The sequence below is a fragment of the Xenopus laevis genome, chromosome 5L, assembly GCF_017654675.1.
Source record: "Xenopus laevis strain J_2021 chromosome 5L, Xenopus_laevis_v10.1, whole genome shotgun sequence".
Lineage (NCBI taxonomy): Eukaryota > Metazoa > Chordata > Amphibia > Anura > Pipidae > Xenopus > Xenopus laevis.
In genome coordinates this window covers 11,407,260-11,512,630 of record NC_054379.1, presented here as the reverse complement: position 1 = coordinate 11,512,630, position 105,371 = coordinate 11,407,260, and the positions used below count along the sequence as shown (strand labels likewise).

At 41.5% G+C, this 105,371-nt stretch overlaps 1 protein-coding gene across 3 annotated transcripts; it reads left to right on the top strand.

The window, feature by feature from the left end:
* Positions 1-21,132: 21,132 nt before the first annotated feature.
* lpgat1.L (lysophosphatidylglycerol acyltransferase 1 L homeolog) lies at positions 21,133-81,619 on the top strand. Of its 3 annotated transcripts, XM_018262577.2 has the most exons (8): positions 21,367-21,505; positions 29,520-29,784; positions 56,335-56,453; positions 59,915-60,010; positions 63,384-63,657; positions 67,259-67,385; positions 79,129-79,235; positions 80,651-81,619. In XM_018262577.2, exons 2-8 carry the CDS (start codon positions 29,547-29,549, stop codon positions 80,800-80,802), a joined length of 1,113 nt encoding a protein of 370 aa, XP_018118066.1. In that variant the 5' UTR covers positions 21,367-21,505; positions 29,520-29,546; the 3' UTR covers positions 80,803-81,619. The 3 variants fall into 3 exon arrangements, with proteins under 3 accessions (XP_041418469.1, XP_018118066.1, XP_018118067.1); XM_041562535.1 differs by lacking the exon at positions 29,520-29,784 and having other exon boundaries at positions 21,133-21,505; XM_018262578.2 differs by lacking the exons at positions 21,367-21,505; positions 29,520-29,784 and adding an exon at positions 52,870-53,019.
* Positions 81,620-105,371: the final 23,752 nt, after the last annotated feature.

Sequence of the window (105,371 nt, the reverse complement as noted above, 5' to 3'; positions counted from 1 at the left end):
GGATGCTATGGCCTTGAATCTCTCCTTGTTCTGTGTAGCCAAGAAAACAGTGCAGGAGCCCAGTTCACACTGAAGGTATGTGTATGCTGCCATTTTAAAAGAAATGGCACTCGGATTGTCATGCAAATGTGATGCGGAATTGTGCTGGGGTTGTGCTGTTGTGAAGACTTAGGGCCGAATTCTATTTTGGCCAGATGTTTGGGCAGAAGACTGTGCTACATGTATCAAAATGGAATGCACACGGGTACACTGCACGTTGGTTGTTACATACAGATTTGTTGAAAAGACCAGGACTCCAATTTGTGATCAATCAAAATGCTTTTATTGCTTACATGTATCCGATGTTTCGCAGGTTTTGTACTTGACACTGTACAAACTGTACAGACTGTGCCAGGGAAACACTGCTCCTGTGCCATCCACTAAATGTGTATTTTTAGCTGGTGCAAATGGAGTGTTAATTGTAATTTTTAGTTGCATTTTCCCTTAAAGGGGAACTTAGGCTTCCAAACCAAAATGTGATAAAGAGGCCCACATAACACAGAAACCCCTAATATACCCATCACATATACCTGTTTCTTCAAAAAGTATGAATACATGTAATTTTATGTGCTGGAATCCCTGCGATTCCATATGCGCAGCTCCACACCAGAGCCTTATATTCCAACACCAGAGGAGCAACCGAGCGGAGCTAGACTGCAGGATTCCCCGATCAGAACTAGTTCCTCAATCAATTGGTGGCTTGAAGAACAACACTTCAGTCAGGAAAACCCTTCCCCAATGACCAGTGGACTGTCATCACAACAGATGCCAGTCTACAAAGTTGAGGAGGAGTATTGGGAGACCTAACAGTACAGGGTCGTTGGTCACAGAAAGAACAACTACTCCCCATCAACATCCTGGAATTAAGAGCGATCCACCTCTCATTTGCTGCCCAACAGCAAGACCTTCCTCTGGGATATCAATATTGTACTTTCCATATTGCAGGAGCAACAGTTCGAGCCACTGGATTAAATTCCATTACCTCTGCTGACTCTTAAGGTAGTTTTTCTACTAGCCATCACTTCAGCTCGATGAGTTAGTTCTCTCAGAACATACACCAGGGCTACCAAGAGCATAAGGAAGGCGGACAACCTCTTTGTCTTACCAGAAGGACCACATTGCAAGATGGATTAGGTCAGCAATCCTGAAGGTCTATGAGGACGAGTTAAGGCCACACCCTTCCGGGTTTGAGCTTGTTCGCTCAGCACTTCTTGGGCGGTTCGCCACCAGGCTTCAGCAGAACAGGTCTGTAGGGCTGCAGTGTGGTCATCCACACACACCTTTTCCAAATTCTACAAGGTGCATACATTCACCTCAGCCAAAGCGAGCTTCAGGAGGAAAGTGTTGCAGACGGTTATTCCCTGAACACTAGGGGTAAAAAGTCCCGCCCTCATGGGTAGCTTTGGGATGTCCCCATGGTGCCTGTGTCCTCCAATTTGGGCAAGAGAAAAATAGATTTTTGTACTTACCGTTAAATCCTTTTCTCTTGTCCTTCATTGGGGGACACAGGCGTTCCCTCCCTGTATTAGTTCAAGTTAACGTTAATCAGTTAATATCTTATATAATGTTATTGGTCAAATAACAACAAGTTCAAACAGCAGGTGGTACATACCGTGCTTAGCTTGCATTGGGGAGGTGCTCCTTCTCTTCACATGGGCAATTGGTAGGGCTCGTCATCTCTTCTTCGGTCAGAAAACTGAGGATTGAGGAGGTAGGCGGGGATGACTTTCTCCAAGCAACAGGATTTTCATCCCCATGGTGCCTGTGTCCCCCAATGTAGGACAAGAGAAAAGGATTTAATGGTAAGTACGAAAATCTATTTATATCTTATAGGGGGGCTCCTTTTGCCTAGAAGATGTATTAGAACTCACTCTATTAAAGGGGACCGTCACCCAAAAAAATTATTCAAAATCCTATTTTATCACATTAGTCAAGCAAAATTAACTTTAATTCATAATTATAGCAAGCAGACAGGGGCCATTTTATGGACACTGTTATTAAGACAAGCCTTGCATCATCTCAGACTCTTGTTTGTGCACCAGAATGGGGGACCTGATGTCCATCCCCATGTACTGGCTACACAATTAAACGGTGAAGAGAACGGGGGAATGTGGGGAGAGCAGTGACATGTAGGAAGTGCTGAATGGAAAGTGAAAGTAATTGTCTGCCTAAGGCATAGAGGAGGGGCAGGCAATATTGATTGACAGCTGAGATTTTTAAATGAGCTTACAACAGCTATGAATGCTTTAATAAAAAAATTAAATTGGATTTCCTGTTTAATTAAAAAAGGTATTTTATTATACAGCTCTTTGTGTTTGGCTGACAGGTCCACTTTAAAAGCACCAGGCATTGTGTCTCTCTACATGCAGGATTTGTGCAAAAGGCAGTTATTTTGTAAGATTTTGTTTGTACTGCAATCAGTTATTTGAGTGAGCTCTAATACATCTGCTAGGAAAGGAGTCCCCCCCATAAGATACATTGGATCTAACTGTCAATGAATATCTGACACCCAACTGCTGCATGAAGACTGAAGAATGAAGAGAAACAGATGCTGAGAGAAGGATAGTGAAGATAATCTTGATCATTTCAGAAACGGTGCAGAATATTTAATTGATTTGTTTGTTTTTTCAAAGTTTCCTATTTCAGTATGATGAAGCTTATAATTAAATTTTAATTTTCACGAAGTTCCCCTTTAATTTATCTGCATCAGTCTCTCTCTCTCTCTCTCTCTCTCTCTCTCTCTCTCTCTCTCTCTCTCTCTACACATATATACATCAATTTGGACATGAATTTATATTTTTTTCTGATATATTTTCCTTCTCTGCTGTTGTATCTGTGCCAGGGTAACCATGATATGGCACGGGAGCTGTACCAGAGCCAGCTGACTCAGGTAGCCTCTGAACACTTCTACTTCTGGCTGAACAGCTTGAAAGAATTCTCTACAGCAGAACAGATTCTTACCACCCTCCAAGAAGAGGATTACGGGGCGGCCCTTTCATCCATTGCTGATTCACTCAAATCCTACCACAAAGGGATAGCTTCACTCACGGTAATCCAGAGCAATAAGCACGGCAAGTAATACTCAGGACAGTTATCTTAATTTGCAGAGATCCAGACTTGAAGAACCTGGGACTTATCCCTTTACAAAAATTAAACAAGCACAGGTTTACCATAGGCTTTGTTTGTATTTAATATGAAGTGTTTGAACAATACTGATTCTGTTCTGCAAAGGGGCGGAAAATCCTGCAATGTGGCCATGGTTAGAGTAGACCGAGGAGCATGACCGAAACTGTTCTGACATTTCATCTGGAAATTTTGTCAGATATGGATTTATACAACCTATGGACTTGATTTGGAGTAGGATTGATGGCAATTAACCAGAGATTTAGGAGCATTCCCCGATATATCGATCCCAATAGAAAACTTAAAGGGATACTGTCATGGGAAAATGTGTTTTTTTTTTTTTTAAAACGCATCAGTTAATAGTGCTCCTGCAGTGAAATCCATTTTTCAAAAGAGCAAACTGATTTTTTTTCAATTTATTTAGGGATGCACCAAATTTAGGATCCGGTTCGGGATTCGGACAGGATTTGGTCTTTTTCAGCAGGATTCAGATTTGGCCGAAACCTAATTTGCATATGCGTGACTTTTTGTCACAAAACACGGAAGTACAAAATGTTTCCCCTTCCCTAATTTGCATATGCAAATAGGAATCGACTCGGTATTCGGCTGAATCTTTCGTGAAGGATTTGGGGGTCCGGCCGAATCCAAAATAGTGGATTCGGTGCATCCTTTAAATTTAATTTTGAAATTTGACACGGGCTAGACATATTGGCAGTTTCCCAGAATCCCACAGTCATGTGACTTGTGCTTTGATAAACGTCAGCCACTCTTTACTGCTGTATTGCAAATTTGAGTGATATCACCCCCCTCGCTTTCCCCCCCCATCAGCCTAAAACCAGAACAGTGGGAAGGTAAACAGATAGCCGCTCCCTAACACAAGATAACAGCTGCCTGGTAGATCTAAGAACAGCACTCAATAGTAAAATCCAGGTCCCACTCTGACACATTCAGTTACATTGAGTAGGAGAAACAACAGCCTGCCAGAAAGCAGTTACATCCTAAAGTGCTGGCTCTTTCTGAAAGCACATGACCAGGCAAACACCACATGCTAGGAAGAGGAGGGCTTAAGCCCAGTGTGACCTTACCCTAATGGTGTGAATATCTAGCCTATTTAAGGTTTCTGTAAAATAAGGACATTTATCCCCTTTGAGAAATGTGCATCTTGCAGCAATGTTAAGGTGAGGACTAAAGGATTGTGCAGTGCCAGGTGGTTGCTTTCATTGCCTTCATTGTAGGCTCTCAATTTTGTGAAATTATTTATTTTTGCTTATGCGGGAAGGCAACTGGGGCATTGGGCATCAATTTCTGATTGAACAGTACTTATCACCTACTAGCATTATTTGTATGGCAATCTTTTTTTGAATCCCTAACAGTACCCGGGTACTCAATTAAATGTGTTATTTTACCTTTAGTGAAACAAATGGATTGATGTAACACCTAACACATTGCTGCTATGTCCAGTTTTTTAATATGTATGTGTATTTTAAATTTGGAATAAATAAAGTGTGTTTTACCTCATATATTCCCAGTAGTGAGACCCCCTGTTTAAGTAATTCTCCTCTATAAGGAATCTTTTCTTCTTAAATGTTGTTCTACTCACGTCAGCATGTCCCTATAGAAGGAGACTTACTAAACTCATCTGCAGAGAGTTATAATGAATACGACTTGCTGCAAGTCTGATTAATGAGCACTTCTTGTGTATAATGCATGGCTGCATAGGGACCAGTACAATCTGCTTTACGCATCACAGCTGAGTAATAATTAGCCCTGTGATTTAGGGTAGGACTCCACGAGCGATTTCGGTGTGATCCGCCACGCTGCGCAAAAATGCAGGCGTCACGTTGGATTCGATGGAAAAAAGGTAAAAAAGGCTCCCTGCCTTCATCCGACATTTCATCTCTTATCTTATTTCCTCATGTTTCCTCTGTAGTTACGCCACTGGTGCTCGATGATTTATTTACTAGAGCTGAAAGATATGACAAATGTAACCTCACTTTCTGCTGATCAAGACATTTTTTGTTCAGCATGTTCGAGGGTGTGGACCACTGGGGAAAGGCTGGCTGAGAAAACAAAAATGGGAAGCTGTGGAAATGACATGGGAAACCTGGATAGTTCAATGCCATACGGGTTATGTATAGGTGGGTCAATATACAGGGTCAGACTGGGCCAGCGGGACACAGGGAAAAAACAGACTTGTTCCCTGCCTTAAACCATTTCTGCTGCCCCAGACCTCCCCTGAAAGAAAGAAAAAAGTATCCACAATGGGACTGGGGGTTGCAGCTGGGATGAGGGGCCTGCAGCAGGGGGCCAAGACAGGGACCCCAGTCCAATACTTTCAATATAGTAAGCCTCCCCGGCACTACACATAATTTACATCATATCTATATCATTAGGACCAGAGTGGCAATCTGTTGATTCTGGCAAATGCCAATAGACATTCACTATGTATTGGGCCTGTGGGGGTTGTTTGTACCTCAATGTATTAAAGGGGACCCGTCACCCAAAGAAATTATTCAAAATCCTATTTTATCACATTAGTCAAGCAAAATTAACTTAAATTACACTATATAAATTATTTGAATCTTGTTTCCTTCAGTCTGGGAATTCATAATTATAGCAAGCAGGCAGCAGCCATTTTGTGCACACTGCTATTAAGGCAAACCTTGTGTCATCTCAGAATCTTGTTTGTGCACCAGAATGGGGGACCCAATGTCCATCCCCATGCCCTGGCTACACAATTAACTGGTTAAAGTAGAAGGAAAGCTACGGAGGCATTTTATTGCCAATAGATTAGCTGCAATAGTGCAAGCTACAATGCTATATTTATTCTGTAGAATGTTTTACCATACCTGAGTAAAAAGCTCTAGAAACTCTCTGTTTGTTTAGGATAGGAGCTGCAGTATTAACATGGTGTGACATCACTTCCTGCCTGAGTCTCTCCCTGCTCTGGGCTCAGATTACAGTAGAGAAGGGAGGGGGTGGGGAAGAGGAGCAAACTGAGCATGCTCTTGCCCAGGGCAATGAGGTTTAAGCTGAAGGCAGGAAGTCTGATACAGAAGCCCATGAGTACACAATAGAAGGAAAGAAATGCAGTGTTTCTTTTGACAGGGGACTCAGAGCAGCATTACTTTGGGGGTTTACTGGTATATTTAGATGGACCTTTCTGATAAGGCTTACTTAGTTTTAAACTTTCCTTCTCCTTTAAGAGAACGGGGGAATGTGGGGAGAGCAGTGACATCTAGGAAGTGCTGAATGGAAAGTAAAAGTAATTGTCTGCCCCGCCTCTATGCCATTGGCATAGAGGAGGGGCAGACAATATTTGATTGACAGCGGAGATTTTTAAATGAGCTTACAACAGCTATGAATGCTTTAATAAAAAATAGAAATTGGATTTCATTGGTTTAATTTGAAAAGGACTTTTATTATACAGATTTTTGTGTCTAGGTGACAGGTCAACTTTAAAATGTCGGGGGCCTATTTTGTATCGCAGACTCAACACGCCTGGATCTTAACCTTATGAGCTCTAATGTTTAGAACTGTGTTGGGAGTGGTCAAGTTCATCCAAATGATAAGGATGGCTCTTTAGCCTCATTGGAAGAAATACAAGTCATAATGTAATTATAATTCCATACTTTAAATAGTGCCAATCTCTGCCCATTTGAAAGACAGTTATTCCGTCACATTTTTGGCCATGTTGATGAATTGAAGATATGCTCCAGAAGTTTTCTGAACATTGGGGTGTAGCCTTAGCCAATCACAGCACATGGTTCATAATAACTATCACCAGTAGCATAACTAGAGATCCATTGATGTAAAACATTAATTTATTCTATAATCTTCCATATTCCCTTTTTAAGTCAAGGGGCCTGAGTGTGGTTGCCCTGTAGTTGCCACCTTGCAAGTTTATGATGTCTGATGACATGCCAACTGCAGCCACTGAGAACTTACTCTCAACCTTATTCTCTATTTTTCCTTAAAGGCTTTCAGGAGGCTAAGGAGATCTACACCCTAACTATGGCTAGCAGGCAAGGACACAATTCACTGTGAGGGTTTTTGGAACTCATTCTTAAAGAAGCAGTAGATGTGACCTATTTGGATTTTGCCAAAGCGTTTGATACCGTGCCCCACAAATGACTGCTTTCTAAACTAAGGTCTTTGAAGTCGTTTGCACGTGGATAGGAAACTGGCTACAGGATCAGTTCAGAGGGTGGTTGTTCCATGGTACATTCTCTACTTGGAGTAAGGTTCTTTGTGGGGTCCTTCAGGGCTTGGTATTGGGTCCACTTTTATTTAACTTGTTCATTAATGACTTAGGGTGACCATAGGTGTCGCCAAACGAGCGGATCTTTTCCGATATGCCCACATTGAGGTGGGCGATATTAGGCTGATCTGATTGTGGGCCCTAGGGCCCAACGATTGGATCATAATGCATCCAAAACGGGCGGTTGGATCGTGGGACTGCATAAGCGCACTAATGCGGCCGCAATCCGACGGGATTTTTTAACCTGCCTGACTTTCGGCCAGATATTGATCTGGGATGGCCGTTGGATGGCCCCACACATGGGCCAATAAGCTGCCTATCGGCAGCTTCTATCGGCCCGTGTATGGGGACTTTTAAGGGAGGTTATTGTAAGTAATGTATCAGTGTTTGCAGATGACACAAAATTATCCAGCCCAATTAATTCCATCCAAGATGTGGCACTTGCAACAGGATCTTGACAAACTGGCAATCTGGGCAGCTAAGTGGCAAATGAGATTCAATGTTGATAAATGTAAAGTCATGCACCTGGGATGTAAAAATATCCAAGCCACTTATACCCTTAATGGGACTGCACTAGGCAAATCCATTTTATTACTATTACTATGTATAAAAAAAAGAGAATACTGATGATTCACTAGTCCCCTTACTCTTAATAGGTTAACTTTAACCCTATTTGATGTCTGCCAGTGTTTTTACCTCACTTTTTATTTTAATTAAAAACACATTGGACACTGTTTTAAGACTCATTATTTCCTTTATTCTACCACTTAATAATTTAGATATAAAGTTCCAGGTTCGTCGAGTGCTTTTGTTTCCAGGTTTCATTCAACTCTGCCAAAGTGCTGAATAACATCTTATTTTACCTTTCCGCTATCAACAATACAAGTGTATAGATATGTTTTCAAATCCTAGAGAGACCTATGGCTCAGTGGGAGAACCACTGAAACCCATTAGTAATTCATAGGAACGTTGTGCTCACCACTAAATATTAAACCATTAATCGGCGGTGAAATAAGGCTGTGACCATACAATGAATACAGACACATACAAGAGGTTCTCTGCACTCAACCCATTATCAATATAATAATATTAAAAATGCCTCGCCCTTTAAACAAAACAGGGATTGTTTGTCCATATATTGCAATATATTTAAGCTGCCAACTATGTCAAAGTCAACCCTGACCTGTAGTGATGTGCAGACCGGCCCAAAACCCCCAGGTTTACCCACGGGTCGGGCGGGTTCGGTTTAGCTACTCCAAAAAAAATTTGGGTTGCTCCCTTCCGCTCTCCCTGCCCTCACGCTGCCGCTTTCCAAACTGTCAATTTATAGACTCGTGACTGCCCCGCCCATTACGTGACGTCACAGCGGGGTGGGCGCGGGTCTACAAATAGAGTGGGTGGAGCGGGTGCAGGTTAAGGAAAACTTGACCCGCACATCACTACTGGTCTGACCAGTCCTACATTCACTTTCATTTGATCATTCATTCACATTCATGTTCCGGGGCGGCTCGGAAACCAGTGCATTCCGCATCAGAATTTTTTCATCAGCTTCTATGACAGATGAACTCTATTTTCTACTTGATTATTTCTGGTGACTGCTTAACCTAGCTTCTCAACAGCCGCCCAGTGAATACAGAGCATGTAACGCACAAAACATTGCCTAACAATATGGCGAACCCCTTTGGACAACTGGATCATTACTGTTACATAGTAGCTGAACCTCTGGGCTGGTATAGTAAGGCCAGTATTCAAAACATAGCAGTTCTAGCCATATTCCTTTTTAGGCTTTAGTTCTCCTTTAAGAGTGGAAATAATAATAATAATTTATATGATTGCCACACCCTCTCCCTAGAAAGTCTGAACATTGTGCTAAATTGCAACTCCAATGTGATCAATATAGCAATCGGCAAGGATATCATATTGGCCTTGCCATGTGTACTCTCCATTCATATAACAGATGACACAGGCGATTGTAGATGTGTGTGACACTGACAATTATTTTTCCTGTCTTATGCAAGGTAAGCTGATAATCTGGATAACAGTAAAAAAAATTTCCTTGGTTTCCATGCAGTAGTGTTACTTCTCACCGACGGGCTGTGGTACAGGATGGGCACCCAGGCTCCCTTCGGGCCCTTCCGCCATCAGGGGGGGGGGACAAGTGTCCCGGGCATGAAGGGGGTCCCAGCAGTGCTGCACTTTTGAAAAAGCCAGGCCCCCCTTGCGAGCGACGAAGATATGCGGCCAGCCGAACATTCGAAAACGCGGAAGTGCTGAAAAGCCGAACTCCCAAAGCCACTAAAATAGCCGAAGTGGCGAAAAGGAGGTCCTGAAGCCATGAGTTCAATTCTACTGAACACCAATGTGTGTGTTTTTTTTTAATCCCCTGGCAAACAATGTATTATTTTGATATTCTATAGGACCCTGCCACCAATGTTTTTTTAAAAAAAATATTTTTGGGGCCGCAATTTTTTTTAAGTTATAAGGGGGGCCCTGGTGCTAATATTTTTTTTTTGCGGCCCCAATTTTTTTAACTTGTAAGGGGGCCCTAGCACCAATGCTTTTTTAAAAAAAAAACTTTTATGGGGGGGCCTGGCACCAATGTTTTTTTTTTTTAAACTTATAAGGGGGCCCTGACCATCAATAGCTTTTTATAACTTGTGTGTGTGGGGGGTTACTTTTTTAGCGCTGATGCCAGGGTGGGCAGGGCCCAGGTGGGACCTGAAACTGTTGTTGTACAGGGCCTAGTGATTTCTAATGGCGGCCCTGCCCCTAGGAATTGTGTGCCGGAGTGCTGGTGGCGTGCTTGTTGTGAAATCTCCCCATACCCTCCTACGGGCCACAAGTAAGTACAGGCCTAGGTGCAATCGCACCCCCACACCCCTGATAGTTACGCCACTGTTTCCATGGCAAAAAGAATTTAGGGCCATCTCTCCCTTCTGTATTTGAAGAAATAGTGATGATGATGATTATGAACATGTATTTAGTGTGAATGTATTCCATATCATTGTGCATATACATGATACAAATGCATCAGTCAGGACCACTACCTCTATATTGTGGTATAGATATATATTGGCCAATGCCTCAGCCACTTTCAGAACTTGTTATTCTCCTATTGCCTTTTGTCTCTAACGCGTAGAGGCCAATTTACTAATTTGCTATTTTTTTCCAAAACGTGTTCACAACCCCCCCTCCCATGAATAATTTATCATTGAGTGGTGATATTTACATGTTTTTTTTGTATTTTTTGCTGTAAAACACTTTGAAGAGGTGAAAACTCACCATAGAAAACTGCATTACATTATAGGAGCCTTATATTGTAAGCTCCACTGGTGCAGAGAATGGTGTGTTATCTGGGTGGAATATGATGGAGACATGATTTATAGGAAGGGGCAATTCATCAAGTTTAACCCAAATGGGACCAGAGCAGAAGTCTGACCAGGGTCTATGTGGACCACCAAAAAAATCCAGGGAAATCCCAGTACTCCCTCGTCCTAGTGGACCCTGCTGCCCTGGGTCTGTGAGGTTGGCACAGGTGTGTGTATCGGGCAGGTTTGTGAATTTCATGATGTCACTTGGGGCAGATTTATCAAGGGTCGAATTTCTAAGGTTAAAAACCCCTCAACTTCAACCCTCGAAGTAATATCCTTCGAATTCGAAGGATTTTAGCGCAAAAGGTTTGATCGAATAAAAATCGTTCCATCGAACGATTTTAATCGATCGATCGAATGATTTTTATACGAATAAAAAAAAAAACGTAGAAAAGTGCTCTGGAAGGTCCCCATTAATTAATTTGGCGAAGTATGAAGTCAACGTTTTTTTTAAAGAGATAATACTTAGATTATCGAATGGTCGAACGATTTTTACTTCGAATCGTTCGATTCGATCGAATTTGACCAATTCAATGGTCGAAGTACCCAAAAAGTTGTATAGAAGTCAGTGGGAATATTCTCTTCATTTATTTTCCAATTTTATGAAAACATTTGAGACTTTCAGCCTCACTGAAAATGAATGGAACAATGTACTTTCCGGAAAAGAAAATGCGTGCAGGAATATTTTATTGCAGTTTTTCCTTAAATAAGCTAGCATGATTTTTGTCTGCATTTTTCCCCCCGTGTCTGCCTTTTTTTCCCACTAGCTCAAATTTTGATAAATCTGCCACAAAGTCGGCAACCTCTGAAACTGATCTTTTTGTGGATTTTGATGTATCTTTCTGATCAGCTTCTTTCAGACCTGAATTGTCACTTGAGTCTCTGACCCTGGCAACTTCAAAGCAAACTGTGAGGATATACGGTAATGTTTTTATTATTATTTTTTTAAATTATATTTTCTTATTCTCTTGTGACCCCCCCTGTTCTCATTTTTAAGGCACGGGTTTCCTTAAAGTGAACTTGCAGTATAAGGTGCTACAATAGAGGACTTAAAATGGAACTCCACACAAACATAACTTAAGCTTAAATAAACTCAATTTTTAAGCAACTTTGCAATACATATCAGTTAAAAAATATACAGACTTTTCATGATTTTTAATGGTTTGGAACAGTTCCCTAAGCCTAGCCCCCTGCTGATCTGTCTGACTACTTTGCTGTCTGACTATTGTTACTTTGTATCAACAGCCATCTGTCCTCAGCCTGCATCCTCCAAACCCCACAATTCCCTGTACAAGTTATTTCAAATGATTCAGCACAGAAAATGCCATTTATTCATACTTTTTGAAGAAACAGGTAACTGTGATGGATATATTAGGGGTTTCTGTGTTATGTGGGCCTCTTTATCATATTTTGGTTTGGAAGCCAGAGTTCCCCTTTAATAAGGAGTTGGCTGTTGGATCAGTGCTTGTTCAGATATGTAACATACAGGCTAGAAAACACACTGGGCTGTGGATTTGTGGCTGACAGAGACCATTGGTGAGGGGATGCTGGGAGTTGCCATTTAACATGTGGAGGTTGGCAGCTGCCTTGCTTGGGACCATCCAAACACCCATACCTCCCAACTGTCCCATTTTCAGCGGGACAGTCCTGCTTTTGACAGCTCAATCCGCAGTCCTGTGTTTGTACTGGAGAGTTGTGATTTTCTCTGCACTGAACAGCTAAAAAAAAACGTTTCTAACTTATTTGGCTTTGGCAGAGATCCCAGAACATCCAGGAGGTTCAGATAAGATACTTTTGTACCAATTTTGAGATATAAGTATTGCAACAATATAAGATAACAGGTCCCTTGGGAGAAGTTAGACTCGCAGCTTAAAGGACAATTCACCTTCATTAGCAAAACTGTAATAACCGAAAAAAAACACAGAAATATGTTCAAACTTTCATAACCTGCCAAATTTTGTAAACTGAACATGGTAATTAGGGGGTGTGGCCACAAAAATGGGCATGGTCAAAAAAAATTTCTCCGCACTACACCGCCAAATTTTTTGTCCCGCTTTTTATTTCCAAAATGTTGGGAGGTATGAAACACCCAATATGTGTTATGTCAGGGTTCTTCATCCTTTCATTGCTCTAATATTCATCCCCTGAGCTACGCAGATACTTAAAAACCAGCTACACAAATGTTCTACTTACTGTATATTTCCATAGAAACACAGACATGATTATCCATCAATGCATTTCAATCATTAAGTGCGTCTGCCTGGGAAGACCTTCATGTTCATGAGATCATTTTCATGGCAGATTTAGAGGCTTTGTTCGATATTCACTCTTCCCGCGGTTACACCAACGGCCTGTGCAAGGCATGCAATCGAAAAAAATGTGCTTGTTATACCAACGTTACTCATTTCAGTAGGGAGCAGTGACTTGTGTTACACTGGCCTTTATTAATATTATTGCTATTATTGCATTCCTGAAGAAGGAAATGGATTGACCAGTTCGTTTTCAGTGCACTGGGGTCGGGCAGTGTTGTTCATTTTTGCTAAAAAATGTAATGAAGATATTTGTGAGTTCCTCAACTGCAAATCACTCACCCTGAGTCACACCCTGGTAGCAAGCTAAATCCATTCTATCATGAATATGCCAAGCCACAAAGAAAAGTTAAGTCAGGGGAGAAACCGTTTAAATTTGAAAAACATTAAACTTTGATTAACTCCATAATTGTGCAAAAGAAGGTATTAAAAAGGGAACTGTACCTTAACAGATAATTTGGCTAAAATGGCAGATGTAACCTCTTTTTGTTTTTAAAGCTCTTATGATTTCCCACAATCCCTAAGCTCAACAGCAGCACAGAGAACACTGAGCATGTGCAGTGCCACTGACACACAAAAGATGGTCCAAAAAGATGGGAAGCTGCTAGGGAAAAAAATATTTTTTTTCAATTTTTTATTTATATGTTTGTACAGCGTATTTGCCGATGGGCACAATAAAACATTCCTTCTTTACATGTGAGTTTTATACCATCTTTTTTGCATTAGTCCGGCATGCCGGAGAACATGTGAATGAACAAACCTTTTTTTTTCCTTTTGACTTATAACAAATACACAAGAAGTAGGAGGGAGTAGGGGGGTTAGGTTGTGTATATTTCCCAGTTTACTTAGACGTTCCTGTCCTAAGTGCTATTTTATCTGTTCTCTTGTGCTGTAGCCGAGTCCAGGGTGTCTGCCCACGGGCCCCAGACTTTATCAAATTTGTCTGGGCAGCCTCGGCTCAGATAGGTCAGTTTATAGAGTGGGAGAGCCTCATTTATCAAAGATTTCCATCTTTTCCGGGTGGGTGGGTTGGTTTAATTTCCAAGACAGAATAATCGTTTTCCTAGCATAGAAATACAAAAGTGCTGGGGACAATTTTAAAGGCCTGGGTCATTACTGTTATAGGGCTGTTGAATCTCTGGGTTGGTACAGTAAGCACAGCATATTATATATATATTTTTATGGCATAGCTATTTATTTTCAATGTATTTTCCATTAGGAAGGCTAATTATCTGCAATGGCTCTTAATTTTGTGCATGTGTATAAATACCCACACATTACCTACTTCTGTTGAGATATTTTCTATAGATGTTAATGACATTGCATCGTCCCTACTGTATATTGTTTACTAATCGATTAGGACATAGGAGTTCAAGTTGACATTGGCACAACATACTGAATATGTTTAAGCTGTAAACGGTTTTCATAGTAACTCAAGTTGAAAGGCAGGAGGCAAATGAAACAGTGTCTTTAAATTGGGTCTTAAATATGTTCATTACAACCATTTCTGGCATATCCAGCATAGGGAATTTATTGTTGCTGATTCAGCAGTCTTGCTGAGTTTATCCACTAAAATGGCAGTCAGTAGAATTGTATGGATGTGCCTCTTTTTAGGATACATTACTTATTCTCCTCTTGTTAATGTCATTTCTTCTGCTATTGGCAACCTGACTCTCCTGAGACCCGAGTCTTTTTGGGCCTCTTTGCAGTATCGGCCTGTGGGTTGTTGGGCCAACAGCATCACGGCTCCTCACTACCCCCAGGGGCCCACCCCCAGGGGCCCACCCCCAAAGCGCAAAGCCCCATCTGTCTTCTTAATCCCCCCCACCACACACATCTTTTCATGGGTTGGGGGGGGAGGCCACAATGGAGCGGGTCTGGGCCGGCCCAGTCTGAACCTGCCTCTGCGTACTTGGTTTGTAAATGAAAATGTTATGGATTTAAATAGTCACATGCTGAGCAAAATCTGCAGCTCAGGGCAAAAGGTTAGGCAAAAAATGACGAGATTAAGCCAGTCTATTCAAAATGAAAAATTCATCTTCCAATGTCTCATCTTGGCAGGTGGATGGAGCATCAGCACACAAGGTATGGAGAGGTGTTTCTATCTATTAATTCATGCAGTTTGGACATCCATGTACATGTGGGGAATCAGGCCTGGCTCACAGTTAGCATCTGAATTCATTCCACAGGGTTTCAGTTGGGTTTAGGACAGGGTTCTGTAAGTTACCCACTACCATGTCATCAAACCTATTCTTTACAGACCTTGTGATATGCATGGGGCATTATTGTGCTGAAACAGGAAAGGGCCTTCCTCAAACTGCTGCCAAAAAGTAGGAATCAAAATAAAAAAAAAGTGTCACTGTATGATGTAGCCATAAGGTTTGCTTTCAATTGAACCAGGGGCTGTAGCCCAAACCATGAACAGCAGCCCCAAACCTTTATCCCTCATCAAATACTATGTATTCGGGAAGGTAGGGTTTTGACATCTGCCAAGCCTCGACTTTTTTGTCTAACTGCCAGATTGTGAAATGCCATTGATAGCGCTAAGGGTCACATTTCCACTGTACAATATATTTTGGATGACATTCGTGGATATTAGATATCCTTTGATATTAAACTCCAGCCTTCCTTCTGAAAAGTGGGAATTCTGCTTGAATAGAATAGCAAAATTCAACTGACAATGCTGAAACACAATACACACATCTACAACCTCTCAAACTGTATAAAATACAAAAAAAACTCCACCCCAGACATAAACTAAAAGGATACAATGTATTTTCTAATGGTCAGAAAATGTTTTGATAGAATGAACTTTTTGACTCATAAAGTCTGAATATGGTGCTTGAGTGTTGGAACAACCCGAGATGTAACCGAGCCACCACCTGTACCTGTTGTACAGAATTGTAGATAACCCATCTGAGCTGGCACGACACCAGTACGATCAATTTACCAGTTCTGTTAAGGATAAGGTTCCGTGCATCCTTTCCAACTTTGATATCTGTACACGTGTGCAACAGATCAGTTAAAAAGACGCCCGGCTCCTATTACTAAGGGACTCAAACAACACTTACCCATCCATGCTAAGTTGGGTTTGTAAAAGGAGTATTACTGGGAATTTTACATACAATAGGTATTTGCATCCAGGCCAGGGCCTATTTTGAATCTCAGTCCAGACCCGAGTGGACGAACAAACTTAATAGAAGTCTATGGTGAACACCTTAACCAAGGAAAGCAATATTGCAACAACCATTCTATTAGGTGGTGTAAGTTAGGGGTTACAGGTTTTAAGCTGAACGTTTCCAAATCAGAAACAATCTAACGTCTATTAGATCAGTAAGGAACCACCTCCAATCAGCAGACAGGGCTGTCCCATTGCTTTCACTAAGGCTAGGGCCACACAGGGGCAGAAAGCCACCAGCAGAATCTGCTCTCTCCTCATTGAATCGGCGTGAACAAACTTCGGCTCAAAATGCAAAGACTCACAGTTACTCACCGAAACCTGTGAGTCTGTTCGCGCCCAGCCAATTCAATGAAGAAGAGAGAGGAGGCTACTGCTCAAGGTAGGGCAGAAACCAGCCAGCGGATTTCTGCTAGTGGTTTTCTGCCCCCATGTGGCCCTAGGCCTAGCATTAAAGGGATGGTTCGCCTTCAAGTAAACTTTTAGTATGTTATAGAATGGCTAATTCTAAGCAACTTTTCAATTGGTCTTCATGTTTTATATTTGCCTTCTTTTTGACTCTTTAGAGCTATCAAATAGGGATCACTAACCCCCATCTAAACAACAAATGTATTGTTATGTCTAGTTTTTATTACTCATCTTTCTATTAAGGTTCTGTCCTATTCATATTCCATTCTCCTATTCAAATTGATGCATGATTGCTATGGTAAATATGATCCTAGCAACCATATTGCTGAAATTGCAAACTGGAGAGCTGCTGAATAAAAAGCTAAATAACTCAAAAACCACAGATAAAAACCAAGTGCAAATTTTCTCAGAATCTCCCTCTCTGTATCATACTAAAAGTAAATTTAAAGATAAACAACCCCTTTAACCAATCAGATATCTGTAGGGCAAGTTAGATATGTGTGTATATGTCAGGCATTTCCAACATAAGGCCCTTTAACTATTAGTAAACAACTCAGCAAGAGTTGACCTACTGCTAGAGGGCCACAGGTTCAAGATGGCTGCCATAGAGATTAGAGGTTGGTAAATGTACGGTTCATGATATAATTAATAATTTAACCCCCACTGCACAATACAAGGATATTATACGGTCATGGAATTTTTCAGTGACTTATACAGGTACCAGGCCTAAGGAGTGAATGTACATTTATTTGCTTGCAGAATACAGCACAATCTGCTGTCATATGATACTATGCTAAACAGATAACTGAATAGTCCCGTGCATTGTAACTACAGTCAAAGTGCTGATGAGTAACCCTTGTACTAGAAATTGCAGTTCTACAACAGCTGGTTGGACAAAGATCGCCTTGGGGAGCCCCCCATAGTACCCTCTCCCTACACACAATTATACACACACTTATAATACTAGTAGTGGTGAGGGTCGGATATATTTAAAACCTTTCTCTTATGATAAGAAACCCTTTGTTTTGTTTTTCTTCATTCTTAGAGACTTATATATGAGGGTACTGTGTAACTGACCTCTTTGCGAGGGGTGGTACCAAACTGCGAGTACACATTAGAATTTCTATTAGACACAGAAGTCAAAGCTCATTTTGATTCCAAAGGAGGAGTCAGGGATAGAATAAAGGTGGACTATCCAAGAAAACACTGGCACTCAAAGGCCTTTGAGTGCCAGTGTTTTCTTGGATAGTCTGCTGAAGAGGGTGCCGATCCCTCCAACACCGTGCACCAGGCGCTGAACTGCTGAAGGCCAGGGTTGTGCGAGCGGGCTACATCACATTGCATAGAATAAAGGTGGCCATACACACACACACACAAATATTATCGTACGAAACAAAGTTTTACGTGATAATAGGTACGTGTACAGTGGGAGACAAGGTGACCAGCCTTTGATAACGGTCGCATCCAGGTCTGGATTCGTGGCAAGGCCACAAAGGCCGTGCGTAGGGTGGCAAAAAAAAAAACAAGGGCACTGTGCCACCCAGCAACTTCATGGAGAGCTGAGCGTCCCCAGTTCGCCAGCGCATGTTCTCGCGGGAGAGGGGGTAGTGCTGGCAGGCACTAGGACCACGCTGCCTAGGGGCGCCCGCCACTGAAATGTGGCCCTGGTCGTATCATCGAACGGACAGGATGGAAATTTTTTATTGGGCAACTTTGAAGGCACCCGAACATCTCCAAAAGGTTTATGCTGAATCATCAGATAGAATTCTATTAGCTGGCCGTCGGAAAGATTGTAATTGTAACGTGTAAGGCCACCAGCCTGAAGCTGGCCATAGACGCAGAGATCCGATCGTACGAATCGAGGATTCGTACGATATTCGGACCGTGTGTGGAGAATCCCGACATTTTTCGTCCGCGGGGATCGGTCGTTTGGTCGATCGGACAGGTTAGAAAATTTCTGTCGACTGCCGATAATATCTCTGTGTGTGTTGCTGATCATACGATTTTCAGTGGGAGACTGTCGCCAACTTTAACTATCGTACGATTGCTGTCAGGGGCAGAACATCGGCTGATCTGTTCTTACAACTTTGATCTGGTATATCTAAAAACAACACTCAATGGTAAAAGCCAAGTCCCACTGAGACTGATTCAGTTATATTGAGTAGGAGAAATAACAGCCTGCCAGAAAGTAGTTTCATCCTAAAGTGCAGGCACAAGTCACATGACTAAGGGCAGCTGGGAAACTGACAATATGTCTAGCCCCATGTCAGATTTCAAAATTGGATATAAAAATCTGTTTGCTCTTATGAGAATTGGATTTCAGTGCAGAAGTCTGCTGAAGCAACACAATTAACTGATGCATTTTGAAAAAAACATGTTTTCCCATGACAGTATCCCTTTGAGCACAGACCTGTACAGCAGGCACTCATCATTCAACCATTCTTACCCGCCCCCCCAGTTAGATACAAACACTGAAACCAGTATGTTGCTCCAATTCAGTTTCATACCTCACATAGATATGCACACACTAGACCCAGCAATGAGCTCCAGTTCAGTTTCATACCTCACATCGAGATACACACACCGGGCCCAGTAATGATCTCCAGTAGAGTTTCACACCTCACATCGAGATACACACACCGGGCCCAGTAATGCGCTCCAGTTCAGTTTCATACCTCACGTAGAGATACACACACCAGGCCCAGTAATGAGCTCCAATTCAGTTTCACACCTCACATCGAGATACACACACTGGGCCCAGTAACAATCTCCAGTTGAGTTCCATACCTCACATCGAGATACACATCAGACCCAGTAACAATCTCCAATTCAGTTTCACACCTCACATAGAGATATACACACTGGGCCCAGTAACAATCTCCAGTTCAGTTTCACACCTCACAACGAGATACACACACCGGGCCCAGTAATGAGCTCCAGTTCAGTTTCATACCTCACGTAGAGATACATACACCGGGCAGGGGCGATCCTGGCCCCTCCGCCGCCTGAGGCAGCAGCAGTTGCTGCTGCTGCCCCCCCTAACCTGGAAATTTGCTCTTAAAGTGGACCTGTCACCCAGACACAAAAATCTGTATAATAAAAGTCCTTTTCAAACTAAACATGAAATCCAATTTCTATTTTTATTAAAGCATTCATAGATGTTGTAGGCTCATTTAAAAATCTCAGCTGTCAATCAAATATTGTCTGCCACTCCTCTATGCCAGTGGCATAGAGGCGGGGCAGACAATTACTTTCACTTTCCATTCAGCACTTCCCAAATGTCACTGCTGTCCCCACATTCCCCCGTTCTCTTCACCATTTAATTGTGTAGCCAGGGCATGGGGATGGACATCAGGTCCCCCATTCTGGTGCACAAACAAGATTCTGAGATGATACAAGGCTTGTCTTAATAACAGTGTCCACAAAATGGCTGCTGCCTGCTTGTTATAATTATGAATTCCCAGACTGAAGGAAGCAAGATTCAGATAATTTATACTGTGTAATTAAAGTTCATTTTGCTTGACTAATGTGATAAAATAGGATTTTGAATAATTTTTTTGGGTGACGGGTCCCCTTTAAAGTACCAGGAGCAGCATTTTTGCCTCCCCTGGTACCTAGTGTGGCGCTGCCGCCTGAGGCGACAGCCTCAACTCGCCTCATTGGCGAAGCACCCCTTACACCGGGCCCAGTAACAATCTCCAGTTCAGTTTCATACCTCACATCGAGACACACACAGGGCCCAGTAATGATCTCCAGTTGAGTTTCATACCTCACATCGAGATACACACACCGGGCCCAGTAATGATCTCCAGGTCAGTCTCACAAGTCCCAGTCAGATACAAGCACTGGTCCCAGTTCTGGTATTTAAAATAGGTCTCAGCATTTCAGCGCCAGCACACCATTAATCAGTGACTGTATATGGTATCTTACAGCAGCCCCTCCAGCATTTGCCACCAGGGCCGGGCCACTCTAGCTGGGCACATCGCCCCCCTCTGTCGCTGCGTCTACGTGAGCCATCGATTTAGCCAGTCACCTTGCACCTTGTCTGCCACTAAAGACCAGACTGGGGGATCAGCAGTGAAAGTTACATGATTGCCCCCCCCCAAGCTTTGCACCCTAAGCACGTGACTACTCTGCCTACCCCTAGTTCCGGCCCTGTTTGCCACAAATTGCCAGTAAGGGCCTGAGTGTTCCCAGTAAAGAGTCAGAGCGACACTATTTCCAGTAGCAAAGCTCCAGTCTCCTTGAATTTAAAACCAGATACAGGCACCAGTGAGAAAGTCCATCCCAGTGTCACACCTGCAGTTGAGCCGGACACAGTTCCGGTGAGTCCCACAAAGACTGTCCCCTCCGGTCCCACAGCCCGGCCTGTTTCTGTCACTCACGGTTCCCCTCACACAGACATCCACCGCGCCCTCTCAAGAAGGATCAATATGGCCCTTGTTAGTCAGACTATTCATGTCAGCGGTCACACCCCCCAGCTATGGAAAGCACAACCCCACCCACCCACTGTCCGCGCCTCCTCCTCCCCAATCTCCGGCGCGAACATCTCTGTCGCTTGTGAGAGCCCGAAGAGGCCATTCCACCTCCTTCCCCCCCAACCTCAAATCGGAGGAGAGGCGGGGCTTCCGAGCAGCGACTGGCCGATCCCTCATCCATTTCGTCCAATCAGGAGGCAGCATTCTCCTAGTGCGAATAGCGCTGGAGGGGGATCTCAGTCAGCGCTGCTGGGAGGAGGGGGTGGAGGAGGAAGGCAGTCCTACCCCCAGCTCCTCCGGCCGAGTCTGTCACACACCGGGATACGGGGGCCCCGCAGGTGAGACGGGATCCTAAGTGCAAGTTATTGGGGAAGAGCGGGAGAGTGAAACGGGATGGGACTGAGGGGAGCCGTTATGTGTAGCGCTGTGTGCGCATGCGCAATCTGTGCTGGGTTCCAGTGTATCCTTGTCTGCAGCCGCCCCATTGCTTCACTCTTACTGACCATCTGTGCTCTGCCCTTTGCCTCTGCTCACACAGCTCTGCCACCAAAGAACTACAACTCGCACATCATCCTGTCAATCAACCCTGCTGACTGGGGGAGCTGGGAGTTGTAGTTGTGCAACAGCTGGGACGCAGGAGACTCCCTGCCCTTGTACATAATCTGTCCTCTATGTACAGGGATGTATTCTTTCTTTTGTGTCACATGCTCCTCACTGTATAGCCTGATACATCGGCTGCCCTTGATTGTCAGCTCTTTGGTACAATGTCTGCCCCCAGGGCTGCTTATAGGGCAGGGCAGAGAGGTCATTTACCTTGAACCCCCCACTAAGGATAAGATATAACTACAGTATTCTGGGAGTTGTAGTGCAGCAACATCTGGGGTGTTTTATGCTTCATATCCCTGATCTTGTCTGATTTGGGCAACAGCTGTCCCCCATACGGCTGCTGGGAGTTATCTAGAGAGAGCCTGGCCTGCGGCTGACAGAGGTGCAAATTGTTAGTCCCAATCCACCTGTTCTGCTGGTTTGGGACCTTTACGACACTATCCTGACCCTTGAGATTGCACTTTGCGCACTGCCTTAATATGCACTAACACTACGTGGGTTATTTATTAAAGTCCAAATGCCAAAAACTCAAACAATTCGAGTTTTTTTTTTTTTTTTACTATAAAATCTGAATTTTTAGTGGGAAAAAAACGTAATTTTTCGATATTTATGAAAGGCCAATACGGCAACAAATCCAAATCCGAAAATCCGTTTTCTCAGACCTGCCAAGGTATATAAGTAGGGATGAGCTGATTTTTTTTCACTGTGTTTAGCCGTAGAAATGATGCCCGGAGACTTGAACGGGAGAAAAAAGATGTTGTGCGTCAAAAAAAAAAAATCACAGCACGTCAATATAGACTTTAATGCATTTTGGTGAATTTTTGTTGAATCAAAATGGATTAAATTTGCCCATCCGTAAGTCAATGGGAGATGTCCCTATACTATTTGGAGGTTTTTGTGGTTTGCGCTGGAGCACTTCGTTTTCCAAAGTTGCCCAAGGTTGCCTCACCAGGAAACTTCGTAGTGCCATCCCGCCATCGATTTTCATTCTAAACGGAAACGGCGGGAAGGCAATTCGGGGAGATTTGTCACCCCGAAGAGGTGATTTGTCACCGGGCGTCTATTCTCCCCAAATCTGCCCGTGTGTCTCTGCCCTTAAAGGGATACTGTCATGGGAAAAAAATTTTTTTCAAAATGAATCAGTTAATAGTGCTGCTCCAGCAGAATTCTGCACTGAAATCCATTTCTCACAAGAGCAAACAGATTTTTATATATTCAATTTTGAAATCTGACATGGGGCTAGACATATTGTCAATTTCCCAGCTGCCCCAAGTCATGTGACTTGTGCTCTGATAAACTTCAATCACTCTTTACTGCTGTACTGCAAGTTGGAGTGATATCACCCCCTCCCTTTTCCCCCCCAGCAGCCAAACAAAAGAACAATGGGAAGGTAACCAGATAACAGCTCCCTAACACAAGATAACAGCTGCCTGGTAGATCTAAGAACAACACTCAATAGTAAAAACCCATGTCCCACTGAGACACATTCAGTTACATTGAGAAGGAAAAACAGCAGCCTGCCAGAAAGCATTTCTCTCCTAAAGTGCAGGCACAAGTCACATGACCTGGGGCAGCTGGGAAATTGACAAAATGTCTAGCCCCATGTCAGATTTCAAAATTGAATATAAAAAAAATCTGTTTGCTCTTTTGAGAAATGGATTTCAGTGCAGAATTCTGCTGGAGCAGCACTATTAACTGATTCATTTAGAAAAATTTTTTTTTTCCCATGACAGTATCCCTTTAATGTATCAATTTAGAACAGTTACAGAGTTGGCAACCCCCTCCCAGAGCTGCTTTAGAAAGTGAAAAGTGACACTTTACACTTAAATTGCCACACATAGAAAATAGAAAAAAATTGGAAAAAGTCATTATTTCTGGTGTACTATCTGAAAACATCTAGGTGTAACTCCTTTAAAGGGGTTGTTCACCTTTGAGATAACTTTTAGCATGATGTGGAGTGTGTTATTCTGAGATCATTTGCAATTTGTTTTAATTTTTTATTATTGAAGGGTTTTGAGTTATTTGGCTTTTTATTTAGCAGGTCTCCAATTTGCATTTTAAGCAATCTGGTAACTAGGGCCCAAATTACCCTAGCAACCATGCACAGATTTGAATAAGAGACTGGAATATAAATAGGAGAGACCTGAATAGAAAGAGGAGTAATAAAAAGTAGCAATAACAATAAATGTGTAGCCTTACAGAGCATTTAGTTTTTAGAAGGGGACAGCAACGCCCATTTGAAAGCTGCAAAGAATGAGAAGAAAAAGACAAATAACTATAAAACTATAAAAAATGAATAATGAAAACCAATTGAAAAGTTGCTTATAATAAAAGTGACCTTAAAGGTGAACCACCCCTTTAAAGGGGAAGGAAACCTTGTCGGCGCTAACCCCCCTCCCGTGTATTGCCCCCCCTCCCTCCTCCCCCCTGGCCTACCCGTCCCGCTGGGCAAATGCCCCTAACTTGTTACTTACCCTTCTGCGCAGGTCCAGTCCAGGGAGTTCACAGGCGACATCTTCTTCCACGCAATCTTCTTCCTCCTTTGACCGGCGTTTTGGCGCATGCGCAGTAGGAGCATTTCGCTGGTACGGATCTACTGCGCATGCGCCAAAAGTCACGCGCATGCGCAGTAGATCGTACCGGCGAAACGATCCTACTGCGCATGCGCCGGTCAAAGGAGGAAGAAGATCGCGTGGAAGAAGATGTCGCCTGCGAACTCCCTGGACTGGACCTGCGCAGAAGGGTAAGTAACAAGTTAGGGGCATTTGCCCAGCGGGAGGGGTAGGCCAGGGGGGAGGAGGGAGGGGGGGCAATACACGGGAGGGGGGGAGGGGGGTTAGCGCCGACGAGGTTTCCTTCCCCTTTAAAGGCAGCTGTTAGAATTGATACAATAGTTGTTAATACTCCAGAGATGCTGCTGATAATTCAATAAATTGAACTAAATATTGCAAATTGTAACGGTTCAATCTGCTCCTGGATCACTGAGCTGCCAGACTGAACCACCAGAGACAGGAGCATTAAACTTAAATTTTTTCGGAAAAAGGTAAAAAAATAAACAACTGAAAAAAGTCTTTATTTCTCATGAAAAATCGGAAAATAACTGAACTGAAAAAGTGTTTGGAAGGTGAATAACCCCTTTAAAAAAACATTTTCTTTCATTAGGCAATATTGAATTTTCGGCTTTGCCTCCCCTTTTAATAGCTAAGCCCTCCCTCTACAATCTACAGAAAATGAATGGCAAAATGTACATTTGAGCAGACAGGAACCATGTAGACGGGATCTCAATAGACTGGGCTGTAACACAGGTACATAGCACTATTGCTCTGTTTTTGCACAATATCATTTAGTTGAAGTAGGGATTACCATGACACCTGTTAACTGACAGTTGGAGCAGCACAGTTATGCAATGATGCCCGGCAATGCCATACTGGGGAATTAAGAGTTTTTATTTGCACAATCCTCATTGTAAATCCCATTAAAGTGTCGGTGCTAATGAGCACCATCAACTCCGTCCCCTTAAAACCTCGTGGCAGCAGGACATTTTTGCAGTTACACCGCGTTCCCGCGCCACATGATGCCTACTGGCACTTGGGAAGCCACTGATGTTTTATTGACATTGTCAGTTTTAGTTTCTTTTTAAATGTCATGAGGTTATTTAAAGGAGACATTTTGTGTAAAAAATAAGAATGTATAAGTGTGTTATACTCATTTAGATATAGAAGAACTGTGATTAAAAAAGTAGTGTTTCAGGCTGATTTATTGAATATTTCTGCAAAAACCCTAATAATCCCTCCCTTCTCTTCCACTTCCTGCTCCCTGAATTCCCAGGCTGTGCAGGGGAGCCGACAACACTCAGCACTGTAGGACAGGAACCAATCAGCAGCTAGCAGGACCTGATTGGGAACTGAAGCCAGTCTTTGCTTGTGTGACTGCAGGGCTGTGATTGGCTGTCCCCCTCCTACTGTGCTTTTGGCAGGGACCATTAGGACACGCCCACCCCCCAGTAAACATCTATGGGGAGCTCCAATAAAGGGGCTATTTTGAAAGATATTATTTTTTTGCACCATGTACATGCAACACCTTATATTACTTATAATTGCCTACAAAATTAGGGTTTTTTCATTTATCCTTTATGTCTCCTTTAATATTTATCTTATTCTGTGAAATAACCACCCAGATTTATCTGTATTATAGGACTTCAGCCAATTGTTAGTGTTGCTTCTTGCTGCTGAACAGCAATACCCGCTGACTGTCAGGGGATGCTGGGATATGTAGTCCAATAACAGCTGGCTGTGGGTATCTGGAATAGGAAACCTTTGGATCGTTCCTGTCTTGTTTGTCGGAATATATATATATATATATATATATATATATATATATATATATATATATATATATATGTGTGTGTGTAAATCACTGAAGGCCCAGCAGCGCTGTAGAACAGGGAAGCAGAGAAGGCAGCGGCACATTCCAAACCACTGAATGTCATTCTTAGGGCACCCACGGCATATGCCCTTGGGAAAAGCAATTGCTGAATGCAAGTCCCTGGAGTTTTTAACCTTAGATGTCTTAGGATTTATTCCTGTGCTTACTCGCCTCCCTGTGCCTCAGGTGTTCGCTTTAGATTGTAAGCTCTGAGGGCAGGGTTTTTGTGAGCGTGCATGTTATAAATAGCAGCAGTACCTGTGAGTATATTTAATAAACTGAACATGCAACATGCTTAAAGGGATTCTGTCATGATTTTTATGTTATAGTTTTTATTTCTGAATTTCACTGTTTACACTGTAAATAATTCACTCTACCATATAAATTTCATTCCTGAAGCAGCAAGTGTATTGTGTTTAGTTGTAATATTGGTGTGTAGGTGCATCTCAGGTCATTTTGCCTGGTCATGTGCTTTCAGAAAGAGCCAGCACTTTAGGATAGAACTGCTTTCTGACAGGCTGTTGTTTCTCCTACTCAATGTACCTGAATGTGGGACCTGGATTTTACTATTGAATGTTATTCTTATATTTACCAGGCAGCTGTTATCTTGTGTAAAGGAGGCCATACACTATAAGATCCGCTCGATGGAACGATGGAACTGCTTTCTGGCAGGCTGTTGTTTATCCTACTCAATGTAACGGAATGTGTCTCAGTGGGGCCTGGATTTTACTATTGAGTGTTGTTCTTGGATCTACCAGGCAGGTGTTATCTTGTGTTAAGCTGGCCATAGGCGCAACGATCCGATTGTACGAATCGTGGATTCATACGATTTTCGGACTGTGTGTGGAGAGTCCCAACATTTTTCGCCCGGCGGAGATCGGTCATTTGGTCGATCGGACAGGTTAGAAAATTTCTGTCGGCTGCCGATAATATCTCTGCGTGTATTGGCGATCGTACAATTTTCAGTGGGAGACTGTCACTAGCTTTGTCTATCGTACGATTGCTGTCAGGGGCAGAACATCGGCTGATCTGTTCTTTTACTACTTTATTTGGTCGGAATGGTAAGACTTTGATCTGAATGGTTAGTGGCAGGTCGGGAGATGGGAAGGTCCGATCGTACATTGATTCGTACGATCAGATCTTTGTGTCTATGGCCAGCTTTAGGGAGCTGCTATCTGGTTATCTTCCCATTGTTCTGTTGTTAGGCTGCTGGGGGGGGGGGAGGGGGAGTGATATCACTCCAACTTGCAGTACAGCAGTAAAGAGTGACTGAAGTTTTATCAGTCACATGACTGGGGGCAGCTGGGAAACTGACAATATGTCTAGCCCCATGTCAGATTTGAAATTAAATATAAAAAAAATCTGTTTGCTCTTTTGAGAAATGGATTTCAGTGCAGAATTCTACTGGAGCAGCACTATGAACTTGTGCTTTAATGTTTTTTTCCCATGACAGTATCCCTTTAAAGGTATTGAATCTGCTATCAGTTAGGGGGTGTTAATTAGTCTCCCGAGATTGGCTCTTTTAGCTGCCCCAGCACATTTCCCCATGATTTCAGCATATTTCTGCCCTGTGATGTATAGGGCCTGATGGAATAAGAGAAGTGATAAATTGCACCGGAAGAAACCCACAGCAACCAATCAGGTCTTTGCTCTCGTTTTCCAACTAGCAGTAGACGGAGAAGTTACTCTTGGGTTGCTAATGGCAACTGCATTGGTGCTGTTTGTAAACAAATGCCACGCTGTACTGGGCAGTGGGATCACTGTTTATTTACATGGTTAAATGTGGCAATAAGCAGGCCGACAAAAGCTTGGCCTGTCCAGACACTGGCCCGCTCCCCGAAACTGTGGGCACTCCCCCATCCACCCCAATCCCAGGTGCAAGGAGATGGTAAATGATGCTCTGGCAGATTGGTGGGTGCATGCGGGAGGCAGGTTGGAGTCGGATATGACTTCTGGAGGATATTGGCTGGGGTGGGGGGATCGATACTGGGGTGCTGGGAACCTGGAGGTGGCAGCCCTTGTGGACCCCAGATGCCCCAGTTCAACACTGTCCAGGTGGCAGTTTATCAGCCCATGTATGGGGCCCTTGGAAGGTGCTGTTGATATCTGGGTGAAATTCAGTTCAGATATTAATTGGAAATATTACAACTACTATTGGGTAAGGTCTGCATTGGCACATTGATGAGGGTCTCTGTAGGCCCCAGTTGCCATCCTACAAGTAGGGCTGGATGAACTGCATAGCAATATAGACTATATATTCTCTTTATCCTCTCAAGTCTTCATAAACCATACATATGTATAATGATATGCAACCCTCTGTAGACTGGGAGTTGTAGTTCATTTCCATCTTGGAAACTCTCCATTCTCTGGTTCTGACTCCTGTAACAATGTAGCAGAAGCGAGCCGATTAATGGACCTAAGGGCAAACTGACATCTGCACCATTGTGTCGAGAGTCTAAAGAACATTCCATTTACTAATAACTCTCATGTTAAAGTAACGTATGTCGGAAAGTTGCTAAGAATTCTATTTTGCTTTATTATGTCATTCAAGAAAAGGTTTTTAGGTGGGGTTCCCCTTTAAATTAACTGTCCGTATAATGTAGAGAGTGATATTCTGAGAACATTTGCAATTGGTTTTCATTTTTTATTATTTGTGGTTTTTGAGTTATTTAGATTTTTATTCAGCAGCTCTCCAGTTTGCAATTTCAGTCACCTGGTTGCTAGGGCCCAAATTACCTTAGCAACCATGCACTGATTTGAATAAGAGAGTGAAATATGAATAGGAGAGGGACTGAATAGAAAGATGAGTAATAAAAAGTAGCAATAATAATACATTTGTAGCCTTACGGAGCATTTGTTGGGGTCAATTACCCCCTTTTGATGGCTTTAAAGAGTCAGAAGAATAAGGCAAATAATTGAAAAACTATACAAAATAAATAATGAAAACCAATTGAAAAGTTGATTAGTATTGGCCATTCTATAACATACTAAAAGTTCACTTAAAGGGTTCCTGTCATCGGAAAACATTTTTTTTTCAAAACGCATCAGTTTATAGTGCTACTCCAGCAGAATTCTGCACTGAAATCCATTTCTCAAAAGAGCAAACAGATTTTTTTATATTCAATTTTGAAATCTGACATGGGGCTAGACATATTGTCAGTTTCCCAGGTGCCCCCAGTCATGGAAGCCATTGCTTTGTGACAGCAGCTGCCTGACTCCCATTGATTTGGGTATCTGAGCTGATCTTGTGCATTGTTCCCCTCGAAGCCAGAATGATTTTATATGTAATGCCTTTTATTTATTTTGCCTATTTATTTTTAGGGGTTGCTGACGTTCGTCACGGGGAAGATGGCGATCACAGCGGACAGTACCGGAAAAATGGGATTTCTAATACTTAGAATGGCTTTCCGATTCGCCTTCATGGTCGTCAACAACATGGTCGCTATTACGTCCTATGTATTATATTTAATAGCTCTGCAGCCAGTCAGAGTTATAGACAGAAAACTGTTCTGGTATATTGAAGGAGTCATGTTTAAATGGCTTTTAGCAATGGTTGCATCCTGGGGCTGGGCCGCTGGGTATACAGGTAAGTGACCATTTGTTGCGGCAGAAATAAATTACATTCTTATGTTCCTTCAGCTTCTTTAGATACACGTTGACCAAATGCCATTATACCAACCCCTACTAGAGTCCAGCATTGTGTCCGGTACCTGCGGGGACACAGAATACCCGCAAAGCAGTCGGGTTTCAGGCAGAAAAGCCCCTTATTATGTTGGTTGTTCAAGGTTGCCTGGGTACACGAGTATATTGCAGGCTCTTATCCCCCTAACTTGGTTGAATGACTCCAGAGTGACATCACTTCCAGTTTTGTGGGTCCTGGAATGAGTTAGAGGTTAGGGTTGGACAGTGGGGACAGGAATGGAGTATAATGGGGTCGGGTTGCGGATCTGATTCGGACACGGGCCTACCCAACAGAGCACCAGCTTCTTCCACCGAATACTAGGACCTCACTCTGCACCAAAAGTGACTGATTCCAGAATATTTTCAATGAAGCCTGTCTTTTCTGTGATCTCCAGGGTGTCATGGCGGGGCTTATTACTCATGGGTGGTACTGAGCTATGACTGATAGGAGTCATTGATACCTGAACATCTGGGCAATGCCTTCTGTATGTCACAGCTCAGAACAATCAGGAAGCAGTGCCTATTATTGGCATGACATCCTGGAGAACACAGAAAAGACAGAGATGTTTCTGGCTAAAGAAAACTGATGTTTCTGATGCATGGGGTTGCCATATTTTTCATCTTCGACGACATCATCTCGGATGAATGAATTTGTGCAGTGTTTCCTATGTACAAAACAACTTGTACTGATGCCGTTATTCTCAATCCTATTTACTGAGAGAAGTGACACGCGGCAATTGTATTGCATTGCTCTGTCCCTGTTTGGAGGTAACAGATCTATATTTCACATGCAGCCGGTTTCCTCGTTTATTGATTATTCCTGAAATCTGGTGTGGTTGTGTTAACTCCCGGGCTGAGTGGGGAGGGAATCATTGCTCTAAGCACAAGCGTTTGGTGTAAGTGCCTATGATTATTATAGGGAAGGGGGGGGCATAGTGTTTGCCTGGTGTTTTTGTTTCAGGAAGCTGGATAAATAGAGCCGATAAATACAGAGCAGTTTGCAGTTCATGCCTTTTCCTCTTTTGAGCACATTTAAATTTTTACAGCCTTTAATTTGAATGGAAAGGAAGCTCGCTCTAGTAATCAGTATCAGGTTGCTGTGCCCACTGTGTTGGCACAGAGGGTTCATTTGCTTTGTCTGCTGGATTACTTGAATTTTTTCCGTAGTATGTTGCAACCGGAGTTTGGCTTAGAACAGTGATCCCCAACATGTTGCTCTTCAACCCCTTGGATGTTGCTCTCAGTGGCCTCAAAGCAGGTGCTTGTTTTTGTGTTGCTTTCCATCTCTTTTTACATTTGAATGTGGCTTAAAAGATAATATGGTTTTTATTCATTGTTTTTTCAAAAACATTGAATTATAAACATTTAGAAGCATTTCCATTACTGGCCGGCCAATGACAAAATCTGACAGCGTTTTAAGATGATGAATAGGGAGCCTGCCCGTCTGCCAACATAGGCTTTTTGTAGCACAGGAGAGCACTGTTTCTTTGGAGACTTTTTCATTCCTGTCCCTAGAATACAGCTATGGGGCTACAGGGGCAACTCAGTGGCCAGGGTAGGTAAGCCACCACAATATCATTGCAGATGGTAACTGGAGGGCCTCAGTGATTGTACCACTTGGTCAGATGCCTCTTGTATGTACAGAGTTTGGTGGGCAGAAAAAATTTTCAAATTTGCCTCTTCATAGACTTCAGTGGTAATTGCCCTCACCCTCCCTGTATACCTGGTGATAATCGCTCGGGTATTGACAGTGAAGAATCTGAAGGTCACTAGTTGACCTAGTTAACCAAGTATCGCCTAAACCCATAAGAGCCATCACTAATGAAGTCTCCTCTACCCTGACTACAGAAAGGCCATGTTACGTGACTTAGTTGTCCATGTTGCGTGACTTAGTTGGTAATTTAATGTATGGTTCATGGGCTTACCACCTGGGTCTGAGCAATGAACAAATTTTGCCACCAAAATTGAAATCCACTCCAAGTGCCAATAGCCCTTAGTTTTCCCCGAGTGATTAGCACCTACCCATATGACTTCAGCTTAGCCTTAATTGGATATTTTCTAACCAAAACAAGCAATAGCTAGCTATAAGCAGACAAATACAGTGGGTTCTCCTTTGATTGTGTGAATTTCGTAAGAGCCTGCCATTTTTCTACCATTGCCAAATGTTTAATATCTTCAACAGGGAAGAAGTCCTTGGGGTAACAAATAAGGGATGTGATTGGATATTGGTAGTCCTATGTGGACTGGCAGTCTACAGGAGACTCTGTTTGGCTGTACACCTGGTTTTTATACAACTAAAACTTGCCTCCAAGCCTGGATAGGAATAAGCACCTGCTTTGAGACCACTGGGAGCAACATCCAAGGGGTTGGTGACAACATGTTGCTGACAAGCCACTGGTTGGTGATCACTGATCTAGAACCAGAACCGAAATATGTGTACAAAATTTAAATTTAATATAAACTTCAGCATACTGAAATAAGAAACTTCCTAAATATAATCCATTAAAAATTCTGGATTGTTTCCGAAATAATCAAGTGTATGTTCACAATCCCTCTCTCAGCATCTGTTTCGCTTCATTCTTGCTTCATGCAGGAGTTGGGTGTCAGATTTTCATTGACAAATCCAATCTTATATGAGGGTGCTCCAGTTCCTAGCAGATGTATTAGAGCTCATTCAAAGAACTGATTCCAGTACACCATCATCATCATCATTTATTTATATAGCGCTGTCAAGATACGCAGTGCTTTACTGCAGTTATAGCAAACAGGGAATAAATGGTGGATAACAGACAAGGATTACAGAGTACAATAGGGTTAGAAGGACCTAGAGATTAGAGTTTACAAACTAAAAGGTTAGGGTACAATTGAGACATTAGGATTGTATAAACACTTTGTCATTTTTGATGCAGCAATGATTAATTAAGGTACATTGAATAAGCTTCTTTAAACAGATGGGTCTTTAAGGAGCGCTTGAAAGTTTGGAAGGAAGGAGAAAGTCTGACAGCTTGTGGCAGAGAGTTCCAGAGAAAAGCAGAAGCCCGAGAGAAGTCTTGTAGATGAGAATGGGCAGAAGTGACCAGAGGAGAAGTGAGGCGAAGATCAGAAGCAGAGCGTAGGTTTCGTGAAGGAGAGTATTTGGAGATTAGAGATGAAATATAGGGAGGGGTTTCATTATTAAGGGCCTTGAATGTGAGTGTAAGTAATTTGAATTGATTCTAGAAGAGATTGGGAGCCAGTGAAGGGACATACATATGGGAGCAGCTGATGTTGAGCGGCGAGCTAGATGAATGAGTCTAGCGGCCGCGTTTAGAACAGATTGGAGTTGTGAAAGGTGACTTGTTGGAATACCTGTGAGGAGTAAGTTGCAGTAATCAAGGCGGGAGATGATGAGAGACTGAATCAGTGTTTTAGTTGATTCTGAACTGAGATAGGGTCGTATTCGAGCAATGTTGCGCAGTTGAATAAGGCAAGATTTTGCAAGTGTTTAAATGTGTGGTGAAAAAGACAGATGAGAGTCTAAGATGACTCCTAGGCAGCGTGCCTGTGTGGTGGAATGAAAGGTGGTGTTGTTTACGGTGAGTGATATCTGAGGGACAGGGGAAGATCTTGGAGGAAATATGATGAGTTCTGTTTTAGAAAGGTTCAGTTTCAGGTGGCTCTGTGACATCCAGGAGGAGACAGCAGAGAGACAGTCTGTGACTTGGGAAAGGACAGAATTAGAAAGATCAGGGGTAGACAAGTAGAGTTGGGTGTCATCAGCATAAAGGTGATACTGAAGTCCAAATGACTGAATGAGTTTTCCTAGTGAAGTTGTATAGAGCGAAAACAGCAGGGGGCCAAGAACAGAGCCTTGAGGAACTCCAACAGAGAGTGGGAAAGTAGTAGAAGTAGAGTTAAGGTCCCCATAGACGCGACGATTCTTCTTGCCGAACGACCGATTTTAGGGAAGCCCGACCAATCCTTCGAAATTATCGTGCGGTTAGTGGTATTCGAACGATCGTACATCTTACGATTTTTCGGCCGACATCTGTCGGGAAATTGATCGGCCAGGTCAAAAAATCTTTGTCGATCCCAGTGCAATCTCTCTATGTTTGCAGGGCCAAGCAGGCAGCTCCCCTTTGTTTTCCTGGTAAATTGGTCTTTTTAGTTGATGGTAGATTCATACGATCGTACGATCGTTCTGAGAAGATCGTGGTCTCACGATCAGGATCTGATCTTTTAAAAATCTCAACATCTATGGCCAGCTTTAGAGAAGGAAACTTTAAAGGAACGGTCAGACAGATAAGATGTAAACCATGAAAGAGCAGTTTCACAAATGCCAGATGAGTGTAGAATGTCAAGGAGGAGTGTGTGGTCAACTGTGTCAAAGGCTGCAGAGAGATCTAGAAGGATTAGAATGGGATAATGACCTTTAGACTTTGCCAATAGAAGATCATTGGTTACTTTGGTGAGTGCAGTTTCAGTTGAGTGTGATGGGCGGAAGGGAGGGAGGAGGGAGTTGAGTGAGATGCTGGATCAGGCATTTGTAAACAAGCCTTTCTAGCAATTTGGATGCGAATGGAAGAAGGGAGACCGGTCGATAGTTAGTGGGAGAGCTGGGATCAAGGGAAGGTTTTTTGAGGATAGGAGTGATTAGTGCTTGTTTGTATAATGATGGAAAGGTACCAGTAGAGAGTGAAAGATTGAATAGGTGGGTAAGTGCAGGAGAGAGTGTATCAGAGATTGGGTGGAGAAGGCGAGAGGGTATGGGGTCAAGGGAGCAGGTGGTGGGTTTTGAGCTGGCTAGAAGTTTGCTAACTTCATTTAGAGTTGCAGGGGTGAAGGAGTGGAAAGTAGATGTGAGTGGACTGCACGTTGGTCTGAGATTGTTGTCAGACGGTATGCTCAGCCTAATGAGATCGATTTTTTCATTAAAGAAATGAGCAAGGTCTTGGGCGGTAACATTGATAGGTGGAGGAGGGCATAGGAGTGAGTTAAATGTGGCAAACAGCTGCTGTGGTTTGGAGGACATAGTAGATATTAGATAAGAGAAGTATTGTTCTTTGGCTAATGATAGAGCTCGGTTATAGCAGGAGAGCATGAATTTGAAGTGGATGAAGTCAGGATCAGTTCGTGACTTTCTCCACCGTCGCTCAGCTGATCTACTACATCTTCTGAGGTACCGTGTTACACTAGTGTGCCAAGGTTGGGGTTTAGCTGGCCGGCTGTGACGGGTGGTAGAAGGTGCAAGGGAGTCGAGTGCTGTTGAAAGGGCATCGTTGTAGAGAGAAGCTGCCATATTGGGACAGGAGAGAGTATTAATATGAGATATGGATTGTGCTGATACTGTACACAAAAAATCTAACAAAATAACTGACTTTGGCACACATTCTGCATGTAGTGAGACATGATGTCTGGTGATTTTAATAGAGTGAGCACTAATACATCTTCTAGGCACAAGGAGACCCATAAAGATATATTGGATTCAACTGCCATTCAAGATCAGACTCCTAACTCCTGCATGAAGACAGAATGCAGAGAAAAAGATGGTGAGAGGGAAAGAGAGTGAAGAGTAACTTGGATATTTCAGAAACGGTTCCGAATTTTTAATTTATTATATTTAGAAAATTTCTTATTTCAGTGTGACGAAGCTTGAATTTCTTGAATTTTCGTGATAGTTCCCCTTTTAATAGACTTTTGTTCACCTAGTTTCACTTCCGACTGTCATCTCCTACTATGGGCAAGTTGTGTCACCATGTTTTCCCCTTTGTGTCCCGCTAGATGGGACAGATTGCCCATACATGACCCATCAAGCATACAGTTTGGTTAGAAAATGACTAAAGTGTATGGATAATTGTCCATCTTTAGTATTTCTAGTTCGAACCCTGGTATGGCGATGTTATTTCCTGCGATATTTTTAAACTGATGTGGCCAATTGATCTGAACCATTGACTCTTCACCTGATAACATTTAATATTGTATTCGTTTATTCAGCATTTGTCTCTATCTCTGTTGTATTCTCTAAAGATTTATTTCAAATTGGTTTTTATATGAAGGTCCCCAGAAAGCAGACATATGCAAGCTGATTCCCTTGCCGAGGAGCTGCCTCAGAGGACAATTTGTTTGTTTGTAGTGAGCTGAACATTTCCCTTCTGTGCTTTAGTATCAGGTATGGAAGGAGCAGAGAGCGGATTTGGCTACACCATTGCTGCTCCTTTAGTTATGTTTGGGGGGTATAGAGAACTGGAATGGTCTTGCGTTGGGAATGGGGAAGGGCCTGGCTGATTGGGTACATGCCACAGGGAGGACATGGTGTATATGATCCAGGTCTGGACTGGGAATCAAAATGGGCCCTGGCATTCCAAGTACACAGAGGCACAAACAGCCCCCCACCAGCCCATTTAATAGTCGCTTTCTATGGCATCTTGCAGCAGCCCCTCTGGCATTTGCCAGAACCCATAATTTTCCAGTCCGGGCCTGAACTGACCTATAGGCTTGGCTCATGGCCGGCAGATAATTGAACAAAAGAAAAAGTTTATTTAGCTTATAAAGTCACATTTACAAATATATTTTTGTGTTTTCAGAAAAAAAAAGCTTGATCAATATTTGGAATGCATGTGGTGCCCCTATGATCTATATCTGTATATTTTGGTTATTGTGGAGCATCAGCAGACAAGGAAGTGAAGAGACAGCTTTATGGTGGCCCATTCAGGTGGTGGGCAGGGCAGTTGAACTGGGCTATGTACATGTTCTACAATAGTGATCCCCAACCATCGGCTCAGCAGCAATATGTTACTCACCAACACATTCGATGTTGCTCCCGTGGCCCCAAAGCAGGTGCTTATTTTGGAATTCTTGCCTTGAAGGCAAGTTTTAGTTGCATAAAAACCAGGTGTACTGCCAGTAGGGTTGCCACCTTTACATTGGATGAAGTCTGGGCACGGGGAGGTGGGCTGTGACATCACAGGGGTATGGGTGGTGACCCCATGGGGCAGACTGGGTGTCGCAGAGAGGTGGGGCCATGATATCAAGGGGCGGTGTTGTGATACGGAGATCAGTGATAGGACGATCGTCATGTTAATCTGGGGAAAACCAGGCAGGAAGTTTTGACCTGGACAGCCCTTCCAAAAATTGGGCCATCTAGGTCAAAACCGGACAGGTGGTAACCCTAAATGCTGAACAGGGTCGGGCTCCCCCAATCAGATGCCCCATGAATAAAAGAAGAGTGCTGGCGCAAGGTGTGATGCTGCGCAACAGAATGCGCACATAGGGGGAGTGAGTTTGGCAGTCAGGAGAGGGCGACAGTGGTTGCCAATAGCACCCTTGGTTTTTCAACCCTGCTGGGCCCCCAGTGTTCCAGTCCGACGCTGATGCCAAACAGAGCCTCCTGTAGTCTGTCAGTCCACATAGGGGCTACCAATATCAAACCACAGCCCATATTTGGCACCCACAGGAAATTTTTGCATTCTTGTGTTGCTCTCCAAATTTTTTTTATATTTGAATGTGGCTCTGTTTTAAAGGTCTCATCTTCTAGGGCTGCTTGGGCATTTGTAAAGTGGCAGATAAGAAGGGACTTGTGGAACATTCTGTTTATTATTTTTTTTTTTTTTGAATGCCCAAGGCACAAGGAGTAATGACTATATTTATATATCGTTCTTACAGGACAACATAGTTGAAGGTTTGTCTCAAAGGACCTTTGGTAGCTCCTTAAGAAACCTGCTTTCCAAAATTCTTCCCTCAGTCAGTGTATGAGATGATAGGAATTTCCCCCGAAGTGCTTTCTGGCACATTCCTTTGTCTTGGATTGTCTGGCTAATTGCCCTATTCTTTGTCCTGGGGGTATCTGGCCAGTGTAAATAGGCAATTTAGCTAATGAAGGCAACAGCAGGGTTGCCCAGCAGGAAAATAGACATATTCTGTGTGTTGTTGACAAGTTATTGGTATCTGGCCTGTGGGTGCGTGTTGTAGTACAGATAATTACCCACAGGACGGGCCGTGCCTCTCTGGCTTGCACTGTCATTGTATGAGTTATAAAAAGTAGCAGTAAATTTGTAGCTTTACGGAAAAATTTGTTTTTAGATGGGGTCAGTGAACCCCATTTAAAAGCTGGAAAGAAGGCAAATAATTAAAAAAAATGTTTAAAAGAAAAAATGAAGACCAATTGAAAAGTTGCTTAGAATTAGCCATTCTATAACTTACTAAAAGTTAACTTAAAGGTAAACCACCCCTTTTGAATGGAGTCTGTGAGAGATGTCCTTCTTGTAATTTGGAGCTTTCTGGGTTACTGGTTTGTGGATAACAGAGCCCATTCCTGTACTGTAGATGCAGCTAGACTTAACCCCCTCTGTATCCATACTGTGCAGGTCATGCTAGGCCTCATTCTCGCTGTATTTACCCTTTGCTGGTTCTATGGGGCCTACCTTCCCTCTCTTTAAACTTGCAGACATGGGCAGGCCTTATTGAGTAAACATGGCTATCCAGGAGCCTCTATAGAAATGGAAGGAGGGTGCTGTTTCCATAACAAATAATAATAATAGCCTGTAGAGCTGCTATAGCAAATCTCTTGATCCCTGTAAACATTTCTGCTGAGTTCCTGCCCTCCTTAGGAATGAACTCCCAGGTCTCTCCATAAGATATTTTCCATGCTTCGTGGGGAGCGGCCTTCTGTCCTTAGAGACGGGATGGTGACTTTATTATATTGAGTACAGAGGGTGCAAGCCTGGTATGTGCCTCCTTCATTACCTGGCAGGAGTTTGGTTATTTTAATTCAGTAGCATGAAGCAGTCCTCTTTATGGCAGCTGAGATTCTAGCTATCTGTATAACAGAACATTCTGTTCCAGTGGCTGCACAGATCCTATCTGATCCCCATTGTAAGCAGCAGTCCTGTCCTGCTTTATGGCTGAGATTCTAGCTATCTGTATAACAGAGCATTCTGTCCCAGTGGCTGCACAGATCCCTATCTGATCCCCATTGTAAGCAGCAGTCCTGCCCTGCTTTATGGCAGCTGAGATTCTAGCTATCTGTATAACAGAGCATTCTGTTCCTGTTGTTGCACAGATCCTCTCTGATCCCCATTGTAAGCAGCAGTCCTGCCCTGCTTTATGGCAGCTGAGATTCTAGCTATCTGTATAACAGAACATTCTTTCCCAGTTGCTGTACAGATCCTATCTGATCCCCTTTGGAAGCAGCAGTCCTGCCCTGCTTTATGGCAGCTGAGATTCTAGCTATCTGTATAACAGAACATTCTGTCCCAGTAGCTGCACAGATCCTATCTGATCCCCATTGTAAGCAGCAGTCCTGTCCTGCTTTATGGCAGCTGAGATTCTAGCTATCTGTATAACAGAACATTCTGTCCCAGTGGCTGCACAGATCCTATCTGATCCCCATTGTAAGCAGCAGTCCTGTCCTGCTTTATGGCAGCTGAGATTCTAGCTATCTGTATAACAGAGCATTCTGTTCCTGTTGTTGCACAGATCCTATCTGATCCCCATTGTAAGCAGCAGTCCTGTCCTGCTTTATGGCAGCTGAGATTCTAGCTATCTGTATAACAGAACATTCTGTCCCAGTTGCTGTACAGATCCTATCTGATCCCCTGTCCTGCTTTATGGCAGCTGACATTCTAGCTATCTGTATAACAGAGCATTCTGTCCCAGTGGCTGCACAGGTTCTATCTGATCCCCATTGTAAGCAGCAGTCCTGTCCTGCTTTATGGCAGCTGACATTCTAGCTATCTGTATAACAGAGCATTCTGTCCCTGTGGCTGCACAGATCCTATCTGATCAGTTAATTAGCAGGAATGGATACATTTTAAGATTTGGATCAGTTGTAAGAAACTTTCCATTTGCACAAATATCTGATAATCATTACACAATATGATTAATAGTTTTTACATTGTTATTTACGGGGGCTCTGGGCATTTGCCATTTTTGCCTTGCCCTAAACCTGGCCCAGTTGCCGAGGGCACTTTGGATTTTCCCAGGTGACAGGCTGAGCTGCTGTAGGAATGAATGATCTGATTGTGGCTGGAGGATTAGGCTGAGGATATGTTCTATAACGCTGTGGAGTGCAACAGTGTTAGTGACTTGTTCTGGGATTTTCCATTCTCAGCAGTACAAGGGATCCTGCTTCTGTGTAGCTGCTGTTTGCTGACATGGAGGCCGGTCCAGCCTGGGTCTCTGTATTCACGTTATCTGCTCCAGTTACTTCATTCTTGGCCTATCAGTCCCAATGTCTGTGTATGGTGAGACTTGACTTGCATCCGTCATGTATTGAGTAATAGGAGTAATATTCCATGTATACAGATACAGCCAGGGAAACGTCTACTTTGTATCAGACTCCCAGGCTTGTAATCGCTTTTCTAAGCTTGCTTTTCACACCGAGTTTATAAATGATTTAAATGGGAACTTCCACATAAAACTTTTTTTTTTTTGCATAATAAAAAAAAAATGTTACTCTAACCAACTTTCCAGTATACATTCAATACACATTTCCACTGGCTTTAAAGGAGAACCAAACCCTTGCTACTAAAATCCCTTAGCCCCCTACCCTACATAAGACCCCCTCCCTGCTCCCCTTCAGCCTCGGTGCTACCTTTGCTAAATGCCCTAACTCTTTACTTACCCCTTGGTGCAGATTCTGTCCAGCGGATTTCACGGCAGCCATCTTCAGCCGCTTCAGTAGTCTTCGGGTCTTTTCCAGAACTTAGACAATTTCTGTGACTTTTGGCGCATGCGCAGTAATTGAGAAACAGAAAATTGCTCCAACTGCGCATGTGCGAATACGGCACTTACTTCACGAAGATTACCGAAGAGAAGAAGATGGTGCCCGTGAACTTCGCTGGACAGAATCTGCACAGAGGGGTAAGTAAAGAGTTAGGGGGTATTTAGCAAAGGTACCACCTAGGCTGGGAGAGAGCAGGGAGGGGAGCTATGTAGGGTAGGGGATTTTAGTAGCAAGGGTTTGTTTCTCCTTTAAATAAGAAGTAAAATAGAAATGCTGAACATTTTTTGGGCTTCTGTACCAGTGCAAGGTGACTACAGTCCTTTAACAGAGAAGATATATGCCATGAAGATGCCCCAATAGCTCCCCATCTTCTTTTCTGTTGATTCCCAAAACATGCTCTGTGCTGCTGTCACTTACTGAGTTTAGGGACCCACTTACAATATACAATTCACAATACAATTATGATTAGTAATTCAGATTCACATTACATGGCAGCATAGAAACTATTGTGTTCTGCATCTAAATGTAATAATCGGCCTTGTAGCAGCAGCTTCTATGAAAGGTGAACCTCATTTTCTGCTTCATGATTTATGACCATCCCAATGAATTGCTTCTCGGCAGCTGCCCAGAGCCCACTGAGCATGTGCAGTGCCACTGACCCTCCTAACAAAATCCAAGATGGGGAGCAGTTCTTGTGCACAACTTTGAAGGCTTGCATCATTACTGCTATAGAGATGGTGAGTCTTTAAGCTGGTGCAGTATGTTCACTGTATAAAAAAAAAACATTTCTAGCCAGATTTGTATTTAGGTTTAGTTATTCTTTAAAATTGCTTGTAAATGTAATTGCTGTTAAAGGGGCGGTCCACCTTTAAGTTAAAGTTATAGAATAACTAATTCGAAGCAAATTTTCATTTGGCCTTTTTTTTTTTGCCGCCTTCTTCTGATTCTTTCCAGCTTCCAAATAGGGTCACTGGCCCCACCTAAAAACAAATGCTCTGTAAGGCTACACATTTATAATTATTGCTACTTTTTATTACTCATTTTTTTTATATTCAAGCCCTCTCCTATTCATATTCCAGTCTCAAATCAGTGCCTGGTTGCTAGGGTAATTTGAACCATAGCAACCAGAGAGCTAAAATCACTGGAGAGCTACTGAATAAAAAAGCTAAATAACTCAAAAACCACAAATAATAAAAAATTAAAACAAATTGTAGATTCGATCAGAATATCACTCTCTACATCATACTAAAGTTAATTTTAAAGCCAGTGTCTGTCTGTTTACATCCTCTGCACTCCTGCCTATGACTCCTGAAACAATGTAGTAGATGCCAGTTAATTAAAAGAGCTGGAAGAGAATGGATTCTGCTGTTTTGGACTCGTACAGCATATTTCTGATAAGATGGAGAGTCAACATGTTTTCTCTCATGGGCTCTCTGTGTGGGGTGGGCAAATATTGTTTTTCTTCTACAATATTTGGATAAATAGGAATGCAGCTTGAAACACGAATAGCAGGAAAGCAAGGGATGGTGCTGCTCAGGTTTATATAGTCGCAGTGACAAAGCTCAGGCCAGTGTTTGTTTGTTTTTTTATGGTCCGTTGGAGTTTAGCAAATGAAAGCAAGCTTCTAATTTGTTGCCAAGACTTTGTTTAATCGGGCAAACCTTGCCTATGTTACTACCTAACCCAGAGTTATTTTCAAGACCAGTTTGCGTCCAATATTTGGTCAAGTCCTGATGAAGGGCGTATCCTGAACAGAGTGTCTTTGAAAGTATTGCATTAAAGTGGACCTGTCACCCACACATAAAAAGCTGTATAATGAAAGTAATTTGAAAATTAAACAGGAAACCCGAATAGTTTTTTTTCTTTAAAACATCCATACCTATTATAATCTCATTTTAAAGTTTCAGCTGTCAATCATATAGTGCCTACCACTCCTCTATGCCTCAGGCATGGAGGCGGGGCAGTCACTTCCTTTTACTGTCCATTCAGTACTTCCTAGATGTCTCTACAGTCCTTACATTTCCCCTTCCTCCTCACACTCTGTAATTGTGTAGGGTACCATGCATGGGCATTAGGTCCCCAATTCTGGCACATACACAACATTTTGGGGTGATAAACAACTTGCCTTGTCACATAATGGCACCTGCCTGCTTGCTATGATTGTGAATTTCAAGACTGAAGGAAACAAAATTTAAATAATATATATAGTAAAGTAAACTTTTTTTTGCTCATCTAACATGATCGAAAAGAATTTGGAATTATTTCTTAGGGTGACAGGCCCCCTTTAAGGGGTAGCTCCCCTTAAAATTAACTTTTATTATGATGTAGACCATGTTATTTTCAGGCAATTTGCAATTGGTCTTTGTTTTTTCAATTATTTAGCTTTTAGTTCAGCATCTCTAATTCAAAATTTCTGCAGCTGTCTGGTTGCTAGGGCTCTGTTTACTCTAGCAACCAAAAAAGGCTTATCTGTCCTTTAACCATTGCGCTGGAGACTACAGAGCATAATTTCACCTGCCTGACTCTGCTTTAGACTTTGGATCTGAGTTTTTCCTGCCAACCTGCTAACTATATTTCATCTATGGCATGTGTAGCACAACAGCTTTACTAGCGCCAAGGTGTGTGTGTATAAATCTTATTAGTGGACTCAATGAACTGTGAAATTTCACTTAATGTTTGTGGGCACGTGTGTGTGCATATATTTAGCAACACTACATAAGATTAAGGATAATGAGGGTTTTTACATGTTTTAAACATCCTGAGCTGGATTTTAGGCCCCCGGGGCTTTCATGCCATCGTTATTATCTGAGAAAAGTTGTCCAGTACTATTGTAAAGGCTCAGCTGTTACAGTGTTAGGAATAAAAATACAGAGTTTTTGATATATTTACTTGGAAAGGTTGTGCCAAACAGATCTTTAGATCCTCCCTCCGCCAGCCAGCCGGGGACTTCCTTCTTCCTAACAAAGAAGAAAATGGCAGCCACTCACATATCCCACAAACAGGGATGTAAAAGAACTGAGAACTTTACAAAATAGATAAATACATAACCGTACGCATTTTGTGCCAGTGGGCACTTAATCATAGGCTTCCTTCTTCCTCACTGAATAACCTGACATAATGTGACACAATGTTTGCTACTGAGCTCGCCCTTCTTTACCGGTTCTTGTGCCAGTCGTCAATTTGGTTGGCTGAATCGCGTCAGCCAATTGGACGAGGGATATGCATATAAAGGAGACATTCCCAGTTGAGATCAAAATCTGTGATTTCCCATTCATTAAAACAATAGAATATTAAACAAAAAAATAGTAAATATTTATTTTATATAAATAAAACCACACGATCTTGTTTGGTGCTTATGTTTTCTGACCCACCCATTATGAATAGGAGCATGATGTTCTCTTTTGAACTAATTTTAGATTTTTTTTTTTTTTTAATTCCCAATTATTGCAGCGGAGCATATAGTGCAGTGTTTGCAGAATCAGACATTCGCATCTGGCCTTTTCAGCAGCTGGCTTTTTCTGGGCTAATACTAAGAACACTCCCTTAAAGGGAAACTACACCCATACAGGTCTCTAAAAATAAATTGCAAAAAAACCATATGTAAAACAGCACTGCATACTTGGGATGAACCGAATCCAGGATTCGGTTCGGGATTCAGCCAGGATTTTGGGCTTTTTCAGCAGGATTCGTATTCGGCCAAATCCTTCTTCCTAAATACTTTTTGTCACAAAACAAGGAAGTAAAAAATGTTTCCCCCTTCCCACCCCTAATTTTCATATGCAAATTTGGTTTCAGTTCGGTATTCGGCCGAATCTTTCGCGGGGGTACGGCCAAATCCAAAATAGTGGATTTGGTGCATCCCTGCGGCATATAAATGAAATATATGAATAATATACTATTGTAATATTATATGGATAGTATTGGATAATCCCCAAATACTGCCATTTCAAGCACTAAACTGCACCCTGTGGTTTATGTGAGGTACTGCACTCACACACAAACTTAGTGCACACATATATGCTAGGTTACATCAGCCAATGAATGGACAGAGCCAACTGTGACAGGAATAAATGTGGGCATGATTTCCTGTCAGGTGATCTCTGAGGCAGCACACAGATCATCACAAAATGGTGGCTCAAGGAAAGGGATACAAAAGGGCAAGATTTACCGAAATGTAAAAGCCAGTTTGCTCAAAGCTACAAATAATTGTATTAATCCTATGTAATGCGTCTGTATGCCATTGATATTTATGATGCAGGGCAGGAAGTCCTATAAAGTGAAATATACATTTTTATTTAAAAAATGTCATAACTTTTTTTTTAAATGTAGAATTTTCAAAAGTACAGCCATGATTATGTTTGCCCCCCCACAAACACCGTTAAAGGGATTCTGTCATGTATTTTGTGATGACACTGTTTACACTGCAAATAATTCTCTCTGCAATATAACATTTCATTCATGAACCAGCAAGTGTATTTAGTTGTAATATTGGTGTGTAGGTGCATCTCAGGTCATTTTTCCTGGTCATGTGATTTCAGAAAGAGCCAGCACTTTAGGATGGAACTGCTTTCTGGCAGGCTGTTGTTTCTTATACTCAAAGGAACTGAATGTGTCGCAGTAGGACCTGGATTTTACTATTGAGTGTTGTTCTTAGATCTACCAGGCAGCTGTTATCTTGTGTTAGGGAGCTGCTATCTGGTCACCTTCTCATTGTTCTGTTGTTAGGCTGCTGGGGGGAAGGAGGCGTGATATCACTTCAACTTGCAGTACAGCAGTAAAGAGTGACTGAAGATTATCAGAGCACAAGTCACATGACTGGGGGCAGCTGGGAAACTGACAATATGTCTAGCCCCATGTCAGATTTCAAAATTTCAAAATCAGGTTGCTCTTTTTGAAAAGTGGATTGTGGTGCAGAATTCTGCTGGAGCACCACTATTAGCTGATGGGGTTTGGGAAAAAAATGTTTTCCCATGACAGTATCCCTTTAAGAAAAACTTTCTTTCTCAGAAAATGCTGAATTTAAATTCTCTTCAAAATGTCATCCCATGCTGGGAGGGCTCACACAAGATACAAAAGATACAATGATTATAAAAAAAATGAATTACTGTCTCTGCTTGGTGTATAGCTGGATTTATCTGTGCTTTGTGTATGTGAATAGGAGCCGCTAAAGCTGTTTGCTCTTAAATCGCCCATAAACTCCACTGAAAGAGTGGCCTCTAGTGACCAAATTATGTAGACATGTTTAACCCCCAGCATTCCAGATCCACTGTGGCTTTGCACACTCGCTCGCAGTTACCATGGGAGCCCGGGGAATCCTACATTAGGAGCGCATGTGATTAAGCAGCAGGGAGTTCCTGATGTTTTAAGGTGTAAGATCTTTGACTTCTAAGTTGGCTTCATTGTGTGCCAGCGACACATTCAACAAGGCCTTGAAAAGCCACAAGGGTCTCTCATCCCATAAGAAATTTATGAAGCTGCATACATTTTCCTTTCATCTGCAGAAGAGCCGCCTGTGTTAAAGAGGCCGACTAACCCAGCAGCCTCGCCAGGCTCATTGTCTTGCCACAAGCCAACGTCTCTGCTTTTCTGGCTCTGACTCCTGAAACAAAGCAGCAGAAGCCAGCTCAATGAGAACTAGAGCTGACCAGATTTATAACTATATCCCACCTTGGACTGGAGCTGAAAGAGAATGATAGTGCAGCTGAGTCAATGTTGTGGAGCTGCTTTGGATCCTTTCTGGAGTTGCTGGAGACGAGAATTTTTCTTGGCCCGGGAACCTGGAGCACCGCCAATCCTTGTGTCCAGTCATTGTTGTGTCTATACCTCAGTATGCAGTGGCACAAGTACAAACCTACACAAACTGTGTAGCCTCTGACTCCCACTGACACTTGCAATTATCTACTTGTTTCTTTTATTTGTGTGAGGCACAAGGTAAGGTCCTGCACGGAACCAATTTATAGGACCCAAACCCGTGACCCGAACAGCAACCCACATATTCATCCACTTTGATCCACTACCCGACCCAGACCCGCAAACCGATCCCCAACCCACTGACTACCATTAAACAGGAAGTGGTGTTGTTGCAAACCGGTAGTAACATCATCAAAATTGGGCGGCGAAAGAAAATAGTTTTTTTAAAATGTTAAATATAGACATTGTAACATAAGATAAGAAATTTAGATGAGACCTGCAACCTGCAGACCCTCGTCTGTACCCGCACTCGAAAATCCTACCCTTATCCCGCACGGTACTTGCTTTTTTTGCAGATAACCCGCAGGCACCAGACCCGCTGCAGGACTCTATCTAGCACAAGGGGGCTTTGATGGGAATGTGAACCCAAAAATAACATTTTGCCTAACAAAAAAATTTTTGTAACAAATATTTGTATGTAGTTATTTGTAGCAGTATTTTTCTTTCCCTTTCTGCACTGACTGTGGAGCAGAAAGCAGCTCTCCCCCAGCCAAGACTCAAGGGGTCGTTGGGGTGTAAGCGCCCCTTAGTGCTCACTTAACAAGCACTTGTGCCCCAGGGAAAGCTGCACTGGAGCAGAGTAGGAGTCACAGATGAGCCCTGTTCTTACGACCTGCCATAGAGTAGCGCTAACATCTGCCTCTCTGGGCCGCTGGAGATTCAGAATGGCCATCTTGGCAATCGCTTCCTTAGTTGTCTTTGGGAAAATATTCCGGAAGCCTCTAAGTCAGTGATCCCCAACCAGTAGCTAGTGAGCCACATGTTGCTCTCCAACCCCTTGGATGTTGTTCCCAGTGGCATCGAAGCAAGTGCTTATTTTTGAATTCCAGGCTTGGGTGCAAGTAGGCTAATGAGGCACTAGGCTAATGAGGCAATTTCCCAAATGGGAGCTATCATTAGGGCCTTATTGCCTTTATGAATTCTGTGGGTTCCTCATAGGAACAGCAGGTCTGTTGTCCTTTTTAGTTAACCCCTTGCTTACTAATTCTGGCTTCTTTTCCCAGGAGGCGATGCACGAAGTTAGAGCACTGCTCAGGTGTTTTTCCATGTGCTGGCAACATTTCAGTGGGATATGTAATCATAACTAATTGTTAAATCCCAATTATTTTGGTATATAGAGTCAGTTAATTAGTCTGTTAGCATCACAGAAATCATTATTACGGTAATCTTCATGTCTGTTGCTATATGTTGGAGCTGCTATTGCTTCCTCAGGGGAGGGAAACTGAAAAGGCTGCAAGGAAAGCAGTGCCTGCCAATGGCCAGAATATCAGGCAAAATGGTTGAATGTCGGTTGTGTCCAATGAACAAAGTATCCCTTATATATGGGAGCCAGGCTACTGCAGGGTCCTTAAAGGGATTCTGTCATGATTTTTATGATGTTGTTTTTATTTCTAAATTAAACTGTTTACACTGCAAATAATTCACTCTACAATATAAAATTCCTGAGCCAGCAAGTGTATTTTTTAGTTGTAATATTGGTGTGTAGGTGCATCTCAGGTCATTTGCCTGGTCATGTGCTTTCAGAAAGAGCCAGCACTTTAGGATGGAACTGCTTTCTGGTAGGCTGTTGTTTCTTCTACTCAATGTACCTGAATGTGGGACCTGGATTTTACTATTGAATGTTATTCTTATATCTACCAGGCAGCTGTTATCTTGTGTAAAGGTGGCCATACACTATAAGATCCGCTCGTTTGGCGACATCGAGTGGATCTTTTCCCAGAAATGCCACTAACGGCAGGGCTATATCGGGGGTAATCTGAACGTTCAGCCCTATGGCCGACCGATCGGATTACGAAGAGCGCAATGGGCTCAGACAGGTCGGTCGGGAGAAAAATCAAACCTTCCCGATGGATATCGTGTCCAGATATCGATCGGAAAGACCCGTCGGAAGCCTCCATACACCGGCAGATTAGCTGTCAAATTTGTCTAAACGACCGATATCGGCAGCTTTATCTGTCCGTGTATGGCCACCTTTAAGCTGGCCATAGATGCAACGATCCGATCGTACGAATCGTGGATTCGTATGATTTTCAGACTGTGTGTGGGGAGTCCCGACATTTTTTGTCCGGCGGAGATTGGTCGTTTGGTCGATCGGACAGGTTAGAAAATTTCTGTCGTCTGACGATAATTTCTCTGTGTGTATTGCCGATCGTACGCTTTATCAGACATAACTATCGTACAATTGCTGTCAGAGGTAGAACATTGGCTGATCTGTTCTTTTACTACTTTATTTGATCGGAATGGTAAGACTTTGATCTGAATGGTTAGTGGCAGGTCCGGAGATGGGAAAGTCAGATCGTACGTTGATTTGTAAGATCAGATCTTTGTCTATGGCCAGCTTTAGGGAGCTGTTATCTGTATCTATACCTTCCCATTGTTCTGTTTTGGGCTGCTGGGGGGAAAGGAAGGGGGGGTGATATCACTCCAACTTGCAGTATAGCAGCAAAGAGTGACTGAAGTTTATCATTCACATGACTGGGGCAGCTGGGAAACTGACAATATGTCTAGACACACACACTCTCTCTCTCTCTCTCTCTCTCTCACATTAATTTGCTGCCTACAGTTTTTGGTTTGTATTATAAGACAGATTGGAGTCGTAAAGTTGCTAAAGTACTTGGAGTAATCTAAAGTTCAGTCAAGGGACCAAAGTTAACGGGAAATGTGCCGGTTCCCAAGGCACAGCACAAATATTTAAAAAAATTCTCATAACTCAAAATTATAAAAATTCCAATTTAAATTGGGTACTTACACCTGTGCATTAGCATTTTTGGTGCAGAAGGATTGGTTTAGTATTCGGCCAAATCCATACCTCTTGGAATCGGATATTCGGCCTAACTATGAAAAGCAAGGTCCAGAGCATCCTTAGAAAAATGCACACTGGATTCTAACCAGGTCTAACTTGTCCCCAGGCTTTCCATCTAATCTGATCCATTACCTTGTGGTCTAAAGAATTGGATCAGCACAATTTGGCCCATATTGAAGACCGAAGACCCATTCGTTTGGAGAGGCTGCCACTGGACTTCAACTCTCTTTCAGCTCCCTGTACTCATTATTATGATCAGAAACGCTTACCCCTCCTCAGTTTTTCCCCTATTAGATTTTAAAGCAACAGTAACATCAAAAATTGAGTGTTTTATAGTAATACAGATATAATGCAATGTTGCCATGCACTAGTAAAACTGATGCGTTTGCTTCAGAAACACTGCTATTGTTTATCTAAATAAGCTTTATATATGTAGCCATGGGGGCTGCCATTCAAAGGTTTAAAGTTACACAGCAGAAAAGCTTTGTAGAACATAATGGTGTTATCGGTTAGCCACTATTTAACCTGTGCCATATAGCCTTTTTTCAATTTCCGCCAGCTTGTTTATATGGACTATAGTAATACTTATCTGTTATCTACTATGTATCCTGTGCTTGAATGGCTGCCCCCATGGCTATACAGCAGCTGGTTTATATAAACTATAGTAGTACTTATCTGTTATCTACTGTGTATCCTGTGCTTGAATGACTGCCCCTATGGCTACACAGCAGCTTGTTTATATAAACTATAGTAGTACTTATCTGTTATCTATTGTGTATCCTGTGCTTGTATGGCTGCCCCCATGGCTACACAGCAGCTTGTTTATATAAACTATAGTAGTACATATCCTTTATCTACTGTGTATCCAGTGCTTGAATGGCTGCCCCCATGGCTACACAGCAGCTTGTTTATATAAACTATAGTAGTACTTATCTGTTATCTACTGTGTATCCTGTGCTTGAATGGCTGCCCCCATGGCTACACAGCAGCTTGTTTATATAAACTATAGTAGTACTTATGTTATCTACTGTGTATCCTGTGCTTGAATGGCTGCCCCCATGGCTACACAGCAGCTTGTTTATATAAACTATAATAGTACTTATATGTAATCTACTGTGTATCCTGTGCTTGTATGGCTGTCTCCATAGCTACACAGCAGCTTGTTTATATAAACTATAATAGTGTTTCTGAAGCCAACAGATCAGTTTTACCAGTGCTGGGCAGCAGTACATGATTTTTATTATAACTTTAATTTTTTTTATGTTACTGTTCCCTTAAGCCTGACTCCCTTATCTGTGTGTTTTCTCCCCATATATACAGAAATACTGTCTGTTTAACAGAGGGTTAATGTGAGTAGTGACAATATCAAACATAATATGAGTGAATAAGAATTTGATTGCAGTGGAACCCTAAGTAACGAGAGCACATTAAGCCGTTTTATTACATTTAAAGCAGATAAATATAATTTACAGTGCTGGCCTTTATCCTCCTAAAATGAATCTTTCCTATTTCTGTACATGAATGATCAGTTGGAACGCTTTATGTAGGTGCATCTCAATGAATGAATAACTTTGATTGATTAGTGTTGGCGTCCAGCTATTGGGTGTGTAAAACGTTTCCTAATCATTCAGGCCGTTAGTAAATGAGAGGAGTCTGGCTCGCTGCCTGCCATTGTTCCACTAACAGTTCTGCCTGGGGTAATAGATCAGGGTACCCACGGTATTTCCCTTGTTTTTAACAATGGAATTGTCAGTGTATCATTTGGCCATATGTAGAAAACGTAATAGTGTATGCTTCAGAGATTCATAGCATAAATTAATTGTATTTAATTCCTAAAAGGGGTGGTTCACCTTTAACTTTTAGTATGATGTAGAGAGTGATATTCTGAGACAATTTGCAATTATTGCAATTAGTAATTATTAATTGTGGTTTTTGAGTTATTTCACTTTTTATTCAGCAGCCCTCCAGTTTACAATTTCAGGTTGCTGGGAACCAAATTCCCCTAGAAACCATGCATTGATATGAATAAGAGACTGAAATATGAATGGGAGAGGCCTGAATGGAAGGATGAGTAATAAAAAGTAGCAATAACTATATGTTTGTAGCCTTATTTGTTTTTTAGAAATTTGAAATCGGAAGAAGGTACATGTTTTAAAAGCTATACAAAATGTATATAGTGAAGGCTAACTGAAAAGTTTCTTAGAACTAGCCAATTTATAACATACTAAAAGTTAACTTAAAGGGATATTGTCATGGGAAAAAAACATTTTTTCAAAATGAATCAGTTAATAGTGCTGCTCCAGCAGAATTCAGCACTGAAATCCATTTCTCAAAAGAGCAAACAGATTTTTTTATATTAAATTTTGAAATCTGACATGGGGCTAGACATATTGGCAATATCCCAGCTGCCCCAAGTCATGTGACTTGTGCTCTGATCAATCACTCTTTACTGCTGTACTGCAAGTTGGACTGATATCACCCCCCCAGCAGCCAAACAAACGAACAATGGGAAGGTAACCAGATAGCAGCTCCCTAACACAAGATAACAGCTGCCTGGTAGATCTAAGAACAACACTCAATAGTAAAAACCCATGTCTCACTGAGACACATTCAGTTACATTGAGAAGGTAAAACAGCAGCCTGCCAGAAAGCATTTCTCTCCTAAAGTGCAGGCACAAGTCACATGACCTGGGGCAGCTGGGAAATTGACAAAATGTCTAGCCCCATGTCAGATTTCAAAATTGAAAATAAAAAAATCTGTTTGCTCTTTTGAGAAATGGTTTTCAGTGCAGAATTCTGCTGGAGTAGCATTATTAACTGATGTGTTTTGAAAAAAACATGTTTTCCGATGACAGGATCCCTTTAAAGGAATAGTTCAGTATAAAAATAAAAACTGGGTAAATAGATAGTCTGTGCAAAATAAAAAGTTTTTCTAATATAGTTAGTTAGGCAAAAATGTAATGTATAAAGGCTGGAGTAACTGGATGTGTATAATAGCCAGAACACCACTTCCTGCTTTTCAGCTCTCTTGCTTTCCACCGATTGGTTACCAGGCAGTAAGGACATAGGTCATAACTGTTCCTTTTGAATCTGATCTGAACGCTGAGAATCAATTGCAAACTCACTGAACAGTTATGTCCCATGTGGCCCCCCTTATAGTCACTGACTAACTCCGAGTTAGAGAGCTGAAAAGCAGGAAGTAGTGTTCTAGCTATTATGTTACACATCCAGTCACTCCAGCCTTTATACATTACATTTTTGGCTAACTAATTATATTAGAAACATTTTTTATTCTGCACAGCCTATCTACTTACCCAGTTTTTATTTTTACACTGAACTGTTCCTTTAAAGATGAACGAGTCCTTTAAAGCAAATGGGGGAAATGGTGCAAATAGCCATTTCCTGGTAAACAGATCCACGGTGTTCAACGACCCGTCTTGACACATAGGTTCAAACTGACCTGTTTTTATTTCAGCAATCAAACTGGGCTGAAGTGATAACTGACTGGCGGCTCTGGTAGAGATCCAGACTTCTGGAATACACTATTGCCACCGTGTCTGCTCAAAGGCCGTGTTTTGTTTTGTTAAATGTCATGACATGGACTCTTGTCAAGGCTGGACAGGGTAGAACTCACCGTAACACAGATACCAAATCGGTTGCTAAAGGTAAATATGACGGATATTCTGATCACATTAGAAAGGAGATGCAACCTTTTTTGGTTGCTGGTGGTTCCAGTTGGAGAAGCGGAAGCTTTTGGAGAGAGGACTTTGGCACGAGAGAATGAAGTGCAATAAACGAGTGAATGTGGTAATTAAATAGCATTCTTTAATTGTAACTGCCCTCCAGCCTTGTGCATAGTATACAGCATCTAATAGCCTTATAAATTATAACAGGGGGTGAGATTTATAATGAGAAATGCATACCACAAGGAACCTACTTGAGGCAGGTCGGTTCCTCCTTTGCAGGGCTACGGTTATGCAATCTGATTACATGTAATGGCACACGAATTGGAAGATAAGCCAATGTCTGTGCACTCACATGTTGTGTGATCTATGAGGATGGAAATGAGCAAGATGTTCTGATGTAGATTGTAAGCTCCACTGGGCACATTATGTCTGTGTTACAGACTAAAGCATTCTAATATATTTTGTTTCGAGGTAGTTCTCCCGCTCTAGTTTTTATTGTGAAAATACTAGAAAACAGTGGCGTAACTACCGGGGGAGCAGGGGGTGCTATTGGGCCAGGGTCCGCACCCCCTCAGGGCCCCCCGGCAGCTTGTGCGCCACTGATTTCGGGCTGATTCCGGTCGTACGGAGGGTGGCGGGAGCCCGGCTACACGTCCTGCGCCAGGGCCCGCTCCCCTCTAGTTACGTTGCTGCTAGAAAATATATATATTAGGGATGCACCGAATCCAGGATTCAGCCGAATCCTTCTGCACGGCCGAACCGAATCCTAAATTGCATATGCAGGCAGGGAAATCACGTGACTTTTTGTCACAAAACAAGGAAGTAAAAAAATGTTCCCCTTCCCACCTATCCAGCCGCTGCCGGGGATTGTAGTACAATGGAGAGGTAGGCTGCAATTAGCCGTTAAGTCTGCTATTGCCAACAGAACCCGGGATTTTAAGTGGCGGCTTTCTTAAAGGTACACTCATTTTCTTGGGATATAATGGCAATCTAGGTATTATGTGAATAACGCTGTTCGATGCATCACTGCACTAGAGTGCTGCCTCCTGTCAGCTGTTAATATAATATATATCCCTCCTCTTGTATGTCAGGTGTTCACATACTATCTGTTCCGTCCCACCTGGTGGGAAGGTGGAGTGAAGGCAATCAGGGTTTTATTGGGAAATGACTCTATGAGCACATATTAGGCAGCTTTTTTGCAGTGACGGAACTAGGTGGGGGCGGGCCCTGGTGCGGGCTGTGCAGCCAGGCCCCGCCCCCCACCCTCATCTGTGCGGCGCTGCAGCCGACTTCAGCCAGCGTGACTGCCGGGGGCCCTGCGGGGGTGCGGGCCCTGGCCCAATTGCAGCCCCTGCTCCCCCGGTAGTTACGCCACTGCTTTTTTGGGAGAATTGTATGGTAGAAACCTCTTTTTTTGTAACGAAAATGAGAAAGGACTAGGCCGAAACGTCAGCCGGCAATGTGATAAATTAATTTTGTTAAAAATACTTAAGACCTGTGAGTGCGGGTTCTATTCGATGGACTATATATATATATATATATATATATATATATATATATATATATATATATATATATATATATATATATATATATATATATATACGTAATTTGCATTACTAATATAGAAACAGCTTTGCTTCAAGCTCAATTTCAATTTTTAGATAAACTTTAAGGGAAACTATCGCAAAAATGAAAATTTAATATAAGCTTTAGCACACTAAAGAAATAAACTGAAAATAAACTGAAGAAATCAATTAAAAATTCTGCATTGTTTCTGAAATAATCAAGTTTATGTTCACTATCCCTCTCTCAGCATCTGTTTCTCTTCATTCTGTCTTCATGCAGCAGTTGGGTGTCAGATGAATGATCCAATATATCTTATAGGGGGCTCCCTTTCCTAGCAGATGTATTAGAGCTCACTGATAATAATATCTGATTCCAGTACTAACAAAATCTAACAAAATAATTGGTGATTTTAATAGAGTGAGCTCTTATACATCTTCAAGGCAAAAGGAGCCCCCCTATAAGATATATTGAATCATTCATCTGACACCCATCTCCTGAATGAAGAATGAGGAGAAACTGATGCTGAGTGAGGAATAGTGAAGATAAACTTGATTATTTTAGAAATGGTACAGACAGGCCCGGATTTGTGGGCAGGCCACATAGGCCCGGGTCTAGGGCGGCAAACACTAGGGAGCGCCATGCCGCCCGCTGGTCGCATCTCCACAGGGGCCAGAGTGGGAATCTGAAACACCGGTTTAAGTCTACCGCCCACCCAGTCCCCAAAGGAAGCTATTGGGCTGGGCCAGGAGCATCAGAGGTAAGACAATTGTGATCGGCAGGGGTGGGTGCGAGCAGGAAGGAGGTTGGGTGCGGAGGTTCGGTGTGAGCTGGTGGCGGGTCAGATCGCGTGCAAGCAGGGGTTTCCGATCATGGGCGACGGATCGGGGGAGAACAGGAAAGTGGCCTAGAGGTGCAGTAATTTTAAATCCGGCCCTGGGTACAGAATATTTAATTGATTGTATTTAGAAAGTTTTTTTATTTCAGTATGCTAAAACTTATAGTACATTTTCATTTTCATAATAGTTCCCCATTAAAATCATGGGAATTATGGGAAGACCATCTCCCATAGACTTCACTTTAATCAAATAATTCTCTATTTTTTTAATTAATTTTTCTCTATAATAATACAGAGCTTGTATTTGATATAATTAATCATTATTGAAGGCAAACCAATCTAGTGGGGTTTTTTAATGTTAACATGATTTATTTTAGTAGACTTCAGATCTGTAGATCCAAATTCCACTTATCTGGAAAACCCCAGGTCCCAAGCATTCTGGGTAACAGGTCCTGCACCTGCACTAAAACATTTTTTTTATATGTTATATATATTTAAGATTCTCTAAAGAATAGACCTTGAATTAATTCCTGACCTATAGTAGCCAACCCACAAACTCAGACCAAATGAATATCTGTACATCGCTCAATATTTGAATGTAATTCCACTCTCCCATTAGATAAAGTTGGCTTTTATTGGTTAGAATGGGGCCACATACATTATTTATTAGCAGCAGGCAGATGCACTGCTGTCTGTTTCCCAGATGTGCTCTTTGGGCCTTCAGTAAATTGTACCTTTCCGGATCAGCAAATGCTTCAAATCCTAAGCAAACGGCCTGCTCACCTGGCCCATGCTGTGAATGGCTAGCCATCATGATAACAGCAGCCAGGCTTCTATGTGTTGCTAGCCAGTAGCCACTGTAGCTAATGTCTGGATCTCTCTTATTTCAGTTGTTGAATGGGGAGATAACGTCCATTCGATTTCAGAAGATGAAGCTGTGATGCTGGTGAACCATCAATCAACAGGAGATGTCTGCACCCTCATGATGTGCCTTCAGGACAAGGGCACGGTATGGCTTATTTGTTTGGATCCTTGTTCAGTTGACATGTTCGTTTATAAAGGGGAATCAGGCTGTACACCTGGTTTTATGCAACCATAACTTGACTCCAAGCCAAAAATTCAAAATAAGCACCTGCTTTGAGGCCACTGGGAACAATATCCATGGGGTTGTTGAGCAACATGATGCTCGTGAGCCACTGGTTGGGGATCACTGCTCTAGCGTAAGTGCCCCAAACTTAATTTCAAGTGCGCTGCTACATCAATAAACTTGCTGTTATCTAATAAACGGAGATTGATGTGTGAATGTGGCAGTTTATCATGAAACATGAGATGGGGGTCATAGTTTTGTTCAGTTGTTAGTTGTGATGCACTGAATTCGGGATTTGAACGGGATTCTGCCTTTTTCAGCAGGATTCGGATTCGGCCTGAATCCTTCTTCCTGGCCAAAACAAATCCGAATCCTAATTTGCGTACGCGTACGCAAATTAGGGGCGGGGAGGGAGATCATGATGTTTTGTCACAGCCCCACAAATCTTTTTTTACCCGACCCTCTGACACCGCTAATGGATCAGCATGGGGAGTGCATAGACTCAAATCCCCATGCACTTTTTTTGTGTGAGCAAAATGAACAGTAACAGAAGTTAAAAATAAAGATATTTGCACTAGGGATGCACCGAATAGTTCTGCACAATTTAGTATCATCTGCAAAAGGTTCCTTATGTTTGGCTGAGCAGGAACATTCTTCTCTTCACTAATAATGTTTAGTCTTATCCAAGCAATGTCCCTCCTGTGTGCATCTATTCTATAGGAACTCTCAAGGCAACTGCTACAAAGGGAACATTGTTATCTCTTAGCAGATAAACTTACAAATATCTTGAGTAGTGTTCATTTATCTATGTTAGAACAGCTTGCATTTCAGCTTTAAATCCCCTGTGAGTACAAAAGGACATGAAGGTCAGTAATAGTTTCTTTTATTGAGCTGGAAATCACTTCGGAAAGGAATCCCCAATACATTTATCTTTGCAGTAACCTCTAAACAGTCAGACCACCAGTTTAGCTATACAATGGGTGAGTAGGGAAAAAGCCTAATAATTTGGGTTTGGCTTACAGCTCACAGCTAATGTCCCTGATGAAAAGTCAGAAAATAAATTATTACACATTTCAGAATTGTGTAATTCTTTTATCCAGGGTCTCCTTGGAGGCTTGGGGAATAGGACAAGTATCTATCTAAGGACAGAGACACACGGGAAGATTCGGTAAATTTTAGTCGCCCCCGGCGAATAATTGCCTCTTCTTCGGGTGACTAACCTCTCTGAAAAGCCTTCCCACTGGCTAGAATCTAAATCCCTGGTGGGTTGGCACTCGGAGAGCATCTTTTTCCGAGTTGAGGCTACTTCAGAAAAAGAAGTGCTCCAAGTGCCATCCTGCCAGCTATTTAGATTCTAGCCGGCAGGAAAGCTTTTCGGAGAGGTTAGTCGCCCGAAGAAGAGGCGATTTGTCGCAGGGCGACTAAATCTCCCTGAATCTTAGCGTGTGCCTTACCCTCAATGGTGCTCCCTCTTTATTGTGCATGATGGTTCCCTATCAGGTGAGCCATTAGACAATTGCAACATAATATCAGTTTAATTAATTATCATCCTCTCTCATGCCAGTTGTGGCTTATGGGTTAGGCACTCCCCAGAACCCAATATCCTATTGAGCAGACATCTTTCTTTTCAAGATGCCTTTGCTCTTGAATATTTAAGCCTGAGCACCCTGTAAGTGAAAAACCTGTTTGTTTCTACATTTTTAATTCCATACTACATGAAAAGATTTAATAAATTTGCACTACAGTAGGGTGGCAGTTTTATCAAAATATCAGTTCCCCTTTAACTCAAGTACCACAGACCATTGCTTTATAATCTGAATCCTTGCGGTACTAGTTACCCATAATAATTATTATATATGTATTGGTAGCTATTGGCAGCTCCGTAAAGACAATACACTGGAATGCAGAATCAATGTAATGTATTGGACAATATACGAGGAGGAGCTGATACAGGCCGAGGCATAACAAGTGAATTAAGGTCTGTGTGACTAGAAGGGGAGAGACTTTCCGCCCGATAGAAGGGATTTATTGCTTCATAAAAAGAAATGGTTTGGAGCCCCCTTTTTATGACACTGTGCACTTTAAAGGAGAACTAAAGCTTAACTAAAGAAGTCGCTAGAAATGTTGTACATTTTGTGCTTCTTTACCAGCCCAAGGCAACCACAGCCCTTAAGCAGTAAAGATCTGTGTCTCCAAAGATGCCCCAGTAGCTCCCCATCTTCTTTTCTGCTGATTCACTGCACATGCTCTGTGCTGCTGTCACTTACTGAGCTTAGGGAGCCACTCACAATATACAGTACACATAGAATAGAAATTTCACAATATAAGGCTGATTAGTAATTAATACACATAATTACTACATGGCAGCACAGAAACCAGTGCAATTAGCATCAGAATTTAATAATGCGCAAACCTGTAGCATCAGCTTATATTACAGCCAGGGAAGCTCATTTTCTGCTGGATAATTAGTGACGAGCCCTAAGCTTAGCTTCTCAACAGCCAATCAGAGCCCACTGAGCATGTGAGTGTCACAGACACTTTCCAAGATGGTGACCCCCTGTGACAAGTTTGAAGTCCTGGATCATTGCTGCTATTGACAAGCTGAAACTTTAGCCTTGTGCAATATGTTCAGTATATAAAATATGGGATTTTTAGCCAAATTAAATTTTAGGGTTTAGTTCTCCTTTAAAGGTTACCGGCGACAAATGAAGCAGGTCACGCATGTGGCAGGGGTAGGAATTCACTCCATTTTCCCAAAGTCAGAATTCAGTTATAACCCCGGAGGAGACATACTGAAGTTTCACTTTAAAATATTGTTGTTTTTTATTACACCAATAACATTGGAAATATATTTAGAAAGCACCACTCGCTTGTCAGCACATGGCACTGAGATGGTCAAGGTGGAATCAGAGGAAAATAACCCTATGGAGCAGATACTACGCATGGTTCCTTTTTAAAGAAGCATTATTGTGCTTGTACTATAGCAGAACAACTCTCCAGCCAATCAAATAGCCATGCAGCTTTTTTGTGAGCAAAATGAACAGAGCAATTTCAAGTACAAGTGCCATAGTTTCTCCCAACAATGTAGCATTTTCCCCAGAATTCCAGCATTATTGCAGCTGCCAGGGGGAGTTGTTGCAGTTGAGGCACTTGCGGCCGATGCAACAAAATAACGCATTTTTCAGCGTGAGAGTGACATGTGCCCGATGGCCCATGTACATTTAATGAATGGGGTTTAATGTGCAACTTTAACTCTGGGGAAATTGGCAACTGTGCTTGTGGTCGTAAAGTCCGTCATAAACTTAAAGGGAGGTGCTTCACATGTATTAGTTAATTATCAACGTGTTGGAGCGAAACTAGTGACATTTCTTTCTCTGTTGCAGGTTGTACGACAGATGATGTGGCTTATGGACCATATATTTAAATATACAAATTTTGGCATAGTATCACTAGTGCACGGAGATTTCTTTATTCGACAGGTAAGGATACAGAGAGTATAATAACCAGCCATGGTTTAGTGTTGGGTATGATGCAAAATGTATGCTGTTGATATGTGATCAGTCACATGTGTCTTACCCCTAAGGCTGATGGCACATGGGGAGATTTGTTGCCCGCGAGTAAATCCGGCTTCATCGTGGGAAAATGTGAAAGGGAGGCAGTTTTCCTGCAATTAATATATGAGGAAACTTTTGTCATATCTTGTTATGTAGGTTGCACATTCTCACATATATTAATTAACCCAGGGTTCCCCAAGCTTTTTTTAACCTGTGAGCCATATTCACTTGTAAAAAAAAAAAAGGCATAAGGCAAATAAGGGCTGTGATCAGCTAGTTGATATACCCTATGTTAGAGTCCTACGCAGAGCCAATTTCTAAGACCTGAACCGCAACCCGCGACCTGAACCACAACCCTCATATTTACCCACTTTAATCCGCTACGCGACCCGCAACTGCCTTATCCGCAACTGCAAACCTGAAGTGACATCATCAAAAGTGGGTGTGGACAGAAACGCGTTTTGTAAAATTTTAAAAGGTGTAAAATATAGACAATATAACATAAGATAAGAAATTTAGCTGAGACCCACAAACCCGCATCTATACCCGCACCTGAAAATCCTTCCCTCATTCCGCAGGGTACCCGCTTTTTTGTGGTTAACCCGCAGGTAACCGACCCGCTGCAGGACTCTTCCCTATGTGGACTGGAAGCCTACAGGAGGCTCTGTTTGACAATACAACTGTTTTTTTATGAAACCAAACTTGCCTCCAAGCCTGAAATTCAGAAATACAGTAAGCACCTGCTTTGAGGCTACTGAGAGCAACATCCAAGGGGTTGGAGAGCAACATGTTCCTCATGAGACACTGGTTGGGGATCACTGTATTAACCAATGGCTATCTATCCCTTTGTTTACTTTTGCAAAAGGCATGTGCAGTGAATGATTGTTCAACAATGATTACTTTGACTGTTGGGACAATTTTGTGGGATTTTATCAGATTGTGCTACAATCGGTTGTTTCTTTGTTGGAACGTTTTTGCCCACTGTAGCTCAGACATAAACACGGATGACAAATCTCTGTGTGCCCCCTAAAAGCGGACAATGACACACTTAAAAAAGATGTATTATTATTCTTTTATAAACCTGCCCTGTACTAATCACTCCTTGCAGTGGGCCCCTTTACATTTCTGTGCCTCCCCATAGCTCCTGATTTATAACCTTTGTCAGTCACCAACACTGCTTCAAGCAGAGCGGACAACTGTAAGCTTGAGGACAAATTCCGGCAGTATTTCAGCCTAACAACTTCACCTCACTTGCATGGTTGCCCAGCTTGAAGCTGAGTCGTGACTTACACAAGCTAATAACCGGGGGCTTGAAGTTGGAAAGAAAGCTTTGTGCCAGTTTAAATTGGCATAGTGGAATGTTCCTGTTAAAACCTTGAACACAAGCATAAAAGTGATTTAAGGTTTTTATGGACGATCAGAGGCAAGCAAATCCAACATCACCATTGCTGAAATGGGAGTGGAAGAAATTCACTGGCCATGACTGCAACTCTATGGGATGAATTGGATGCCCATTGTGAGCCCGGCCTGATCCCCAACATGAATGACCAATCTCACTAATGTTTTTGTGGCTAAATGGAACCACATCCCTTTGCTCTGAGAAGACGCTACTCTCTGATTTTCGGTCCCTTGTGTGCCATTGGAGAGTTAAGGTGGCCATAGATGTTACAATGACGATCTTTCCAAGAAAGATTGTTTGTTAGAATACAGACGTGTAGAGCTGAATTGTCAAATATACAGGTAGAAACAATAGAATTATTCCTGTATCTGACGATTCAGTTCTAACAGTGGGCAATATTCAGGTGGATTCAAAGGCGCCCAATCAAAATTTTCCGGACAGCCTGGCTGATGAGCCGACTGTCTTCCAAGTCTTCTGCCGATATCAGTCATATCGTATACTGAATATCGTACGAAGATTAGTTTTGTGCAATATTATTGGTGCGTCTATGGCAACCTTAACAAAATATTCCCTGCAAAGCTCTGTTGGACTATTAGTGGTGCTTAAAAATGTATCCATCCCCCCATACACGCACTCCATGATCAGCATTTTTCTTCTCTTAAGCTTTTGGGAGTTTTGCATAATTAATATAATCTACGCATGAAGGGTTGGTAATGCTACACTAATTACAAACTTAAAAGCAAATAACCTTGGAGGAAAACAAATGTCTTTGGCCATCATCTGGCTTGAAACGCAGCAGCGGAATGAAATATGTTATATCTGTGTTCTCCTTCGAATAGTACAAAGCGCAAACTTTACTTTGAGTCTCCTCCATGATTAATTACAAGCGTTCATGAGATCTGATCTCTCTTTTGTGCTGCCAGAGAATATCCAGATCAGGATTCTTGGCAATGGATCCTTTGTCAGCAGATGTCACAAAAATAAATGTCTGCAGGAGGCTGTATGGAAAACACAGCACAAACAAACTATACAAGGATTTTAAAAACAAGTGATTGGTTTTAAGGAGGGCTACTACGCTGAAAGATTTGAAGGATTTATTTTTTAAGAACCAAAACATTTTAGTCTCAGGATTTCTGGGCTCTGTGTTGGCTTTGTGATCTGCACTTGTAGCAGGGATCCTGAAGTTTTGATTGGCAGGTCTTGCTAGAAAGCGCTAACATGCATTATATCAATGAAAATTCCACTACACAGCCAACAGGGTAAGGATCGGCATTAAATCTTGAAATTTGTGAGGGGGACAACCTACTTTTACGGTCTATAAAGCTGGATAGTTGTGACCATACTTGCTGAAATCCTGTACACCCTCTCCATTGCCATTTTATGTGCAACTGGTTTGTTGACCTTCTTACATTTCATTGCTTAGTGATGATAAAGATGGAACCACTGTGATTTATTGCATGTAAACACACATAGCAAATAAATATGCTGCTCATTTGTCAGCAGCCATATATATATAGAAGAAAAGTTCGGCTGTAGCCTAAATGTCTTGTAGCCTAATTATAGTTGTAGTAGCCCTGAATACAGTAATTTCCTTTATTACAGTTAACAAAGTAACTATCTTGGTTCAAGTGCTAAAGCCAGAGGGAGCTTTCAAAATACAATTCCCATGTTTACCCATTAGCTATGCCCAGACAGTAAAATACTTCCAAATGTTTTGGGAAATGCCATACATTGAGCTTTCTAATAACTTTTTGTTCCGGTTCCAAGGTTGCCTTGTTGTTAGTTGCACAGGAGGTCCTGCTTTGACCATGAGAGATCTTGATCTTCATGGAATATGTGACCTTGAGACATGAGACCTTTCCTTAACTAATCCTTCCCTCTCCTTGGATCTGATTGCAGGGCAAAGCCTATCGTGATCAACAGCTTGTGTTGCTCAAAGACCATCTTGAGAAATACTACAGGAGCCGGGATCGTAAGTGGATCATTTTGTTCCCAGAAGGAGGCTTTCTCAGGAAACGAAGGGAAACCAGTCAGTTGTACGCCAAGAAAAATAGCCTCCCGCATCTTACCCACGTTACCCTCCCAAGACTGGGAGCTACACAAGTTATACTGAATACACTACTTGCTCAGCAGCAAAATGGAACCCCTACAGCAGGAATCACAGAGGTAAAGGGTAAGTGATCACTGAAATCCTTTGGAAATGATCAGGAAGGCATTAGTGTTAATGTTATAAAAATGTTACCTTGAAAGAACAGCATAGCTTATGAAACAGCAGGGACATGCTAATAATCAATATTATAGACGAGGTGGTTCACCTTTAAGTTAACTTTTAGTATGTTATAAAATGGCCATTTCTAAGTAACCTTTCAATTGGTCTTCATTATTTATTGTTTTAGAGTTCTTTAATTATTTGCCTTGTTCTTCTGACTCTTTCGAACAGCTTTTACGCCCATTTAGAAAGCAACTGCTCCATAAAGCTACAAATGTATTGTTTTTGCTACTTGTTATTACTTCTCTTTCTGTTCAGATCCTCTCCTATTTATATCCAGTCTCTTATTCAAATCAATGCATGGTTGCTAGGAGAATTTGGATCCTAAAAACCAGATTGCTGAAACTGCAAACTGGAGAGCTGCTGAATAAAAAAGCTAAATAACTACCCACAAATAATAGAAAATAAAAAAAAACTATTTTACTTTCTACATCATACTAAAAGTAAACTGCCAGTTTAAAGTTGTATACATCTGCTGGAGAGAGAACATTCATCAGAATCTTCAGTCTCGTCACCCGTATGACCCTGTTAGAAACCTGAGCTTCCCTGGGATCCAATCCTTGACTTAAAGGAGAAGGAAAGGCTAAAATTAAGTAAGCTTTATCAGAAAGGCCTAATAAATCTATAAATACATCAGTAAACCCTCAAAGTAGTACTGCTCTGAGTCCTCTGTCAAAAGAACCACCACATTTCTTTCCTTCTATTGTGTACACATGGAATACTTAATCATACTTCCTTTCTTCAGCTTAAAACTCCAGGGCTAGGGCTTGAGCATGCTCAGTTTGCTCCTCTCTCCCCCTCCCTTTTCCCTCCTCCCCTCCCTGCTGTAATATGAGCCTAGAGCTATGAGTGAGAAGGAAGAGACTCAGGCAGGAAGTGACGTCACACCAAGCTAATATGGCAGCTGTAATCCTAAACAAACAGAGAGAGAGATTCTAGAGCTGTTTACTCAGGTATGGTAAAGCATTCTGCAGAATAAATAAAGTCTTTTTGCTTGCACTATGTGGCTAATCTATTGGAAATAAATGGCCTCTGTAGCTTTCCTTCTCCTTTAAGTGTAATCTGCTCCTTAAGTAAATGCAGTGAAATTGGCATTCTATTCCAGGGAGGTTAAGAGAAGAGGTAATGTCAGAGTCCAACTGGCACAGGCTGCAGAGCTGTTCCACTACATGGCACAGATCAAATAGTGTTTTTGCACTTTACAAGATCATTACCCTGGAACATCAGATAAAACCCAGGCTGACGCAAGGCTCTGCAATGGGCCGGGAAGGATTAAATGTTAATTCAATAGAAATGTTTGGGTTTCCATTGTCTGTTAAGTTAATGAAGAGCACTGAGCCAAAATGAAAACCCTTTCCAACTGGTCCTTTTCGCTGAAATATTAATGCCCTGGGCTTAATGCTTTACATTTCAGTTGCTTGTACAGTACTTAAGTAGCTGACAAATAATCTTTGAGGATGTTCCAAAGGGAAATCCCACAGGGCAGTGTTTGCCTACAGGAGACTGTCAGGATGCTGATTAATTGGGGATAGGATAACAACATGGTTTAAGGAAAAGTTAAAACTAAGTAAGCTTTATCAGAAAGATCTACCTAAATATACCAGTAAACCCTCAAAGTAATGCTGCTCTGAGTCCTCTGTCAAAAGAACCACCACATTTATTTTCTTCTATTGTGTACTCATGGGCTTCTGTATCAGACTTCCTGTTTTCAGCTTAAACCTCCAGGGCTAGGGCTTGAGCATGCTCAGTTTGCTCCTCTCACTCTTTCCCACCCTTCTGTAATCTGAGCCCAGAGCTATAAGTGAGCAGGAAGAGACTCAGGCTGGAAGTGATGTCACACCTAGCTAATATGGCAGCTACTATCCTAAACAAACAGAGAGCTTCTAGAGCTTTTTACTCAGGCATGGTAAAACATTCTTCAGAATAAATATAGCATTCTAGCTTGCACTATTGCTTTTCCTTCTCTTTTAAAACTAAGGATAATTGCCCAATGTTCACAATAACAACTTGTGGCAAACAACTGCTGAAAGCACCTAGTTATAAAGTCTGATTGCTTGTATTTAATCATCATCGGGGCTAGCATTTCTTGCCTTGCTAAGATCTGTTAGCATCACTGGAGTGGTTGCTGACTATCCATCTGTCCATGGGGCACATTCTTAAAGAATAAGTCAACTTTAAAAAAAAAAAAAAAATATTGTGAAATTGCAGTTTACGTTCATTATTTATTCTTTTTAGTTTCAGAGCTCTTTCAGAGTTTTTAGTAACTGCCAATGTAATGATGTCAATCACAACAGCGGCACCTGCTGGTCGGTTCCTGTAACTGTACAGTCAAAGAGAGAGGCTTTCAAAGGGAAAACACAGAAATGTTCTGATGTTGTTCTGCTCAGGAAAGAGTTCAGATGCCCTTTCCCAACTCTTTCCAGCTGAAGGTACATCTCTTTCACTGTACAGTTACAGGAACGGACTACAATGATGTAACTAAATTAATTATATTGGCAGTTAATAAAAACTTGAATTGCTCTAAAAATGTAAAAAAAAAAAATATCATTAAATTGCAGAATTGCTTTGAAAAGCACACTGAGCAATTTTACTTAACAATGGTTCTCATTTTAGCCATAAGTGACCCACTGGATTCCAGTCAGCCACCTCCTATATACAGTCAGGTCTGTCTATACTTCCCCTGTGCACATTTATTAGTGAAAGTGGCTGTAGCTCCATCCCATTCATGTTGTGTTTCTTTTATTTAGTCATTCATGTGGATGTGCAGTAGTGTCCAACAAGCAGGTCTGTGGATACCTATACTGTCCCTTATACACAAGAGGTCTCTGGATTAGGCAAGCCATTGATCTGAGTGATGTTTGCATTGAAGCAGAATGTTTTGTGCTTCTGTACCAGCCCAAGGCAACCACAGCCCTTTAGCAGTAAAGATCTGTGTCTCCAAAGATGCCCCAGTAGCTCCCCATCTTCTTTTCTGCTGATTCACTGCACATGCTCTGTGCTGCTGTCACTTACTGAGCTTAGGGACCCACTCACAATATACAGTACACATAGAATAGAAATGTCACAATATAAGGCTAATTCGTAATTATTACAGATAATTATTACATGGCAGCACAGAAACCAGTGCAATTAGCATCAGAATTTAATAATCAGCAAACCTGTAGCATCGGCTTATATTACAGCCAGGGAAGCTCATTTTCTGCTGGATAATTAGTGACGAGCCCTAAGCTTAGCTTCTCAACAGCCAATCAGAGCCCACTGAGCATGTGAGTGTCACAGACACTTTCCAAGATGGTGACCCCCCTGTGACAAGTTTGAAGTCCTGGATCATTGCTGCTATTGACAAGCTCAAACTTTAGCCTCGTGCAATAAGTTCACTATATAAAATATGGCAGTTTTAGCCATATTCATTTTTAGGGTTTAGTTCTCCGTTAATGGAAGCTATGAGTGCTAAATACATTTTCTTTAGAATCTATTTTTTTTTACTTTCATTTTTTTTTTTCAGAAAGAAAACAAAAAGGTCTGCAGTGGGTAATAGATGCCACAATCGGCTACCCTAATGCCCACCCTATAGACATCCAAACCTGGATTCTTGGCTACAGGCAACCCACAGTCACTCATGTCTATTACAGGTAAGATGCCACTCTATTTATTGCTTTGCTTCCTAATTGACCGGGATGATCGATTTTTACTGGATTCATGGAAACATTGAGCAATGTAAAGGGGGTAAGCATATATATTTTTTTTGGTCGTTGGTTGGACGTCCTGGGAACTTTACCTTTTTAGCACTTAGATCTATGTCATTTAGCACACACCTAGGGTGGCCAGCCCATGGCTCCACATTTCCCAGGATGTGAGCAAGGGTGAGCTGGCATCTGAGCCAATGGGCTGCTTACCCTGATAATTTTCATGGGGGGTAGTTTTAATTATGTTGCTGACTCCCCTCATTAAGTGCAGAGGAATAGTCTGCATATACACTACCATCATCAATATTATGGGGCAGATTTATCAAGGGTTGAATTTTGAGCTTCTAAAAACTCCCATAAACTCAAAATTCAGAAAAAAAAGGACCAGTCGAAATTTATTATAAAAATCTATTTTTTTAAAAACAGGCAATAGGATTGAGCTGCAGATCGAATTTGATGTAATTCGATTCTTGTTTTTTCACAAAAAAAAAAAGTTTAAATGTTTTGGTTTTTTTTCTCAAAAGTCCACCAAATGACTACAAATTCATTGTAAGTAGGTGCCCCATAGGCTAAGACACCAATTTGGCAAGTTTTAGATGGCGAATAGTCGAATTTGAATTCTTCAAGGCACAGTACATGATAAATTTCAAAATTCAAATTTCGGGGTTTTTTTTGTTTTTAAATTCTAATCAAATTTGGACTATTTCCTAGTCGAATTACACTAAAATAAACACGAAATTCGAATTGAAAAATTTGAATCTTCAATTCGACCCTTGATAAATCTGCCCCTGTCTCCACATTTGGCGTTGCCCTTTGACGGCGTACAAAAGTCCTGATTAGCTGAAATCAAATGTAATCAATGCCATAGCCAATTGGAACTTTGGCCTGCCTCCCAAGCCTGACGGCAGCTTCTGAAACTTCGAGGAAAGGCGTTGCATGCTGCATATTTAACAGAGGTCTGCAGTTCATTAGTAAGTCTCTCGCTGGAAAGTTTATTAAAGGGATACTGTCATGGGAAAAAACATTTTTTCAAAATGAATCAGTTAATAGTGCTGCTCTAGAAGAATTCTGCACTGAAATCCATTTCTCAAAAGAGCAAACTGATTTTTTTATATTCAATTTTGAAATCTGACATGGGGCTAGACATTTTGTCAATTTCCCAGCTGCCCCTGCACATGTGACTTGTGCCTGCACTTTAGGAGAGAAATGCTTTCTGGCAGGCTGCTGTTTTTCCTTCTCAATGTAACTGAATGTGTCTCAGTGAGACATGGGTTTTTACTATTGAGTGTTGTTCTTAGATCTACCAGGCAGCTGTTATCTTGTGTTAGGGAGCTGTTATCTGGTTACCTTCCCATTGTTCTTTTGTTTGGCTGCTCGGGAAGGAAAGGGAGGGGGTGATATCACTCCAACTTGCAGTACAGCAGTAAAGAGTGATTGAAGTTTATCAGAGCACAATTCACATGACTTGGGGCAGCTGGGAAATTGACAATATGTCTAGCCCCATGTCAAATTTCAAAATTGAATATAAAAAAATCTGTTTGCTCTTTTGAGAAATGGATTTCAGTGCAGAATTCTGCTAGAGCAGCACTATTAACTGATTCATTTTGAAAAAAATGTTTTTTCCCATGACAGTATCCCTTTAAAGTAAAGTAAATGGCATTGCTGAAAAGACTCCTGACATTCATCAGCAGCAACCATTAATATTTTTATCATTCCCTCTACATAAACTAGATACACCTTGGACCAGTTTGTCTCCGTAGTCGGTCAGATAGACATCTGGGCCATTTTTGGGGGGGCGTGCGTATGGACCCCAAAGAGTAAAAATCAGAACTCAACAATTGATAATCTGCCCATACATACGGAGTTCCAATTATTTGGCCAGTTCTCCTGTGTACTGACTGGGTTAAAATCTGATCATTGGCTCAGTGGCCAACAATCCGTCCACGCTGCTATAAGGGTGCAGACAGTCTTGACTTGCCGGCTGGGTCTGCAGGAGCCGAGTCTGCAGATTTTATAGGCCTGTGTATACCTAGCATAAGCAAAAACCAATTAAACTGCACTTACTTTCTCGGCCCAATTGCTTTTAAGGGTGCAAGTTCACAAGCCTGTTCACAACGGCTCCTTTCACAGTAGGATATATCCATTAACAGCACTCCAAGATTTTTCAATAAAACCGCCTTTAATGTTTGCAGATATTTGCATGGCAGTACAGCAACATTGTGCAATGTTTCGAGTGGCACTCCACTCTTTATCATGCTTTTAATGGATATATACCTAGCTTAAGGCAGGAGAATGAAAAGAAGGAAGTATATTTCAAGTTAGATAAATACAGCTTTTAATCAGACTAAAGGTAATTTTAATATCTACACGTACTTTCATTATGCCAAACGAAAGCTAAAACTGAAAGCACTTAACAGGTTGGTACACATTTAAGTTAACTTTTAGTATGCCAATTCTTTTAAATTGGTCTTCATTTTTTCTTTTTTTCATTATTTGCCTTCTTTTTCTGATTCTTTCCAGCTTTCAAATGGGGGTCACTGACCCCATCTAGAAAACAAATGCTCTGTAAGGCCACAAATGTATTATTGCTACTTTTTATTACTCATCTTTCTATTTAGGCCTCTTCTATTCATAGTCCAGTCTCTTATTCAAATCAATACATGGTTGCTAGAGTAATTTGGACCCTAGCAACCAGATTACTAAACTTGCAAACTGGAGAGCCTCTGAATAAAAAGCCAAATAACTCAGAAACCACATATAATAAAAAAAAATAGCTAATTGTCTGAGACTATCTACATCAGGGGTGTCCAAACTACGGCCCACGATCCATTTTTAATTGGCCCGCAGCAGGTAATGACGAGCTGCTCCTGGATGAAAAGGGGCTGCCCAAGAACCCGGATCTCCGCATTGCGCAGCTCAAATTCCTGCTGAGTCTCCCTGAGCACCGCCGGGATGTGCCGCTCCGCACTGAGCTCATGGAGGCGGTGACTGTGAATAGTGAGCAGCACGGGGGTCGGGGAGGGACGGGGGAGCGAGGGACCGGGCCTGCGAGAGATCTGCACTGTTATTAGGCCTGATGCTGCTGGGGAGCTCCCATTACTCAGCACTTGGGCCCCTCTGTCTTTAGCCCGGACCAAGGCTCCTCCTTCTCCTTCTGTCACTGAACTCCCAGCATTCCCTGCGCTCTGGATGATTATTACACAAGCCATTGGGCTCCAGGCAGGGGGTGCTGCGAGTTGTAGTGTCTGATCTCAGCTGCTGCAGAAACTCTTCTCTGGTGGGATAGATAGGGCCTAATTCGCTAGTTAGCTACCTCGGAAGGGATATCAGTGTCAGGCTGAATGTCAAACTGAATGGACGGCCCCCGCACATTTTCACCTCACAAAATCTGGCCCTCGTTGCAAAAAGTTTGGACACCCCTGATCTACATTATACTAAAAGTTAACTCAAAGATGAACAACCCTTACATTTCTCTGCCAGTTTCCCATCTGGCTTATTCTGTGGAACAATTAAAAGTGAATCTGAATCCTAATTTGCATATGTAAATTAGGGGGAAAGTGAATTATGTGCGCAGAGTGGGGCTAAAATTGTTTTTGACTTTGTTGCTTGTGTGACGAAAAGTTTGCCTGGACTTGACTTCGTTATACTTCTTTAACCCCTTAGATACCTCGAACTGTATTTGGTGCTTCCTCCTTGGTCCGTAATTCCTATCCTGAGCCTTCGGGCCCTGACAGTGTTGCAATTCATCCCTCGCTGTTCTGTTGAGATAATGTCAGTACTTTGTGCAGGTTCTTCTGCATCCATATCTGAAAAACCCATTCTGTATGAGCCTCATTTTGTGCAAAGGGTTATTATCAGGGGTGTAACTACAGAGGAAGCAGACCCAGGGGTTGCAGGTGGGGTCAGGAGTGTAGGTGATGCAGTAGGCTATAATTAATGAATAATTGAAATATATCTTAGTAGAGCAGGTCAACTTGCCGATGTTTTGGGGCCATAAATTGAATTTGCTGTGGGGCCCAGTAACATCTAGTGGCACTGGTTATTATCCTGCTGACACTGGGCTAGACAAATAAAGGAATATCTGGCTGCTGGTTTATACTAGAGTCGACAAGAAGAAAGTTACCAGCACTCACGGTCTTAATTTGCAGGAAAGCCTTCCTTTATTTCAGTGCGGTGATGCAATGTTTCGGGGCCACGCCCCCTTATCAAGCATACGGATCCTGTATTACACATGGTGTATACAGTATATAGGGTGATCAATTTAAAATTTCAACATACAAAATTGTAAAAATATAAATACAGTGTTAGTGTAAGCAGTAATTCATCCACCCCCTTCCGGGTATATTAAAAATGTAAAAATAATTTTTTATTATTAATAAAGTGCAGTTCATTGATTCAAGTCCAATGTTCATTAAGCAGGAAAAACAGTGATTGCATATGATCCAAAAATCGTGTAGTGAGTCCAATTAAAAAGGCAGTGTAGGCAATAACATTTATAAACATATAGCTCACCCATAAGGCTTAAAGGAGAAGGAAAGCCCCAGGGCGCAAAACCCCTCCCCCCCTCCCCTGTGTTGCCCCCTCCTCCCCCCTGGCCTACCTGTCCCCCTGGGCAAATGCCCCTAACTTGTTACTCACCCCTCTGCGCAGGTCCTGTCCACGGAGTTCACAGTCGCCATCTTCTCCCACGCGCGTCTTCTTCCTGCTCTGACCGGCGTCTTCTGGCGCATGCGCAGTAGGAACAGGTACCGGTACAGCTCTATTGCGCATGCGCCGAATGTCACGAAGTGAAATCGGAAAACTTCGTGACATTCGGCGCATGCGCAGTAGAGCTGTACCGGTACCTGTTCCTACTGCGCATGCGCCAGAAGACGCCGGTCAGAGCAGGAAGAAGACGCGCGTGGGAGAAGATGGCGACTGTGAACTCCGTGGACAGAACCTGCGCAGAGGGGTGAGTAACAAGTTAGGGGCATTTGCCCAGGGGGACAGGTAGGCCAGGGGGAGGAGGGAGGGGGGGCAACACAGGGGAGGGGGGAGGGGTTTTGCACCCTGGGGCTTTCCTTCTCCTTTAAAGGAAAACTATAGCCCCAAAATGAATACTTAAGCAACAGATCAAATTGAATGACATATTAAAGAATCTTACCAAACTAGAATATATATTTACATAAATATTGACCATTTACATCTCTTGCCTTGAACCACCATTTCGTGACTCTATCTGTGCTGCCTCAGAGATCACCTGACCAGAAATACTACAACACTAACTGTAACAGGAAGAAGTGAGGAAGCAAAAGGCAGAACTCTGTCTGTTAATTGGCTCATGTGACCTAACATGTGGTTTGTATGTGTGCACAGTGAATCTTACGATCTCAGGGGGCGGCCCTTATTTTTTAAAATGGCAATTTTCTATTTATGATTAACCAATGGCACATACTACTAGAAAAGTATATTTTTATGATAATGGTTTATTTACATGAAGCAGGGTTTTACATATGAGCTGTTTTACTCAGTATCTTTTAATAGAGACCTACATTGTTTGGGGGGTATAGTTTTCCTTTAAAGCAATAATGTAACAAACAGTGGTATTGGGAAATACTTCAATACCATGTAACAAACATTGATATCACCTTAATTTAGCAACAGTTGTAACTATAAAGACCATTATCGTAACAAAGTAGATAACTCACCCTATCTGTACAGGAAAGGGGAGGGGGGAATTTTTACCTATCCCTGGATATTGTTCAGCGCTTATCTGTTAAGAAAAAAAGAAGAAACAAAGTTATGGATTTTCACAAAAAGCAGGACAAATTATATTCTTCATTGAGACCTTTCGGGCATCTGGATTGCAGTAGAGTCGATCCATGTATAAGCATTTAACTAGGTATGCACCCAAACCAGGATTCAGTTCGGCCGAATCCTTGTGCCTGCCCAAACCAATCGGAATCCTCATTTGCATATGCAAATTAGGGGCTGGAAGGGAAATCACTTTTTCCCTTCCGTCCTTTCATGAAGGATTTGGGGATTCGGCCGAATCCCAAATAGTGGATTTGTTACATGCCTAATTTTAACGCTTCAAATTGATTTTGCCTATCCAGCATCCCATTAGTTGCAGAAAGACAACATAAACATCACAGCTGGAGGCCCATAGTTTATAGACAGGTACTGCTTGCAGCTAATCATCTGAGCTAAGGCTCTGAGTTGCCATCATTCAGCTGCGGCTAAAGGAAATCATAATGGTTTTTCCTCCTGAGAACAATATAATGTATAAACTATAGGATCATATAAAAGACCACAGGCTGAGCTTTTACGACTATGAATTACAGTAGAACCCTTGTTTTACATTTTTCAGGGGACCAGAAGAGATATGGTGAAAAATCTGGGAAAATGTAAAATCAGGGATATGTATTATTCAGAGTAAAATTCAAACTAATGACCATGACATTCAAAGCACTGCCCCACCCTACATCTCTGAACTCACCTCTAGATACTCACCCAACTGCTTAGTAGTCTCCTCTACTGACCTGCTCCTCAACTCTTCTCTCATTACCTCCTCACACCCGCATTCAAGACTTTGCAATGGCTGCACCCCTCCTCTGGAATTTTCTCTCAGTTTGGACCAAGTACAAGCTACTGTTATTACAGAGAAAAAAGAAATCATTATTTAAAAATTTGGTTTATTTGGATTAAATGGAGTCTATGGGGCAAATTCACTAAGATTCGAGGTTGCGCCAGGCGCAACTTCGCCGCACTTCGCCAGGCGTAGTTTCACCAGCGCTGCGCAAATTCACTAAAATCCGAAGTTGCGCACGGGGGAAGCGTAAGTTTGCGAAGTTGCGCTAGCGTTGATTCACCAAGCGAAGCGAAGTTGCGCTAGCGATGGTTCATTTGCATACGGCGCCAAATTCAAATTTCAATGGAGGAATACGTATCAGCACTACAAATGCCTAGAAAACCTTCAAAACATCAAAAAAAAAATTATTTTGCCCTACACTGTATAGGTAAGTTGCCATGAGTCAGGAAATGTAGTGGGGAAGGAGGGGAGCCCCAAAAAATTTTTCGATCTTTTTCAGCCTATCACCCATAATGTAGAAAACACGCCAGCGTTTTTTGGGAGCAATCCCTATCTACTCTATTGCGCTTCGCCTGGTCTGAGGTGGCGAAGGAAGTCTAGCGTAAAAGGTAGCGTTCAGTACACTGCGCGCGTTAGTGAATTTGCGTAGTTACCTCCGTAGCGAAAATTTGCCAGGCATAAGGGTGCGAAGTAACACTAGAGAATCTACGCCAGCGTTCGTTAGTGAATTTGCGAAGTAACGAAAATGCCCAAACGCTAGCGAATTGACGCTAGCGTTCGGCGCTTCGGCGCTTAGTGAATTTGCCCCTATGGGAGATGGCCATTCAGTAATTCGAAGCTTTCTGTATAACTGGTTTCCGGATAACTGATCCCATACCTGTACCATAAGATACATCTCTCGCCTTGCTTATTTCTGATCTTGCCCACTCTCACACCTTGTGTCTCATTCCCTTCCTCTTTTAGATTGTAAGCTCTTTTGCACAGGGCCTTTTGTACCAGTACTGGTCGCTATGTATGTAATTCTATGTATGTAATTCTGTATGTACTTAATTCATGTGATTTCTTTGTATAAACACATTTATTTTACAATGCTGTGTAATGTGTTGGCGCTCTAAAAGTACATGGTACTAATTATAATAAAATATTGCATTATGCAATATATTATTATTATTTAACATGTATTTAAATAAATAAATCTAAGTTTAATGATTTAATAGGACATAGGGTGGAACTGTAGTAAAGAACAGTGACAGGTTTGTATTGTTCTGGCTGTAACCTTGGATCACTTCTTATAAATCCTGCCAAGACAATCCCAGGCAAATCTAATCCCGCAGTGTATGGATTATGATGACTAGGCATGTGCATGATGTGCAAATACCTCCAGAAGGGGCTGTAGATAAGTGCTGGGCTCTAATGAGATCACGGCCTGTTTTGAGACATGTTTTCATTCTTTCATATAAATCTGTATTCTTTTGTTTCCTTTACAGGATGTTCGACTAAAATGTAACCTTTTAGAATTTAGTATTTTACATTACTATATAGTGCCTTACTTGAATTACATGACAGATATTGGGTATTGCCAATGATGAGCTCTATATAACAGTTTTTGCAGAGGTTGTGCCCAGGAATTTACGCACCTTCAGCAGTAACAGAGTACAGTCTGTAATGAACTGCTGAGCATAACCTCTCATTTTAGTTTAAAGGAACAGTAACACCAAAAACTGAAAGTGTTTTAAAGTAATGAAAATATCATGTAGTGTTGCCCTGCACTGGTAAAACGGATGTGTTTGCTTCAGAAACACTACTATAGTTCATATAAACAAGCTGCTGAGTAGCAATGGCGGAAATTGAAAAACAGCTAAATGGCACAGGATAGATAATGGATAACAGAAAGCATTATGTTCTACAGAGCTTATCTGCTATCTGCTGTGTAACTTGAGCCTTTTCTCCTATGAATGGCTGCCCCCATGGCTACACAGCAGCTTATTTATATAAACAATAGTAATGTTTCTGAAGCAAACACATCAGTTTTACTAGTGCAGGGCAACACTGCCTTATATTTTTATTACTTTAAAACAATTAAATTTTTTGATGTTACTGGTCCTTTAAACTCGTGGGCCTCTAGGCTAGTGGAAATGACTGGGGTAATAACCTCACTCATGATACTTGGTGCAGCTATAGACTACTCACTAAATCAACCCTCCCACTGCTACCACACCGTGTAAGATCTAGTTCTAGTGTTTATTAATCCATATTCACAGGGATGCCTACCTGACTGGCACAGTCTTTGCTTGGCATACACGGTGAGTTCCACTTTCCACCAACTCACTGGGCCATATCAAGATAAACTGATCGTTTGTCCCCAGGCCAATGATCTGATCATAATGGAAGCCTATGGAGAGCACTGGCATTGGAAAGCATTTTGTGGTCCTTGTCCAATGGGATTTTCTAACATGCGCAATAGATATTGGTTGGGAAGTCCCCATACACAGGTCAATAAGTTGCCCACTTGGTCTGGAGGGACCACGTCAAGATTTTTTATTGGCCCATGTATGGCCTGCTTTACTGATGCTTTATGCACATCCTTTTCTTGACAGTAAAGAGCAAAGCTGGCCATACACCTAAAGAACCCATCATTTGGTGAGGTCAAGTGCTGGCTAAGACCAGGCTGATCCAATACTTTGCCATTAGGCCAATGATCAGCTCATACTGCAGGGCTACAGACACACATAGGAGGAGGACTGCATCAGTTGGCATATATACTATATGTACTAAATACTATATGTACTATATAATGGTCTGTGGGAGGAAAAGGAAGCACCCAGAGGAAATTAATACAATATGGGGAGACCATACAAAGTCCATGCCCTGACTTTAATCAAACCTAGGGCCTTAGTGCTGGGAGACTTTAATCCTTACGTGCCTAACTGTACATTTAATTTATGCTCTGTCTAGCCCAGTGATCACCAACCAGTGATTCACAAGCAACATGTTGTCACCAACCCCTTGGATGTTGCTCCCAGTGGCCTCAAAGCAGGTGAATATTTTGGAATTCCTGGTTTGGAGGCAAGTTTTGGTTGTATAAAAACCAGATGTACTGCCAAACAGAGCCTCCTGTAGGACCTACCAAATAGCCAATCACAGCACTTGTTTGGCAACTCCAGGAACATTTTGCATTCCTGTGTTGCTCCCCAACTCTTTTTACATTTGAATGTGGCTCATGAGTAAAAACGGTTTGGGACCCCTGGTCTAGCGTATAGAGTGTCAGTGGGTGGTGGCAGACAGGGAGTTTAGTCGCCCATCGATAAATATTCTCTACCGCAGGCTACTAATCTCTCCAAATGCCTTCCCGTCGGCAAGAATCCGAATCGCCATTGGGATATCATGCATAGCGCTTAATTTTCCTAATTCGCTCGAGGTCGCCTCATAAGGAAACTTTGGGTGACTTCAGAATTCCGAAGCATTTTGTATGCCATCCTGCTGGCGGGAAGGCATTTCGGGGAAGCGACTAATCTCCCTGGAACGCTACATGTACACCACTCTAATACATTGAACCATTTACATAACAAAGCCCAGCTGCTTTAAAATCCAATAATCTATGAAACAGCGCTCCACAAGGAAGCCCAGGAAAAGACAACAAAAGAAAAATGATAGAAATATAGTGTAGTATACTTTGTATATGTTAACCACCTCTTTGTGTAGGCACTCTATTAGTTAACTTTTAGTGGCACCCATTGCAACATCCACCAAGCTATAATTGGCCTTAATTTTTAGTGGGTCACTGTTAGGGAGAAGTGGGTACTTTTGTCCGACTAGCAGTCCGGATTCACTAGAAAAATGCGCTTCATATAGTGTAAAAAAGTTTCTTTAATAAATAGTGAATAAGTTAAAATTACACTCACTAAAACCATGCAGATTTGGGCATATAGCAGTCTTTTCCCGTCGGGTTCCTTTCTCGGCGCACCCTGGCTGACGTCTCTAAGCCCCGCCAGACGCGTTTCGTCACTCTGGACTTCCTTAAAGGCATCTCACGAAAAGTTAACTAATCAGAGTGCCTACACAAAGAGGTGGTTAACATATACAAAGTATACTACACTAAATTTCTATAATTTTACTTGTGTTGTCTTTTCCTGGAGCACTGTTTCATAGATTATTGGATTTTAAAGTTGTTTTACCGGTTGGAGAACAGAACAGAAACGGCTACAGGAACGAACTTCTGGAAACCTTATAAAGCCCAGCTGCTAACAGGTCTAGATGTTACCTGGCCAGACAAGTGGATGTTAATATGCATGACCAGCTGTAACAATGGCTAATGTTCTTGCCAGGAAGGAAGTAAATTCTAGTCACTTGAATATCAGGAAATAAATAGCTGGAAGCACAATGTAAGTCTAATGTGTTTTTCTAGTTTTACAGGTCACTTTACCCATTTGCCCTGACATGCTCCACTGTAGAGTAATTCTAGCATACAGTAAATGCATGTTTGTTTCCAGGATTTTCACTTGGCTGTAACTGTAGGAAATACTTTTGTAGTCGAGAACAAAAAACGGGTTGATTTCTTCCTATAAAAGTAAATAAACTGAGGTGATTAATTCTAAACCAGATCTTGGGTGGCTAATTGGAGTAGCAATTGGAGTCCCCTGGGTAAATGGTTAAGAAACCCTGATGCAATATTCATTAACAGCCAGTTCCAGATTGTCGGATCAACATTCTGGTGTAACCTGATGAGATCAACACAAAAAGCTACTGCTTTGTTTCTATTAAAGCTTACTGAAACATATGCATATCGATTATTCACAGAACCTGATAAAAGGAGAAGTAATACAGATGTTTCTCCCACAGTGCAGAGGCCACCCAGCCCTAACCCAACCACATCAATGACAGCTTTTCCAACATAGCTTTTCCCTGTCCCATCTTTCACCTTGTCACTTCAATTCTCATCCTTGGTAACTGGTGATGAGGAGCTTGGGTTGGTCCATTGTCGTGTCCTTCAACTCTTCTTTATTTTTTATGGTTATGTACTGGAGATATGGGCAGTTATGTCTCTACATTATATAGCTCTAGCCAGTGTTTGTTTACTTTGGACCCTTGGCCATGATTCACCGTGTCTCTTTCCGACAGAATTTACCCAATCAAAGATGTGCCCATGGAAACAGAAGCCTTGACAGACTGGTTATACAAACGATTTGTTGAAAAGGAGGATCTCTTGGCACATTTCTACGAAACAGGTATTTAGGTGGATTTTAAATCGCCTTGATTTTCATTTTTCTGTCACTGCTGGTTCCTTTGGATTAGAGCACAAGCGTTATGAAGGAAAATTGTGCTCCTTGTTCCATATTCGAACATAAATGCAACTAAGGCTGACAGTGGGGCCTTAGACTGCCCCACCCCCACAGAATTCAGGCTAAGCAGCATCAATATGTATATCCTGTGTGTTATGGATAATGTAAAAGCTTATGCAATTTCTGATTGTCAAGAACGATGCAGATGCACTTAGTATACTGCAGAGTGCATTTACTATTGTTTTTAAGATAATGTCGGCTGTGATTCCAGAGGCTCCTTGTTGGTATTTCATAAGATTCTCAAATTGCCAATTGAACACAATTATTTGAATGGTCTAGTAGTGCTACTCCTCTGGTCAGTATCCCTATTCCAGGTTAATTTTCCATTGCTTTCCTCGTTATGGACTTCTTTAACGTTTGTCACATGTGCAGCATGTTGTGGGGTGCAGCATACTTGAGCATCATGTGCAACACTACACTGCACCACTGACTAGAACATGTACCCTGGTCCAAAAGGAGAGGAAGAGAAGGGCTGTGGCAGAAGAAGACAACCATTATAGGCCTTTTGCACAAGAAAGCTTATTAATGTACCGTATATACTCGAGTATAAGCCGACCCGAGTATAAGCCGAGGTACCTAATTTTACCTACGAAAACTGGGAAAACTTATTGACTCTAGTATAAGCTTAGACACAACTACAGCCCTGTCTCCCAGCAGCGCACATTCTGCCAAAGCGACCCCCCAGCGATCAACCGGACTTCTTTGCAAAGTTGATGGTGACAGAGAATTGCCAAACGGATTACTGTGTGCATTGTCCCACTGTCCCACTACCATGTGCAGAGGTTGCTGTGTGATATTGCAGTCACTGTTAATCTTTCATATAACCAACAGAGGGCACTGTGTGATATTGCAGTCACTGTTATTCTTTCATATAACCAACAGAGGGCATTGCGGGATATTGCAGTCTCTCCCCAAGTGTACTGCTGGTATAGGAATGATTAAAAGTGACTGCAATCTCAGCTGCTGCCCGCTGACCCGAGTATAAGCCGAGGTAGACTTTTTCAGCACATTTTGGATGCTGAAAAACTCGGCTTATACTCGAGTATATATGGCATGTTGTCTTATTCACTCAGTGGGAAAAGCCATATAATCCATACATTCCAAATTACCAGTGCCCCCAAAAACATGAAATATGGGAGAAAACTTTCGCAGTACCCAACAATTACTTCAGAAAAAGTCTTCAAAGATGGCGTTTATTCCTCTTCTCCATATCTCTACTTGATACAAGTTTGTACTGTGAAAGCAAAATCATTATGTGCTTGAATGTCTGAGTGAGTAATATGTTCTGCTTCTTTGCACAGGTGCTTTCCCCCCTCTGAAGGGCCAAAGCAAAACCAGCTCAAGGCAGATGACCCTCAGCAACACATGGCTTTTTCTTGTACAGTCTCTGGCCTTTTTGTCGGGCTACATGTGGTACTGCCTTCTCCAATATTTTTATCAATCTTTATTTTAAAGTCGGACGGGATTTAGGGACTCTAATGCAGGATGTTCCAAGCTCTTGCGAGAGATCCGCGTTATCTGTGTGAATGTGAATACGCCACAGTCGAGAAAATATTGGACTTTTTTTGGTTTGTTTTGTTTCTAGATTATTTTTAATTTGCTTTTTACATCCTTACCGGGTCTGTTTTAAATGAAGAAACCAATGGATCAGTGTCGGTGACTTGCTAATTTTAAGGAAGCCGAAGAGGCAAAATCTTGTGCATCAGTAATGGAACAGAACACAGCTTAAGCTTTCACTTTAGGCAGAGGACATCTACAGTCCATGTTACCATTAGCAAGACATACTGTAGGGGGGAGGGGACTGTCCAAGATCATCATGGGTCAGATTATCACAAATGATGGCAGCGATGTGTATCAAGTTTTTGGAAACTGGCTGTATGCAGAGAGATTCACTGTGGAACGGATTGTTGCCCTATGACATTCATTTGGAATACTGAGCATATATATCCACACAGCAGGGTCCAGAAGCCAAGATCGCTGGAGATATTATGGAAAGTATTATAGTTGCCAAGAATTCACACAACCAGTTGGAACGAGACGGGAAGCTTGTTGACGTTTTTCCGTTTACCTAGAACACCTAGTTTACTTGTCTCCTGCTTCCTGAGGATAAATGTCAGCTCACTTGTCTAGATTCATCATCATCATATTTTTTTTGTTAATATTGTATGTGAATTTTTACAGTGTATTTTTTTTTTATGTTCCTTTAATTGCACTTTTTAAGATGTCGAAAACTGTAGACAATTTTGTGCTAAATCTGAAGCCCCAGAAGATGTCAGATTTGCGGGTCTAATGTGTCTCCGCTGTTGCAAGGTTCTTTAACCTGCTTTTTTTCCAGCTGCTGCAGAACTGAATGGCAGTGAGGATGGGAGCGGATGTTTAACCGCTGCTGAGGAAGTGTAGTTTGTAGGTTGCTGATGCATTTACCTGGTTCATTATTCCACATTGGAGGCCAATGCCTTATGATCTGGTGGAAGATCCCTGTCCCAGGTCAAAGCCACAGTGCTGAGAGCTATTTGGAGGCCTCTGCCCTATCACCTGGTTGAAAGCCACTGCCATGTAACCATTTGGAAATAATTGCCCCATAACTGAAATGCTGTAAGGCACAAATGTTAAGAATATCTAATGCAAATCTAGACAGCTGAGGTACGAAGATCTTCTCTATAGGCAGAATGTGCTTCTCTCTTAGATTTGTGAGGCACATGGCAGGGATAAGGTTTGTACTTGTGCAATAGACATCCATGTAAAGCCTATGGCATGTGTTTAGACCACTCTGGTGCGTTTAGTATAAAAAAAAAGGAGGGGGTCCTAAAGGGAGCAGTGCCCACCTGCCTCTAGGATACACCAGTATATCCCAGAGACACATTAGTAGATTCCAGTGACAGTGGACAGTGAAGAGCATTTTAGCTGCTTCGGTTCTCCCAGCAAGCAATGTCTTGGTCAAAACACCTTGTGTGCCATGGTCCTATGGGGATTTTATTCATAGCCCAGAGCAGTGGTTGTGACAGGAAAGACAGACCCTACTTTCTTGAGATGGGGCAGATAAAAGGATCAGGGTGAGTGGTTAAGGATGTGTTAAAGGACCAGTAACATGAAAAAAATTTTTTTTATAACAATTCGTTATTATACTACGGAAAAAAAAACCACCAAGACAATTTCAACTTTAATATCACAAAGCCTTTATTAAGAAATAACTTACCGAAACTCCACTTCCACTCCTCTTCAGAAAAGGCGACAGGGCGACTGATCCATAGTGCGGCACTGGATTTCTCCTCCCTGGCTAGCTCGCATATTCTGAAGATGAAGTGCCCGGTGTGCGGCTCCTTCTACAGGTAGTCCATTATGGATCCGCACTATGGATCGGTCGCCCTGTCGTCTTTTCTGAAGAGGACCGGAAGTGGAGTTTCGGTAAGTTATTTCTTAATAAAGGCTTTGCGATTTTAAAGTTTAAATTGTCTTGGTGTTTTTTTTCGTAGTATACTAACAAATTTTTTTGATGTTACTGGTCCTTTAAAGAGAGTATTTGAACCGCATGAAGATGACACATCCAAACACTGTTAAGAGCTGGTCCTTCAGGAAAGAATCTAGTTGAGTAGTTCAAAAACCAAATTGCCCAATCTTCTCTCCATGTTTAGACAGTGGTTCTCACAGACCAAAATGCCATGGGATTACAATCTGTAGTGAAAAATTGATCGTTGCCCAGCCTGGAAGGGTGTGCATTCCTCTCACCATGCTATCAAATCTGTTGACTAATTGGATGAGTGTAGTTGGGCCTCTGTAGATGTGGCCAGAAAGCATTTCAGATCTCAATCAGATACGATTGCACAGGAATTGGAAAAGCAGGTTTAACTGAAATGTTACGGAAATGGTGGGTTGCCTCAGTAATGATATGAGATGCTTCTCCACAAAATAACTCAAAGTCAAAGAGATTGGGATGCAGATATTGGCACTGGCCTAGATACACGCCAGAAATAAATCCAATAACAAATGAAAAGCCGATACCTTTGTATGCAACACACAGGGTGATCCCAAGTTTTATTCCATGGTGCTCTTGAAAGAATTCAACAGAACAAGCTTTTCGGGACCCAATGGCCCTTCTTCAATGATAATATACAAAAGAGACTATACAAATTTATAGGCTTACACACAGTGACTCCTAGTGGCGGTCAATGAGAATAGTCCTCTCACAAGAAGCTTTGCCAATGTCCATTTTACCTTAAACCTATTGCTAAAGTAATTAAACATTTACGCAACAAATTTTTTATATAAAAAAATTTCAAACATTTGAGCAATTTTTTGAAAGACAATTTTTTGTTTTAGTGTATTATAGATTCACATAATCAACGTGTAGCACAACCAGTAGATCACATCTGTACAATTATACAGACAGTAGTATGTTCTGTATCACTACTATTAATTACTCACCAACTAGGATACGATTAGGAAGGAGGTGTCTCTAAATCACTGGTACATTGCAGAACTCTATATTTCTCTACGGCTGTAAGAATAATATGCTTCTATCAGTTATTTGGAATTAAGTTACAAAAGGCAGTTAGATACACCATTCAAGGAAGCAGTTCAACCCCCAATTTTCATTCAATCCCTTGGGGGATAATGTGTTTAATTTCCAGATCCAGAAGCACTCCCTTTGTAACAAATTCTTATCAACATTAGCATAATTTGCTTTAATTTCTTCCAGCACAATTGCGCTACATTATGTTTACATTCTGCCCAATGCTGGCTTACCAATGTTATTTTAGAGTGTGCATTCCGGATAGAGCTGCGGTGCTCATTCAGTCTTGTTAGTTTTTCCTACATACCCCTTACCGCACGGGCATTTTAAATAGTATATTACATTTTTCGACATACACGTGTGATATCCCCGTAATTTAATTTGGGTTTCCTGTGTTGGATGTAGTACTGTATCTCCCTTCTCCCTATCACGCTATTACAGTTCTGGCACGATAAGCAGGGGAACGTGCCCACAACCGGTGCCCACTTTATCGTGCCAGAACTCTAAAAGGAGTTCTGGAACTGCAAATTCAATACATTATCCCCCAATGGATTGAATGAAAATTGGGGGTTGAACTGCTTCCTTGCATGGTGTATCTAACTGCCTTTTGTAACTTAATTCCAAATAACTGATAGGAGCATATTATTCTTACAGCCATAGAGAAATATAGAGTCCTGCAATGTACCAGTGATTTAGAGACACCTCCTTCCTAATCGTATCCTAGTCGGGGAGTAATTAATAGTAGTGATACAGAACATACTACTTTCTGTATAATTGTACAGATGTGATCTACTGGTTGTGGCACACGTTGATTATGTGAATCTATAAAACAAAAAAATCTCTTTCAAAAAATTGGTAAAATGTTTGAAAAATTTTTTTTTTAAAAAATTTGTTGCGTAAAAGTTTAATTACTTTAGCAATAGTTTTAAGGTAAAATGGACATTGGCAAAGCTTCTTGTGAGAGGACTATTTTCATTGACCGCCACTAGGAGTCACTGTGTGTAAACCTTTAAATTTGTATAGTCTCTTTTGTATATTATCACTGAAGAAGGTCCCGAAACGTTTGATCTGTTGAATTGTGTCAAGAGCACCATGGAATAAAACTTGGGATCACCCCGTGTGGTGCATACAAAGGGACCCACTGGGGCCACCTCGCGTATGTGCTTGAGCAGAAGTGCGCACGTGCAGGAAGAAGAAACGCAATGGAGGGCGTGGATCTGGCCTGGCGGGGCCCACAATAGCCTGGGACCCACTGGGTTTTTCCCATTGTCCTGCCGGCCCAGTCCGACCCTGAGTGGGAGCTTGTCAACTTTGAGGCACTCTCCGTGTAGAGCACTATCAAAACTCAATCTACAACTGTGGCCCATAGAAAGTACTGGCCTTGCTGAGTTCTCTGGAGATTGTCTCACCCAGAAGAAACCAATACACAGCTCCCATAGGTATATGACCAGAGCTATGCCCCCCTTCCTTATGACAGAGATTCCCAAATGGTGGGACCAGCCCCCCTTGTGGGCCCAAACTTTTGTGGGGGAGTGATTAATTACAAATTACTGTTGCGTATGCCCGGGGTTCAATAACCAGCTGACTCTTGTAACAGTGTTTATATATATATTTTGTAACCTTATTATCAGCTGATAACGGGCCTGACAACCTGAATCTGCAAAAGGGGCTTGTACCCAAAAATCCTTGTAATCCTCTGCTTTGGGATCTTTTCAAGGAAAACTAAGAATAGACCAGAGGATATTTTCCCTGTGTAATATGGCGCGCCAGACAAATGCAACCTGTAATGATGTCCGCTATTATGAACCTGCTACGGACGGATAAAAGGGAAGAATTTATTTTTGTAACTATTTGCTGTTGCCAGAGAGGTTTTGTCCTATTAATATATTTGATGGATATTTCCAGTTCTTTTTGTCCCCAGTAGGGACTCATCACTGATTCTAAAGCAATGTTTATGGTGTCTGTGCTTCAGCCCTGAAAGGCAAGATGGGAACAATGAGGTCTATGTTGTAACAGGTATCTGATTGGTTACTAGATCTGGATCAAGCTTTGTGCCTGATACTTCATTGTTCTTTAGGAAGTAAGGTTAATTCCTGTAGGCCGTTCAGTTTCAGTACTTATGCCTCCCAACAGGGGGATCTCTTTGAATAACCCTGGATTCACTGTGCTGGTTGATGAGGATCTCCTAACACCGCACCCTGTTGGTGGGGCCTGGAGCTGAGAAGCACTTTTACCCACCCTGCGCTCACAGTATAGCTAAGAACCTCATATTTTGTTTAAACATGAAACTGTCCGTTACAGAGATTTTAATGAGAGCTATCAGAGGTGATTATCCTGCAAATGTACATAAGTATTTACTAAATGAATGCATTTATACACAAAGAAAACCTGGATTCTTTAGACTCCTCCTTTAGCACTGATTGTTCAGACCTTGTTCTCACTCGTGGTCTGGCTGGACTGGACGATTGCTTTGATCAAATAAAAGCAATGGAAACAAGAGCTGTGTCTTGGCCTCAAAAAAAGTCAACATTCCAGCCAGTATATGGTCAAAATCCAGCAGATTCCATTTAAACATGTTGTTAAATCTGTTTAGCCATTCTGAGTAATGTGGTCACTTACTGTTTGTGCCAGTCCTAACAAGTCACTAGTGTTACCGAGGCCTACAATATTTCTTTGTGGACTAAAGAGAATGACAGTTTCACCTTGACCTCCTACTTTCTCCCGACCATTGTTAAACTACAACTGCCAGCCCCCTTGACTAGATGTTGTGGTTCTGCAACTGCCGGAAGACTATACATTGCATATCCCAGACTTTTGTAAGAAAAGAGCAGTTGAAGAAACCAGGTATTTGCCATATGAAAAGAATAAATGAGAACGTTATTATTATTTCTTTTGCCAACCATGATTGTGTTTATGGATCATAAGCCAAATGCCAATGTGTATCTGATCATATGTTTTGAAAGTGTGTCCTACTCTTTTGTACTTAAGAAATTAAAGACTTATTGTACACAAGTTAATTTATTGATAGGGAACCAGAAGCAAATACATGACTTTTTCCTTGCCTTTAGAGGAGTCTTATGTCTTCTTAGACCCGTCACATTATGGGTCGGTTGAGCAAAGGTTGGGGTGCAGAGATGGGATATCATATGTGAACTCCAATGTGGGTTCTGAGCCTCCAAATAAAATCCGTGCACTATATAATAACATATATTGTGTCCAATTCCATTATAATGGAAATAACATCAATTGCAGATGCTTATGGATAAAACAATCAGATCAGTGACGAATCATTCAAGACTTACAGGAAGACAAATTATTACCTGGGGGGTAGAGATTGATAAAGCAGATTAATAAAAATTAGGGATGCACCGAATCCAGGATTCGGTTCGGGATTCGGCCTTTTTCAGCAGCATTCGGATTCGGCCGAATCCTTCTGCCTGGCCGATCCGAATCCCAATTTGCATATGCAAATTAGGGACGGGTGGGAAAGTGCGTGACTTTTTGTAACAAAACAAGGAAGTAAAAAATGTTTTCCCCTTCCTACCCCTAATTTGCTTATGCAAATTAGGATTTGGTTCGGTACTTCGCTGAATCTTTTGCGATGGATTCGGGGGTTCGGCCGAATCCAAAATAGTGGATCCGGTGCATCCCTAATAAAAATGCCATCTCAATGCTTATAGGTGATTGCAGTTTGATACACGGCAAAATGAGCTGTTCACTGTGCAAAAGTAAGTCAGTAGCCAATGCCTGGCCGAATATGGAAAGCGTGATGCAGAAAATGAACATATTCATCTGAACTGCCATACCAGTTATTTTTATCCTGTGCATAGAAGTGTTCTCTTTGCACCAGAGCAACCAATATCCACGGTGTTGCCAGTTCCTTGGACCAACACATCCCGAGAATCATACATCATAACAGCAACAGCTGTACATGTATGGCTGGATTTAGATAAGTAGGGATACACCGAAAATGTATATATCGGCATAAACAGATAATGCACGAAAAAGAAATACTGATGAAGCAACTGATAGAAACACAACGGGGATACTATTGGCACGTGATAAAATCCAGATTCCTAAGAGAAATGCGTGTGAAAAACGTGAGTGCTTGGGAGGGGTGGTCATGCATTATAGTTAACTTACATAGGGAAAAGTGTATCCTCTATTGTCAAATCTAGGGATAAGGCTCAAGGCTGAGTACTTTCACACAAAAGGTGACATTTGAGTTCAGGAGAGAAATATTTGGCTACTTTTTCCAACAAGCATCTACACAAAGGTACAAGGACCATGTTTAGAGCTTTTATATACATGACAAGTTCTATTTCTATTCTATTAACTGAACATTTAAAAAATGGAATAACATATTTATTAAAAGGCATTGTGGGAAATGGAGTTTTGGCTTAAAGGACCACTAAAGGGTCACTGCCACGACAACTGCCGCCTGCATGTGAAGCACCCAGGGGCCGGGGAGGGAGAGACCATGTTGTGAGGGCACTTCAGCTCTTCATCCAGCCTGGCCGCTTTCCAGCACCGTCTTCCTGCTGTCAGTAGACTATGGGAGCTAGCCAGGGAGGACAAATCCAGCACTGCACTATGGATGGTCGCCATATCGCCGTTTCTGAAGAGGACAGGAAGTGGAGTTTCGGTAAGTTATTTCTTAATAAATGCTTTGCTATTTGAAATTTTAATTTGTCTTGGTGGTTTTTTTTCGTTGTATTGTGTAACTAATTTTTTAAAAAAATTTTTTGATGTTACTGGTCCTGAGAGCTGATTTCTGGTATATTGTTTCCATAGTCAGCCAAACTAAGAATAGATTAGCAAAAGACTGCCAGGAAGTACTTTTAATTACACTTTCATTTACAAATACTTTTTAATTGTTGAAAATATATAATTCAATTAATGTGCAATATACAAGAGCCTTGAATAGGCTATAAATGATATTTTATAAACAGTGCTTAGTGATGTCATTTCTGTCACTTGTGTCTTGTAATAAATAATGTACCCCCCGATGTTAAATATGGGGATATTGAAAGTCACCTTGAAGTTCCATGACCTGTATAAAAGCATTCAGCCATCCACCTCCCTGACTTATAATATCCTTATATTTTACATTAAGTGGTATGTCATTCAGTTTATATTGGATCATTTCTTTTACATTTTCTTAAATTAAACCAAATGTTTTACTCTCCCATTATTTAAGTGAACATTCCCTTTAATTGTTGTTTCAGTAATCCCGATATTACATAATATTTTTTCATTTAAACATGTTTCCTCTAAAACAAATTATTGACTTAATTTTAACATTGGCTCTTTATAGATTTTACTGAGATACATAGATCCCGACGACATAAGATTGGCTGAACGATACATGAATATAAAGCCAGAGATCCCTAAAGGTACAGTTGAAAGTTTTACTTAATTGTTGTACTTAATATATGTTATGTCAAATGTCTGCATTATAGCCATTTGTTTGTGTGTGTGTATATAGTCAATAAAGTACCCCCGCTTGTAAAATATAAGGTTATTATAAGTTACCGAGGAGTTTCATGACCATATAAAAGCACGAGGCCGAAGGTAACTTCTAATATCCTCATATTTTACAACTGGGGGTACTTTATCTATTATAATACACAAGTTTCTGTGAGTCATGTGACAGAAATGACATCAGAACTCACCGTTTATAACTGATGACATCAGAACTCACTGTTTATATTGTAATCTCACTAAGGATTGTATAAAATGTCACAACTGCCAAACAAAAGTATTATAATAAGACTACCAATAAGACTGATTGTATATACTTTTTTTATTTTATTTATGTTTTGAGATTACAAAAAAAAAAAAAAAGAACTCACCATTTATAAGGATATAATTTACAAGATATTCATGGCTTTTGAGTATTATATATATATATACTGTATCTATATATATATATATATATATATATATATATATATATATATATATATATATATATATATATATATATATATATATATATATATATATATATATATATATATATATATAACAAACAGGGGAAAGTTGTGCTCACCACTAGTTTTTAAAATCATTAGGCGGGGGTGCAATGAGGGTGTGACCACAAAAAACATATAGACAAATACAAGATTCCTCTGCACTCAACCCATTATCAATATATTTAAGACAGCGACATTTTGTGCATACTGCTACTGAAAAATGCCTTACCCTTTAAACAACACAGGGATTGTTTGTCCATATATTGCAATATATTTAAGCTGGCCAACTACGTCAAAGTCATCCCATATCTGGCCAGTCCTACTCTCAGTTTTATCTGATTCATTAAGAATTCTATGGTTTCATTATATATTTTATAAAAGGGACGAAAACGTTTTACCTGCAACTTACTAGCTGCTTTCAAAGTAAAACTCCCAAACTTGGCTGCCCTTTTATTAGACACCAGTGGGATCACCTGACTATAGTTGGAGGGGGTGGGAGCTACAACATTATATTGATAATGGGTTGAGTGCAGAGGAATCTTGTAGTTGACTATATGTATTTTGTGGTCACAGCCTCATTGCACCCCCGCCTAATGGTTTTTAAAAAATAGTGGTGAGCACAACTTTCCCCTGTTTGTTATAGTTATGCAGGAGCAGTGACCAGCTCCATGTTGTAGCTCCCACCCCCTCCAACTATAGTCAGGTGATCCCACTGGTGTCTTATAAAAGGGCAGCCAAGTTTGGGAGTTTTACTTTGAAAGCAGCTAGTAAGTTGCAGGTAAAACGCATTCGTCCCTTTTATAAAATGTATAATTAAACCATAGAATTCTTAATGAATCAGATGAAAATTGAGCATAGGACTGGCCAGATATGGGATGACTTTGACGTAGTTGGCCAGCTTAACTATATTGCAATATATGGACAAACAATCCCTGTTTTGTTTAAAGGGTAAGGCATTTTTTAGTAGCAGTATGCACAAAATGTCGCTGTCTTAAATATATTGATAATGGGTTGAGTGCAGAGGAATCTTGTATTTGTCTATATATATATATATATATATATATATATATATATATATATATATATATATATATATATATATATATATATATATATATATATATCCATTAAGTTCCAAATTACAGGAAGTCATTTCCCATAGACTACATTTTTATTCACATTCACATTTTAAATATTATTTCATTTTTCTGTGTAATAATAAAACCATCCCATGTACTTTATCCCAACTAAGATATAATTAACCCTTAGTGGAGACAAAACAATCCAATTCCATTTAATGTTTAAATCATGTTTAGTAGACTTAAGGTATTGAGATCCAAATTATGAAAAGATCCCCTCTGTGGAAAACTCCAGATCCCCAGGATTCTGTATAACAGGTCCCATACACGTATAGACATATTTATCACAGAGCAAACAATTTGTATCATATGGAGAGTACAGGTGTATTTCAGGAATTGCCTCTCCAAGACACCGGCCACTAAAACAGTATATGTTCACTTTCCTGCAGATAAAATAAGATAAAAAGAAATATTTGCTATAAAGAAAACAGTTTGCTATATGATCTGAAAGAAAAACTACACCTGTTTTGATTTTCTTTACCTTACACTTTTTCAAATAAATCTTTAAAAGAAAACATTAGACTTTATGCTGTTATATCCAATGACGGTTCTTTATCTCCTCTGACAAAAAGGATCACAAATGGTCGAATATCGAGGGTTAATTAACCCTCGATATTGACTGGGAATTAAAATCCTTCGACTTCGAATATCGAAGTCGAAGGATTTTAGCGCAAATAGTGCGATTGAAGGATTATTCCTTCGATCGAACGATAAAATCCTTCAAATCGAACGATTCGAAGGATTTTAATCCAACGATCAAAGGAATATCCTTCGATCAAAAAAACTTAGGAAAGCCTATGGGGACCTTCCCCATAGGCTAACATTAAGTTCGGTAGCTTTTAGATGGCGAACTAGGGGGTTGAAGTTTTTTCTTAAAGAGACAGTACTTCGACTATCGAATGGTCGAATAGTCGAACGGTTTTTAGTTCGAATCCTTCGATTCTAAATCGTAGTCGTAGTCGAAGGTCAAAGTAGCCCATTCGATGGTCGAAGTAGCGCAAAAAACACTTCGAAATTCGAAGTTTTTTTACTTCGAATCCTTCACTCGAAGTTAGTGAATCGGCCCCTAAGTGAATGTAAGTTCCAAGGTATCAGAATGTTGTAAAGTACATATGAGGGCTTTGCCTTATCCTATTACTTGTCTTTATTGTTATCCTTTTACTGTAAGTCTGTAAAATGAGTACAACTTTTGTTGGTTCAAAAACTCATAGCTGTGATTTGACTATTGTTTTGCACTTTGAGCTTCTGTTGGAGTAACATCAGTTTGTTTTGCAGCTTTTAAAGAAATCTCCAGAAATTGCCTTGGGTTCGGTGAACACGGTGCTGAGGATGTAAAGAAAAGTCCTTTCTTCAAGGTAAGTTGTTTAGGCATCTTGCATGGCAGCCATGTCTGAAATCATGGATATTATTTCCTCTTGTCCTGACTACAATACAGTTATTATGGCACAGGCAATTATACCGTCTATAAGCTTATGCTATTATCTGTATTTATTAGTAGCGGATTTACATACTCTGAATAGGCTATTAATGTACATTTAATGTCTCCTATTTTATAGGAAATAGACTGTTAATTGGTTGCACCAGAATTTTTTAGGGGCTTTATGGCAAAGGGGGGGGTGAATACATATGCACATGCCAATTTTTATTTTTTTCATTCTTTTTTATATATATTTCTCATTTGACTTCACCAACTTAGATTATTTTGTGCCGATCCATCACATAAAATAAAATTAAGAAACATTTAAATGACAGGTTGGAATGTAACAAAATATGTAAAAACCAAGGGGGTGAATACTTTTGAGAGGCATTGTATTTGGTAATGTGTCGTATATCAGCTATGCTGCTTTTTCTTCCAGCTTTATAAATCCTGTAATATGTTGATGGAAATATGTTGAATTAACTGCCTGTTGTAATGTAGGTGGGCTGGTGGCCTGTGAAGTACCTGAAAGTGCCAGTGCTAGCCTTACTGTTTCACACGTATGTTTATACTCACGTGTTAAAATTTCTCGATTATGTAAAATCCACTATACGATCACTGTTCTGTTACTCAGTGCTTTAGCTCCACAGAAGAGGTGGGCTGGTGTCCTGTGATAAACCTGAAAGTGGCAGTGCTCTTCTTACTGTTTTACAGGTCCCCAGACAGGTGCACATCAATAAAATGTTATAAAGTTATGGTGTCTCTGCCTGATGTATTCAAGTCCTTATGCCTGCTGCAGTGACTATCCCTACACTGGCTGAGTGTGTGAACCAGAGGGTCATGTGGATCGGTGTGACATAAAATCGGATTACACATAGGCTATGTTAAAAACATAAAAAAAACTATTTTAGTGACTGGGATACATTAGACAAAATCATGTCTATATGACAGGCTTTATAACAAACAAACGGGTGCCAATGGACACTAGAAACGGGAGTAGGCATTCCTTTGCTGCTGCTGCAGAGGTTGTTGGCCTTGGTGCTGCTGCTGCAGGCGCATTTGCTGCATGAAATGATCTTCCATTGACTTAATAAACATTGTTGGCTTTGGACCGATCTCCCACAGAATTCCACTTGAGTCCACGACAGACGATTCCACAGTGATCTGGTGCGGTCCAAGCATGGCGACGTTTAACAGGAACTGAGTGCTAAAATAATCATTGTGAGGCACAACTCTCTGCTCCATTTCACTCCTGACGCCTTCTGCTGGAATCTAGACCATAGGGAAGAATAAAAGGATTTTATCCTTTTCTAGTAGCCTGAACTGTCAGTGCAAATGTGTGGGTTAATGTCAATCTCATCTCTGAAGGCTGGACAGAAGAATACGACTCTTGACCCCCTCCCCAGTACAGTTGTTCAACAGCTACAGGGCCCCTGGTTGACCATCACTGTTCAAGAAGAGGCGTGTCAATTGCTTAGTGATATGGACAAATAAGGATTATTCTGTGATCTATTATTGCCACCAGTGGGGCCATGTTTTGGAACTGCCACCATCTAGGATCCCCAACCTTATTTTTACCTGTGAGCCAGCCACCTCCAGATGTAAAAAGAGTTGGAGTTCAACACAAGCTTAAAAATGTTACTGGCAGGTGCAAAATAAATGCTGTGATTGGCTATTGGTAGCCCCTATGTGGACTGACAGTCTACAGGAGACTCTGTCTGGCAGTACACCTGGTTTTTATGCAACAAAAACTTGCCTCCAAGCCTGAATTAAGCACCTGCTTTGAGGCCACTGGGATCTAGAATGTCACACATTAATGCTGCCTCTGTAGTCGTTGGCACTCCTCTATGTAATGCAATGTGTATGTATGTAATGCAATAAACAGATACTTTAATATATAGGGGGTTATTCGTCAAAGAGTGAATTTTAGACTTTCTTACTTGAATGAACTCCCAACTCAAATGGTTTATAATTTAAGAAAAAAACTTGAATCAGCAAGTTTGGGGTTAACTACCCAAAAACTCGAATGATTAAGTTTTTGGCAGAAAAAAACTCGACTTGATCGAGTTTTAGGGCAAAACCCCTCTGAAAAAAACTCGAACAGCGTGAAGGCTAACATCTTCAAATGGTTCAAGGGACCTCTGCCATTGACTCCTACATGACCTTGACAGGTTTTAGATGGTGTATTTTTGGATTTTTAACTATTTCCATGGTCGGGGGATAATAAATCTCAAGAGAAAAAAATGTAACCCGAAAAATTAATTTTTGACCAAAAAAATAACCTAAAAAATTCAAATTTTCGTGGAAAACACAACTCGAACCTCAATAAATCCTTAATATTGGCATTGACCTAAGGCAGTAATTGTCAGGCTTATTTAAGATCCCTTTAACTCTGAACATCAGCTTAGCTCATACCAAGAATCCTCACATGAAAATGTAGGGGTATCAGTCCAATCATATCTAGGACAGCTAATAAGTGTCCACCTAATAATATAGATAGATATATAGGTATATGATAGATAGGTAAATGACAGATAGATAGATAGATAGATAGATAGATAGATAGATAGATAGATAGATAGATAGATAGATAGATAGATACATGACCGATATGTAGATAGATGACAGATATATAGATGAATGTATAGGTAGATAGACAGATGGATCGACAGAAAGATAGATCTTATGTTCCTCCTTTCAAGACTGATTGAGTTTCTAGAGAACCCATTGGAGATGTCCATGAGGGTTTTCTTCATCATATTAATGCTGCTATGATAAAGTGTACCACTAGATGGTGGCACTGGACAATAATTCAACCAGAGAAGTCCTTCCAGGTCCTGAGTGTAGAAATGAACATTCTCCTTTCAGAAGCCTTGTTCACAAATGCAGGAGAAAACTGCAAGTTTGTGCATAGACACAAAATACCACAAATAGTACTTGAAATGTCCATCCTGCTCTGTTGAATAGTGAGCAAGAGCATGAGTTCACACTAGGAGATCTAGATTGGGGGTTATTCCAGGGTTCACTCAGCAGGTTCCATCAGTAGCTGTAACTAAAGTGAATCTGTTGCTAATGGCGTCATTAATGCCTCATTCCAAAAGTGATTCTATTCCAACACAAATACAGGAGTAATTACAACTTGCACATGATTTATTCAAATCATATACTACTCTGGGTCTGTGTTGATGGCACAATTTTGCCTTTGAATTGCATCTGAAAATTGCATCTTCCACTTTGGACTCAATTCATGCGGTCACTATATTTGTGCTTTTCTGAGATCATGGACAGAGAGAGTCCCTGGCCTCAGCAGAATTGTCTTAAATGTGATGCTACATGAACAGGCCCGGATTTGTGGAAAGGCCACCAAGGCCCGGGCCTAGGGAGGCAGGATTTTAGGGACGACATGCTGCCTAACCACACCCACATTGGTTCAAAAACACTGGGAATGACTAGGAGATACAAAGGTTTTTTAGATTTCCAGTGCACCAATCCCCATTGCTCCAGTTCCGATGATGAAAATTTGCACGAATAGGGGAGAGGACAGGGGCGATCAACAGTAGTGGGCCTAGGGGCACCCACTTTGTAAATCTGACCCTGTACATGAACAAATGACTTATCATTACATTTTGTAATTGTTTGATATTTTTGTATTTACACCAGTGTAACCTGTGCTCCTACAGAGGGTTGTTTTGTTATTGGGGTGGGTCCATCCTGACACTTCAATCAGTAGAAATAAAAGTGTTACTGAAAAATTGAAAAAGGTCCCACAACTAGTTCATATAACTCAGCAGTTGTACCACTTGAGCCTTCAGCTAGGGGAGCGGATCCAACATCAATATCGATGTAGAGTGGGCACTCAAAGAGCAGTCTTGTAAAATCCAATAGCAGTTTAGGTAAACAAGAAGGTAGCCTTAAACTGAGGTGGTTCTGACCTATTTATCCCTCTTTCACATCTGTGTTCTCCCTCATTACTACATCTGGACTAACACCCATTGATCCCATCTGTTGCCTAAGTTCCTCATTCCCTCTTCTTCTCACACCTCTATTAGACACAATGGCCTCAGTTCCCCTCTGACACCGATAGATCACCACTAAAAAGCCACAGCCCAGGCAGCATCGTATTGATTTCTGCAGATTTCAAAAAGCCTTTCACTGTATTTATCAGCCCTAATAATAACATAGGCTGAGATGTCATAAATTAATTTGTCACTCTTTATCTGCAATGTATATTCGTAGTGCGGTTCTTTTGAGTGTACATAGGGCACTGGAACCTGTCTCTAGACTGATGGGTCCTTTGCTCTCCCCAGGAATGACTGAACCCCCAAGTGCCAAGCTCCTTGTGTATTGGTCCAAAAAATATGTGCATAATAACTGATAACAGAATGTTGCTTCCTGAATTTTACACTGAATGGGGCGAATGGAAGAATGAGCAAGCTCAACGGGGGCAACCAGGAGAAGGAGCAAATGTTGATGTTTATCCAGGCCAAGTTTTTAGGCTTGAGCACCCCTAGGCCGCTAAGTCCCAGCGACCTGAACCATCTTGAGTGTAAACCTCCCCCTGCGCTCGAGCGTGCGCATGTGCCGGAGCACTGAGAAATACACGTATAGGAGTACATGTCCCCAGTGCTCCTTAGGTTGTGGCTGGGTGGCATGCCACCTCTAAGATCTTGCTGTCCTAAGCCTGGGACTTTGTGGCCTCACCATCAAATCTGGGCCCGTGTTTATTGGCACCAGAAACCCACAATTATCTCATGAAATTTTAGAGAAAGAATCTGAATTTGGTAATGGATTTGGCCAAATCCCTGCCTTAAAAATTGGCTGAATATTTAGAGTTCAGCTGAACCAAAGCCTCATTTGCCTAAAGGTGGACATAGACATTACAATTACGATCTTAGATCGTTTGTTTTAATGCACACATGTTTTGCTTGAGTTGGAGTGCATGAATGGAGTAGCTACCCTCTGGTCAGACTTTGTTTAGATTGAGACTATACATACAATTTTGGGGCTATAGACATAGGGATACTGCATTCCAGCTGCACCCCTGCTTGCAACTCCTTTCCTCAGTTGGTCTTGACATGGTTCTGAAAAATAAATATAAGTGAAAGAGTACATCACTTGGTACACTGAATAATTATAGCAGATCATGACATCATCAGAGTGCCCACGTGACTTATTACTATATCACAGGTGTCTGCCCCAGCATGCCATGATCTCATAGCGCCTTATTAGGATCTCACACACACTGCCTGAAGTTCTGGTCAATGTAGTTCCTACAATCGGGCACGTATTGTCTGTTAAAATACCCTACATTACAGTGTTCTTGGTGGAGCACAGAACTGCTCTTACTAACTCACTTTATCTGTCTCACACTTGTATAACAGGAGCTACCTGCCCACTGTATAGAATCCCTCATTCATAGGGTCCCTTTCCACAACCTCCACTTAGATATCTGACCTACTTTAGGGTCAGGGGCATAACAAGAGTGCTCTGGGCCCCCCGCCAGAAAACATTTCGGAGGACATGGTACACATAGGTGCTCCTGCCTGCCTGCAATCCCACTCCCCCCACCGCATGCTCGCTCATGTGCATCAATTTAAAGAGAGGGGATTTGAACACTATAGAGGAAACAGGCCCTGTGGTCTGGGCCCCTCTTTTCACCGGGCACCCCACAAACATGGGGTCTGCTTCCTCTATAGTTACACCAGTGTTTAGGGTCCTCACTTAGTTTTGAGATGTTGTACCGTGTTAGCCATTGAAAAAAAACAGAAAATGTAATGTTTGGTGTACCTTTTATTGGCTAACTGAATAAGTAACAATTGCAAACTTTCAGAGCACACAGGCCCCTTCTTCAGGCAAAATACAAATGAAAGGCACATCATATACTGTTAGATCATTGATAAAGGGTTTATGGGTAATAAATTAGAAAGTTACATATAGACAGAAATAACGTGTAGAGATAATAAAAATAATTAGTGTGAGTTGTAAATAGTCATGGGGTCTGGATTCAGTCAGGTCACATAGTTTGAACTAGACCAAGACAGAATAGGGTAAGGTTAACACAACAGTGCAAATTAGGAATTGGACAAGATACAGGTACATATAAATAGACTACAAATAGGAATTGTGACCTGTAAAGATAATACAATATTTCATCCCAGATATTGATAAGCCCCCTAGGGTAAGCACTTTAGCTTTAGTCAAGGAAGCCGACACTAGTACAGTCAGTACCTTGTTGTGAGGTGAAGTCAGCCTAAGGAAAGTGTCTTTTAAGTTGTAGATTGTCCTTAGCTGTGTTTTATTCTAGGTGTCATATCCCTTAGTTAAAGTCATATCTGGACATAAAACTCCTGTCTCTGTTCAGGCCACATTCTAGGGTGTTAAACTTTCTCATGAGTTTGAATTCCCACTCCTGTTGTGTCTTGAAGTTACCCTTTAAAAGTGTGACCCGAAGATCTTTGGTGCTGTGGGTATTGCTGCAGAATTGTGCTGCCACTGGGACATCTGTGTTGCCATGCTTGATGTTAAACCTGTGGGAGTTCATCCGTGGCGCAGTTAGGGTTGCCACCTTTTCTGGAAAAAAATACCGACCTTCCTATATCCTTGCAGTTTTTTTCCTATTAATAACATTGGCATCAAGCATCATTTTTACTGGCCAGGCTGGTAAAATACCAGTGGCAGTGTTTGTCCTGTTTCTCCCACATAGAGTCCTGTAGTGGGGCATTTCAAACACATTATTAGTTGTACCACGTTGTCTGATTTACAGTAAATTAACCTTTTATCACACCTTTTTTGCAGGTAGGGAGATGTGCCAGGGTCCTCACTTATTAAGACTTCTACTAATGTCTACTTTGAGTGGAATCCAAAGAGGAAGTTCTATGGGATCCCTCCCCTTTAAAATTAGGGATCTCCCACAACACCCCTGGGCCAATATGAACTCATCCCTCAGCTCAAATGGCACATCCTTGATGTATTATACTGAACATTTCTAACAATTGTTACATTATATAATTTGCCCTTTACAATTAAAGCAACAGTTCTTCCTTCAAGCGATGTTTAGGGCCTCAAGACCTTTCTGATCTATTCTAAAACCACCCGAGACACGTTGGGAAATTTATGATGAGGCCAAACACCCTTTTATCTAAGGACCTGCCCATGTACACTGACTTAGAATAGAATTCAAGGTGAAGGCCTCCCACCCAGCACAAACCCAGAACCCCCTTATCTCAGCCTCACCTGTTCTACCCCACCCAGAGAGACAGGGACATGGCCTGGGAAAATCCAAGTGCAAGTGAGGTTGGCCCGACAGAAATCTTATATTTGCACTGAGATAACCAGGTCACAGATATGATTTGCTTTTAAATGCAGTTACCCTGGGCAGGTGCTGATAACACTTCTTCTTATCTCTTTTCTCTTCTTAGAGATATGACTTTTCCTGGAAAATGTGTTCTCAATGTTCTGCTCATTCTATTATTTCATTATAAATGTGTTTCTAATATATAGAATTTCCACAAATAGCGATTGCCAGCAATTGACCTTTTCTAATCCCACAAGTGTTCTCATTTTAATTACACTTTGCACACGTTCTGCCCTACACTGTGAGGTCACCGGTGACAGCAACTAATAACCCAATAATCTCCATATTGGACAGACTCTTTGGGTCCTGTTTGAAAGCAAAAATCTGGTCAGATTCTGAAGTTACTAGACCTGCTCCAAACCTGCCAATATCAATACAGGTACTGTATATGTTATCCGGAGACCTGTTATCCAGAAAGTTTCGAAGGCTGGTTTTGCCTCCAATAAGGATTAATTATATCTCAGTTGGGATCAAGTACAAGCTACTGTTTTATTATTACAGCGAAAAGGAAATCAGTTTTTTAAAATTTGGATTATTTAGATAAAATGGAGTCTGTCTCCCATAGACTCCATTTTATCTAAATAATCCAAATTTTAAAAAACTGATTTCCTTTTCGCTGTAATAATAAAACAGTCGCTTGTACTTGATCCCAACTGAGATATAATTAATCCTTCTTGGAGGCAAAATCAGCCTATTGGGTTAATTTAATGTTTATATGATTTTCTAGTAGAGGTTGAGGTAAGAAGATCCAAATCACAGAAAGATCAGTTATCTAAAAAAAACCAGATTCTAGCATTCTGGATAACAGGTCCCATACCTGTATTACTTTTATTGCATTAGCTGCCCTACAGCTACTGCATCTGCCATCCCTGGACAGATTACATGGGTAATTTGCATCATAATGATTTCACAACTCTGTGAGTCTTAATCCAACAAATGTTATCCAAAATTATTCTTACAATGGATTCTTGATATTTGTGGTGCTTAAAAACGTGATACTATAAAACAGAGTCTTAATTCACTATTTCTTTTTCTGGTCATCTGTTGGCAGTGGAACTGGTAGAACTCCTGTGTCTCTGTGTAGAATTTAAGTACTGGGCCCATCACTAAGCTATCTCCGCTCATAACCTCAGTTCATCTTGCTCATAAGCAAGTGACTCTGCTGATATTTGCTTTCCTGCCTTATAATTGTATAGAATCTTTAGATAGATACTATACAGAGGAATGGATAGAGAAACAGATAAACAGACAGACAGATCAATAGCCAGGCAGATGACAGTTAGAAATATTGAGTTTAACTTATTTTACAATAATTGCAATGCAATCAGTTAGGGTTTGTGAGATACTACACAGTTCATATGAAGAAGAGAAATGTTTGCACTGCCATCCTGCTTGAACTTTAGCCTTGGCAGGTAAAGTGGGGTTGGAAGGTGGCTAAAGTAATTGCTGTGATAAAAGCAGTGGGAATAATAGTCTCTGGGAAGGGAGTGTAACTGTGGGATAGCAGGTATAGTAGGGAGAGATGGTGTCTATAGTAACAGTGGGATAATAGTCTCTGGGAAGGGAGTGTAACTGTGGGATAGCAGGTATAGTAGGGAGAGATGGTGCCTATAGTAACAGTGGATAATAGTCTCTGGGAAGGGAGTGTGACTGTGGGATAGCAGGTATAGTAGGGAGAGATGGTGCCTATAGTAACAGTGGTATAATAGTCTCTGGGAAGGGAGTGTGACTGTGGGATAGCAGGTATAGTAGGGAGAGATGGTGTCTATAGTAACAGTGGATAATAGTCTCTGGGAAGGGAGTGTGACTGTGGGATAGCAGGTATAGTAGGGAGAGATGGTGTCTATAGTAACAGTGGATAATAGTCTCTGGGAAGGGAGTGTGACTGTGGGATAGCAGGTATAGTAGGGAGAGATGGTGTCTATAGTAACAGTGGACAATAGTCTCTGGGAAGGGAGTGTGACTGTGGGATAGCAGGTATAGTAGGGAGAGATGGTGTCTATAGTAACAGTGGACAATAGTCTCTGGGAAGGGAGTGTGACTGTGGGATAGCAGGTATAGTAGGTAGAGATGGTGTCTATAGTAACAGTGGATAATAGTCTCTGGGAAGGGAGTGTGACTGTGGGATAACAGGTATAGTAGGGAGAGATGGTGCCTATAGTAACAGTGGGATAATAGTCTCTGGGAAGGGAGTGTGACTGTGAGATAGCAGGTATAGTAGGGAGAGATGGTGCCTATAGTAACAGTGGGTAATAGTCTCTGGGAAGGGAGTGTGACTGTGGGATAACAGGTATAGTAGGGAGAGATGGTGCCTATAGTAACAGTGGATAATAGTCTCTGGGAAGGGAGTGTGACTGTGGGATAGCAGGTATAGTAGGGAGAGATGGTGCCTATAGTAACAGTGGATAATAGTCTCTGGAAAGGGAGTGTGACGGTGAGATAGCAGGTATAGTAGGGAGAGATGGTGTCTATAGTAACAGTGGGATAATAGTCTCTGGGAAGGGAGTGTGACTGTGGGATAGCAGGTATAGAAGGGAGAGATGGTGCCTATAGTAACAGTGGGATAATAGTCTCTGGAAAAAGAGTGTGACTGTAGGATAGCAGGTATAGTAGGGAGAGATGGTGTCTATAGTAACAGTGGATAATAGTCTCTGAGAAGGGAGTGTGACTGTGGGATAGCAGGTATAGTAAGGAGAGATGGTGCCTATAGTAACAGTGGGATAATAGTCTCTGGGAAGGGAGTGTGACTGTGGGATAGCAGGTATAGTAGGGAGAGATGGTGCCTATAGTAACAGTGGGATAATAGTCTCTCGGAAGAGAGTGTGACTGTAGGATAGCAGGTATAGTAAGGAGAGATGGTGCCTATAGTAACAGTGGGATAATAGTCTCTGGGAAGGGAGTGTGACTGTGGGATAGCAGGTATAGTAGGGAGAGATGGTGTCTATAGTAACAGTGGGATAATAGTCTCTGGGAAGGGAGTATGACTGTGGGATAGCAGGTATAGTAGGGAGAGATGGTGTAGTATAGTAACAGTGGGATAATAGTCTCTGAGAAGGGAGTGTGACTGTGGGATAGCAGGTATAGTAGGGAGAGATGGTGCCTATAGTAACAGTGGATAATAGTCTCTGGAAAGGGAGTGTGACTGTGAGATAGCAGGTATAGTAGGGAGAGATGGTGTCTATAGTAACAGTGGATAATAGTCTCTGGGAAGGGAGTGTGACTGTGGGATAACATGTATAGTAGGGAGAGATGGTGTCTATAGTAACAGTGGGATAATAGTCTCTGGGAAGGGAGTGTGACTGTGGGATAGCAGGTATAGTAGGGAGAGATGGTGCCTATAGTAACAGTGGGATAATAGTCTCTGGGAAGGAAGTGTGACTTTGGGATAGCAGGTATAGTAGGGAGAGATGGTGCCTATAGTAACAGTGGGATAATAGTCTCTGGGAAGGGAGTGTGGCTGTGGGATATCAGGTATAGTAGGGAGAGATGGTGCCTATCGTAACAATGGATAATAGTCTCTGGGAAGGGAGTGTGACTGTGGGATAGCAGGTATAGTAGGGAGAGATGGTGTCTATAGTAACAGTGGATAATAGTCTCTGGGAAGGGAGTGTGACTGTGGGATAGCAGATATAGTAGGGAGAGATGGTGCCTATAGTAACAGTGGATAATAGTCTCTGGGAAGGGAGTGTGACTGTGGGATAGCAGGTATAGTAGGGAGAGATGGTGTCTATAGTAACAGTGGATAATAGTCTCTGGGAAGGGAGTGTGACTGGGATAGCAGGTATAGTAGGGAGAGATGGTGCCTATAGTAACAGTGGATAATAGTCTCTGGGAAGGGAGTGTGACTGTCGGATAACAGGTATAGTAGGGAGAGATGGTGCCTATAGTAGCACTTGCATACTTGCAACTGGGTCATAGTAAATTACCCCTAATGTATATATTGAGACCCACACGGACTAAATTTAAGGCTTCCTCTGTACTATATACGTTCATAGGGTGGATCTAAAATGTAGGCTAATATAGGGTAATTAACCAACAGAATTTGTCTAATGCCAAGTATATGTTTAATGACAGTACAAGTAAATGCCTTTTAATAGGATGTTATCATTACACATTTAATTAGATAGCATTGTTTATTGCATATTATAAATAATTATGGGTTATATTCAGTTCTACAGTTCTGTCTATTAGGGCTCAGTTAATGGTGGGGCTGATTTCTTGCCAATTTTGTGCACTTTGCACCCTGCCCCCTATTAGGACATGAGCCCTTATATACCTATAGGCCTTAAGCAGCACACTGCATCCATATTTCTATACCCACTTGTGTCATTTAAACACACTGTATGCCGAATACCATAATACTATGGGAAATCTAATGCCAGGTCACTATATATTTATGTAGACCTTTTGACCTTTTCAGTTTAATGAAGAATAAGTCTCATCTAACTCAACTGCAACTTCTTTACATTCTTACAGTTGCAACATGGAGTAAAGTGGCAGTGACCCGCCAGCCCCATCCTTCAATTTCTATTAAAAACAGCAAATATGTCTATAAAACACGTGGTATTTCTAATTTATAGAGGATTTCTTAAGAACAAACGGGTGGTGGATACTTTATGTGACACTGAATCATTGAATTGGGTGGAGGAGTAAGATCCCCATTAATCTTAACACACATTAATTACATATATTTAATCTGACGCTGTGAGATATAATACTGCAGTTCTGGCACCAAGGAATGAACCTGATTTTAGATGACAATCCAGATTGTGTGTCTGCCCATACTCGCTGGCATGTTTTGTGCATGTTAAACCATTGCTAGGACATGGATAACATCTGATACTCCTTCACTTACATCGTGGAGATCAATGGTTAATGAATATTTAATGGTGTGTCATTTACCAAGGGATCAGAGACGGGAGAATCAGAATATTTGCTTACAATGTTAATGCTCAATATGGTAAATATTCACAGGTATGGGACCTGTTATCCAAAATGCTCGGGCCCTGGGGTTTTCCGGATAATGTATCTTTATAATTTCTTTGCAAAATGTATAAATAAAGGATATAAATACATAGGCTAGCCTGAAGAAGAATGGGGAATTTTCTGGCGCCATAAGTTAATGCTCCTATAAGAGGATCTAATAGTTCAATTGAATTAGAGAGGGTACAGAGAAGGGCAACTAAGCTGGTAAAGGGAAAATCTTAGCTATGAGGAAAGACTGGCCAAATTGGGGATGTTCACGCTGGAGAAGAGGCGCTTAAGGGGTGATATGATGACTATGTATAAATATATAAGGGGATCATATAATAATCTCTCTAATGCTTTATTTACCAGTAGGTCTTTCCAGCTGACACAAGGTCACCCATTCCGATTAGAAGAAAAGAGGTTCCACCTAAATATTGGGAAGGGGTTTGTTACAGTGAGAGCTGTGAAGATGTGGAATTGTCTCCCTGAATCAGTGGTACAGGCTGATACATTAGATAGGTATAAGAAGGGGTTGGATGGTGTTTAGCAAGTGAGGGAATACAGGGATATAGGAGATAGCTCATAGTACAAGTTGATCCAGGGACTGGTCCTATTGCATCTTGGAGTCAGGAAGGAATTTTCCCCCCTCTGAGGCA

Coding starts and splice junctions, on each gene's coding strand:
- lpgat1.L (XM_041562535.1), top strand. CDS start 21,148: ATGTCAGCGGTCACACCCCCCAGCTATGGAAAGCACAACCCCACCCAC. Junction 21,506..56,334: donor GGGATACGGGGGCCCCGCAG/GTGAGACGGGAT, acceptor CTCTTATTTCAG/TTGTTGAATGGGGAGATAAC. Junction 56,454..59,914: donor GCCTTCAGGACAAGGGCACG/GTATGGCTTATT, acceptor TCTCTGTTGCAG/GTTGTACGACAGATGATGTG.